Source organism: Sebastes fasciatus, chromosome 16 (genome assembly GCF_043250625.1).
Source record: "Sebastes fasciatus isolate fSebFas1 chromosome 16, fSebFas1.pri, whole genome shotgun sequence".
Lineage (NCBI taxonomy): Eukaryota > Metazoa > Chordata > Actinopteri > Perciformes > Sebastidae > Sebastes > Sebastes fasciatus.
Window position 1 is genome coordinate 6,194,814 of NC_133810.1, and position 143,846 is coordinate 6,338,659.

The following is a 143,846-nucleotide window of genomic DNA, read 5'->3' on the forward strand; positions in this document are numbered from 1 at the left end:
AGGTTTGGATGCACAAAGATACGTTTTCTGGGGAAATGTGACAAAATCTCTGCATAACAATCCGTTCATATTATCCTTTGTGATACATTGATGTGTCTTTTAAACTATAACCAAGACACCGGGTCAAACTTAATCTATTGGTCATAATATTTTATTTAGTTTTCTTAAATAACTACAACAAAACAAGGTGAATATATGAATCAAATGTGCAAATTATAAATGAGTCATGATTGAAAGTTAGGCAACTATGTTATGAAATATAAGCAAAGGTGCATATTACAATATAACAAAAAAAATTTACAGAAGTACAGCAGATATTAAAATGGCAACAATAGGAGTTAAGAGCAGTGTTTTTTTTTATTATTATTATTAAAATGAGCAGGTAGCCTAAAAATATCTGGGTCTTGGATTAATTTTCCTATGAACGATCACACGAGCAAAAAAAAAAAAAAAATGTTTAAAGTTCTTTATTTTATTTTTATTCTAAGTACTGATACTGAATCTCTGAATTTTTTTTTTATTGTTTTGTGTCGCAGAGCAATGATATGTTGTGTTATATATGAATGTAAAAGGCTGTATTTCATACTGTTAAAAAATTGCAGTCCTGCGACCCATCACAGTTATATCTGAGTAGCTTTTTTATTTATTTTATTTATAAATGTTTTATTATTATTTTATTTTATTTTATTTTATTTAGTTATTTTTTTCTTTTTATTTATTTGTTTATTTTTATTTTCCTATTCTATTTATGAAGATTTGCTCCTTCCTGTAGCGTTATGGAACGCTGCTGGACTTACCGGAGTCTCTGTTTTGTTGTCTATAATTTAATTTATCCATAATATAGAATATATTTTTAATTATTAGTAGAAGTATTTTATTTAGTTACTTTTTTCTTTTATTTAATTATTTTTCTTTTCCTATCCTATTTATCAATTTCTATTATTTCTCGGCTTATTTTTAAGGTGTATTATAGATATTTTCTCTGTTTTGTTGTCTATAATTCTATTAATCCATAATTTAAAATGTATTTTCTGTGGTTGTTTGTGTGTTTGTTTTTTGTGTTGTTGGGCAAAAAAAAATGTTTTCACTGTACAGATACTGTTTAATTAATTATTAATAATCAATAAAAAAAGACCTTTAAAAAAGAAAGAAAATATTTGTAATCAGCTTTTATTTTGTTAACATCGGAAGTACTGTATTCCTGCGACCCATTACAGTTATCTCTTATTTTCTTTTTATAAATGTTTTATTATTATTTTCTTCTATTTTATTTAGTTACTTTTTTTCTTTTTATTTGTTTATTTTTATTTTCCTATCCTATTTCTGAAGATTTTTAATCATCTTTTATTTTGTCAACACCGGAAGTATTGTAGTTTGTTTTCTATAATTTTATTTATCCATAATATAGAATATATTTTAATCATTATTATTATTATTTTATTTAATTACTTTTCATTTATTTATTTTTCTTTTCCTATCCTATTTATCAATTTCTGTTATTTCTCTGTTTTGTTGTCTATAATTTTATTTATCCATAATTTAAAATGTGTTTTCTGTTGTTGCTTTTTTTTGTGTTTTGAGTGTTGTTGGGCAAAAAAAAAAAAATTTTTTCACTGTACATATACTGTTAATGATTCATTATTAATAATCAATAAAAAAAAGAAAAAAAGATTTTGATCAGCTTTTATTTTGTTAAAACCGGAAGTATTGTAGTCCTGCGACCCATCACAGTTATTTCTGAGAAGCTTTTTTATTTATTTTATTTTATTTTTATACATTTTTCATTATTATTAGTTACTTTTTTTCTTTTCTTTATTTCTTTTTATTTTCCTATCCTATTTATGAAGATTTTAATAATCTTTTATTTTGTAAAAACCGGAAGTCGTGTAGTATTTCCGGCCGTTGGCTCTTGACTCGCTGGTTGTAGGAAAAGATGGCTGCTTCGGCGGCAACCCCGACTTCTTCCTCCGGTCTGAGTCCAAACTACGCCTCGATCTGCTCCTTCCTGGAGCGGTACGGAGCGCTGCTGGACCTGCCGGAGCTCACCTTCCCGCAGCTGGAGCGATACCTGCAGGACACATCCTCCGGTGAGTGAGATAAACAGAGAGACATAAAGACCCGGAGGAGGAGGAGGAGACTCTCTCTCTCTCTCGAGCAGCTAACGTTAGCTAGTTGTGTGTTATTGTGCTGTTTTATAACCTTCTTCTGCACTTAAATACAACTTAACTGCGACTCAGAGATGCTGCTCGAAGTGGAAAACATACCTGTGCACAATTAAATGATTATTATTATGAGAAACAGCAGATTTAGTCGAGGTTTTCTCTCACTTTTTTAGTGAATAGGGCTTAATTTTTCCGCGACTTCCGGCGGAAGCTTTCAAAATAAAGATAAATGAACTATTAAAAATAATATTTTTTTTATATATATATGCAATAAATATCAACACTTTCTCATAAAATAAAATTAAGTAATTAATTCTTGGGAAAATATACAGTCAAAATATGTTAAAGTTTGCAAGATAAAGATAAAATAAGATAAATTAACTATTAAAGAAAAATGATTTATATAATATATATATATATTATATATATTATATAATATATATAATATAATATATATATGCAATACATATCAACACTTTTAATTAAATAATTTAAATAATAAACTCTTGGAAAATATACAGTCAAAATATGTTTTACTTTCAAAATAAAGATCAAATAAAGATAAGATAAATTAACTATTAAAATAATAATAATAATATTCTTCATATATATATATATATATGCAATAAATATCAACACTTTCTCATTAAAAAAATTAAAAAATTAATTCTTGGGAAAATATACAGTCAAAATATGTTTTACTTTCAAAATAAAGATAAAATTAGATAAGAAATTAGCTATTAAAAAAATACATATTATTTATATATATATATATATATATATATATATATATATATATATATATATATATATATATATATATATATATATATGCAATAAATATCATCACTTTCTCATTAAAAAAATTTAAATAATTAATTCTTGGGAAAATATACACTCAAAATATGTTAAAGTTTGTATACCCCAGTGGTTCATCTTTGTGTTTATATAAAAGCAAATCTGCTTATTATAGATAACTTGACTATTTTTTTTAGTCGCTTTGCACAGGTTCCTGATTGAGTGTCTAATATTTTCTTGCTTCAAATGAACTCACACTTAAATAATATATAATAATATTTAATAATATAAACACCATACTCACTGTGCATGCAGTACATACTCTACATAATCATCCAGTATTTATTTATTTGCACTATTTGTATTGTTTACAACTAGCAGCTAACATTAGCTAGTTGTGTGTTGTGTGGTTTTATAACCTTCTTGTTCACTTAAATATAACTTAACTGAGTCCCAGAGATGCTACTCGAAGTGGAAAACATACCTATGTACAATTAAATGATTATTATTATGAGAAACAGCAGATTTAGTCGAGGTTTTCTCTCACTTTTTTAGTGAATAGCGCTAAATTTGTCCTCGACTTCCGGCGGAAACTTTCAAAATAAAGATAAAATAAGATTAGAAATTAACTATTAAAAAATATTTTTTACATATATATGCAATAAATATCAACACTTTCTCATAAAAAATTCAATGAAATTTAAATAATAAATTCTTGGGAAAATATACAGTCAAACTATGTTAAAATTTGTAATTATAAATATGTAATTATATAATAATATTTAATAATATAAACACCAGCCTGTCATTATATATCCTACTCACTGTTCATGCAGTACATACTCTACACAATCATCCAGTATTTATTTGTATTGTTTACGACTTCCAGAAGGCTGTTTATTTGTATTATTTTATACTTATTTTATTGTTGGTCATTATTGTTCCTAGCTGTTATTTCTATTCTGTGTAAGTACATTGAGAGGATTCCATGTATGTATACTTAGCAGAATAATTCTGATTCTATTAACATTATTTTTATTATTATTATTGTTTGTGTACTGTAGATGGACCTTCCAGAGACATTGTTTTCAGTGGCCGTAGGCAAGCCATTATGGGACGCAGTGTCAGATCAATAGTTGTATTAATAATGTAAATCCTCAAAAAGTGGCAAATAGGGGCTTTGTTTACCTCAACTGAAAACTAATAATAATATGTTTGCCCAGGCCAAAACCAATGTTTAAATCCAATACATCCACAGACTGCTGCCTTCTTCTTAACAGAAGTTATCTCAAGATGCTTTTCAAATAGAGCAGATTTAGACGGTACTCTATAATTTAGAGACCCAACAAGAGATCCCCTCAGGTGCAACAGTGGCAAGATAAAACTCCCCTTCAACGGGTAGAAACCTTGGAAACCTTCTTCTTCTTCCTATTCTTCTTTTTATTCTTTGTATTCTTCTTCTTCTTCTTCTTCTTCATATACTTCTTCTTCTTCTTCTTCATATACTTCTTCTTCTTCTTCTTCATATACTTCTTCTTCTTCTTTTTCTTCTTAAATATACTGGTGTATGTACAGGAATATATTCATGTTTTTGATCATTGCACATCACGGGCACCTCTACGACTCAATCAATATATGAATTAATCAGAAAACAAAACAACTACGTCACTTATTTTGGTAGAAGTGGTCAAATTGAATGCGAATACGACCAAAGACCAGTTAAGAGTCCTCATCAGGATACTAATGTGCATTTAAAAGTTGTTAGTTTAGCAAAATAAATTGAATATTTTGGGGCTGTGTGGCGTAAATAAGCATTTCATTAACAGCTACAGCTACTGATTCTGATATCCGTCACTGTTATTGACTGTGCGTCTCTAATGAACTACGTGTAACTGGTGCTAAGTTGTGTTTAAATGGGTTTTAGACTCTTTGTGAGTGACCACAATGTCTTTCTAATGTTTCCTCAGTTCCAAAGCTGCTGGTTGATATTCACGTCAAATTGCTGAGGAAGATCGGCAAGTCGGTTTCAGCGGACAGATGGGAGAAGTATCTAGTGAAGGTAAATTAATAACTTTGAGCTTTTATATGTATTTATGCATAATACATGTGTAATAAAGTATAATAGAACAGCTGGTTTTTTTTGTAAAATTTATATTTTTGACAGATGCTCTCGGAATGTGGTAAAAAAATTAAAACAAACTTTATTAAAATCAACAAACCTAAAGCCGCATTAATTGATGTTTTTGAATTTATTTATTTATGTATTGGCCCCTTGAGGATAATGGAATAAGCCATAAACAAACATCTGACATATTATCATCTCATAAAGAAAACATGTGGGCAAACAATCGTCTGGTTACCACCAGGGCTGTCAATCAATTAAAATATTTAATGACGATTAATCGCCTTATTGTCCGTGATTAATTGCGATTAATCGCACATTTTTTATCTCTTCAAAATGTACCTTAAAGGGAGATTTTTCAAGCATTTAATAATCTTATCAACATGGGAGTGGGCAAATATGCTGCTTTATGCAAATGTATGTATGTATATATTTATAACTGAAAATTAATTAACACAAAACAATGACAAATATTGTCCAGAATCCCTCACAGGTACTGCATTTAGCATACAAAAATATGCTCAAATCATAACATGGCAAACTGCAGCCCAACAGGCAACAACAGCTGTCAGTGTGTCAGTGTGCTGACTTGACTATGACTTGCCCCAAACTGAATGTGATTATCATAAAGTGCATGTCTGTATCGTAGCATTATTTAGCCTCCTTAGCGACACTCTAGTATGACATAGTTGGTACAAATAGATTCATTATGTTTCTAGTTTCATATGATGCCAGTATCTTCACTGTAGCTTTAAAACTGAGCCCGCTACAACCTAAAAATCGCAAGTTGCATTAATGTGGAATTAGTGGCGTTAAAACGTATTTGCGTTAACACGTTATCATCGTGTTAAATTTGACAGACAGTGTCCTGTCTGGATGTGATATGTTGTGTTTTAATGTACCCTTTTTGATAGCCGATTCTGCAGAAAGGTTGCAAGTCCACCACAGTAAATGTGCCAGTCTGTATGAGGGACAACACTGACTCATATGCGGATTTAAATGTCTCATTTCCTCTGCAGGTATGTCAAGAGTTCAACACAACGTGGGCATGGGAACTGGAACAGAAAGGATACCAGGAGCTGCCGGCGGAGTGCAAGACGGGGATACTTAAAGTAGGCACAATGTTTGTTGTTCTTGCTTTTTAGGAGGGTAGTCTGGTTTCCTCACACATAGACGTAGATCTTAGTGATGTATGTTATTGTATTTTGACACATTTTGTGCCTTTCTTCTTCTTGTCTCCAGTATTTGTGTGAGTGTCAGTTTGATGACAATGTTAAGTTCAAAACCGCCATCAATGAGGAGGACCCGGATAAGATGCGCCTGCAGCCGATCGGCCGGGACAAAGACGGTCAGATGTACTGGTATCAACTGGACCAGGACGACAACGTGCGTGTTTACGTGGAGGAGCAGGACGACTTGGACGGGTCGTCGTGGAAGTGCATCGTCAGGTAAGCAGACAAAAGTGATGCATAATGGAACAAATGCGCTGCAGGCACCGTGATATGAAATGACATTTAAATGCTAATGCTCTCTATGAAAGCAGGGTACTGTGTGTGTTATTTACTCTGAGAAAGAAATGATTATATATATCTATCCTCTCTTTTCCTCCTGTAGTAGTAGAAATGACTTGGCTGAGGTTCTGGCTCTGCTCAAGACACAAATTGACCCGGCGCTGTTAAAAAAAGACGAAGAAGCCAAACTTGCCGGTGAACAGGGTAAAACAGAAGACGGTAAAGTTTTGACTTCAAAATGACTTGTTTACTGATTGTTATTTATGTCAGCTTCTGTTTTTTTTTAATTATTATTTTTCAAAGAATATTGAAAGTTTACATTTTTAGTTGGTTCGAGGTCTAATTGGTTCGCTCCATCTCTCTCTCTCTCTCGACCACACTCTCGCTAACGTTATGGGCCGCCGGGCTTGCAAAACACTTGCTGATGGAAGCCCGTCTTGTCTCGTCAACCCAAAAAAGACACAAACTTTCTAGTAAACAAAGACAACGTGCGCCTGATCATTCCCCCCCCCCCTCCATATCTCTACTGAAATTGTATCTCCTTCATGTTGCCGTTCTTGACTCGGCAGTTAATTGAGCACGGCCTGTCAGACACTAATGGCTCCGTTAGTCACGTTGTCATATAGTGCTTGCTAATAATACAATACAAGCCGTCTGCACAGGTTGCATATGTCGACTACTACTAATTTGTCAGAACATGTCATAATGACAAATGTCTTTTCAGCTGATTGGCATAAAATCAAACGGGTGTAAGCATGTACACCAAACTGGACCGGCAAAACCAGAAACTCTAGCACTGTGTGCCAAACCATTCATTCCTGTCCTTTGTCTACTAAAATACAATTTGAGACACGACTGTCAGTTAAATGACACCAAACATTGAATTTGAATTAAAGATTCCTTTCTCTTTTATTTACACGCACTCATTTGATCTTTTGTTTTATATTTACATTACAGGTGAAGTTAAAAAGAGTGAGGACACATCAGATGAAGACATTAAAGACTCCAACAAGACTGTCGGTCCAGTCTCGCCAAAGACGGAGAACGATGAAAAAGTAACGCAGAAAGATGACTTAAAATCAGAAGCTTCTGAGGCCAAATCGTCACTGAACGGCATCATTGAAGGCAAAGCTGAAGCAGAGCTCAGTTCAGAAAAATCGGCCGTCGATCTCAGTTCAGAAAAATCGGCGGTTGATCTCAGTTCAGAAAAATCTGCCGTGGATCTCAGTGTCAGTACAAAAGCCCAGAGCATCAAAGAAGAGCCGATGGAGGTGTCGACCGCTAAAACAAGCACAGCAACAAGCGAACCTGCCGCTGAGACGCCATGTATATCAGTAAAGGCAGAAAAGGGAGAGGAGGCCAAGAAGAGCAGCGTGGAGGAGATTCAACAAGCTCTGAAGAACGACCAACAGGCCAAAATCCCTTTGAAAAAAAGAGGAATGAAGTTTACTGAAGACTTTGAGAAAAGCAGTGGCATCATAGTGCAAAACCCGTCTGTTCCTCAGGTCAAGGAGGCTCCTAAAGCTGACCCGACTCCTGAACAGACGAAGAAAGTAAATGATCATGTTAACGGCGAAGTTCAGCCTGCGTCAGAGAAAGACCTCCAGGGTCGTTCAAGCGGGTCACAAAAAGACGCCGGCGTCGACAAAGAGCAGACGACTGAACCAGCTGCAGGTAAATCTGTAGAAAAGAGAGACTCTCCAGCTGCAGACAAGGAGGACACGAAAGATAAAAAGGATGAAGCATCGAACCAAGCAGACTCTGGCAAGAAAAATCTAGATGTGCAGGTAGAAAAGGAAAGCACGGCATCAAAAGAAAAGAAAGGGGAACCGCCGCCTTTACCTAAAGACGTAAATAATGCAGCAGAGAGGCCGTCTAATCAAAAAACCATTGATACGAAAGAGTCTCGTACAGAAGACAAGACATTAAAGATAACTGATAAAACATTAACAACTGGTGAGTCAGAGAAAGTCGCATCCAAAGAATCAAAAGATTCAGAGGCAAAACCAGCCGGTGCAGAAGCATCAGAGTCGAGTAAGACTGAAGAAACAAAGACGTCAGAAAATGTAACAGTGAGTGATGCTAAAGAAACGGCGACATGTGAGGCTAATGTAGAGAAATCGGATAAATCGGCGCCGAAAGAAAAGCCGGGAGTCATCAAAACAACAGACAAAGATCCTGCAAAGAAATCTGAAAACGCGGCGTCACCGTCTGTCATTAAAAAGACAGAAATATTAAAAGATAAGACAGAGACCACACAAAGTTCTAATGTCATTAAAAAGGCAGACAAACCAGCAATCAGTGAGAAATCAGAAGGAACACCTGAAGAGAGTGTGGAGTCGTCTGTTATTAAAAAGCTCGACAAATCATTTAAACCCGTTGACAACGTCAAAGATGCAGAGATGAAACCAGAGAAAGCCTCTGAGACTAACGCTGAGAAGACAGAGAAGACAGAAGCTGTAAAGAAACCTGTCAACTGTGACGGTACGATACATGATGTTTCCAGGATAAGAGACTCCGCGCCCGCGTCTATGGAGGTGGAAGCAGTGGCCGTTAAACCCGATCTGACAAAGCCACAAGAGGATGACAAAACTGAGATTAACTCACGAAAGAAGACCGAGGAAGCATCTGAAGGGAAAGATAAAGCATCCAGCGCTGTGGAGGAGACGAACGTCTCTAAAGAAACTGATAAAAGACCAGACGCACAGCAGGAAAAGGTGTCTGAAGAACAACCTAAAAAAATGGAGGCAGAGCGTCCGTCATCAGAAAGTGAAAAGGATGCTGACAAGAAAAAGGACACAGAGCAGGAAAAGAAAAAAGACACAGACAATGAAAATAAGAAGGATACAGTCAAGGAAATGAAAAAGGACACGGACAAGGAAAAGAAAAAAGACACGGACAAGGACACAGACAAGGAAAAGCAAAAGGACACAGACAAGGAAAAGAAAAAGGACACGGACAAAGAAAAACAATTGGACACGGTCAAAGAAACGAAAAAGGACACAGACAAAGATAAGAAAAAGGACACAGACAAGGAAAAGAAAAAGGACATGGACAAAGAAAAGAAAAAGGACACAGACAGTGAAAAGAAAAGGGACACAGAGAGTGAAAAGAAAAGGGACACAGTCAAGGAAAAACAATTGGACACGGTCAAGGAAACAAAAAAGGACACAGACAAGGACACAGACAAGGAAAAGAAAAAGGACACAGACAAAGAAAAGCAAAAGGACACGGTCAAGGAAATGAAAAAGGACATAGACAGTGAAAAGAAAAAGGACACAGTCAAGGAAAAACAATTGGACACGGTCAAGGAAACGAAAAAGGACACAGACAAGGAAAAACAATTGGACACGGTCAAGGAAACGAAAAAGGACACAGACAAGGAAAAACAATTGGATACGGTCAAGGAAACGAAAAAGGACACAGACAAAGAAAAGAAAAAGGACACATACAAGGAAAAGCAAAAGGACATGGTCAAGGAAACAAAAAAGGACACAGACAATGAAAATCAAAAGGACACAGTCAAGGAAAAGGACACAGACAAAGAAAAGAAAAAGGACACAGACCAGGAAAAGAAAAAGGACACAGACAAGGAAAAGAAAAAGGACACAGACCAGGAAAAGAAAAAGGACACAGACAAGGAAAAGAAAAAGGACACGGACAAAGAAAAGAAAAAGGACACAGACATGGAAAAGAAAAAAGACACAGTCAAAGAAAAGCAAAAGGACACAGTCAAGGAAACGAAAAAGGACACAGACAGGAATACAAATAAGGACATGGATAAAGAAAAGAAAACAGACTCAGCAAAAAATCAAAAGGACGCAGGCAAGGAAACAATAAAGGACACAGAGAAGGAAAAGAAAAAGGTCACAGACGAAAAACAAAATGAGACAGTCAAGGAAAAAAATAAGGATACGGACAAAGAAAAGCAAAAGGACACAGTCAAGGAAACAAAAAAGGACATAGACAAGAAAACAATTAAGGACACGGACAAAGAAAAGAAAACGGACGCAGAAGAAAATCAAGAAGACACAGTCAAGGAAAAGAAAAAGGACACAGACAAAGAACAGCAAAAGGACACAGTCAAGGAAACGAAAAAGGACACAGACAAGAAAACAAATAAGGACACGGACAAAGAAAAGCAAAAGGAAACCGACGAGGGAAAACTTAAAAAAGACGGTGAGAAACACCTGTGTCAAGACAAAGACAATAAAGAGGATTCCACAACAGATAAACTCTCAAAGACAGACGAAACAAAAGAGGAGAAGCTTGGTAATAAAGAGAGTGAAGCCGCGACCAAAACGGTGGAATCTGGTCAACAAAATGTGAGCAAAGAAACCGACGGCAAATCCTCAACTGAAACGGAGAAAGACGGCCGCCCAAGCAAAGAACCGGATAGCGAAAAGCCCACTGACGAGGAAAGTAAAAGCAAAAGTGAAGAAGAGGACTCTGTGGCAAAAAAGAAGGTAGCGAACGGCGGGAAAACTCAGGCTTCCCGTCGGAGAGTCAGGCCCCTAGCCCACCGAAGGAAAGCCAAACTTCAGAGAGAGGAGAGACGAGCGGATTCAGAGTCCGATACGAACACGGGGAGATCTCTCCGGAGATCACCGAGGATCTCCAGACCGACGTCGAAGGCGGTAGAGATCCACGACAGGAAGCTGGAGAAATCACAGGCGTCTGAGAAGCGCGAGGACGACAAGGATGAGAAAGAAGAAAAAGACGAGGAGGACAAAGAGGAGGAGGAGGAGAAAGCTGTTCAGAGGAAACCAAGAGAGAAAAAGGCCGATCAGGAGGGTCAGCCCAAACCGAAGGTAAGATTGCTCACTCATATGCATCATTTACATCGTTTTCAAAGCATCTTTTGTGATCATCAAATAAAAGGACCATACATTTGAAAAAAAAAGTAGCAGCTTTACTTTATGTCATGTCCCAAAACATGCAGCCATATTTTAGCTTTTTGAGCTGAAACCACTGGGCTTCTGGAAGGTTAAAAAAAAGCGTATAAACATGACACTTGGTGAATTGGGAAATCAGTAATTTAAGTTGTAAGATTAGATTTCCTGATTTCCTTTACCTTTATCTGCTCTGTTGAAAGTCAACCTGTTGTGCTCGTTTAAGGGGAGAAAGAGACGGAGGCTTCGGTGGTCCAACACGCGAACGCGCCGCAGAAAGAAAGGCTCCGAAGACGAGGACGGCAACAGCGACGAGGAGTCCAGTGAGGAGGAGGAAGAGAGCGAGGACCCCAGCGACGAAGACTACAAGGTGGAGCGAAGCAGAAAGCGGCGAAATCGTAACCGAGAAAGACGAAGCTCGGACTCCTCGACGTCCACAGACGACGACCTACCTCCAAATGACGACCCCTGCAAACATTGTGGTCTTCCAAATCACCCTGAGCTGGTGGGTACTCGCAACAACTCATCATAGTACCAACCTATATATCTATATCTATATAACCACACAAATTAAGTTAAATCAATCAATTTGTATTTTTGCTTGAAAGTTATGTAAACGATTTATTGAGTTAACAAACCGTCAACATCTCGTCCCCAGATCTTGCTGTGTGATTCGTGTGACAGCGGGTACCACACAGCCTGTCTGAGGCCTCCGCTCATGATCATCCCCGACGGAGAATGGTTCTGCCCACCATGTCAACATGTACGTTACCAGTCAGAGCACCAAATATCAAAGATAATAAATGTGATAATATTAATGTTTCCCTGGTTAATCCCCTCTGCAGAAGCTACTCTGCGACAAACTAGAGGAGCAGCTCGTAAATCTCGACGCTTCTTTGAAAAAGAAAGAACGGGCCGAGAGAAGGTGAGACATTTCGTCCCTCAACTGTTGATTAAAGATGTGCACACACTGTAACGGCTGCCTTTGTAGGGATTGAGAGACACCTAAACAATCCCAGCATGGGAAATAGCATCACTGTTTTTGGTGATGTCACACTGGTTATTTTTATATCGTGATGCAGATTTAGATGAACTCTAATCCCAGCGTTTAATGTGAAACTCCAGCTCCTTCACAGTAAAAGCTTTGCAGTGCTGCCAACATTTGAACATGACTGAAAAGTTAAAGGACTTCAAGTACCTCGGGGTCTGGAACGTGAGATTGGCCGGAGAATCGGAGCAGCGGGAGTGGTATTGCATTCGCTTTACTGCACCGCTGAGCCGGAAAGCAAAGCTCTCGATCTACCGGTCAATCTTCGTTCCTACTCTCACCTATGGGCTGGGTCATGACTGAAAGAACTAGATCGCGGGTACAAGCGGCCGAAATGGGTTTCCTCAGGAGGGTGGCTGGCGTCTCCGTTAGAGATAGGGTGAGAAGCTCAGTCATCCGTGAGGGACTCGGAGTAGAGCCGCTACTCCTTTGCGTCGAAAGGAGCCAGCTGAGGTGGTTTGGGCATCTAGTAAGGATGCCCTCTGGGTGCCTCCCTAGGGAGGTGTTCAAGGCACGACCAGCTGGGAGGAGGCCACGGGGAAGACCCAGGACTAGGTGGAGAGATTCTATCTCCACACTGGCCTGGGAACGCCGTAGGAGCCCCCAGTCAGAGCTGGTTAATGTGGCCAGGGAAAGGGAAGTTTGGGGTCCCCTGCTGGAGCTGTTGCCCCCGCGACCCGACCCCGGATAAGCAGTTGAAGATGAGATGAGATGAAAAGTTAAAACACACATGCTAATTATTATAACAAATGGTGAATATATTGGTTTGGTATTAGTATGATTTAAATTACATTTGAGCACTTTCTTAATGTGTATTTTCTCCTCCAGGAAAGAGCGTCTCATTTACGTTGGAATCAGTCTTGAAAACATCATCACGCCTTCAGTAAGTACATCACGTGAGATTGTAAATTTTTTCCACAATAAATACATGTATTATATAAAAAATATAACTCACTCGTTACAGGGGGATGTGGAGGAAGAAAAGCCAGAGATCATCATCAAAGAGAAGAAAGAAGCAAAGCGAAAAAGCTGGGGTCGACGGTCAACGAGGAATAAGAAATCCATCAGCTACAGGTCTGTGCGTTAGGCTTTGTTAATGCTGATTTTTATTTTATTTTCACATATGATGTTTCTGGTTGTTGTAATACTAGAAAAACATTCAGAAAGGTTTATTTTATAATATAACACTAAGATATCCACATGTTCACAGTCTAAGAGGGAAGAAAACAAACGCTATGTCGCTCGCTGTGTGTGTGTTTGAGAGAGAGAGAAGGTGGAAGATAATAAAATTCAGCTGCTGTAGTTACTGATGGCAGAATTGCATATTGTCTCTCTTTGCAGGGAAAAAAACAGCTGATGTTCTGATGAAGTACGATGTTTTCTACCACACATAAAATTGAATTCTTGTTCATGTTGATTTTTCAGATTTGATGAATTTGACGAGGCGATCGAGGAGGCGATTGAGGAAGACATCAAAGAAGCAGAGGGCGGAGGTACGAGGACACAAGTTCCTTACTCTAATTTTAAAGCAGTAGAACAACAGTTTGTGCTTTCTTTATCAAGAGCTAGATGAAGAGATCAATACCAAAATTAGCATAACAGGATCTCCTGAAGCTCACTAATTCATACAAAAATGTAAAAAAGACAAGAAATAGTCCAGCACATAATACCCCATAAAACCACAACACGAGGTATGACGTGTTAATTAGTGAGCTTTGGAGGTGCTGGCAGGCAGAATTTCCCAAAATGTCAAACTATTCCTTTAAGATCTGAGAAAATGATGAGGGGTGTTTTCTCCAGGAGCTGGTCGGGGTAAAGACATGGCCAACATCACGGGGCTCAGAGGAAAGGATATGTCCGCCATCACTCAAGCAGATGAGGGCAAGGAAAACGGTACCCCTCAACCACAACTGCCGGCCGGTCTGCGCAGGAAAAAACGCCGGCGACTCAATGACCTGGACAGCGACAGCACCGTGGACGAGGAGGAGAGTGAGGAGGAGTTTCGCATCAGTGAAAGGTACCAAACTACGCTGACGTTTTGGCCCATTTCACTGATCTCATAGCTGTCAAATCAAACAGCTAAATTTGTTGATCTTTCGATGCAGCTCAGAAGAAGAGTTTGTCGTGTCGGAGAATAACTCAGACGCTGAATCGGATGCGGACTCCAACAACAGCGATAGCAGCGGTAAGCGGCGCATTGCTTCGCGGCGCAGATTGACAGCGAAACGACGACGAAGCTCCAGAAAACGGCGAAGACCGAGAGGGTACTCGGATGATGAAGAGGAGGAAACGGATGAGGAGGATGAAGATGAGCTAGGTATATATTATTATGTTAGTTAGTATCACATTCCTGTTTTAGACGAACACGCCTTTTTACTTTCTCTTCTCTGTTGCTAATATCTTTTTTTGATCAATGTGTGTCCAGTGACTGAAGGCTCCAGCGAGTACAGCGACAGCGATCTGGACATGAGTCGACGGCGGTCTCGGCGGAGTCAGAAGAAGCAGGTGAACTACCGGGAGACGTCCGAGTCCGAAGGCTCTCAGGCAGAAACCAACGTAGCCAGGATGAGACCCAGAGGCCGCCAGGACAGCTCCAGCAGCGAGGGTCAGTCAGAAACACTCACCAGATTATCACCTTTGTTTTGATACCACAATGCTGGTAGTCATAGTAACAATAATAACGCCTTTTTCTAATCTGTCATCTAATCATTTTACAAAATGACCCTGTATTTACACCAAGATGTTGCTTAAAAATTCACAAACCTGTTCAGCACCATGGACAGTGACATTAAGGTACTACTTGACATTGTCGCGGTAGTCTGTGTTACCGGTGTTACACGGTGGTCGGGCACACACCGACTACATTACGTACCCACCGTCATTTATTTTTCACAGAAATAAAAACGCATTTAGTTCATTTTCAGCGCCGTGTTATCAATACATAGAGAGAGTTGACAGACCGAGAGATGGCGGAGGATTTGGTGTCGAAGTGAAAAGCAAAAGCGCCTATTTGGCAATATTTCAGATTTAAACTGGTGGCTTATCTCCAACCCTGCTTTCCGATAGTTAAGCATGCACAATGATGCAAATGGAGCGTCATTTAGCCTCCTTCACAACAAGCCAGTATGTCACGGTTGATACCAATGGATTCTTGAGGTTTTCTCGTTTTCACTCTAGCTTTAAAGCCCACTACAACCTACAAATCGCAAGTTGCATTAATGAAATTAGTAGCGTTAAAATGAATTTACGTTAGTCCTGGTCCCTAGTTTTTACACATATTCGGCAAACAACACGAGATAAATGAACAATTAACACGGGGACACAGGATTACAACTGGGAAAATGTGTTTTTCATTTCACCGGGTCTTTAACAGAGTTGTCTGTTCTGCATTTTACCCCAGAAGACATTTCACAGAAATGAGAGGAAGTGTCCTGTAATGCTGGATGCAGTCTTAACTCTCTCTCTCTTCTCTAATGCATTTGTTTCAGCAACAGTCAGACAAACAAACCAAACTGATAGAGATGTTAGCTCATGTGTGTAAAACTGGACTATAGTTTCCTTTTGAAACTGAAATAATTACATTTTATGCCTTTTTTAGCAGAAGTACTGCTGTCATCAAATGTATTTATAGTGTTAATTGCCTGTTTTAGTCATAAAATAAAGCCTAGATAGAGATAAAAAAATACACATTAAAGTAGTATAAATCACATGAGTCTGAAAATAACGATCTGATGCAAAGTATTCTCATATATTCCCAGTTTCATCATAATAAATGCAGTGTGTTCTTGTGGAGGAGGTGAGTCACACAGTCACGGCTGCAGTGTGAAATTACTTGACAAATCCTATTATAGATAAAGGGAACGGAGGCATGCTGCAGGGAGATTTCTCTTTGTTTTGGTTTAGTACATTTATTTAGAATTATGCCCTGCTTTAATTAGCTGTTTAATCGCTTAAAAAACAAAATACACAAACAAGAGTCAATGTCAGCCTATTATGGATACGATGTATCGGCAGTTATGTTGACATCATTTCTAAGAATGATGTTATTCGCAAAAACGGTTGATCCTGGCAGATCTACAGGCACCTAAAGGCGTCTCTTGTGTTCTTCTCCCAGCGAGTTCCTCCAGAGGCTCCGAGGAGGAGTCGAGGGATCGGAGGGTGAAGAGGAAAGGCGACTCCTCGGATGAAGATTCCCGGCAGCGGCGCATGCGTCTTTCGCTAAAACGCAGGAGAGCTTCCGAAGACGACGACTCGGACGACGACTCGGACGAATCGTCGGAGGAGGATCGTCCCGTCCGTAAACGCGTGAACCGCATCGACTCGGACGATGATGATGAAGAGGAGGAGGAGAAGAAGGAGGAGAAGGAGGAGAAGGAGGAGAAGGAGGAGGAGAAACCGAAGGAGAAGAAAGCAGCAGACGAGGAGTCAAAGGGAACAAACCCAGTGGACTGCAATCCGGCGGAGCTTCCACCCACCAACGGACAGAGCCCGATAAAGAGTCTCGAGAGCCTCGTCAGCCGGCCCACCGCCACCGCCGCCGTCGCTCCAGGCCCACATCCGGAGCCCAAAAACACCAGCGCCACGCCAGCCGCTGCCATCGCACCAAACGGTCAGGTTGGCCAGGAGATGCCGGCGCAGGACGAAGACGAAGACGACCTGTTAGGAGTCACAGACCTGGTGGACTACGTCTGCAATAACGAAGATTTGTAAAAAAAAAAAAGAAAAGAAAAAAAATGGTGTACTGTTTCATTTTTTGTGGTATTGTATTTTTATATTGCTTAACTTTATTATTCCCTCCCCCACCAACACGTCCTCGTCGTCGTTTTTACTCGTGTCATCTGGAGCAATCTCTGCTACAGTAAGAACTGGATCCCTGACACCAGTCTGATGCTGTCCCTGTGGGATTGTACTGCAAATAAGGGCACCGAACTCTCAACTCTCATTTGTTTGGTAATCACATCATCCAGCTCCACTGCCAAACCACCTCCTCCCTCCAAAAACAAGTCATTTCTCCTCTCACATCATACCGTTTCTTTTGTTTCTGCAGATTTTATCTCCCGTACTCGTCTACATTGAAATAGTTTAATGTGTAGGAAATGGTTTAAGACTTCCTGTTTGAATGCTAAACGACTGGGGTTTATTTTTTTTTAAGAGTATAATAAGTCATTCCATAATTGATTTAAAGTTCTTGGCATCCGTTAAAAAAATATTCATGATTTTACGTTTGACATTTTGGGAAAAGTGCTTATTTATCTGCCTTCAGGCAGAGTTTTTTGGCTTTTTTTGCATCTATTAGATAGTACAGCCGAAGACATGCAGCAAAAGGTCGGATTCGAAAAATGGTCGCTGCTGAGGTCACAGCCTTTGTACATACAGAATATGTACGAAAACATTAATGTGCATTTAAAGTCATTTAAACTTTAGCAGCAATAGTGGTACTTCACGAATGTTTGAGGCTTATCGTGATAATGCTGTTTACCGTTATATTATCACAGCATGAAAGTTGATACTGGTAAATCCCAAGTCCGCCTACTAACACCTCTATAGCTAAATCTGTGCAGACGTTGATTCGCGGACGCATCATCCTCCATAAAACGGCAAATTGGCGTTTTTTTTTTTACACTTCCCGTTTTGTTCAGAATCTGTACTGTAGTGTAAAAACGTTAGTTTGCCGTTTTGTTTCTGTACTACAGATTTAAAAGAAATGTAATGCGTTAATTGGCGCATTTTGTTTACTTTTGGGCAAAGCAAGGCCTGCCGTTTACCCCTGTTTACAGTCTTTGTGCTAAGTAGGGTATCAAACGGTGTATGTAGGTTGTAGGGGGTGATAACTGTATTATATATAGAAAATGATATTGTGATAGCCCTAGTGCTAAGTTAACCGACTGCAAGCCTTATATTTAACACTCAGATGTGTGTTACTCTAACTCTCCTCCTGAAATCGAATAAGCATATTTCCCAAAACGTCAACCTATTCTGGCTTTTTTGTTTTGTTTTCAAACATAATTTATGAAAGCTTTAGATGAGACTATTTATTCTTGTCGAATAACCTTCTAGACTAATAACTAGTCGACCGACCTTCATTTGTCAGCCTTCTCCTTCGGACTTTCTGTTGAATCATAGAGTAGCTTTTGTATATTGTATACATATATAATTATTTTAACTATGTGCGCTGCCATCAGTATCAGTGGTGAACCCTCTGTTTCTTTGAGTACTACGTTGGGAAACAAAAATCAGATGTAAAACGTCCCTCTTCTTGAGCTTTAGTTTAGTTTCCTGTTATTACTTTTGTTACTTTTTTTTTTTAATGTATTTTTTTGTATATCTAAACTTTTATTTGTTGTTGTCTCTGTTGAGCGAAATGTAAAGTGTCTTATTTTCTTTGACCATTGTCCTTCATAGAAGGTTCAAAAACCTGCAGACCCGCGGCTTTTATTAACTAAAATAACACTAAGCTCCAAAACACCCCCTTTTCTTTTCGGTTTTATTCCCCTCCCCTGAATCTTCATGTGTTTTTATTCACATTCTCTATTTTCATAATCTTGACTTGACGTTCGGGTCAGCTGACTTTTAAGACCTCAAATCAAGATTGTGAAAAATAACCAACTTAGTGGAACAATTTTTGTTTTTGAAGCGATAGTCAGGATGCAGTTTTTGAATGAGGGAAATGGACAGAAAAAAACAAAACAAACCAATGACTTCACTGACCTCTGCTGGAACCAGTCTGTGTATATCTGTAGTTTTTTGCTGTAATATATTTAGAGGCATTTTTTTAATCATGGAAAAATATATTGGGCAATTCTTTGGGATTGCATGACTTTCTAATAGTTTTCTTTTGTAGGGAAGTAATATTGGCACAACAGTTTTTTTTGTTGTAACAAAACCAGAAAAACGTTGGCATGTTTTTAAAGGATCTCCTGACCTGTTGTTGCTGAAGGACTTGTTACGTAGACGCCGCAGCATCTCATCATTTTGCAGTGAAACTGCATCGGTAAGCATGCGCTGACCTACTAAAGGCATGTTATAGAAGCTTGGGGGGAGAGAAAGAGAAAGGATTATCGTAGAAAATAATCTAGGACATCTGATTTAAGAGAGGAAATGAAGCCTGTTTGTAAAATATTTTGTAAATTAGTCTCAGCATGGTCTTCACAGAGGAAAAACCACTCTATTTATCATACCGTTTTGATACCGGCGATTGCCAAAACATGACTTCCAAGACAAAAGCCTATATGTGCTGCTTGCAGTGCACACAACTTGGGCCTCTATACACACACACATATTTAGCTTTTAGAGTAGCTGGACAGAATATAGATAGAAAAACCCAATTCTACAAATGTAATAATAGAAAGTGTGTGTTCTGGTGGGTTGAGTCTGAGTAAAGGAATGTATGTGTGCTGTTTGTAACCCTGTTTTAAATTCTCCACAGAGATGAGAGTGTATTAATATGTTGTCTTACGGTTATGAAATAACCTGTAGCAAGACCTGCGTTAGAAGAGAGAGAGAGGAAGCGACAAAAATAAAGCTGCGATGGGATTAACGGAGGAAGTCGGTGCCAATGACTGAAGTGTTAAACAGAGTTTCCTATTTACCTCATGATGAATCTGGGAGGAAAGACACCCTGTCCACTGTGTATAGATGCTAGTAGACTGGTTGTTGGTGTTTTTGTCTGCTCCTTACATTTTTGTTAACTTTACTGTTATTTCATATGAATCTGATCTTGTACATTTGTCATAATAAAATGGGTTTCGAGCCTCACGACGCCCCGTCTTGCCTGACTTTTGACGTGGAAATAATCCTGGAAGGTGCTTGTTTGTTAAAGGGACTGTTTGGAGAGAAATGCAGAAATGCTTGTTAACAGCGACACCTGTGGCCGTTAAGTCAACGAAAGTCAGCGTCGAGCTTGTCGGGTTTGTGCTCGCTCTAAATAGACCACAATATCACTCTATATTTCAGCTGCTTGGCAGTAATGTTAGCTGACCAGACGAAGGTCTCCATGAATCAATGCTGATCCTAGTGTTGGCTTTTCCTGCTTCAGCCTCCGACCGCGGCCGGAGGGAACAGGGGAGACGCCGGAGTTTTGGTCGGAGCGGATAACGTTTCTCTCTGTGGAGCCCCGTCACTTCACAAGACACGGGAAACCTCTGTTGGTCTGGAGGAGCTGCAGCAGTTATTTCTGCACAAACGTCCACTGTACATTCACTAGATATTCTCAGAGCTAAACTAACTCTTCTGCAGTGTGGAGTGTGCGCGCATGCACGTGTAGAGTGGAGTGAAATGGCGAGAACGAGCGCGGTGTGTGAGTGAAGGCAATCAAGCAGAGGAGCAGAGACTCCGGCCTTGGAGACCAAAGCTACGGTCTCCCCCGCGTCCTCCGACCGCGGCCAACACTGTTTTGCAAGACGGGCTTCACTAGACTAACTTTGCGGTTTTGGTGCTTCCGTGTAGTTTGTGTTGGAGTCTGAGTCTGAACAGCGTAGCCAACCGCGAGCGCGCATGAGACACCGACCCACAATGATTTATACGTGTAAGAAATTACAAACAGTCCCTTTAAAGGAACAGTGAGCTCTGAGCGAGGTGAAACGGCGTTACCACGGTTTTGCAATTGGCGGCTTATCGCAGTCTTGAAAGGGAGGAGTGAGCGGAGCGGTACACAGTTGAGTTGCAATCTGCAACGACCCCACAAGATGCCGTCGAATCCTACACATTGTACCTTTAAAGTAAACTTTGCTGATAATACTTACATATGTTTACTTAAGTAAGGTTTTGAATGCAGGATTTGTCGAGTATTTTCACATTAATACTTTGTGAATACTTCTTCCACCACTGCTGCCAGTAGAGGTCGTCAGCGTACATCAGCAGCCCAGTGAAGCAGTAATACAGTGTGTTGTTCCCTTTGAAGTATTCCTGTTTATCAGCCACGTGGAGTCTGGCTCATGTTTGTCATTATGCTGTGAATGTGTTGAATGTTAACTATGCTGCAGCGTGAAGACAGGAGCTCTTTTCGTTTGGCATTTCGCTGGGTCAGACGTGAGCGTGAAGAAGAGAAGGAAGGGGGGAGGAGGTGAGGGCACAAAGGTCAAGTTGTGTAACTGATACGACGCAGGGCCAAAGTACCAGACCGACACTCTGGAGGTGAACTAGGTTTTATGGGCTTTTTTCTTTTTGGGGATTATCCAAACCTCTCCCACAAATGGACCACAAATGAGATTAACTTGGTCCACGTTTTGTGGATTTGTTGATAGAGTTCATTAGTTTAAGTGTTTCATGCAAAGTAAAAGTATGGGCTATTTAAAGTAATAATCAGAAACGTTTTCACCGTCAACAAAGACCAAAACTAACAATGAACTGATTTTACTAACTAATAGACCACCATTGTTGTCCAACAAGAGTAACGCTGTGTCCAAAATCCATACAAGAACTGTACTGAAGTGCAATGTTGAGGTACTTTTACTTCATTTTCTGCTACATTTTAGAGAGAAATATTGTACTTTTTACTCCCCTACATTTATTTGATAACTTTACTTACTGTTCAGATTAATGATACAAAATATAATTAACAAATAATAATATATCAAGACTTTATTGATCCCCAGGGGGAAATCGACAGGCTACACAGAAGTAAATAAAGTCGTATATATAGAAATAAATACAAAATTAGCCCCACATTTACGAGCAGCAATCACTACAGTGCTTTGACTAGAATACATGAATATATTAATAAATAAAGCTCAAATAAAGGCCAGAGTAAAAAGGTGAAATACGATAAATAATCAGTCAGATAAATCAATAAAGCTCAATTAAAAGCCAAACTAAAAAGGTAAGATTAGAGTTTGAACAATATTAAAGTGATGTACACATTAATGCATCAATAATCATAATCCAATATCATATACATTATTCTGAAAAATGTGTACTTTAAACAAAACTGATTTATTGAGCGTAAAACCAACTTTATAAACACAAGAAATGACAACCATAAAACATGTAGCTTTTTAAAATAGATGTTTTTAATCAATATTTCACACATATTACAAATGCATTTAAATATCACTATACAAAAGCTGTTATCTGAAAATATACTGTACATTTTGCCTACACCGAGACAGAAATGTTAGCAAAAGTATTAAGTTTATTCACATTCTTACTTCAAATAATCGCATAACACTCTAGAGGTATTAAAGTTGTAAATTGTTTCTTGATTCACAGAGAAATGGAAGTAGCTGCAGATTTGATGGAAAAAGAAAATCCAGTGGAATAAAAAGTGATGTACCCAAACCCAGATTAACAAAATTTCAACATTATCAAATGCAAATATTACGCTACTATACTTTTCAGTCTTTACCCATATTGGAGAGAAACAGAAAATGACAGTCAAACATGATTCATGCAGAAAAACGTAAAGATTGAGCAGAAGGTTAAAGCTTTGGTCATCTAAAGAAATCCAGTTTTCTTTTACCCATGTTTACATGTTAAGTGTCCCAGAACCATGTTGGTGTAATTACAAACATATGAAAGTGTAATGCTTTGACAATTACAAAATAAACCCACATTAAATCAAACTAAAACAGACAAAACCACCAAACTTTAGTGTTCCTTCACCCATAATTCACTTCAACTCAAAGCCCCTTTTTTATGATTTAAAAGATTTCAAAGTCCTGTAAAGTAGTTGAAAGGATGTTGAAATGTCAGTTAGTCTTCCACACATAAACCTGACTTTTATAGGTCAAGGTTTGGTTAGTGTATTAATGTGTTTATTCAGGAATGTGACTTGGACGTTTGGCATTGAGGAGACGTCTTCTGTCCCACCAGGTGCAGTTGTAAAAGTTAAATGCAGAGACAATAATAGGGCTCATAAACCTACCAAAGTGCACAGAGAAAATGATCAAATTAAGTGGCTGTAATGTCATACCACATCTGTATATTAACCACTATTAATCTTCTTTTTCTCTGCGTGCACGTTGGTTAATTTGTGTGCATTCAAAGTTTCAATATTTTCATTGTTCCAACTGTCTTTAGGTAGTTTTTCATAGTCTCATGATGGTTGCAGTCAGTCACGGTTAAAGAACAAGTTGGTTAAACGCATTTCTTTTATAGTGTTGTGCTTTTTGACACTCTTCATGTGAAAAACATTTGGCAAAAATGAAATGCAGTTATATATATTAGCTTACATATACTTAAATCGGTGATGAGAACTATAAAAATGTCATTTTTAAGTCAATTTGAAATTAAAATGATACCTTATACTGTGTCGGTGGGCACTAAAAATAGATTGTAATATCACTTCAAACACAGATAAAGTTGTTAGACGTCCCATTAAGCACCATTAAAAGTAAGCCGAATTAGCTATTAGCGGTTCCTGTTTGCATTGTACCCAGAAATGTACAGACAACTATCAATGGAGTACTGTGATATTGAGAGAAAACTTAAAAACGTGCTGATTCTCAGGCAACTTCTGGAATTATGTGGATCGGATCGTCTTCTTTTCTGTGACTTATAAGCAGATTCACGTGTTAAATTGTGTTATACGTGTGTTTGCCAGTCAAAAGCTTCTCCTGTCTGTTCAATCACAGCTTTGTTGTAACCTCCCAGAAGTCGAAGGCCTCATTGTGTTATAATGACATAATGTGTTGTACATTTTTTTGTCGTCTCAAGTGAAAACTTGGTATTATGCACCCACAATAAAAAAGACACAAACTTATGATGATGTGGCCGTCATTTCTCACGTCCCTGCTGCTACTGTGTCTTCCGTTTCTGGACAACAGGGACGTCCAGCCCAATGGTGCTCTTTCCAGAGAGGAAGGGGATGATCTTCTCAAACAGCAGGATGCAGCTTGCCACACCTGGGGTACACATGTGGAAGACACAGGACGTTACACTTTGGTGCAGCCAATCAGGCTCTTGCAAGGATATTTAAGGTACGAATCTTATATAAATATATAAATATGAAGCTACAGCATCCACCAACTCTAGTCTTTACCTAAGACTGGTCCAAGCCAGTAGACAAAGCAGTACTCCGGGTAGGTGTGTCCGCTGCAGGGGAACTGGACGGAGAAGGCTAGGACGGGGTTAAAGATAGCTCCTGAAATACTTCCACCTGCACAGGAAGGAGAGAAACAGCAGAGGGTCAAATATTAATAAATTAAAGAATTATAGTATATAGCCTTGTCTGTGTTTAGAGCTGGAATGATAAGTCAATTTAACTTTATTTTAAATTATTTAATTGGCAATTGTTGTATTTCATTCTTTATTTATTTTATTGTCTTTATGTTATAGACTTTTTTATTGTCTTTTAAATGTCATTTATTTTATTATTTATTGTATTTTATTGTCATTTATTGTTTTGTTTTTATGTTAAATTATTTTATTGTCATTTACTCTATTTTATTGTTTTAAATTATTGTATTGCTTTATTTTTATTGACTTATTTTATTGTCTTTTAAATTATCGTCATTTATTTTATTATTTATTGCATTTTATTGTTTTTTTAAATTTTATTTTATATTATTTTATTGCCATTTATTTTATTGTTTTTTGTATCTAAATTATTTTATTGTCTTTAACTCTATTTTATTGTTTTTATTTTTTATTATTTTATTGTCTTTTATTTTATATTATATGTTTTGTATTCCCATGGCCAGGTAAGGTAATCAAACCCACCTGTGTAAACCATTGCAGTTATGACAGCAGCGATGAAAGGAGCGCGAAGTTTTTCGTCCAGCTTGTGAACATGCATGCAGGCAGCTTGGACCGTGAAGGCGCATCCCAGCTCCACGGCGGCAGCCTCCAGCAGAGTCCCACCGAGCGGGTCGAAGCACCGGAACCCGAACCTCCGGTGCTTCACGTGGAGCTCAGAAAGACCCAGCGACCAAACCGACGCAGCGAAGAACTGCGCGGCGACGCCCGCTGCGAACTGGCAGGCGATGAGAACGACGGTGGCTTTGACGCTTCTGCCGCCGCGGCAAACTTTCTCCAAAGCGCCGCTCGGGTTACACGTCGCCTCCCGGAAAGTTAACAAGTGTATGACGATCATGGTGAAGGTGAGGGTGAGCCCGACCGACAGCTCCATCTGGGTGTTTTCACCCAGCAGTTTGAGCTCATGGGTGCAGCAGCAGAGCTGGAAGGTGCACGCCGCCTCCAGCAGGTAGATCCAGTTCGCTCCGGCGAAGAGACGCGCTGCCGTTTGGCGGATCGCCTCGCTGAGGAGCACCACAGCCGCCAACACCGCCAGAGAGACGTACAGGTCAGTCATTATCTCCGGTTGGTCACCACACCGACACCAAACTACGGTACAAACCGATCTCCGTGATGCGGGGTCAACTTTAAGCTGCTCTTTTCGACGTCAGAGAGTTGCTCCTCCACGCTGCCGCAGCTGCGTCAAAACCGCACGCTCTGAAACAGGAAGAAAGGCGGGAACGCCTTCAAAATAAAACCGCAAGAGTCAATAAATAGTAATTTAAGTAGTAGTTGATTAATAACTAATTGTCCAATAAAAATAGACATTAATACATTTTGTTCACAAATGTATTAATTAATCTATGAATAAATGGATTAAATTACAAAGTAATGAATTATTTGACACTTTAATGGACAATAAAAAGAATTACAAATTAATTAATTTATATATATATATGTATTTATATACATATACATATATGTATTTATATACATATATATGTATTTATATACATATATAAATACATATCTATGTATTAATATATGTATTTATATATATATATATATATATGTATATGTATGTATGTATATGTGTATATATATATATAAATATATATATATATACATACTATTTATGTTTGTTTTTTGCAGCAAATCCAAAGCTAAGCATTGATAATAAACAGCCTTTTTATTTTTTTTATTTTGGAAGGAATTGGTTGTAAAAGGTATTTAATATTAGTAGTTATGCCTGACTTTAAACCAGATTTCCCTCTGGATAATAATTACGTAATAAAAATCCATCTCCACCTGGACTCACCTGATGTTACAGTGTGTTTTCATCACTGTGGTAACAGGTGGCATCAGTGATACAGAGGTGTCCAGCATCAACAGGAACTTGTGTCAAGCAGCTCAGAATTAGCAATATACTCATTTCCGTCACGATTTTCAAAATAAAGTTTTGAATCTTACCTTTTGCCATGAAATGAGTCATAATCTTAGTTATCTTTAATAACAGTGTTTTATTATTTCATTTTCATGTTGTCTGTGCAATACCTCATTATAATTTGCCATATAAAGTGGAAAATAAAAGACTGTTGTTTATATTTTGAAGGCAAAGTATGTTGCTTCCGCTACCCATGTGGCTAGCTTGACTGAACCGTCTCATCCAAGCCGAGGCCACCCGCTCCGCATCGGGTAGCCGAGGAAGAACAGCGCACTGCGGCTACTTTTCTGCCGTTTACCGAGGGGTCAGAACCGACCTGGAGGATTACCCGAGGGTAGGATAACTGAGGCTACGTGTTGATATTATATCATATAAAAATACTTGTTGAATGACGGTCTGCTTCATGCTTAGCTGTAAACAGGTTTCTTTTATGTTGAGTGCATCACCAGACTTCATTATAAAAATGGGTGATTTTGTTTTTAATCGTGCTTTCTGGCCAATGTGCATAGCTGATTACATAATATTAACTGTTTTTATGAATGATAAGGATGCACGCTTTAATTCGGCTCACATAAAACACATGAATAAACATGCAAACCAGCTCTTCACATTGAGATTACAATTAGATGAAAGAGCTTGACGAGCATAGTGTGCAGAATTTGCCATCATAACGACAATATGTTCATCTTAAATTCTGTTCTGCTTATGCCGATAACCAAAGCAACTTTGAAATGTTAGATTATTGAATAGACTTTGGCAATTGACAGCTTTGTTTTTTTCTCAGACTGCAAACAGTGCTGTTATACATTAATAAAGTGTATTATTGCTGCTTTATCACAGACCTTTTAATGTAAACACAACAGGTTTGTTGGTGTAAATCAAGAGTTGCAACCATGGCATGCAGAGCACAAATACTAGTAATACATTTATGCTTTAAAACAAACTTGTCTACATACTTTATTTCAGTAGACCTATAATATTGTGTATGCATGCACTATATTTAAGTGAATTGCAATCAAAGTATAAGTTTAATCCTACCAAAGCAACTTTGAAATGTTAGATTATTGAATAGACTTTGACCATCGACAACTTCTCAGACTGCAAACAGTGCTGTTATACAGTAATAAAAGTATATTATTGCTGCTTTATCACAGATCTTTTAATGTAAGCACAACAGGTTTGTTGGTGTAAATCAGTGTTTAAAATCTTTCACAACAGTTGCAACAATTGGCAGGCAGAGCACAAATACTAGTAATCCATTTATGCTTTAAACAAACTTGTCTGCATACTTTATTTCAGTAGACCTCTAATATTGTGTCTGCACTATATTTAAGTGAATTGCAATCAAAGTATAAGTTTAATCCTCACTAAAAGGATGATAACAATCAGCTGAGCTGCCCTTTTTTTCTCCAGCAAAGATAACGACTCAAAAGAAAAACACTGGTGTTTCACAAGAGGTGCCATATGTGAAGAAACTTGAGGGTTAAGGACAAAACAAACCAATGAGGTCAGGGCCAATCTGAGACTTTACTTCTCTGGGAACTGCAACTCTGCAGTTAGGACGATATTTTCTATTGATTTCCTGCCCCAAAAGAACAAAAACAATTCATAACAATAGTCTACATAACTGCGTTTTGCTTTGTTTCAACAGATTTCCTCCTGAGACTTGGTACGTTTGAAAACATGCTCACCATACTCTGGTGTTTTCATTCTATTTTGCTGTTTGTGCAATACTGTTGTGGTATGATTTTTATCGAGCTATGCTTTGATTAATTTACTTATATTATTTCTTATTTATGTCTGGGATTTTATCTGATCATTCCTGTGTTTTATTTTATTAACTTATTTATTTTTTCAATATTATATTTATTGTTTTTTTTTGTTCATTTTGAAACAACAGAAAAAACATTCACAAAAGTCCCCAATAATAACATTCTCGGTACAAAGAAACTTAACAAACCTAATATTAATGTAAAATAAGCCAGTATAGATACAGGAAAAACATAGTATATACAAAAAAATAGATAAATAAGTATTCCTGTGTTTTATTTAATCTTTTTAAAGCAATTTTGTTTTTTTGTTTTTAAATGTGTTCTTTAAATAAACATGACTTGACTTTTAAAAAAGGTAATTTAAGATTGTAGGCCTAGTTTTTATTATGGTCCAAGTCTGCACAGAAGCTGTCATAATTCAAGTAAATGTACTTATTTTTAACTTTTATTCTGTATCAAAGTGTCATATATAGTATTCATATCATTTACTTAAGTAAAAGTACCAATACCACACTAAAATACTGCATTTAATAATGTTATTTAAGTAAAAATATAAACGGAAAATAATCAGGAAAATACTTAAAGTAAAAGTATTTAATGCAGAAAAATGTCTCCTCCGACTGTTAAACTATTAAATATTATATCATTAGATTATTATTACCCATGCACTAATGTAAAAGCAGGACTTTACGGTTGTATTGAGGTGGAGCTAATTTTTAATTATTAAGTAATAATTATTTTTCATTATGGATTAATCTGATTATTTTCTGTCAATCTGATTGATTGTAATCTGATTAATCAACTAATCGTTTAAGATGTACTTGTATTTACTTTGGAGTAGTTTGATTTATGACAAAACATATTTTATAAAGATCTTTATATGTTTTGTATGCAAAAATATTATTTTGTAAAGTAACTAAAGCTGTCAGATAAATGTATAATATTTCCCTCTGAGCTGTTGTGGAAGTACTTCAAATTTGTAACTAAGTACTTGAGTAACTGTACTTAGTTACATTACAGCACTGGGAGTACTGTGGTGGTATTTCATTAGACTGGTTGTGTTTCTGTGTTTTCAGGTGTGTGTGACATCAGGATGGAAGGTATGTCAGAGTGTGTGTGAGCTATGGCATCCACGTTATCCCAGCTGCAGTTCGGCCAGCTGCGTGGTCTTCGTGCCAAAGTGCTGAGGCGCTACGAGCACCGGCCTTTAGTGGCGTGTCTGTCGGGTCTGTACGGCTGCCGATGGAGACGCTACGATAGGAGCTGCATCCGGCCGGGAGACTGCTGCTGCAACAAGGTCAGACAACCAGAGGTGCACCGGCCACATCTGGTCAAGTTGGTTGGTTACACTTTAGTGCAGACTTAATGAATCCTACACTGGTTGGTTTAAGAGACTGTGATTTCTTTCCCACAGTTTGTGAAGTTCAGCACCTTTACATCAGGTTAACTATCAATTTCAAATCGCCAAGTAGAAACAGACAACAATTAAATACAACTTTAAAAGCTCATATTGCTTTTGAACTGATGCTGTGTTGAACGACACACACTAAGACCAGAGCTTTTTTACAACTAAAGAGATTTCCTGTTTGAATACCTCTCTCTCCATAGCGTCAAAGATCAGTCATACATCTCCATTGAAAAAGGCAATAAATGGGAAAGAAACATATGCTGTTTCAACTTGTGTTTCATGTTTTTTGTCCCTGCTGTCGACAGCTGGAAGGTGTCAGCTTTGCTCTGCTTGTGGTGGCTTTCTGCTTAACGCTGGTGTTTCTCTACTTCTGGGGTCAAGCAAAGAACGACTACAATGACTTTGACTGGTGGGTTGAGCAATGGTGTCATAAATGAACATAAAATACGTGTGGATTGCATGTGTTATCACTGTACACTTAACATTTGGTGCAGCCGGTGTGGAGGTATTAACCTGCTGTAGGTTTCTTATTAACCTTCTATTCATCCTACTCTCTGGGCCACCTGCACAGTTTTTCTATGCTTTATACTAACTGGCTCCAGATTTGTGGTTTTATGTTTTTTTCAATTAGGATTTTTATTGTTTCCTTCAAAGACATCAAAAAAGGCAGTTCAATGAATCAGAAGAATCAGAATCAGAAAGGTGTTTATTGCCAGGTGTAAGAGGTATACACTAGGAATTTTCTTTGGTTTTTGTTGGTGCAAGTCAGACAGTATAATAACAAAGAAATAGATAAAACGTTAGAATAAAATAAGAATAAAAATGTACAATTTACAAAATAAGCTATAATATGTGTTTTACAGATGAATATTTACAAATGTTTTTTTATAAATAAATAAAAAAGTAAAATAAATAATTAAGTAAAATAATGATAAATAAATAAATAAATGAATAAAATTAAATATATTAAATAAATAAATAAAATTAAAATAATACAAAATTAAAATAATTAAATAATGATAAATAAATGAATAAAATGAAATATATTAAATAAATAAATACAATTAAAATAATGATAAATAAATAAATAGAATACACAACATGCATGAAGAAGCACACAATTGAGACAATTAAAGTGTAAAAATAGAATTTGACACAGAGACCGTCTTCAAGATTCAAGAAGAACACATTTTCAATTAAGTTAGCACAAAGCAGTTAAAACACAGTAAACCTGAAGCTCGTGGGGCCATTTCCTGTTTGCCCTGTTGGTAATCCAACCTTAGATATAATATTATATGCCTTGTATTAGGTAGCGATAGCGGAGAGACGATAGGAAACGAGAGAGACAAAGATCCCCAGCTGGACTCAAACTGGGGGGCGTTGTGATTAATGGTCATGTCATTATTAAACAGTTGATCAATGAGATAATCTCCAAAGATGTCTATCTCTCTCTGCACATACTGGATTTCAGACTGTGTATCTACCTTCTATAGTTGCATCCTGGTTTAAATCAACAACTGTTTCTCTGTTATTTACTCGTGGGCTGAATGTGCAGGTTTAACTTTGGGAATCTGGGCTTCTGGTTTCCTTGGTCTGTGGTGCTGCTGGTCATCGCTGCAGGCTTCTTCACCTACGTCACTGTACTCATGGTGAGCCGAAAAGTCAACACTGAGGGTCTAACTTGTTTTTTTCGTAACTTGTTTGTCACTGTCGTCCGTGTTGTTTGATTTAGTATTTACTACACTGTTCTGGTGTGTACATTGCAGTTTCTATGGAGTGTAAAGCCTCACATTTAAAGACCGTTAAAGGGATAGTTTAGATGTTTTGAATTAGGGTTGTATGAGGTACTTATCCATACTCAGTGTATTACCTACAGTAGTCTGAGTTTGGAGAAGCAAAGTAATGTACTGCTGTGGACGGGGGCAGCAGCAAAACTTATTTTAGACACCTAAAAAAAATCAATATCAAGGAATGGAATTGGGAAATAGCTTAAGACTGGAAGTAGGGGGAAACAGCTGGTTACCAACACCTCCAATGTAAAAAGGGAGTTACATTCTCAAACCTCAATAAGTATTACACTAGACATGAGAGTGGAATCAATTTCCTGAACATAACTCCCCTGCAAGGACGCAAACAAATCCTCGAATGTCAAACTATTCCTCTAAACAAGATACAGATGTTTACTAAACACATTCCTGTATCTCTGTATGTACTGCGATGTAACGGTCGGTCTGTGTATACTGCTGATGTTATACTGCGACTGTACAGTTCATCACCCATCAGATTTAATGTATGTTTGTGTCTTATTCCTCTGTGCAGCTGCTGGCGGTGTGCTTGTTGTCAGAAGGCCAGAAGCTTTATTTACATTGGAGTCACAAGGTAACGTCTCTCCGTCTCTCGCACACTCAGTTTTAATATATACTCAGTGTATTTATTTAGAGGAACAGTTTTGTAGCATTTCAGGGGATCTATTAGCAGAAATGGATTATAATAGTCATCACTATGTTTTCTTTGGTGTATCTGAAAAATAAAGACAGTTGTGTTTTCGTTAGCTTAGAATGAGCTCTTCATATCTACATAGGGAGCGGGTCCTCTTCACGGAGTCTGCCGTGTTTCTACAGTACAATAGCCCCGAACGAACAAACCAAACACTGGCTCTAGAGAGAGCCTTTCACATTTTACGTTACCTAAAGGCCACCGTAGTTCTCCGACATGCTTGTGAAACTGCGGTATCGTGAGCCGCAGTGTTAAACCGTGATAACGCCAGCTGCCGTCTGACTTCCATTGCTCCTAAAGTAGTAGTAGTAGTAGTTGTTATCGTGTACGGCGTTACCATGGTTTTGCACTCGGCGGCTCACGTTTTTACTGCAGTCTTGGAGAGGGAGGAGTGAGCGGAGGGGTACTCGGTTGGTTGCAATCTGCAACCACACCACTAGATGCCGCCAAATCATACACACTGTACCTTTTTAAGTAACTTTAATTAACGCACATCATGACTGCAAACATTTGTGGAAGGATGACATGCTTGTTTTTGTCAGATTGGGATCCTGGTGAGTCTGACTTTCTCCATCGCAGCCACCGCCGTCTTATCTGACCTGTGGAGTAAAGAGTGGACGACTTTACTGCTTTCCTTCCAGGTGACCCTCTTCCTCCTCCTCCCCATCATCCCTCACCCTCCCCATCATCCCTCACCTTCGCTCTGTGTGTTTTCCTCTCCTGATACTAGGCCTTGTTTTTCATCCTGTCTACAGGTAACTGCGCCTTACTTACATGTGGGTGGAGTCTTAATGATGACGGCGCTGGCTTGGCCGATAGCTTTGCACGTCTTTCGCATGAACAGCAGAGGTGAGGCGCACAGTTTGTGTCATTTTGTCAAGAAAATGAAAAACATATTTACCAAAATGCTGAACTATTCCCTTAAGAATTAAAAAAATAATGAACCAGTTTCACTTGTTTTTTAATTGTTTTGAGAATAATCATCAAGCTAATAAAAGTATCTTGAAATAACACGGACCATCCCACAACATCAAGATAATGTCACTTGATTTGAACAAGAAAATCCACGTTGGAATCAGGAGTCTGTGTTTGTGTTTCAGTAAGGCGGGGCCTGATCATGGGGGTGTACCTGTCCATCCTGTCTGCCCTCTACCTGGTGCCCCTCGGTTTGTATTCTCCTTGTATCAAAGAGGACGGCACCCTGGGACCCGCACCGGCCCGCATCGGCCACAGAGGAGCTCCCATGGTGAGCAGGAACAGCTCCGGGGCTAACTCCCTTCACTTTAATCAGCAGGTTGTGAGCAAGACACGGGAGCTTAGCTTGGGTCTTGAGGAGTTGTAGCATTTATTCACCGACGAATAAACTGTACACACACTGCACTCTCGCTAACGTTACGGGGCGCCGGGCTTGCAATACACTTGCAGACAGAAACCCATCTCGTCTCGTCTCGTCATCCCAAAAAACTCATGAACCTTCTAGTAAACAAACACAACATATCAACGGCTCTACTGAATTGTGATCTCCTTCATGTTGCCGGCCTCGGCTCACTGCCTGTCAGACACTAGTGGCTCCGTTAGTCCGTTTACAAACAAACATAATATTATGTTAATCACGTTGTCATATTGCTTATTACTAATGCAATTCAAGCTGGATTTAGCGGCGTGACGCCGTCGGCACAGGTTGCTGATGTCGGCTACTTTTTAATTTGCCAGAATGTATCATAATGACAAATGCTGATTCAGCCGGTTTGCATAAAATCCCATGCAAAGCAGTGTGATACTAAATATTTTCAGGGATCCTGTTTGGACCTGGTGTTTTGAAACACATCACATCCTTCCTGTCCCAGTTCATTTCCTGTTGTAGTGTATGTGAATGACATAAGTTGACAGGAAGTAAACATGGACCCGAGCTGTTGCCTAGCAACGCAATTCCATTGAAACTGTCTATTGATTATCATGAATCATGTGTAACAGCTTGCTCCAGAAAACACAATGATGTCGTTTGAGAAGGCCGTGCAAGCAGGGAGTGGAGGTCTGGAGACGGATGTCACTATCAGGTCAGTCAGCAGCTAAAAATATATGTTAATTGTCATTAATCGATACTATACTGGTCGTCTACAGGTAGACAGTGAATCAAACTTTTTCATTGGATTGTATATAATAAAGTAGAATAAAGTGGTGTGCAAATGTGCAGTTTAAAACATATTTAAGATTGGTGCAAATTCTGTCACAATGACGATGTTGTCGTACTTGTATTTAGCAGTAATGTTTATGTTCACCATCTTAGTTTAGCGTGGGAAATTGGTCCAGTATTGAGGGAGAGCGCTGTAGACGGCAGGCGCTAAACTGGCTCTTTCTCCGGTACAAAAAGTCCATGTACTATGCAGTTGGAACGCACTACATACTCAATTTTACATCCTACTTATGTATGTATGAATAGTAGTTTAGTGTGCAGTATGGAACTGACCCTGAGACTTGGTTCATTATTACAAATATTAAATATCCGGTTAAGATTTCTGTCATTTTTACAACACTAATTAATGCTGTCGTCATGTCATGGTTGTAGCGTTGATGGGGTGCCCTTCCTGATGCATGACAACACCCTGCGACGGACCACCAACGTCCACCAGGTTTTCCCCAAGCGGGCCGACGACCTGGCTGCCATGTTCACGTGGGCCGAGCTGGAGAGCCTGAACGCCGGGGCCTGGTTCCTCTCTGTGAGTCACACACCGTAGAGAATATACGGCAGTATAGTAGTAGTTAATCGAATTAGGAAGCATTGGTTGTTATCAACAAATTGGCAGGTGTGTTTACAGATGACAGTTAATTCCTCATCACAACAACAACCTGGACTACAAAACCAGCTGGCAGCTGAAGAACATATTGGCCTGCATGTTATGTCACAGTATTAATTAGGTATTGATGGTTGTACCTTCCAGCACAATCCGTTCGGTACAGCTGGCTCTCTGGGAGCGGAGGACCGACTGCAGGCAGGAAAGCAGTCAGTCTGCAGCCTGCATGCTTTCCTCCAGCTGGCTGCTCAGAGAGACCAACTGGTGATCTTTGACCTCTACCGGCCACCAATAGGTCACCCGTACAGAGATACCTGGATCCAACGCACGCTGGATGTCATCCAGAACGAGTCCTCCATTCACTCCTCGCAGGTGAGTACGTCCTCCTTTATTCCAGTTTATGATGCTCCACCAAATGGATGTTAAAATCAAGCAAAATAATGACAAAGTAGAAACATTAGATCTCACAGATGAGTGGGCCAGCTGTCTGCAGGCTGTGTTACCATCACATTAAAGTCACAGAGCTCAACATCTGTTTCTCAAAGACTCGTCAAACCATCTGGATGACAAAATATTCGGTCCACTGCACAATTTAAAAAAGAAAAAGAAAATCAAATGATGATGCAAGAACAGTGTGATGAACTTGCAGAGAATGATCAGCTGAATCTGCAGCTCCTCTTGGCTTTACGAACCTTTATAGTGACTTTCAGCTCATTATTTAACTGTCGGGCCCGCAACTATAGGATAAGATAAAAATTATCCCTAGGGAAATTGCTGTGCAGCGTTTGCAATACAAAGTGGGAAGAGTGTAAATATAAAAGTCTAAGATGAAGAAGGTGCAAATCCAAAAATACATACAATGCCTTACTCTCTCTTACTTCTCTAGGTGCTGTGGTTGCCATCAGATCTGCGCGCTCTAGTCCATGAAATCGATCCCGAGCTCCAGCAGACATCAGGCAGTCGCCTCCCTCTAGAGGTGCTCCAGAGCAACCACATCGTCAAACTCAACCTGCACTACAGCTCCATGTCCACCAAGCTCACCAGGTAGGTGTGTGTGTGTGTATGAAAGATGACCCTGGGTATTTTGTAACAAACATTATAACACTTTTCTCCTCACTTGTGTGCAGTGAGTACGCTGCAGTGAACATCACCACCAACCTGTATGTGATCAGCCAGCCGTGGCTCTTCTCTCTGGCCTGGTGTACTGGAGTCCAGTCGGTCACCACCAATGCTCCCCAGCTCCTCAACACCATGAGCTCCCCTCTCTTCCTCATGGTAACTCTTCAAGTAGTAGTATTTCCATTTTGTGCAACTGTTTACTTCTACTCCCTTTCATCTCAGAGGACAAAACTGTACGTTTTCATCCCCTTCCTGTCCAGTGAAAACCAACGTATCTCCAGATGTGTTGATGTTGAATGTTTGTGATAAACTGAAGGATGAAGTGTTCCTTTATGTGTTGAGAAAATCCTCAACATTAATGCAGCAGTAATATTAATCCAGAAACATCAGATATAATAGTAGAACACTGACAGCTAAATAAACTGTCATATATACACAACAGCAGTGGTGGAAGAAGTATTAAGATCCTTTACTTATGTAAAAGTACTAATACCACACTTAGGGCTGCAACTCATGATTATTTTCATTGTATATTAATCTGTCGATTATTTTTTTTTAATTAATCGATTAGTTTGGTCTATCAAATGTCAGAAAATGGTGGAAAATGTGTCCTCAAATGTCTTGTTTTGTCCACAACTCAAAGATATTCAGTTTACTGTCATAGAGGAGTAAAGAAACCAGAAAATATTCACATTTAAAAAGCTGAAATCAGAGAATTTAGACTTTTTTTTCTTAAAAAAATTACTCAAACCGATTAATCGATTATCAAAATAGTTGCCGATTAATTTAATAGTTGACAACTAATTGATTAGTTGTTGCAGCTCTAACCACTCTGTGAAAAAAATACTATTATTAAAGTCCGTAAGTAAAAGTATATAAGTATAATCAGTACAATGCAGTTAAAGTACTTCAAGCAAAAGCACTCGTTGTGCAGTAAAATGCTCCCTGTCAGTGTTTTACTATTATATATCTGATGTTTTCTGGATTGATATTACTGCTGCATTAATGTTATCTTTATGAAGAGAATTTAAACTTAAGAGTAAAGAGACTCAAAATGATGTATTGTAAGATGTAAGTACAATAAGTAGGTCTTTTTAAAGGACACAAAAAGTACACTATGTACACACACATGTAAACAATGTCTACGTTTGAAACACTGACCTTCCTTTTTATTTCTGTCTGTCTCTCAGAGTCCAGACGAATACAACCTGATGTGGATTCTCACTGACCTGATGTCCCTCGCACTGATCGTCATCATCTTCATCTTTCACTGGTGAATATCACACGCTCAGTTAAAAACTGACAGCTAATAAGCAGCAGGGATGTAGGAAGTACTCAGATCCTTTACTTAAGTATAATCAGGAAAATGTACTTAAAAGTAGAAAAATGTCCCGTGTGACTGTTGCAATATTATATATTATATCAGTAGATTATTAGTACTCATTCATTCTCTATTAATCTGCTGATTTATTTTCAGCAGAAGTGTAAAGTAGCATGAAAAGACTAAAGTACAAGTACCTCAAATTTGTACTTAAGTACAGTACTTGTATACTGTAGATGTTCTTAGTTACATTCAGTCATGTTTTGTTTGCTGGCAGGTGGCGAGAGCGAGGACTGGCTTTCTGCTCGGGCAGCAAAATCACGCTGGACAACGGCACTTACAGCAAGTTCAGAACAGGTAAGCTACTGTAAAGAAATGTGATGAAAGGTGGAATCAAAGAGGTTCATCCTTGTGATATTTTGGCTTTTTTTTTAATTTAGTCTCTTTCTTTACTTATTTCATAACAACGCACTAGGTTTTTCAGCATCTATTCCGCTGTTCTTTTTAAAAAAAAATGTATTGGTGTATAACAAAACAGCGGTGACTTTGTAGGTGGTACAACAATAAGAACAGGAGAAATACCCAAGAAAAGACTAAAAAAAAAGATGATGTTCAGAGCTTTACTATGTATTTTTTCGACATACTATACTACGACTTCTTTTTTTGACATACTATACTATGACTTTTTTCGACATACTATACTATGACTTTTTTTTACGAGAATTTTTTTTTGTTTTTAATTATTTGACATACTATACTATGACTTTTTTTATGAAATTTCTTTTTTTTACGAAATTTTATATAGTATGTCAGAAATTTTTGAAAAAAATCATAGTATAGTATGTCAAATAATGTTGTACAAAAAATTTATTCCGTAAAAAAGTCATAGTATAGTATGTCGAAAAATGTTGTAAAAAAAAAAAAAATCTCATAAAAAAGTCATAGTATAGTATGTCGACAAATTTTATAAACAAAAGTCATAGTATAGTATGTCGAAAATTGTCATGAATAAAAGTCATAGTATAGAATGTCGACAAATTTTATAAACAAAAGTCATAGTATAGTATGTCGGAAATTTTCGTAAAAAAAAAAAAAGTCACACTGTAGTATGTCAAAATATGTCATGAAAAAAAAGAATTTCGTAAAAAAGTCATAGCATAGTGTGTCGGAAATTTTAATGAAAAAAAAAGTCATAGTATAGTACATTGAAAAATAAGTAAAAAATGACATATTAATAAATGTATGTGTTAAAATGTCATGAAAAAAAGTCCTAGTCTAGTATGTCGAAAAATGTAGAGGTAGAGGGAGAAAGAGAGAGGCAAAGAGAGGTAGAGAGAGATGTAGAGAAAGACATAAAGAAGTAAAGAAGTAGAGAGAGATGTAGCAAGAGAAAAAGAGGTAGAGAGAGGGGTAGCGAGAGATGTAGAGAGAGGTAGAGTCACAGTATAGTAAGTCATAAAAACTCAGAGTATGGTATGTCATTAAAAAGTCACAGTATAGTATGTTGAACATCTTTTACCTTTTTTTATTACATACTATATTCTGACATTTTTGATGACTTTTTCACACCACCCTAGCGGGCTTTGAGAAAGTGTGATGGGCATTTTATTTACCAAACAATCAAAAAAATAATCAGCAGGCTTATTGATAATTAAAACCTTAAATTATGTAAGATAGTAAGTCGATGTCTGCTGCTACATCTATTGAATGGAAATTTATTTTACACCACTATATACAGTACATTCCTTATTTCTTAGTACTATTTATTCCAAATTTGCTGTAGTCATGCTTTCAGCTGTCCATTACTGTCGTGATCCGACTAAAAACAAACATTTAGTTAATCCTCACCTTTCTGTGTCTGACCTCGTTACAGAGATGAGTGATATATGGTCCGTCTCCAGCATCAACTCCCAAGCAGAGAGGACGCCCAACCTGGCAACCGTGACTGAGCACTAGCCTCTGAGAGGAGCCAACCTGGCAACCATGAGGACCCCCATCCCCACCCAATACTGCCAACCTGTAAGATCTCAGCATAACACACTGTCAAGTGCACTTTGTTTTAATGAAATAAAGTGACGGTTACATTTCATCACCTCGTTAGTTGCTGTTTTATGACACAAATCAAGTCAGGTCGAATGTTTAAAGGTGCACTGTACGATATCCAGCGCATTAATATATCATCAACAACTATTAACCTCTATAAGATATAGAGGAGTAATGTCCCTTATTATAGATACTGTAAATAAATATTCAGTAGATTCTTACCATACCGTTAAACATCGATATCGGCCCACAATTTTGCAATCGGTGCATCCTTATAAACTTAACTTGAATAGGTATGTTGTGTCCCCCCAATAAAATCGCCACATATAGACAGTATAAACCGCATTGTAAGAGCCAATTAAAAGATTTTCAGACATTACTTGTGCTCCTAAAATCTAAAAATCACAGTTAAAGCAGTGCAACTCATATTTAAGAGTCACAAACCTCTCTGTACTCTTTTGCAAAATATCATTTATTCATGTCTACATCAGGATATATGGTCACATGGTCCAAAAACAGCGTTATGATTATAATGCTTAATAAAAATCAACTCTAATGGTTCGTACATTTAGAAAAAAAAGACACCATCTACAGTCTGTGTTTACTAAAATAGTCTAACTACTGTGGCACACAGATGGTCTGTTTCCTTGCACATACATGACTAAACAATGCAATAAAAAGATGGGTTATATTTAAATAAGTTTAGATCCGTAGATCTGAAGGGGTCATTAGTTAGATGATAGGTTAACCTTTGGTCTATAGTTTAAGATTCAAAAAGGGACTCTATATTTGATGCCGGTTTGGTAAACGTTAACAACTCTGAGCATAAATAAGGATGAAATGAAGCTACTTCACAAGACAAACACAAATTAACTAGTATACTTCTGTTTCTGTTTTCAGGTAATTTTTTCAAGTGAGATCAGATTTTCATTCACATTTTGTTTTTGTAAAATCAAGCAAGAAGCTAGATTACCGTTTTCTTATCTTGACACCGATGCCGGCATTTGAGAAAAAATTCTGTCTCAAAAAGTCTAAATAGTCAAACAGCACAGAGAAAATAAACTGAGAAACCTCACTAATAATAATAATAATAATAATAATATGACATGCACTACCGTTCAAAAGTTTGGAATCAGCTGTTATATTGATTTCTTTCCCCCAATAATTACTATTTTAACAGATTAAAACTGTATAATTCAGACACCAAATGTATTATTTACATTCATTTTGGCCGCAAAAGAATTAAATTATATATTGGGCACTTGACACTGAAACGCTCAACATTTTTGTTTCCTTTCGGCTGGAGCCACGGCAACAGACTACTAGACCCAATCAAGCTTTTGTGGCAGCAGATTACAAACTTTTGAACGGTGTGTTTACAACACAGCAGATAAGACGACCAGCAGTTTACAGAGATTATAATTCTTATAGAAAGCCATCCACATTGCAGCGTTACAGGTGGGAAAAGGTCATTTAAAGGCAGTAGGTGAGTTTTTAAGACAGGGCCGATACATAATAACATAAATGAAAATGTTGGCATTACAGCGTCACAGTTAACCACCAAATGAACTGCCTTAAAGGAACAGTGTGTAACATTTAGTGGGATCTATCGGCAGGAATGGGATATCATATTAATAAGTATATTTTCTTTAGTTTATAATCGTAGTAGCCCAGAACGGACAAACCAAACTGGCTCTAAAGAGAGACATTCATGTTTTCACATCAGCCATCGTCGTTTTCCTGCACGCTTGGCACACGGGAGAAGTTTCAGTTGGTTGCAATCTGCAACCTCACCACTAGATGCCGCCAAACCCTACACACTGCACCTTTAATAACCACTTTGTGGGACAATTCATACAGTTCTATATGATAATAAGTGCTTTTTGTTTACATGTATTCACACTGTGCGTGTGTGAGTGAATGTAGAAATGATTGACCGTAAAAATCGACGGTGTTTCCTGCCGCTCTGCTCTACTTGTTGCCCCGGGAGGTTCGCTGTTTGGTCATGGTCGTCAGCATCTGGCTGATGTAAGAGGTCAGGAGGTCGTCCATTTTGTAGCCCTGAGGGGTTGAAGGTCAAAGGTCAGAATCAGAAACGGGTTTATTGGCAAGTAGGTTTTCACATACAAGGAATTTGCCTTAGTAGTTTAGTTACTAAATTACTTTTTGTAGGTGTAGCTACAAACGGTGTATGAGAACAGCCTGTATATTTAAACTCTTAACATTTATTTTGACAGCTAAATGCCCTCAAACCCTTATTTTCCGGTTATTCTGACCGCTGTAGTGCATCGTGTTAAATTCAGTTTCTCACCAGTGAGGTCTCACACAGCAGCTTGCTGCCTCGGACCAGGTTTCCGATGGTGATGTGGAAGTACGTGTTGCCGCTGCTCCAGTTGGAGATCTTCGTGAAGGAGTGAGTGGTGAGGATTTCCTGCAGGAAATATAAGAAGTGAGATGAGTACACATTCCCTGTTGTTGGCAGATACAGTACAGCACTCTGTACACACTCATTCACCTAAGGAAATCAAAAGAACACAAGCTATCGTACAGTAGTAGAATGAGTAAAAGTAGCTTTTGGGTCACAGGAAACAATTCATTTAGATTATGTGTATTTTTAAATACTGTAACTTATGTAACTCAACATAAGGCACAACTTTGTTCCCAAAATGATAATTCTTGTGAACAAACTAATCTGATAAATGTGGACCAACCTTAGACTTGGGATCAATGAGACTGACTCCGTGTTTGTTGATCGCTATCAGGAGGGTTTCTGGGTAATTTGGATCCGTTGTTTGCTGCAGAAAAAAACAAAATAGAATAATTAAAAACAACTTTTCACACAGTGCTGAAAATAAATAAAAAAATATATCCATTTTATGTTACTTCATACTTTTACTCCAATACATTTATTTTAAAGCTTTAGTTACTTTGCAGATTCAGATTTTTAATAAAAAAAAAATTATCAACTAATGTGTTATTATAGATTAAGCTACCCGGAAGTATATAAAGTTCAATAATTATTACCCAATAACATATCTATATTATTCTGAAATGGGCCATTCTGCATAATGAGCACTTTTACTTTTGATACTTTACGTATATTTTGATGCTAATACTTTTGATACTTTTAAATAAAATCCTGAATGCAGGACTTTAACAATAGTTTAGAGTATTTCTACACTGAAATATTGCTTAAAGATCAAAGTACTTCTTCCACCACTAAAACAAAACAAAACAATATAACATGAAAGTATGCAACAGCTCCAAAACGTACATTTATATTCATCTTTTAAAACATCTTTACCTTCACTTCAAAAAAGGCCGAACCAAACGTGGTCCACTTGTAGATGATTTTGAGGAAGGACAGTTTGGCTTCTTCTCGAGTCTTTCCTGAGTGCTTGTTGAACAGCGACATGATGGACTGAGAGAGAGAGACACATTCATTCATTAGGTTCATCTCGGCAACACGATACACAGACGTCTTTGACACAACATCAACACTGTAATCTCTTCATATTCTGTTGATAATGTAAACTATTTTTTATGTTTTAAACTAAAATTCTGGCCAGATTTACACATTACACCTTTTAACTTAAACTACTTTTATTTTTCATATAGTATATGTGTAAATGTGTGCACCTGTGGAATGTAACTAACTACATTTACTCAAGTACAATGTTGAGGTACTTGTACTTTATGATTATTTCCATTTACTTACAGCTTTACTTTGCAGATTCAGATTAATACAAAAATATATAATAAACCAATAAATTATGATGTATAGATTAAATTACCCAGCAGTTTATAAAGTCATTAAAAATATATCCATCTTTACCAGCTGTAACATTAAAGTGATTAACACATTAATGCATCAATAATAATAATTCAATAATATATATTATTCTGAAATTGGCCATTCTGCATAATACGTACTTTTACTTTAGGTACTTTGAGTATAATTTGATGCTAATACTTTTGTACTTTTACTTAGTAAGTCAAATCTTGAATACAGGACTTTTAAATGTGAGTATGTCCACACTTTCACAAGTAAAAGTACTTCTTCCACCGCTGCTTGAATCGGACATGGAATAATCTATTTCCTCTGTGTGTGTGAGTGCTATCACTCTTGTATCTACCGTTTGTTGGACCTGATTTTACTCTCTTAATACGTCAGCTCACCCTCTTCCAGTCGTCGGGGGACAGATGTCTCATCTGGTCCTGAGGGACGAGCTCCTTCAGGATCTTGGGAATATTCAGGAAGTGGGATTTATCCTCCTCAAACTTCACCCTGTAGATCAGCGCTGCCAACTGGTACACCTCCTCTCTCGAACACTTGTGGTAGCCTCGCAGATACTTCGGCAGCTCCTGTAGAGAGAACACAGTCGCTGTTGAGATACGGTCTGTTGGCAGTAAATGGTTTTATCTAACGTTGTCCCTAAACTTACACAGACCTTTCTTAGATGTTCATATTATTTATATATCTATATTTCAGTGCAGTTTGACTCGTCATGCGTCAATATCACAAAGTAATGCAGCATTAGCATCAAGAAATAACATGAAGAAATACCTGGAAATAGCTGTGAAACTATTAACATTTGTTTATTTCTGAGAGCGCTTACTCACTTGGTAGTAGTGGAAGATGGAGTCAGCCATGGAGTCTTTTCCTGGCACGGTATTGGTCCACAGCTTCTTCATGAAGAACACCTGATACGTTAGTGAAGGCACTACACCTGCACACACAACACACGGAGGTGATGCAGATAAACAGTTATAGGAAGATAAAAATCAGAAGATACAAAGCGTACGAGCTTTAAATCAATCGTTTTGTTTTTTTTACCGTCTTTCACGTGTCTGGCTTTCTTGATCCAGTCAGTCAGGTGCCTCACGAAGTCGAAGAAGAAGTCGCCGTCGGGCACGCTGATGACCTGGAGAACCAGAAACATTTGTTTTAACCTCAGCACACGGTCCAAGATCCAGATGAAGCAACAATTTCCTGTAACGTCTCTACATGATCACTAAATAAAAACTCTTTTTAATCGCTGACAAAGATATTATATAGAGTTATAATAAATGTGCTTTCTACTGAAGAAAACTCCTGCAGTTACTAAATAGATATTTAGAATCTAAATAATCAGGCTACAGACTGTCTCTTCACCTTGTCAGTGATCTTCACAAACAGACTGAAGCCTTCGGAGGATTTGAGCACAAGACGTCCAGAGATGTTGTGACAGAAGTCTTTGGCCTTTGTGCTCGACTCCACTTCAAACACCTGAGGACACAAACAGGATGCTTATATAAGCAATATTATAGGCTTACTGCAAATATGGGTACTGATTTTTAAATTTATTTTTTTAATTATTATTATTATTGTTCAGTGAGTTTTATTTTCCATCTTATTTATTTTTATTGAAATACTATTAGCTTACTGTAAATATGGGTACTGATTTTTTTAAACTTTTGTATTATTGTTATTCAGTGGGTTTTATTTTCCATCTTATTTATTTTTTTTATTATTCAGTGGGTTTTATTTTATTTTATTTATTTATTTTTATTATTATTATTATGTAGGTTTTATTTTCCATCTTATGTTTTCTATGTCATTCTTTATATTTTTAAAATCTTTTCTTACTATTATCAAGTGTGTTTTATTTTACATCTTACTTTCCCTGTTTTTACGTTCATTCTATGTCCATTTTCATATTTCTTGTATGAAAGGAGCTATACCAATACATTTTATTATATATGAAACTAATATCAAATTATGTTATGTTCACAGTAGCAGGTTTACAGAAGGGCCATGTAGAGAATTATGTTAATAAAAATGATGAATTAGGATTGTTTTCATGATTTAGTAAATTAAAGGATTATACAGATTAATTCCAACAATTTGCCAACATTATAGGCTCATAACAATCATTCAAAACCCTTTGGATAATGTCCAATTTTTTTTTTTTTTTACATAAAAAGACTGACAATAATATAATAATAATTACAACATTTTTTAAACATACTATTCACCATAAGCTACTGGTCTTACCCGAACAATTAAGGTTTAGCTGCTAAACACATTAGTGTATTTAATTGAGCAAAAGTGCATTTTATTTATAGTGAATTCCACCAGAGGAAAAGGATATTATTTCTTCTTTTAAAAGTGACATAGTAATAATAACCAACACAAGCTCCATATATGGTATGATAATATCAATTTTGGATTTTAGTCGTCACTGACCTCGTCTGAGTCATCAGGGAAGTAAACCTTGTGGAAGATCTGAGTGGTCTTGTGCTGGATGGCCTCCACCTCCACCAGGTGAGGAGGGTACTTTCTGGATCCATTTCTACAACAAATAATAGACATGAGAGATGAACATTTGATGTAAACTGAACACAATAGATCGACGGTTTAAGAAGATCAGAAGAAAGTGTGTGTGTTACCGTAAGGCTTTCTGTAGCCGCTGCATGCAGTCTGGAGCCAGCTGGTGGTGTTTCTTGGCCTGGAGGAACTTCTGAACGTGAGGCAGCAGGACGTTACTGGGAGGAAACAAACCAGTGCAGAGCCACAGCAGCTCCCAGCCCTTCTCCTCACTAAACCTGCACACACAGACAGAACAACAAGGTAAGTCATGGTTGTGTAGAACGAGTTCTTATGACATCAAAAAGAGGTACTAAAACATAGTGCTGTAGTTAGTTAACCATTCCACCCCCTTTTTTTAGAGGAGTAGCTGTGGGAAACTGTGCAAGAAGCTGGACTGAAATTGCTTGAATTCCTTTGCATTTATGGGATGTTTTCTAATTAAAATAAATAAGATAAATGTAAGAAAAAACAAAACGTTGACCACCGTGTTGTTGAATATACTCCATCTCTGAAGTGTCTGTGTGTGAGTGTGTGTGCGTACGCTCCAGACACTTACTTGATGTGATTATCAGTCAGCTGTTTGAGAATCTGACAGAAGATCTCGTCTTTGAGCGGCTCGGCCTTCAGCGCTCCTTCAAAGATCAGATCGGTGAGCTCGTTGACAGAACGCACGCGTTTGGACGGGTAGTCGCCCATATACTTCATCACAGGTAGCGCCGAGGGTCAAGGACATCAACCATCAACACAACAACAGGAAGACGTCTCTGATTTTAGAACAGATAATCAATTGACAGGTACTGGAAATATGGTTGTCTGGGAATAATTTACTACAATAAATGAAACACACATTTTAAGGACATGGACATGACAAGAATTTAAGTTTTCTTAACTTTAAAATTTAGAGATTAAAGACAAATAAAAGACCCATATTTGATGCAAACATTTAACCCACACATCCTCCTCTAAAGGATATCTATGAAGGCCAGGCAGGCCTCCTGGGAGAGCTCGTCGTGGGCCAGGACTTTCTTCAGCAGAGGCTGTTTGAGAGGCTCCCTGGTGCAGCTCCACAGACGCTCCTTCCCCCGGCTCTTAGAGATCATCACCCTGCTCAGAGTGCTCTTAGGAGGCGGCCTGGAAACCATGCAGGAAGGGTTAGAAATGATGAAACTACACACTTTATATCGATAGTAACGGATCAGGAGACACACCTGAAGTAGTCGTAGGAGTACTCCTCCAGTGTGTAGGCCTTCGTTTTGTCCTCGATGTCAGAGACGTTGGTCTGGGACAAACTGATGGATTCTCGCCTCTGATCAGGAGTCATAGTCACGAGAGCCTGAGATGGAGAGGGGATGTAGGCAGGTTAACCATATTTTCAAACACCCCAAACCCGGACCGTTAAATGTACCGCACGTTCATGCACGACCACCTCCAGAGGAGGTCTCAGTACGGTTTGTTTCAGAGGGGTGTGAGTTCTTTTGTAGTGTTCACATATACGCAAAAAATGAATCGCTCTCTGAGTTCGTTTGAAGGGCTGGAAGGTGTCAGCTGGCAAGTTAACTAATTGGAAAAGTTATTTTTAAAATTTTGAGCTGACAATGTAGCCTGTGTGCAAACTTGTTTAACTGATTATAAAAGAAATGTTTCACAATAATGAATCAATGGAAATAGATTAAATAAAACTCTGCAGTTAACTCAATCAAGCTACATCCCACATGATAACAGCAAAAACCCTTTGCAACCCCACTCACCACTAAGTCATACTGCGGTCTGGTGATGGTCGGCAGGACGTAGACGCAGTCAGCAGGGAAGTCTCCTCTCTGTTTGGTCCTGTCGTTGATGCCGTGAGCCCAGCCAGAGTTCATCACTTGCTCTCCGTTGTGTTCGTCCAGGATGATCAGATCTCCCTTGGAGAAACTCAGGAAGGTGGAGTCTGCCCCGACTGCCAGATGAAGAATTTAAAGTAAATTTAAAAATATACACATGAAGTCCAGCAGCAGTTTTATCAATTATACACGATGCTCTTAAACACAATCAGCTTTCTTTTTGAACCATCGGTGAATCTCACCAGGGTTGGGACAGTCCAGCAGTCCCACCACATACTTGGACCTCTTCCTCAGACCCTCGAGGAAGGCGACCACCAGATCGCGGATGTCCTCTGCGTTGTTGGAGGTGAACGTGTACTCGTCTCCTTTGATGGTGGCCAAGGTAAAACTCTGGCCTTGGAGTTTACCCCCTCTGCAAGATGACATTTTACTTCAACTATTTTTCATGATGTATGAGAAAAAAAAATGTATAGTAGTTCTAAAAGGTGATTTGTGCAACTTCTTGTAGTACCACAAGTGAAAATATACATAATTTAGCCATAAATTAGACTGCAAATGACGTTATGGAGAATATCATTTTGACTATTTTTTTCCATCAGTGTTGCTTGGAGGACACGACCTTATCATACCTGCTACTGGACACAGCAGTGATCTCCGGGAACGAGAGCTCCAGAAGGACCTGCTCCTGTTCATCCACAAAGTAAACCCCCGTCCAGTTCACCGCCACGATCACGTCATTCTTGGGCAGACTGGGTCCTGCGTGGACAGATGTTGTCAGACGGTACAGATACCCACAGTAGTAAGACATATTTACAATAATGAATACCAACCTGAGAATTTGAAGGCCTCGTAGAAGCGCGAGAAGAGTAAAGGCCACTTTAAACGAGCAAAATCCACCACGTCCTCCTTCACCCTCTGTGAGTTCAGCCTCCTTTTAGTGTGTAATCCCTGCAGAGACCGTCGCTGTTAGTCACTGTCGCACTTCAAAAAGCCCGAAAGTGTCAAGTGTTGGTGACGGATACCTTTTTGTGGGCGTTGACGATGAGCTGAGTCCACTTATCTGCAGTCTTAGTGGAGGTGATCTCTCTGTCGGGGATGTAGGAGGGGATGAGGGTGAGCAGGCGGTCCAGGAGGATCTCAGAGCCGTAGTCCACGTAGTACTGCTGAGAGGCCAGCTCGGCCAGGTCCTCCTCCTTTTAGACAGACACAGGGCGAAAAGACGGTCATGAGAAGATGTACTGGTGATATGATCGCCAAAGATATTATGTGAAAGGTGATTCTCTCAGTTTGCTCAACACAATTATCAAACACCATGCAAAAGAAAGAAGATTGCTGCTCACCCTCTCACAGCGGTACTCTCCGAATTTCACCCCTCGGACGATCTGCTGGTAAATGAGGTTTGTGGCGACGTGGTCCTCCGCGGGGTTGTGCCAGGGGTTGAAGATCTCCTTCCTGAAGAACAGCCTCCAGGGAGCGTTCCTCTCCTGGGCGCCCTGCTCCTTGGCATACTGCTCACACTGGGAGACGGCGTCCATGACGTGGTCGCTGCCGCTGCCCAGTGATGACACCTGATCCAAAAGCAGAAACAGTGAAGTCAGCGTCTTTCAGATTTAAATATATAACCTCCATCGTATCAGACAGCACTGACTTTTAAAGAGAGGAATTACAGTGTATACACAAAATATATGCTAGTCTACTGTCTCAGTTTCACCTTGTCAAACAGGGCGATGTACAGCGAGAAGCCAAAGCGATCTCTCAGGTTGATCTTGTCCGCCAAAGCGTTGCAGAGCTCACTGGCGGTGGTGGCGGAGTCTGCCAGGAGTGTCTTGGTGGTGCCATCCATAAACGTTACTGGCAGCATGATGGGCTTCTTAGATTTGGTGGCCTGAGGGGCAAAAAAATAACAAAAGGTTCATTATTATGCCCCGCAAATGTCATAATTTTCAATGAAATTCTGGGCTTTCTATGGACATTTCAGGACCGGCAGATAGTGAGCATACAACTTCAGTACCTGTAACTCCAACCACGATGGCGGCTGGGTCCTCGTGCGGTTGACAAACGTCCTCCTCAACCTTTCCTCACAATATGGAGCGTAACCAGGGGGACCGTTGTTTAAAAATGTCCGTAAATACTGACAACAGAAGGAAAGAAAAACAAACAAATAGAGAGTATGAGAGAAAACCTTCATTAAATCACTGACGCTGAGTAAAATGAATGCTTGAAGCACAGAGATGAACAGATTTAATTAAATTAAATCAGAGATCTCAAGAACAGAGGAAAAGGTGGCACATGCCAAAGATATTTTAACGTATGTATTGTTGTATGTATAGTTGAGATTGCTGACTTTTTAACATCTTTCTGCCTCTTAAAGTATTGTATTTACCTTTCTACAGTTTTACACGTGGAAGACAATGATGTGCGATGGTGGCTTGTTGGATTTCCACTGTAACAGTATTAGCCTTTGTGCTAGTAGTGAAGAAAAGCCAATGCATCAGCTTGAACCAATGACAGTGAGACTTCTGGAGGAGCTACCTCAAATATCGCAATTTTTGGGTCTGGCTGTATTGTTTTATCAAAGATATATGAAAAGGTTTCAAAGTTACAAAAGTCCAAAACATGTGATAAAGGGTGGCTTTGTCTTGATGGCAACGGGAGCAAGTTGGGTCCGTTCCTGGGAACATCTTTGCGAGTTTGCTTTTTGAGAAGTGGAGTCTGTGAATTATCTTAAATTCTAATAATCCATGTCTTATACAGATGGATGGTGAATGGATCCATTCAATTGCAAACCGCCAAACTTTATCTGAAAAATCAGCTCCAAAGTCTTTACCCCATTGTTCCCTGAGATGGTTCAGTGAAGGCGATGCCACCCTTTGAATTTCACTGAACAATCTAGATATCTGACCACAATCTAAAGATTCCTCAATCCAAACATCTATTGGGCGAGATGGGAAGACTAGACACTAGGTATGTCATGTTCTCTAACAATGTGCTCAAAAGACATTAAGTTATCGTTTTGAAAAAGATCCCTTATACACCGTAGCCCCTTCCTGAACCGTAGCTGTAGGTTACCAGAGTTGTCGCCTGGAGATAAAACCCTGACTGATCGGGATGAATTATAGACAGACTATGACTTTTTTTCATGACATTTTTCAACATTTTATAAATGATTATTTTCTCACACACTATGAAAGTTTTTTAACGTTAATATGGTCATTCGTATAACTGGATGTATGTTTGATTCTGGAAGCATTATTTCCTGTCTATAGGCAGAAGTTCTTGTGATATTCTCCTGGCAGCTCGGATGATGATACTATGACTTTTTTTTCGGTCGATTTTTCGACATACTATGCTATGACTTTTTCATGAAATTTTTCGACATACAATATATATACTATATATACTATGACTTTTTTTCACGAAATTTTTCGACATAATATGACTTTTTTTTCGGTCGATTTTTCAACTTTCTTTCATGACCATTTTTCGTCATGAAAGATACTCTGACTTTTTGTCATGACATCTTTCGACATTACTTTTTTGGAATTTTTTTTTTACATTATGACTTTTGAAATAGCTCAGGTTGGTAGATATCTGGTTGGAATATTGGCGGTTGTGAGTTTGATCCTTATATGACACAATGAGTTTTGAGCTCTTACTTCAAATAAAGAAGTCAAATACAAAACGAAACAATACATCAACATATCTGGTGAGATAGCTCAGTGTGGTAGATAACTGGACGGAATACCTAGTTGGAATACTGGAGGTTGTAGGTTCCATCCTTATTTGGCACGATGAGTTTTGAGGTCTTACTTCAAATAAAGAAGTCAAATACAATAGCAAACACAGCATCAGTGTATCTGCTCAGATAGCTCAGTGTGGTAGATAACTGGTCGTAGTATCCGGTTGGAGTACTGGAGGTTGTGTGTTTGATCCTTATATGACACAATGGGTTTTGAGGTCTTACTTCAAATAAAGAAGTCAAATACAAAAAGAAACAATACATCAACATATCTGGTGAGATAGCTCAGTGTGGTAGATAACTGGACGGAATACCTAGTTGGAATACTGGAGGTTGTAGGTTCCATCCTTATTTGGCACGATGAGTTTTGAGGTCTTACTTCAAATAAAGAAGTCAAATACAATAGCAAACACAGCATCAGTGTATCTGCTCAGTGCGGTAGATAACTGGTCGTAGTATCCGGTTGGAGGTTGTGGGTTCGAACCTTATGTGACACAGTCTGTTTTCAGGTCTAACTTCTAATGACGAAGTCAAATATACGAAGAGAACAGTCCTCACTGTGTGTGGCGTTGGTGGCTGGGTTGCTGAGTTCCTGGATCGGGCTGCGGCAGAGCGGGGTTCAATCCCTACCCTCATCAGTGTCCGGTGCCCGACAGTGGAGTGAGACGAGCGTCTCCTCCCAGGGTTTACCAGAGATACAACTGGGGGGTTATGCATCAGTACCTGGTAGTGTATACTGTATGATATATAACCCTTTCTCTATTTTTCAAATATGTGTTCAATGTTTTGCAACTGAATTTGGAAATTTGGTTTTACTGTCTGTTGTTCAAGATGTCAAGCAAATTTTTAAAAAGTAAAGGGTTTATCTAGGGTTATAGATTATATAAGGGTTAGGGTTACATATATCATACAGACTTCATGGGTGAAGCATATAATGACATGACTTATTAATATTATTTAATATATATACTGATGCATAACCCCCCAGTTGTATCTCTGGTAAACCCTGGGAGGAGACACTCGTCTCACTCCACTGTCAGGCACCGGACACTGATGAGGGTAGGGATTGAACCCCGCTCTGCCGCAGCCCGATCCAGGAACTCAGCAACCCAGCCACCAACGCCACACGCAGTGAGGACTGTTCTCTTCGTATATTTGACTTCGTCATTAGAAGTTAGACCTGAAAACAGACTGTGTCACATAAGGATCGAACCCACAACCTCCAGTATTCCAACCGGATACTACGACCAGTTATCTACCGCACTGAGCTATCTGAGCAGATACACTGATGTGGTGTTTGCTATTGTATTTGACTTCTTTATTTGAAGTAAGACCTCAAAACTCATCGTGTCAAATAAGGATGGAACCTACAACCTCCAGTATTCCAAGTAGGTATTCCGTCCAGTTATCTACCACACTGAGCTATCTCACCAGATATGTTGATGTATTGTTTCTTTCTACCATTCAGTCTTCATTTCCTGAATGTTTTCATCAATAATTACAAACATATAAATTTCTTGGCAGAGAATAGACATTGAATCCCACAAAAGGCAACGTCGGGTCAAAACTAACTACTCAGGAAGTCACTGCAGTATTTGAAAGCTGCAGTTTCATTGGTTGGCAGTCCCATGTGAAGTGAGTTAGAGGTTTTCTTACTTTGACGAACTTCTCGGAGGGGGCGAAGCAGCCGACGCAGAGCGACAGCAGGATCCAACCTCGGGCGTGGCTGCTCTTGGACGGATTCTGAGTGAGCTGTTTGCAGATCTGACAGTAGATCTCATCCCTGAGTCAGAAAAACAGACGAGCAACAGCTGAACTAAACCAGATCCAAAGAACAGTGTAAAATGGAAATATAAATGTAAATGTAGTGCTGTAATGAATTAGTTGATTCAGAGCTAAATTGAGTATTATGCTGGTTAAAATCGCCACGAAAATCTGTATAAATAAGCGTGTTGGAGAGCTACAGCGGCCGACAGGAAAACGTGAATGTCCCTCTATGGAGCCATTTGGAGCAGAGCCAGTGTGTAGAGTGTGTGTACGTGGGAAGTGAGTAGTGAAGCACAAGAGAGAGAGCGGCGGCGATGGGAACGAGTAACGTTATCGACTCTACTTAATATTATATTCCATTTCTGCCAATAGATCCCCTTAAAATGCTATACACTGGTCCTTTCAAAGGAGTACTCCGCCGATTTAACATTGCCTTTTTATACTCACGATGGAAAGTATTTTTAGAAAGTATTAAAAAAGCATCCACGACTCCCTCACACTAGTCTGGATTTGGTGATGATCTTAAAATGAAGTTAAGATACTAAAAGTGCCGTTGCTTGCAGCAGGTCACCTGAGGGCGGGCCGTAAGATGCCGTTGCCGATGATGAAGTGAAGTTTCTCCAGGTTGGAGGTGGGTCGGTCCTCCAGCATGCTGTTCCCCTGGAGGCCGTAGTCCACCTCCGTCAACCGCCTGGTCACCTGCCGCCAAACAAAAACATTGAAGGCTGGATCAATAAAAAGCATGATTCAAATAATGGTAAATGGGAAATACAGAACCGGGAAAAACACATCCTCTAAACAGCAAATTCAATCTCACCTCCTCAGTGATCTTGGTTTTCCTCTTCAGGGTGAGCGACACCAGTTTATGTCTGACGCTGTTCCTCTTCTGGCTGTCGATGGAGCTGTTCTGTACACACAAACACGGAGTGATGATGACACTTTGTATGTTGACCTGACCATCAGTAACAGTTTGACCCCTTCAGCATCATCTCACCTCTCCTTCCACCTGCAGCTCCTGCAGCTCCCTCTTGTAGGTCCTCTTGCCGAGTGTTTCGTAGATCTTGGTCATGACGGGAATCTTTTCGCTGCCGTCATTAATGACCATCTGACATTTGGGCTCCTGTAAGTCTCCCATGAACCTCAACGTGGTGATCCACACCGCTAACGCAGCCTGGAGGACACAACAGGATGTTTAAATCAGCAGTGAGGTGAATGAATCTTCTCTCTGAATAACTAAGTGGATGGCCGAGAAGTGACGAGGGTTTTCTGTTCTCACCAGCTGGTCTCCTTCGTCCTCGTGAAAAAGCAGAGGTTGTTTCAGTGGTCGTCTGATGTAGGTGGGAGTGGAAACACCCTGGAAGTAGGTGGCGGAAAATTTGGAGAACTTGTACTCGGACAAATCCTCATCTTCCTCGTCGGGTAACGGCGGAGCTTCATTCATCATCTCCTCTTGAGCATCCTCGCCACGAGGGGTTTTCTCCAAGTCCTGAGTTGAAGGGAAACACACACAGATTAGAGCATCTTATTTTACATGGAATTATTCCGTCACACTGGACTTCTGTTGCACATTACTGGTGCACCACCTCATTCCCACTACAATCCTCTTGTTTGTGAGTGTGTGTGTGTATATATATATATATAAAATTACTATCTACTTATCGTACGATATATGGACATGACTTCGATCATTATTACGTTACTTACTTGCATTATTATGCTATTATATTATCATTATATCAGTGGCATAAAATGGTCTTGAAATGAAAAAAATATTGTTTATCTCAAATATTTCTGGGACGACATATTTGAGATACGACATCCAACAAAAGTAGTTATCCAGTACAAAAATTGGCAGTAGGAAGTACACTCAGTCAGACATTTTCATTGGACTACAAAAACCACAACCACATACCTCAAAACCAGCTGGAGCCTGTCCGTCCTGGTTGGGAAGCGGCCCGGTGCTCCCAAGGAAGCCAAACATGCGGTCGACCATGTCCGAGTGATCCACGGGCTGCTCCTTCTCCCTCTCCATCTGCTCCAGCAGCTCCTTCTTCCTCCTCCCCTCCTCCTTCTCCTCCCGCTCCCTCTCCTCCTGCTGCTGGGTCAGTTGGATGAGCCTCTCCTGGTGTTTCCTCTCCGCCTCCACCTTGGCCCGCCGAGCCGTCATCTGGTACCGCAGCTGCTCCTCCTCGGCCAGGCGCTGGCGCTCGGCTTCCAGGCGATGCTGCAGCTGTGAGGGGAGCAAACAGAGGCAGGTTGGGTGTTATCAGCATTTCTTTCTGTTAGACTACTTGTCTGTTTAAAACTAGAGCAGAGGAACTGAAGGGAAACGTTACAGGCGTAAACAGATAACTAGCTGAACGCATCCTATATACGCATAATATAACGTAGGTTATTTAAACTTATCTTCTTCCTTGTCGGGTCACTGGAGCTGCAGACCTGCTCAGGAGTATTATTTGATAGTTCTCCGAAAGCTATTTATGTCTTATCACAAACTGAGATTAAACAAACATTTACAAAACAAGTAATTTATTCAACATTGTCTTTCACAACAGGAAAAGAGAAAGAAATGTGCAACAATGGCAGATAGAAAACATAAAAAGCTCAAACATTTCCATATTACACAAACAGACAACACGCAACCAGGTTTAAACAAACTAATTTAAAAAATAATGTATAAAAGAAGGTTTTACGGTGACATTCGTAAAGGCCAGGATCACATGAGAGACTTTTCTTAACATGACTAGGAGGCACTGTGTTTAAAGGCCTCAGCATGCGTCAAACAAAGTGCTTTTCAGATCGTCTGACCAGCTCTTGTAACTTTCCAAAACACACAATCTGACATTAATGCTCGCTTTGCGCAGTGATTTGTGCAGAGATGTGAAAGTAGGCAGGGTCTGAACTTCAACTTCACACATCTACATGTATTTCTTTGACCTTTGGACAGAGTCAGGCTAACGGTTTTCCCCTGCTTCCAGTGTTGATACTAAGCTAAGCTAAACTAAGGTAAGTTTCAGATGTACCGTACGGACATGAGAGTGGTGTCGAACCTTCTCATGTAAAGGCCTTTACACACCTGGGGCATGACGAATAAATGACACGAAAATTGCGAATTACTCGCCTGCAAATATTTTGCATCAAAATTATTCATATCGGCGACAGTGATGCAAATTTCCGACAGTTGCAACACTTTTCTAATAAAAGATTTGAATAGATTTTCAGGCAGAGGACCAACTAACAGGATCCTATTGACACAGAGCAGCTATTCTACACAGGGAATCGCAGACTTTGAAATATTGCTCTCAGAGCTTTTTCACTTTGACTCGGCACTGATCTACTGTGTGCACGAATCCCTCCAGATTATCTCAAATGACTTTATAGACGTCACTATTTTTGTGGACATTATTTATCATATTCTGTATGTTCTCTTTGGCCCAGATGCCAAACAAACATGAGCCAGTCCTCTCCCTCTTATGTTAACCTGTCGTTTACCTGTGTCCATCTCAACAAATGCCCACACAGGCAGCCTGTGTTTTGGTTCACTTGGAAATGGTCCGAGACCACCTCTCGTAAGCGGTTGTTTTGGTCCGCACAAGAGTGCGATTATTGTGTTCACGGCTGCCCAAACGGACTAAATGTTGGCTTGCGAAAGCACCGTAATATTAAAGTAACAAAAATACAGTTTCTTTTAGCCCAATCAAATTTGTGACACATCACAATTTCTTCCCCCCGTGTTATTCCTCAACACCAGCGGCCCTCTCTTTTTGGCACGTCAGCAACATGATATATGTAGCAGTAGTAAACATAATCACTATTTACCTCTGCCCTGAGCCTCTGGCAGAGGCGTCTGGCTATCATGCCCCTGGTGTAGGCCTGAAGGGTCAACACGGCACGAAGACGCCGCCAAAATGTCTGCCGGATGAGGAAGCCGCGGCAACGGGCTTGGATGTGAGTAATACGGAGGCGGGTCGTCCGGTAGCTTTTGTAGTGCTTCCTCGACCTGTAGACGGCCTGGAGGCGCAGGAAGCCCGACTGCATCTGAAGGAGAAGAATGAGTTTTAACGGTGGAGAGGACGTTAGTGTGACTTCTAAAGCAAATATAAGAGCAAAAACATCTTAAAGAATATTTTAACCAATGAAAAACTACAAATCTACACACTGAAAGTGTAAAGGACTCACAATTTGGTATTTCTTCCTGCATTGATAACCTCTCCACACCTTCTGGATAAACATCACAGCGCTCCTCAGTCTGAGGAAGTGTTTCCTACGACAGAAGAGGAGACAGAGAGTAGATTTTAACCAGGACATAAAAGAACTGGATCCTGAATCCCTCCTTTAGAGCTGAACCGGAAATGGAGTATCGAGGTTCAACTATCAAGTCCTTCACCTCACTATGAGTCCACGCACAGCCTTCTGGATGAGGATGACCTTGTCAGTGATGCCCTTGTCCCTCTCGATCTCCAGCTGCATGTCGTGGTGGTCCTGACAAGAAACAAGCAGAGACAAATAAAGAAGAGGGACAACACAGCCTCATGGACCTACAGTCCCATTTGATTACTTACAAATTTGTTTGGTGATATACACCACTGAAGCACAATATGAACTGACGCGGTGAGGGTCTTAAAGGGATAGTTTGGGTGTTTCTCAGTGGGGTTGTATGAGGTACTTCTCCATAGTCAGTGTATCTACAGTATCTACTGCAGTATCTACTGCATCTACAGTAGATGGAGTTTGGAGAAACAGACAGGAGTACCAGCACGGGAGCAAAGGAATGTACAGTTCCCTGTCAGAAAGGGTTGTCTGATGGCAAGGTAAAGTGGTGAAAATATTCTAAATATAAAGTACACTTAAACTGATATCGATGTTTTTAGGTGTCTAACATCTGTGTTGCTGCTGCCCCCGTCCACAGCACTACATTGCTTTGCTCCCGTGCTGGTACTCCTGCCTGTTTCACCAAACTAGGTGCGTGTCGACTGTCATTTACTGTAGGTAGATACGGATTCAGAGTCAAGAACTTTTACACACACACACAAAAACAACCTTTAGGAAGATCTTCGTCTTTCCGATCCGCCAGTCATCGAGTGTCCCCAGCCGGGCCCAGACGATCTTCTGACTCGTCCCTCGTAGGTCTTCCTGATAGGATAGAGAACAATGTAAAAGTGACGTCTCCTGGACCAGTTAAGACTGTTTTAAAGACTTTGACGTAGGACAATCAGATACTACATGCCAGGCTAGCAGCCAGCAGCGAGACTGCTTCCAGTCTTTATGCTAAGCTAAGCTGACCACAACCTGACTGTAATGATCCCAATGCTTTCACCAACACAAATAAACTTCCAATTCAACCAATTTATATTGAGGTGTCAGAAATCTAAGTAGAAAAATGTGTCTGTGTAGTTTGGGTGACCCTTTAATAATGTTACTGGCAGCCCCTTTAAACAGGTTTAATCAGGACTGAAGAGGACGACAGAAACAGGATTGTAACAGATGGCGGTGGTTGTGTTGTTGACCTGTTTGTGAGCAGGTTTGACGCCAGGCATGAGGACCCGGTAACGGTCCACAAACTCGCCAAAGGTGTATCGGATGGGATAGCCGGCCCGCCGTATCCTGATGGTCTCCATCATGCCGGAGTATCGCAGCTGACGAACGCACAGCTCTCTGTCAAATAACTGGAAAAAAAACAGACAGAGAAACAAACAGATGTTTAAAGAACATCAAAACTTAAAAGGACATAGTGACATTTTACAAAAGCTGAAGTAAAAAGAAGCTTATTGTATCCAGAAAATGTAATTAGGTTAACCTGTACAGGTGTTTATACTATGTCACTCTTAAAGGAACAGTTTGTTTTGTACGTCTTGTATTTAGTGAAGGATATGCAGGAATTCCAACACATAAAAATTGGTCTCACCAAAGGTTTTTTGAACTCGTTGGGTTTTACACAGCGAACGAAGAACGGCTGACACACGCTGAGCGTCCTCATCAGCATCTCCAGGGAACGTTTGAACTGACTGCTCAGAGTCGGAGAGCGCTTCCTCGTCTCAGCACCCTGAAAACACAAACAGTAGAAATACATAAAACTACATTTCACCAACCCAGATGAACAAGTGTCTACAGCCAGATACAGGAAATTAACACAATGTCAGCATTATGTTTTATAAAATAACACAGCATAAGTAGGGATGCACCGATACCGATAACGGATCAGATATCGGGCCGATATTGACTCAAATAGCTGGATCTGATAGCGGTGACAATTGGGCCGATATATTCTATTAAATTCTATTTTTATATACTACATACATTATTTACTGGCATTTTAATTCCTGTTTAAGTTTTGAGCAATTTGTCGCTGCATTAAATGTATTATTTATTTTATTATTACTAATAATGTATTTATTTGTTACATTTTGTTTTATAAAGTTAGGAAAGCAATGTTTAAGTCAAGCCTGATGTTGCCTTACACATAACAGAATGACCCCAGTCTCTTCCACACAGTGAGGCATACAGCTTATTAATTAAACACTGGTATCGGATCTGTTCTCGGTATCGGTCGATACCTAAAGCCAAGGTATCACTATCGGGACTGGCTTTTCTTTTATTGTAAATTTATGACTTTAATCTCGGAAATTCTAAGTTTTTTCTCAGAATATTACCCCCCTCCCCCCGGCTCCGTAATTATTATACATTTTTCTTTTTTTTTACCTACAATGGCCTGAATACACGTCATTTTTTCATGCGCAGATGAACATTTTTGTGCATCTTACATATTAATGTAGGAGTAATTGCACTGTAAATTGAGCATCTTTCAATAAAACTAATATTTACAAAAAGAAAAGGTTGAATATTTAAAGTGACTAAGAGAAACAGAGTTCCTGAAAAACAGAATCAATCAGAAATCTCTATGAAGGGGTGCCTTAGTTTAAAAAAAGTTTTGCTGCTTTAGAGAAAATCAGGATTTCATTTTTATGTGCCATTTTGTTAATGGTTTGCAACATATGGATAAACACGAGACACATTTTAAACACAGAATGGAAACACGGGGTGCACACACACGTTATCACCACTGAACACAACAGACGAATGAAACAGGAAACAACAAAATCTCTGACAGCTGTCTTCACTGTAATTCCTCTCAGGGAAGCCAAACAGAAAACGTGATTAGACTTTCTGTTTCAAAAAGCCCCTCAGGTCTCTGGAAGTTTTTCAAATTGTCTTGTCAAAAAGCAATAATTGCTTTGACAGATGGATGAGGACTGAGAAGTGCGTGTGTCAGAGAGTTTGCTGGTTAATTTCTCATTAACTTAATTCAAATAAACACTTTGTTTCCCTCTGGCTTCTGCTACAACAACCTGCACACCTGTAGGATAAGAAGAAGAGCTTAAAGAAGGAGGAGGAGGGGAAGTCATGGGTTGTTGCATACCTTCGGAGGAGGGGTGCTGGGCTGCTGATAGCCACACAGAAACTGATGTGAGAGGAGAAGAGACAGCAGAATGAGAGCAGGAGGTGTGCCATTAGTTAAAAGTCAACACCGTGAGGAGAAAACGCTAAAGGGAGGCAAGACATTATCACTTAAAGACATCTTTAAAGTCATAACAAAAGTAAAAAAAAGGAGATGAAAAATATTAGTCCACCATTACAAGTATTAAAGGGATAGTTTGTGTGTTCTGAAGAATATTTTCACCAGTGTACCTTGCCGTGAGACAGCTACACAGTCTATGTTTCCAACGGGGAACTGAAGCCGTTATCGATGCTCTCGCCAAAGCAACCAGACGTCATTTTAAAAATAGTAATTTTACCTCTCAGAACACAGGAGTTGCTGGTCTACCGCTGCCTCGATCGGTTAGTATGTTTGAATTATTGGTTATTTGGTTAGTTTGGATTCATCAAAGTCACACACAGCAACTCCCGTGTTCTGCGAGGTAAAATTACAGTTTTTTTAATGGAGTCTGGTGGCTTTAAAGAGAGCATACATGGATATGACTTCAGTTCCCCGACGGAAAGGGCTGGCCCCCATGCTGGTACTCCTGTCTGTTTCTACAAACTCCCAACACTCCCAACACCCAAACTATCCCTTTAAAACAAGCAAAACATAGTGGGTGTTACAGTATTTTGTTGGTCTCACCATGGCCACGTCAGCCTGGAAGATCTGCTTGATGAACTTGTTCTTGGAAGAGTGGACGAGCTGGATGATGTCGGTGTGGAGGCTGTCTCGGTTTTTCTCCAGGAAGCCTGGAGGAAGGACGGAGAGAGAAAAACTGTAAAGTCACTTTGGGTCCAAAACAAGAAGAAAAAAATAAAAATAAAAAGATATATAGTTGAATTTTACATCTGGTCCAGTTTGTGTACACATTTGCTTTTCACAAACAAATAAATATCTATCTATATCTATAAAATATAATTATGACAAATCAAAAACACGCAGGTAACTTCTCTCTCTTCTGTCTGAGCAAATTGCAGCATAAAACCTCACAAACAAGAGAGGAGCGAGAGAAGAAGGAGCATAGAAAAAAGCATGAAAACGCGCGGCGGCAAAATGGATGAAACAGAACGCACCTCTGGTCTCGTAGTTCACCACTCCAGCAAAGTGTTGGATACCAAACTGGGTTGCGTAGCAGTTTTTAGGAGGGATGTAGTTGTAGTTGAGCTTGTGCTGTGAGTTGAGCTTGTACAGCATCGTAGCATCAGTTCCCTGACAAAAGACAAAGAACATCAACTATCAAGACTTCTCTTCAAATGATCTTGTAAAAGGCCCATCATAGAATCTATGAACTGGTGTAAATCTCTCTTGTATTGCACCTTAGGGAACTTGCTCTCTTCATCAATGAGGGAGATGATGTTCATGGGTTTGTTGGCGATCATGTCCAGAGCGTCCTGGTTGTCTGTGAACTCGATGTGCTGCCAGCTGATGTCCTCCAGGTTGTACTCCTCCTGCTCCAGTTTGAAGACGTGGCGAACAAAGAACTGCTGCAGGTTCTCATTGGCAAAGTTGATGCACAGCTGTTCGAAACTACAGCGAGGACAAATCAGACGGGAGTACGCCGGGAGTAAGAGGTGTGAAAGTACAGTATAAACACTGTTTGAAGAAACAAAAGATTTTTCTATGGACTTGACAAACTTTCTAATCAAACGACCGAGTATAAATCACCTGTTGACGATGAAGTTCTCAAAACCGAAGATGTCCAGCAACCCGATCGACCTGCGCATGATGTTACTCTCGCAGGATGGCTGTCGGAATATGGCGGCATTGATTTTATCCACAATCCAGACAAACAGACGTCCGTAGATTCCCTGAAAGTTAAACCACAGGAGGTCAGCAAAAACTAATATTTCAGCTGCTGCTTAACTCTTCTTTAAAGCTATTTTCTCAATCAGCTTCGTACTGTGAGTGATGGGGTCCTACATGGAAGGGTTTTGGTTGTTTCAGATCAGATATTTCTGTATTTAAAAGATGGGTACCTTGACGAAGGCGTCCCTGACATCCAGGCCTTGTTCCACACTGAGAGGAGTGACGACACTTTCACCACGTGTGATCAGGGTTCTTGTGGTCAAACACACCATCACGTCCTTCGGCTCCACCTACAGAGGTGCACAACAAGCAACGTTAGACAATGAGCGACTCCAATTTTTTAAATTTTAATAGAGTTTAGTTTACTTACAATGGATTCATATTCCCTAGCTTCTTACCTTTCAAAGGAGACCAGATATATGCATATACTGTCTTATGGTTGCGGAGCTAGTCCTGATTCATTTTGGGTAGTTATTCTAGGCGTTTTTTTACTAGAGGTGTAGAGATATTGCTGGATTTTAAGTGGGTGATTACTGTTTCTGATAACAATTTGGTTTTCCATTCACCAGACCAATGTGGAGGATTGTAGTACACACACATACACACCTCCATGAGTGCAGCAGCAGTAATGAGGTCCGGAGATCTCACCACCACACAGGCGTCCAGGTTGTCGTACGTACGAGCTGAGGAAAACCAAAACGATCACTGTTTCCCTCCACAGACACAATATTAGAAACAACTCTTAATATTAAACGATCCAGTACATCATCGCCATCACTACTCTGACACTGTCAACAAGAACGGGAAGTGTAAGTATGCCGTTCGTCGTACCTTCGAAGCCCAGGTTGCCCATGTGCAGGATGGCCGCCAGCAGCTTGGAAATCTCCCAGTTCTCCGTCTCAGTGAACATGAGGACCTTCATGGCCGACACGATGCTGGAGTAATCTCTCAGGTCGTCTCGACCGTCACACGCTGTACATTTACCCTGGAAGGTAGGTAGGAAGACACAGAGAGCTTTATTGTTATTCTTATTAGACAAACAAGTGGAGAGGCTCCAGGGTTTGTAAGTTGTCTCTGTTTGGAAAGCTGCTGTATAACCAAAATATACACTTTATAATAAAGCATAAATCTCACCCAATGTAGAGCTGAAACAATTACTCGCTTAATCATATATTGATTAATTAATTGACAGAAAATCAATCTGCAATGCTTTTTTTAATGATTAGTTGATTGTCTATGATTTGTTATTGTTGTTATTTTTGAGCAAACTTGGCAAAAGGTGCAAAATGACAAGAGACAAAAAACAACCCCAAAGAGACACAAAACTACACAGTGACACAAAATGACCACAAAGGCAACTGCAAAGAGACACAAAATAACTCCAAAGACACAAAATAACTCCAAAGAGACACAAAACGACCACAAAGAGACACAAAACAACTACAAAGAGACACTAACTGACTACAGAGAGATACAAACTGACTACAGAGACACAAAACGACTACAAAGAGACACAAAACGACTACAAAGAGACACAAAATGACTACAGAGAGACACAAAACGACTACAAAGAGACACAAAATGACTACAGAGACACAAAACGACTACAAAGAGACACTAACTGACTACAAAGAGACACAAAATGACTACAGAGAGACACAAAACGACTACAAAGAGACACAAAATGACTACAGAGACACAAAACGACTACAAAGAGACACAAAATGACTACAAAAAAGATGCTAAACAACTACAAAGTCTGTCTGTCTTGATCCTATGTAGGAGAGGTGGTGGAGCCTTTTTGCATGTCTGTGCTCCATTGATCTCACAATAAGTCCATGAGAAAGACATGTTGTAACCTCAACATGCTAATATTGGCTTGGATAAAGGTCAGTTTTATGTGTATTTGTCAAAATATCATACAACATTGGAGGTGGATGTTAACAGATCTAGATCTCAGCTTTAATAAAAGCTCAATAATATCAGTCAGTACACAGACGGTCTCTCACACAGCCATAGACTCACCATGGTGAGGTAGGAGTAGTCTGCGGCGAGGCCCAGACCCAGCTTGGCCTTCATCTCCGGCGCCATCCCCTTCAGCATGCAGTAAAACACATGGTAGTTCCTCTCATCTGGAGCCTGGAGGAGCAGAGGTGGGGGAGACAGTCAGAATCGTTAGGACTGTTACTACAATACTGACACTGAGGATGTGTTTAATCTAAAACTACGATTCTCACCTGTCGACACACACGGGACTTCTCCAGCAGGTACTGCTCTATCTTGGCTCCTTCAATGGCCCCTCGCTTGTTGAAGTGGATATCTATATACTTCCCAAAGCGACTGGAGTTGTCGTTACGAATGGTCTTGGCATTGCCAAAGGCTGAATGGATTGATTAAATCATACAATGAGTGAGGTGTAGACAGAACTGGGTCTGACAGTGTACTACTGTACTGATGTAGCTGGACTGTTTGAAGTAAAACTACAGATGACTGCGGGAGCAAAAATGGATTACATTTGACATCTGAGACTCAAAGTTCACTTTAAAATAATTACATCTACAAATCTATGATGCTAGATGGGCCATGTATATATTTGCGTGTAAAAACACTGCTGACCTTCGAGGATGGGCGTGGCCTCCAGGACTTGCTGCTCTATCCAGGAGTGTTGACCGCTGATGGCTGCGAGGAACTGCAGGATCAGCTTTGTGCTCTCCGTCTTCCCAGCTCCAGACTCACCGCTGTCACACACAGACAGGGACGTTACACACTCGTACATCACACAGACACAAAATCCCACTGTGTGTCCCGCTGTACATTATCACTTACTTAAATGTCCTTTTATAATCTGTTTATTTGCACTTTGTCTCGATGCTTTTAATGTTTTATGTAAAGCGCTTTGAATTGCCTTGTTGCTGAAATGTGCTATAAAAATAAACTTGCCTTGCCTTATTATTTACAGATAATATTATCCTGAAAAGACGATAAAGTTGAACATCAATGACAGAAAAAGGACAAAAAAATATATAAAATTCTCTATAAAGGAACCTAAAAAAAAAAATATATATATATATATATATATTTTTTTAATACTTTATTTTTCCCCCTTTTTTCTAGGTTGTTTTTGTGCAATTTACAGGTCATAATTACAATAGTTTATAAACCAATTTTTAAGTAGTTGAGCTCAGAAACAAATACAATAAGTACACTAGAAAAAACATCGACATTTAAAATTGAAATAAAATTAAAAAAAATAAATAGAATAAAATAAAAATAAATAAATAAACAAATTAATAATAATAATAATACAAAGAGAAAAAAAAGCAATAATAATAAACATATTTTAATGTGTTGGTGCAGCAATTTTTACATCAGTGGCTGTCAATAGTTTGCGTGCGGTTGTTTATGTTATTTAACTTGTTTATGAATGTCGTATATGCTTCACTTTCACTACGTTCAGTTCACACACCTGATGATGCAGCACTGGTCCTTGTTGTTCCGCTGCATGTTGAAGTAACAGTTGTCTGCGATGGCGAATATGTGCGGCGGCATTTCGCCGATCTTCCTGTTGGTGTAGAGGCGGATCTGGTCTGGAGTGTAGATGGGGAGCACCTGGTAGGGGTTGACTGCTATCAGGATTGAGCCCGTATACGTCTGCAAGGAACCCAAAAAACAGAAGAAGAATTTACCATCATGTATTTTAGAGACAGAATATCTCCTACTTTTACGCAACTTTACAAAACAATTACAGCTTTTGTTTCTCTGATTTGATTGGCAGAGAGAAATGACAAAACGTGAGCTTCAGGTCCTGACCGACGAGGTGCAGAAACATTCATCAAAACTTCAGGCGGGGTATTTACGCGTGACCGAGACAAACCATATTTGAGATTTAATTTCCCAGTCTGTCAGCATTGTTGGTGGTTTTAAACGCACAATGTCAGACTGTAAAATAATAATAATAATACTTTTTTTTTTATTTCTAAGGCACTTTTCAAGGTGAATAAATTAAACATACAATATTAAATAAATAAATAAATGGAGAGGGCAGAGAAGAGCACCGGCAGCTAATTACAAGATAAGGTCTCCAATTTGTTTTTCTTTTTGCACTTCCGAAGAAATCCCTGTTTCTATCCCCTTTTTAAGTAAACCTGTAGGACTCAGTCAAAGAGTGATGTGGGGACATTCTCTTTATTGCTTTATTTATAGCAACAAGTGAACTTCAGGTTACTGAAGGTAAACAGCTTAACCTGAATAAGAACTTCACTGGGCTGTGGCCAATTTCCACGTTACTCCCTCCAGGTAAAGTGAGGACAAAGAAGTTCTCTATATCTCTAAACATTTGTGTCCTCTTTAACAGCTGCAGTGGGTGTTAAAGATAAAGAGGTACTAACATAGATGACGTGTTCATTGTAGCGGATGAGAAGGTTGCGGAGGATGCCGGCTTCGTTGAGGTCGCCCAGACGGATCATGTCCTGCACGCCATGGATGGAGGTCGGGTGCATGGGCTTGATGTTGGTGGCGTTCTGAGGGGAAATCCAGTGTTCCTGCAAGAGAGAGCGGAGAGGGAATAGATGAGAGCAGTGGTTCACAACCTTTTTCTTTAAAGGTGCAGTGTGTATGATTGTGAACAAACAACCATCACATATCCATTCTGCTGTGTTGACTCACCCTCCCTTCATCATCCAGAACCTGGATCTGTCCAGAGTCGCAGAGTTTGACCACGGCTCCCACCGGGACGTCAAACTCTCGTCCCGTTTTAAGGTCCAGCCACACATAGTCCCCCTGGATTATTATAAAAATAACACAGCTCCGGTTACATACTGATTGACACAGAGTTTACATTAAAAATACAAGGGATGGTCTCTTGGTGCAAAGCAATAAATACAGTAGGAGAAAAATAAAAACAAATACAAAAGTCAAGAATCATAAATATAAAATAGATTTTCTTGTAAGCTGTTTTGGTGTTTAGCAATATGTGAATTGTCACTTTTTATAATGTTTTTGTATCAAGGGTAAATATACTTTTTTACTTTTTATTAAGGCTGTCAATCAATTAAAACAGTTAATCGCGATTAATCGCATTATTGTCCATGATTAATCGCAAATTAATCACACATTTTTTATCTGTTCAAAATGTACCTTAAAGGGAGATTTGTCAAGTATTTAACACTCTTATCAACATGGGAGTGGAATAATATGCTGTTTTATGCAAATGTATGTATATATTTATTATTGGGAATCAATTAACAACACAAAACAATGACAAATGTTGTCCGGAAACCCTCAAGGTACTGCATTTAGCATTAAAAATATATGCTCAAATCACGACATGGCAAACTGCAGCCCAACAGGCAAAAACAGTTGTCAGTGTATCTTGAGGTCAGAGGTCAAGGGACCCCTTTGAAAATGGCCATGCCAGCTTTTCCTCGCCAAAATTTAGCATAAGTTTGGAGCGTTATTTAACCTTCTGCTTTGTTCCTGTCATTATTTCATTATGTATGTTGAATGACTCAATATCAAAGTTGCACCACACACTATTCGTTCGACTGCCAACTCTCTGAATGGGAAGATTAAGTCTGAAAAAAGGCTTAAATGTGACCTCCCAGTATGGACGTGATATAACCCCCCGCCTGACCTCAGAGCTCCATATTGTTTAGGAAAGTCTAAATTTAGAGGGATTATTTCATCTATTAATCCAATTTGTTAATACTGTAGCAATTACTTCCAGATAACTCATAGATTATGTCCCTTTGAGAACCTATATACACATGCATGTGTATGTACATAATTCCCCTAAACTACTGAAAACGTTGTTTTAGCAACCAGAGGAGTCGCCCCCTGCTGGCTACTAGAAATAATGCAACTTTAAGACACTTCAGCATTGGCTTCACTTCTCAGAACCGCGGGTTGCCGTCTGGTGTCACACCATGACTTCAGTTCAATCCAATATATTGATTAAATGTGACATTTTCAATTCAACTACAGTCTGACTCTACTGTAGAGATGAAATTACTTTCTTGGCCAGATGAGGACAAACCTTTTGTTTAGATGCTAAGTAAAAGGACGGTGCTGACAAACACTGCAGCACACAGCTATCCGAGACCTTAAAGATGCTATTTTTGCTTCCATTTAACAACATCCAGATGTTTCACATCGAATGAGAATCGTAGCTGAGGATCTGAGCTGAGACTGAACCAGAGCAGCGTGCCTGAGTCATGAGTCGGGATGTAAAAAGGCACCAGGAACTAGTTATTGAAGAGAAAGTATTGATGGCCTGATATGTGGTAGATGTGACTGACTGACAGAAGAGACGTGCTGCTATATTTAGTGTGCTAGGACTCGGGAGTGCTACTGAAACAACAAGTGCATAAACAAAAGCATTTTTGATTCCATTTGTTATACTTGTTTTTTTATTTTTAACCCCTCAAACCCACAGGCTAGTTAACTCCTAGTGTGGACTGCAAAAGTTTCCAAAGATAACGACATATATGTTGCACAAAATGACAGAAAAAAATGTATTCATCCATGTATCGCGATTCGTTTTTTTACTATTTTGAAATAGATTTTTTTAGTGCCAGAATCGATATATTTGCTTAATTTGAGTCTATACAGAGGTAGAAAGAAGTCACCGCTTTTATTGTTGTAGTCTGAGTAACGTGACGTCATATCCGTTCCATATCCTTCAACCAAAACAAACAGCAAGCGACCGCCGCAAGCCGAAACAAAAAAGTAGAAGACTTGAAACATTACTTAAAAAAGTGAAAATAAGAGAAGTTTAGGATGAGAATACAAAAATGTTCTTGCATGAGGTCAATTATTTCCAGAAAATAAAACAGGTTGCTGTTGAATTTGCTGTGAGCCCCACAAACCAGTTTATATTGTTTCAGATTAGCGGTAGAAATTTCAGAGACAGAAATCTCCAAATCTGGGCCACCAGTCCAAAAATATTCACTACTACTAAGTAACTAATAAGTGAGAATATATTAACTTTCTTTAGTCAGGTGAACTGGCCCTTTAACACACTGCATTTAAGCTTAACACCCTAATTAATCCATTCTATTCCCATTTGCTGTATCTGATTTTGCTGCTGCAACAATCTCATTTATTTATCATGCTCCATCTAATCTTTTACTGATATTATAATTACCTTCTGCTTATCTGGGTTTTAAGAACGGCTTTTCATGAACAGTGTCACCTACAAGGGTGATGTAGTGAATTTGGCAGCCCAGAAAGGAGAAACCTTCAAACAGTCAACACTCAGACACTTGAAACTGGCCATAAAACCTCCAAAACCCGCTCCATATGTAGTTCCTATGAAGCTTCTGTCAGTCTTTGGATTTCTGCACATGTAGTCAGAGCGATAATAAAGAGTTTGGAGGGTGATATCATCCTCCCAAAACCAAAAACACAACACTCAAAGTGTTAGGAAAGTTTGTTTATCTGCTCCAAATGTTAGCATGCCCAGCTAACTACTTACAGAAGTAACCTAGCGTTATTATTTCCAAAGAAAAGGAGCATGTTAGTAGCTAACTAGAATATTACGCAGGGTTACAAGTTGTGTCGCAAAGCCAAGATGCTGCTCTATCAGAGTTTAGTGTCCTGATTTGATTAACTACACTTCAGCAGCTCCAACCAAACTTGCATAAGATGGCGTTATGTTTGCCAAACTCATTAATATTTGATTATTCCTCATCCTTAAATCCTTTTCTCTTGTAAAAGTGAAGCATACTGTTTGATAAAACAAGAATTAAAGCACAGATCTAACCTTCGTGCTGCTCTTACAGGTATGTTTTTCTATAGTTAGCAGCCAAATCAACCAATGGTTGTGTTGGAACAAATTACATTTTATTTTTATTATACTGTTCTTTAGGACTATCAAGCCAGTAGTAGGCAGTTTTCAGTTTGCTAAATCTGATATAATCTGATAGCAACAATTGTCAATTTTTTCGTGTGAGATGAAAGCAGCTACTGAGCAGACATATATATCCAACATGACGTACCTGCTGCAGAATGACCATGGTTCAGCCTCGGGTTGATACCAGGACATCAGAAGTCACCATGTGTGGGCTCTGCAAAGGAGACAAATCAGAGGCATCATCAGACTGAAAGAACAAATTACTTCTACAGAATTAACCTCTTAAGCCCTTTAGGGTGCAGGAAGGTGTGGTTTGCCTAGAGACAGACATACCCAAAATAAATCAAGAATACCTCCACAACTACCAGGTCTATATGCATGATCCTGGTCTCTATGGATAGGTAAGACCTCAGAGAAGGTCTGCTCTGATTTAATAATTCATTAAAATTGATATATTGTCTGTTCCTGCATTTAAAATAGACACAAACATGGACCGCAGCTGACACTAAATCAGTAAACTGAAGTTATTTTTCAGTTTTTAAGTACACACTATGTTTACAACTACAAAACATGACCGTGTGAGGATTAAAAATTCTTCTCCTACTTTGCTTAGCTGGAAACAAAAAGGCCACACTGTGCATACGGTACTGCGCCTGCGTCATTGTGAACGAGGGCAACAAAGGAAAGACGGCTCAGTGGGGGAGAAAATGATTCAGCAGTCATAACTGTAACAAACTATGGCTCGTACTTAAGCGATGGGATTAGCCCCAGGAATCCAAGTAAGCCTTCAACAGCCCCCTCCAGACCCTTTAACCCGCCTAACCCCTCTTTCCTTAACTGGTCTCCCATGTCCTGCTGAAGCACATGGCTGATTATCTCTGCTCTAACACAGCTATGTCTAATATTCTAATATTACTCCATGGTATGAACTTAACACGTTTTTTTTGGCGGGTTTGTTCAGAGCCGGCCTTAAGTGATATAAGCAGTTGTTTAGGGCCTCTCTGGGGCTCTCAAATACTGATAAAACAGTCAGCTCAGAGACGGGTGAAATGGACAACTTAGGTGGGCTATGTCAGATATTTACTGTCCCAGGATTCTGCTGTAAAAAACAAAATCTAATTTTGCAGTTGTATTCGACGTGATAAAATGTGGTGGCATTTTGCCCAACAGAAGTACTCTATTGGTATCGGTATCACTTTGAGGTACTGGTAATGGTACTGGCAGTGTCTGAAATTATCTCCCGCTAAAAATTGTTGCCAAATTGTTGGCAGTTGCGGGTGAAATCGTCAGGCCATCCGCCACTTCGGCAGACAGGGAAAACGCTAGAGATGGGAGTAGAGCTAAATAATGGAGCTACTAACGTTAATGGAGGTGCCATTGAGTTATTATTATGAGGCGTTCAAACTCTGCTCTGGAAAAATGACCGTTGGGAGAAGGTAAATTACAACGTTATCATGATGTGTTCAAATGTAATCTCGTAAAATGTCGTTTTTGGCGAGAAACTTGATTAAATCCAGATGTTTGAAGGAGAAGTTTTCACAGTGATATAAAATAGATATTAGAGAGAGAATTATGACCTGCGTAACTTCCTAACACTAGCTCTAAGCAGCTTGCCAAGATTTTTTTAATCAAAGCAAATATTTAAATAATCATAATCATTTGAATTGTGTGTGTTTTATGCAAATAACCACTATAGATGACAATAACAAAGCACAGTACAGTACAGTGTACAGTACCCTCCTTCCCTTGTAAAATAGGGTTCCCCGGAAGCCACGGTGTAGTTCGAACACTGTAATTTACCATGTATATAATGTTTTCTGTGTAAAATATATTGAACATTGAATGACATCAGATCTAAAAGGATTTCCTTTCATTTAACGCAGAGATTTAAAAAATTGGAAGATCAAATCTTTGAGTGGCAGACAAAAAAAATACTATATAAAAAGTTAATTTCAGACCCTGGGTACTGGTATGGCAATTTTTTAAACGATACCCAGCCCTGAAGGGAACTGAGGTGACCTTTTCCCTAATTCCTTTTAGGAAATACAAACAAGTTGACTACTTAAATAGCTTGTATGGCTAAAAACAAACCTAGACTGTATGAGTGATGAAGATGCTGCTGGGGGAGGGGATAATAGGTTTTAATGATCCATTAGTGGTCCAATAAGTAGATTAACATTTAGTTGGATGTGTCACACTAACAAAACAAAGTTATTTAAGACACATTGTTTATGTGAAATTCATCTAGTACGGGTGCAGTAAACGTTGTGGAGCGCAGCAGTGCAGATAAACATCATGCAGTTCATTTAAGTTCATCCACATGCAGCGAGTCACAATGTGCTCAGCTAACGGCGAGACATAAGCTGAGCTGTGGTTCCTTTATCCAGAACCACAGGGAGCCAACTGGCAACTGTCCCAAACACAGACCTATAGATCTGTGCTTTACAGACTGGCTGTATCTCCCCGTATCCACAACAACCCCAAATGGACTGTATGTAAGGGATGCAAACTGTTGGCACCATGGGTGGATTATGAGATAATGGGCCCCTGGGCACAGGCCCCACCACCTCCCATACATAGGAGCAGGACAGAGTGTGTCTCTTTGTAGTCATTACGCATCGTTTCGTGTCTCTTTGTTGTCATTTTGTGTCTTTTTTGTTCGTTTTGTGTCTCTTTAAAGTCATTTTGTGTCTCTTTGTAGTTATTTGTGTCTCTTTGTAGTTGTTTTGTGTCTCTTTGTAGTCATTTTCTGTCTCTTTCAAGTGTTTTGTGTCTCTTTGTGGTTGTTTTGTGTTGCTTTGTAGTCGTTTGTGTCTCTCTGTTGTCATTTTATGTCTCTTTGTATTCATTTGTGTCTCTTAGTGGTTGTTTTGTGTCACTCTAGTAATTTTGTGTCTCTATGTAGTCATTTGTGTCTCTTTGTGGTCAGTTTGTGTCTCTTTGTAGTTGTTTTGTGTCTCTTTGTAGTCGTTTGTGTCTCTCTGTTGTCATTTTATGTCTCTTTGTAGTCATTTGTGTCTCTTAGTGGTTGTTTTGTGTCACTAGTAATTTTGTGTCTCTATGTAGTCATTTGTGTCTCTTTGTGGTCAGTTTGTGTCTCTTTGTGGTCAGTTTGTGTCTCTTTGTAGTCTTCTGTGTCTCTTTGTAGTCATTTTGTGTCTTCGTCATTTTGTGTCTCTGTAGTCTTTTTTGTCTTCTTCATCATTTGGTGTCTCTTTTTGGTCGTTTTGTGTCTCTTTGTAGTAGCTTTTTGTCTCTTTGTGGTCATCTTTCATATCTTTGTGGTTGGTACGTGTCTCTTCGAAAGACATTTTGAGGGTGAAGGCCGGGGGAGGGGGGGGACCCCAGACCCTTTGGCTGTGCCCAGTAGGCCTGTTCAGTAATCCATCCATGACGCACACACATGAACCTAAACTTCACAAACTTGCTGTCACAAGTCTCACGTCTAAAAAGCTGTGACGTGATAAATCACAATTTAAAATTCAAGTCACTGCTCCTGCTAACAACTCATTTCTCTGTTATTGCATTGGAATTGACAGATTGTGTAACTGAGAGATTGCTTTTAAATCCCTTGCAGTTGAGGCTATATAGCAATTTCTTAACCTTAAAGTCTGAGCCTCGTGTAGGGTCACATGAAGATAAATACATTTCTTTACAACAGCTATATCATCATTTCTGTGGAATCGATTTGGAGCTTTCAACATGTTCTTGAATACAAAATACAGAAGTCTGCCTTATTTAAAGTCACATCAACTCTTTGCTGTGGTTTGTAGAGCTCTGACACCCAACCTGCGATGGTCAGGTTTGAGCCATTTCGTTGTGTAAAGCTTTGGTTTCGGGTTTGGCTATTTTCAAGTAGAATATATCAAGAAATGTTTGTCTTTCTCTCGCATGTCATGTGTTGTCACTGAGTGTGGCCAATGTGCTGCACCAGCCTGTAATGGAGGGAAATTATTGTCATTTCATTATTGTATTTTCTCCTAGATTACGTTTGTTTTTCGCAAATGCGTAAGGAGAAGGCCGGGTGGATGGTTGGGTCAAACAAACACAAGACTTCCACCTGTGTGAAACCAATAGTTCACTACGTCCGTAACTTAAATGACATAACAAACATACTTAATTTAAACCAAACAATGATGTTTTACCAAATATAACCAAGTAGTTCTGTTGCGTTTTGTTTTGTTTTGTTTCAATTCACAATGTTAACCGCGTGTTTAAAACTGCGACCGTAATCCGAGAGAAAATACGTTTCCCTCGAAGTGTAACAGAGAAAGCAGTTTAGTTGTGTGGGAATCGTAAATCTGTAGGAGACAGGGTTACAGATTTAGCAGAACCAGTCAGGATCAGGTCTGGGTCTCAGTTTTAGGCTTGTGCAGAACTGTCGAGGTTATAGGAGACTTCTGGGACCTAACGAGACCTGACTCACCAAAGTCATGAATGTCTGTACAAAATTAATTGCAATCAATTCAATAGTTGTTGTTACTCTGGACCAAAGTGGTGCACTGACAAGGTTATGGGCCAGAACAGGTTGAGAAAGCCTGATGTAATGTTAGTAAAGTGGGACTTTCCAGGTCTTATGTGCTACACTGATGGTACTAGTTCCAAAACAAGCTAATATTTGATGATTTTATTGTTCATTGTTTGCCATATTGTCATTTGCAAAGACCCTAACTAGAGGTAACGTACTATAGATACAACTGCAATTAAGATGCTAAGATAGCTTTTAGTTTAGCATGAATGGAAAGTAGTAGTTTTAAAGATAGAGAGATACAGAGATGCTTTTTAAACCTCAGAGTTCAAAACCTCATGAGACCTCAAGATAACCTGCTCAGAGATTTCCATGGAATAGCCAACAGCAATCTTACTAAAGCCTCGGCTGCTAATCTGTGTGTAGTGTGTCTGTGTGTGTGTGTGTGTGTGTGTGTGTGTGGCCTATAAAGCTAACAAGCATGCGTACTGTATGTGTGCATGGGTTGTGACTCACATGGCAGGGATTCAGAGGCACAGAGAGACGTGAAGCTTTCATCGTTGAGCGTTTACTGTTTCCATGTCTTCCATGAGATCTGCTGGTTCAGTCTCTGCAAGAAATAACACACAAGTATACTGACTTTACAATATCAACACTGTTAATGCAGAATTGCGGAACCTAATTTTGCAATTTTGAGGTACTAGTACTGTACTTTTATCCTTTTATTTCACTGCTTCTCAGAGGCTTTCAACTCCATAACAGACAGATATAGTTACTTGTTAGATAAGGATTCATTTCCACGTAAATCTTTATAAACAACATTAAATAATAAGTGAAACTGTTTTGGGAAATACGTTTTCTAATCCATGCATTCATAGCTGGTTCCTGATGTTGCTGTTTTGAGTCTTGTTTAATGTCCATTTATCTTCCAGTTCTGCTTCTCGTAGTTTCAAGATAGCATGCATCACTTTGTCCGATTTTTGAGAAATGTAGTTGTACTGAACTGGTGCTTTGTTTCAAGCTAATTCATGTTTCTGAGCTCAGCCGCAGCACCAGTGAGGCCCGATCCAAACTAGGAATTGTGTCATAATACGAGCGTCATCATACGCTCAGCATTGCTTATGTAAAATCACTGATTGGATTATGCAACTTTTAAGACATTTCAAGCACACATATGGATCAGTTTTATTGTCTCTACTCATTCTTGGTTAGGAAACAGCAGTTTGACTCCCTCCAAAAAATCATTAGTTGAGGTCCGTCAACCAACTTTTTCTGGAGCTTTTATGAGCGGCTCATTTTCACAAAGATGTGGTCCAACGCTCCGTAAAAAGCTAGTGATTAAGCCTTGAGTTTACGGCTAAAATATTAGAAATTAAACAGAACAGAAAAATAATAGTGGTGGCAAAAATAGTAAAAAATAATTCTGTTTTCAGCTTCTCAAATGAGAGGATGTGCTGTTTTTCCTTCTCATAATTCACTGTAAACTGAATATCTTTAAGTTTGCATTTTTCACTGCCTCCTTATCAGCCTGATTCCTGCCTTTAAGATGTACTTCATATGCTTATCGCTACACACTTTTATAGTTCCTACTAACAATTTAAAGCAACAATTATGTTACTCATTCTTTCCTGTAAGTAATTCTGTGTTTAATTAATTGTCTCACAGAGACACGTAACGGCCTTTTAATCTGACAAGAAGTAATCTCTACTGGCATCTAAATTGGAGGTAAATAAACCATTCAAACTTAATGCAACACACACTCTCACACATGCACATACTACAGCCAACTGTATTCAATAGAAGGGTACATAATGGTTCCTTTAAGTGCTGGCACAGGCCGTAGAGCAGTAAGAGGCTTTGGCCTAAAGCACCAGAGCAGCAACACTGTGGCCTGGCTGCAGGCTAAGCCTTCAGCCTCCATGTTCACCTGCCCCTCTTACCTCTAAACACACTTCCCCTCGTCCTCCTCCTGGTCTTGTCAGTCCCGTGTTTTCTGGGAAGCCGTGAAGAAGCTCAGGATGGTTGATCAAGATGGTACAGAACTGGAGAAGAAGCTGATTGCTGAAGTCTTTCTATCTGTTTTTTGTTCTGTCAGTCACTCTTCTTTATTTAAAGATCTTTCCCACGGCCTTCACCCGTTGTCGTTCTCTCGTGTTCTCGGCCTCCTGGTTCAAGCGTTTTGCGGTCCAGTTACAGTTTGATGTCTGGGTCAGTGCCGGGGCTCCTGCTGCGTCTCATTCATGGCTGCTGATCCTGATTAGCTGGGAGGTGGAGCCTGTTGGTGGCAGATACAGAGACCAGCTGGGAGGTGGAGAGAGGGAGCTGACCCAGGACACGACTTCCAAGTTGTTACCACATGCTGAGCAAATTTAAAAAGGTCAGGTCACAGAAATTAGTGGCAAAAATGTATTTTCTCACTTACCTCTATAGGGGTCAGTTGCCATGCAGATAGTTTTAGTTTGATGTGCCCAGATTCAGAGATACCGTTCAATATATACCATTCACTTATTGATGTTTTTCTTCTGTCCTCGAATAATAACTATTTTAACAGAGATAAATACAGTATAGTTCAGACACCAAATGTATTATTTACATTTGAAATAGATTTGGCACCAAAAGAAAAATAATTAAATGATTCAAACTTCAATCTAGTCGATGTCTCCACCGCTGGGAGCCAACACCGACACCATGCTGGAGGGCAGGTAGGCACGAGAGAACTGCAGTAAAATGAGAGGTTTTCTAAATGTGGAAACACTACCGCATTTGTCCACAGGACCGCCAAAATCGACACAAAATAAAAGTTCCCGGTCGTTTCTTTAAATAAAATAAAACTAGAATTATGGTCTTGTGGTTGTACGGCCTCCCGCAACCAGTCAAGTTGCAGTTCACATCCATGTCTGTCCAAAATGTCATAACGTCATCATTTTATCCTGTTAGACATTTGTGTGAAATTGTCATACTTAGCATATGAACTCTTGAGTTATGGCCAAAAACGTGTTTTGTGAGGTCACAGTGACCTTTGACCACCAAAACCTAATCAGCTCATCCTTGAGTAGAAGTGGACGTTAGGCTTGCCGCGGTAGTCGGTGTTATCGGTGTTACACGGGGGTCTTGCACACACGAATTACGTTACGTACCCACTGTTGTTTTGCTTTTTTTATAGAGATAAAACCCATTTAGTTAATTTTTGCGCATCAGCGCCGTGTTATCAATAGATAGTCGGACGACGGACACTACAATCTGAAAGTGAAAGTGACAGCTCAGAGTAGCAGGAGTCAGATTTCACACACGGGATGAGAGAGAGAGTTGACGAGACGATGGCGGAGGATTTGGTGTGAAAGCGAAAAGCAAAACCGCCTATTTGGCAATATTTCAGATTTAAACCCAATGCTATAAAGGAACCATAACGTTAATGAGGTAATAGCCGTGAGGAGGACGGAGCGGTCACAGCGGCGCCAGGTGGAAACCTGCGGCCTCACATTGAAAGCTCTACTGGAGAGGCAAGACACACCGCCACCCGACGTTAAAGATCAAAGTAAGCGCCCTACACATATTGAGCATCATCAATTCTTGTAAAATGTCCGGTGTAATCGGTAACACCGGTGTCACCGTCACATCCCCACCGTACAGACGGCCATGGCTGTTGCCGGCGTGGAGGCCTAATAAAAATGATGACAAACCCAGAAAAGGTTTTTCTGTTTTATTTCAAAGTCATGCCACAAGTTGACATTAAATACAAAAGAAAAAATAATAATTTCAGATCGTAGCTATAAAATAACCACAGTGTAACCGAGAACCAAATTCAACGAACACGCATTGAAAAAGAAAAAAGGGGAAAGCTCACGCCGAAAAAGAACACACAGACAAGCACACGGTACAGAACATACAGCACAGCTCTCTGAAACCTAGCTATCAGTAAACATACCAGTCTGGAACGCAAGGTGGATATATAAAAATTAACAAGGTTATAAAATACTGATAAAAGATACTTGTTATAAAGATCGTAGCATCTTCTAGAAGTGTCACCATGCAGTAGGTATTCCAGTCTCCAGTTAATAAACATCAGCAGAAAAATACAAGAAGAATCACAAGCTCATTCCTTGAGTGGACAAGACTCGACCTCAGATAAAAATGTCAATGACAAGAATGCGGAAGGTATCCGGTGACCTGGTACAGCAAGAGTCAAATTCAATGCGGTACCTGGTGTACTCTCTCTGGAACCACTGTCTTGTAACATTAGACACATGCAGCAGTATCCAAGTTGACGAGGCTATAAGGTCAGCAGGCAAGAAAAACCTCAACTGCCATCATGTCATTGTTGATAAACGGGAAAAAAGCCTCTTAAATTACCACAAAAAAAAAAAAGAATCTCAAATATTTTCATTTTGTATACCACCTTATTCCAATCCCTTTGATATCTTGTAACGCAACGCTACAGGTGTCTTCCCTTTTCTTAGAGACCAGTGTTCGGAGCGCGTGCCCGTCCAGAACGAGCCGACTGCTCGGCCCCCAGAAGTGCTACTTGCAGCGAACCGCGGTATGACTGCTTTTACCAACCAAGTGTGAAGTTGATTGGATGAACGGTTCTTGATACATACACAGACAGACAGAGAATCCTTCCTTTATAGTTAGATGATGCTGCTACGGCTCGTACTATTGGCAAAATGGAACCAAATCAGACATAATATCTTCACATATCCACCAAATGTGGTCGCAATACCACAAAGCGTTCAGGAGATATGACATCTGTTGTAATGTAAACCATGCCCAGAGCATTTGAGCTAACTTCAGTCAGCGATATCAAACCTGTACAGAACATATAATCCAAAAAGAGCAACTCTTTACGGCTTGGTCCAGAGATATTCTGCACCAAATTTGGTGACGATTGCTCAAAATGTGTAGGAGGAGAAGCAAAAAATCTGATTTGGACAAAATTCGGAATGGTGGAAAGTCAATCGAGATGCAAATGGTTGTGGCTTATATAGATAGATTTATCTGGACCCACAAAATCCAGGAAAAATTTTGATATGAGATAAGTTACAGACCAAGGCGTAAATTCAATTGTTATAGTGCCACCATCTAGTCAAATTGCACCACATTTGACACTGCACTGCCTTGGTTCCTGAGCAATACACCCACCAAGTGTGAGGTAAACTGGATGAACGGTTCTCGAGATATGCGAAGGACATATAGAAAGAAAGAGATTCCTCGCTTTATGGTTGGATATTTTAGGAAGTAAATCATGTGTGAACAGAGCCTGTCACAACTTAAACTAGAAGGGCACTCGGACCTCCGCCAAGGCCAAATCTTGTAACGTTAACTGCCTTCAACCTGAGCCTGCTTGAACGTGATTGGTCAATACTACTCGGAAACAGAAACCAGAACGCTTCCAATACCAAGATATTGTTCCGTTGCCTCCAGATTCTACATGTGAATGCAAAATCTGTCTATAAAAATGATCCTAACCCTAACCATTCAAGGTCAATGCCTAACCTTAACCATCTTGGGGGTTACCTTTCTAGACAGAACCAGTTATTACTGTTTCCCGCTGTTTCCAGTCTTCAGGCTAAGCTAAGCTAACCTTCTGCTGGATTTAGCTTGAGTGGGATCGATTTTCTAATCTAATTCTCGGCAAGAAAGCGAAGTAGCCTATTTCCCAAAATGCCAGACTTTTCCTTTAAGATGCTTTCCATTTGCACGGCAGCTGGATTGTCGTGATCACGCCAGAATCACGCACATATCCCACGAAAACCCATCTTGTCAGGTTTCAAGTAATGCATTTGTGTCCAGCAAGTCAGATCACGGACCAATCAGTGTCCCGTGAGGAGCTACTGGCAGCTACGGGTGTGGTTTAGGCGTGTGTGACGACTGTTCATTCTAAACAACAACGGCGGCTCCTGAAGAGGTTAGCGTAGATGCAGCAACAGCATCAATTAGATCAGAACTGGAGAGAATTTCATCATTGAAAGAAGAGCAACGAACAACACTGGAGGCTTTTCTCGACGGAAAAGATGTTTTCGCTCTTCTCCTGACTGGCTTCAGCAATAGTTTGATTGACAGATGGTTCATCCAATCACCTGCCAAGTATCATTTATTTCTCCCAAACCTCTAAGAGAAGGAAAGACACCTTTAGCAAACTCTAGCAGATGCCTGCGCGGTGAAAGGACACATGCAAGGTATCATGGAGCTTTGAATAAGGTGAATAATTCCCTTGATTCCTCTACGTATTCTTGATCACTAGAGGTCGCAAGCAAGAACATCTTCCTCTTTCAATAAATGTCTAGAATATTCTGTATGACATCCATCAAAACATGGATCCCATAATAATAACTGATAAGTCAAGTTGCTGCTACTTTTATATACATACTGTATACTGCAGGTTACTGAATACAAAATATTAGAAAAACTGGATACTGTTTTATTTCATGCAAGTGTGCAACATAAGCCTTCTACTTCACACAGTATGTTTATCAAAGTAGCAACAGCGGATTATGTTTTACAACACTCTGAGAAAAACAAAAATATATATATTTATATATTCTGTGATGTTGTTAATGGTGCGAGCAGATTTGAAGCGGTTTTGCTACATGCACTGGCATTTTTTTTGGATTCGTTACAAAAGTCACCGACGCTGTGAGCAGTTCATTCGAATGGTTTCGTGTTCTGAAAACCTGCTTTGGCATGGCCGTGCGGAAAATATGTACAGAAAACCGGTAAGCTTTATAGCAACTTTCAAAAAACCAGTCAAGGTCCGTACACTCCAACCAAGCCTGGTTAGTCTAGTAGCTGGAGTGTATATATATGTATATCTGTGTGTGTGTGGTGGTTAACAGTGAAAGCCATAACACTTTTGGCAAAGTATCACAATGTGCAACAATTACAATGAGTAAGAATAGCAACGCAATGACAGAGACAAAAACAAAAGAGGACACGTAGTGGAGAACAAAACAAATAAAAGGTATAAAAAATGTATAACTTCGCTTGTCTCACATTTGTCCCAACAGTCACATAGCAAACATCTTTACAAAAGCGTCCCTTTTCAATAGACTGTTAGTCTTTTTGGCACTGCTGTGGCACATGAGTTTGATAAGATTTCACATTGAGCTTGACACACTGTTATTCTGGCTCCTTCCTCTCACTATTACTGTAGGATTGAGAGCGACGCGGCGACTCCGAAGCCCCAAAATACTCCCATCTATCAAAGCTTGTCAGGTTGTGTGGTAGATGTTACATTTCTGTGCCACATCCGTACAAATAAAACAAAAAATATAGTGAGCCATGAAATAACACAACTGGTCGCTGCTGAAAAACCTGTAAATGTTTAAAATACTGGACTCAGTTGAAGAGAAACTCTGGAATATAAAAGTCCAATCAGCAAAGCAGACTGTAGATCGTGTTGTAAAATACACAACAAAAGTTGTGAGTAATTTTGCCAAACCAGGGTTCAAATGTTTTGTCTCTTAGTGTTGACACCAGTGTCACCTAGCCCAAATTTGTATTACTTTTAAAACGCAGAGCTAAGCGTTCATTTATCTGAAAAATAATCTCAAGAAGGTCGTTTAACAAAATTTGCCAGAATCCTCAGAAAACTCTTCTAACTATCTGGATGCAAAAATTGAAGAATAACTTTTTGTAAGACACCACACGAACCGTGTAAGGATACGTTGTTCCATTGCCTAGCAATGGTGTTCTCACGACTTAACCACTTGATCACCGTATGGCAAACCGTTTTAACATTTAATAGCTGGGCAGGATATTCATTAGAGATATCGGCAACGTCATTTTGCCTCTTCAAAACTCTGATTCATGATATCTCTAATTCTATTTTGACGAGGCAAAACTCTAATTTCAGATATCCGTAATTACATTTTGACTAGTACGATTAAAGCTACTTTAACCATTCATGTGTATGGGGTTTGTCATTACAGATATCTACAATTCAGTTGCAGATATCAACAATGTGAATTACGGATATCCGCAACTGAATTATGACTAGTCGTAATTCCAGTTTCAGATATCTACAATTTAATTCTGACAAGTCGTAATTCCAGTTCAACATATCTTTACTTTAAATGACGTTTTAGATATCTGGAATAAGAATTACAACTAGTCAAAATGCAATTGTAGATATCTCTAATGTTAATTCCAGATAGTCAAGCTTCGCTATTAAATGTTAAAACGGCTTCCCATATCACCAAGCATATTGTGTACACGACTTCCCGCGTCATAACCACGAGTTTCATTTGAAGGCGGCATAAAAACCAGCAGCTATCCAGGCTCACATTGTCTGACCGTAACACTGCTTGGCACTACAGTTTCTGTCTGTCTGTCTGCAAGTTAACGTGACATTTATCCAAATCCACTCATGTTCTGCCCCAAACAATACAAAAAAAAGAGCACAGAGAAGATAAATAGCACCTAAATAGAAGTTAACAACTGCTGCTAATGTTCACAGATGCTAGAGGCATTATGAATGCATCACTGTATTACAAGACATAACTGTTTCAAACCTGTTGATATGATATCAGACTGACTGTGAGGTGCATTAGTGTAAGACATGCTGACTGCTCAAAACTAGCAAGACTTTTGAGATAGAAAGAATAAATATATAGAGTAACAGTTGAACAGTACAATACAAGGCCATGAACATATTGGAAAATAACCCATGCAAGACACATTTATAAAGATGCTGTACACAAAGGTGTGTGTGATCAATTAAATGCCATGTGTGACAGTTCAAGTAATGGAAAAAGGCGCTGAAAAAAAACTAAAAAATGGACTTGATAGTTTGACTGAAAGATTAGTCCACTAACCGTTTGTCTTACATTCAAAGGAAATGTCTTGATAATGACTGTAACATACATTTGTAACTCTTATTATGGAAAAAAAAGACGTACGAAAAAGTCAATAAAACTTGGAATGAAAAGTCTCTGCAATGATATTGCACAAAAAAAGTTGATTTTCTGTCTGGGCTTCTGTCACAAAAAGCCCAGGTGCAAAAAATAAAAGGTCAAACTGGATGGCCACATGATCAAGAAAATGCCGTAGTTCATCACAGTTAGATTACATTGGACCAGCATTGGTTCAATATGCAATCTGAAATCCTTCTGAAATCACAGTTCATCTCATGTTGTTTTCCTGCTGTGGAGGCAAAGCCAGGACAAAAGGCGATGGCACAGGTTGTTTGGCAGGACGCCTTCTCTGCTCGCCCTCCTCTTTCTTTCATCCTTAAAGGGTCTTTCTTTTTTTTTTTTTACTCCACCACCCTTTAAACTGAAATAAAGTGCAAGGTGTGTGCTCCGCTAAAGGGCTCTTTTCCTTTCGGGCTCACACCTTTCCTCAGAAATCTTCCAGGTATACAACGTGGATTAACATAATACATTCATTCACGCACTCCCAGATACTCGCGCTGCAACACACACACACACACACACACACACACACACACACACACACACACACACACACACACGCACACACTCACGCCTGTTCTGTGCCAACAGCAGAAAGCACAGCTGCTGTCTCTCGGGGTCACGTGGCGTGAGTCTTGGGCCCGGGCCAAAAAGACTCAAGTCAGAGGAAGCGTCAGGCAGTGGTGTTGCCGTTAAGAGATGATGTGGCACAGGGGGTGGTGGTTTGTAGCTAGGCTTGGGCCAGGCCAGGCCAGGCCAGGCCAGGCCAGACCAGGGCGGTCCGAAAGGGACTAAGAGAGCGGAGGCTCATCTTTGGTCCCATAAAGCACTTGATTATGTCAGGGTGAATCTTTGCACTCCGCTGGACTGGGAAGGTGTACACACGGGGGGAAGGGTAGCACTATCAAAAGCACCGGCTGCTAAGCTACGACCGGAGACATGTGCAGCACAGCCAAAGAGTTCAGTTTTTTTTTAAGCCATGCAGTTTTAGATCGTCCATAGCAACCGGCAGCAAGCGTCTCGGGGAGTTTCTAAGTGATGGAAGACGGGAGGCAAGATTTCACACATGAGCGCGCTCACAGAACAACACAGAAAAGCTCTCAGTAAAGAGGGAGAGAATAGCTGCTGTTGGCTTCCCTTTTGTAAAAGTTCACAATAAAAAGTGACAAGACAGTGCTGCATGCTCTCCAAAGCACCGGCAAACTGGTGAAGACTTGAGGTGTCTGGGTAGGGCCGACTGGGTGGGACGATTATCCAGATATAAAAGAGTATACGTCATGTCGATATTATAGGAGACTATGAGAAAGAAGCTGGAACAGAAAAGGAGGCTGTGCTAACACTCAGCTGATGGAGTATTTAACGTTATCCCCCCGCCTCCTCGAGGTGGAGAGACAGACTCAACCGTAAGGCAATGCATAGCCCTTGGAAACATTGGCACATGCATGGAGAGTGCAGACATGTCTGCTTGTGTATTGTGTGTGTATGTATGAGTGTGTTTGAATATAACAATATGCAGAAAGAAAATAAGAAGTTTGTAGAAAGAGAGGCGGAACTTATTTTGGAAAAAAATATGAACGGTAGTCAACGGCGAGAGACTTGCGTCATGATTCACACATATGACGTTTGTCAATTTAAAAGATAATTTTGCAAGTCAAGAAAGTCTCAGATTGTTGTAAAACTGTTGAAGTATCAGACTGTGAAAATACATAATTAGAAAGACAACACCACCAAAAGTGGCGTAAGTGACGTCTCTCTCTCTGAAGGTACGATGTCTGTGTGTTTCCTACTGGGATGAACTCACACCAGCAACGGGTCTGATCGTTCTTTCTCTTCCCGGCTGATAAAAAGACCAGGAGTCGCTGGATAAAACACATCAGGCCAGATAACGTTTCATCTGTGTGTGGTCATAGCTAGGTAGTTGGTGACGTATATTATGGTGTAGTTCACTGAGCGGTTTCACACAAAACTAAATGATACTACGACAAACTGAGACTTTCTTGACTTTCAAAATTATCTTTTAAACTGACAAGCATCATATTTGTGATTCATGCCACAATTCAAACGGGATGAAAAAAATATTTATCTCTCTCCGTTGACTACTGTTCATATTTTTCCTGAAATAAGGTCCCATGGTGGTCCACCGGAAGGGGCGGGACTTAGGCTCTCTATTTTGGAAAAAAATATGAACGATAGTCATCGGCAAGAGACAAATAATTGTGGCATGAATCACACATATAAAGTTTGTCAATTTAAAAGATAATTTTGAAAGTCAAGAAGGTTGCAGTTTTGTCGTAATATCATTGAGTTTTATGTGAAACAGCTCAGTGAACTACATCTCTCGTCTCGCACAATATACGTCACCAACACTAGCTAGCTAACTATCTTAGCAATGGTTCAAACACAGATGTAACGTTATCTGACCTGATGTGTGTTATCCAGCGTCTCCTGGTCTTTATATCAGCCAGGAAGAGAAAGAACGAGTCAGACTCGTTGCTGGTGTGAGTTCTTCCCAGTAGGAAACACACAGACATCGTAGCTTCAGAGAGAGAGACGTCACTACGTGACTTTTGGGTGTGTCGTCTTTCTAATTACGTATTTTCACAGTCTGATACTTTAACAGTTTTACAACAAACTGAGACTTTCTTGACTAAAACTGACAAACATCATATGTGTGATTCATGATGCAATTCAAACAGGATCAAAAAGATATTTGTCTCTCTCCGTTGACTACCGTTCTTATTTTTTCTGAAATAAGGTCCCATGGCGGTCCACCAGAAGAGGAGAGACTTCACCTCTCTATTAGGATCAGACCGGTGAACTGATTTCAGCTGATATTCTTAAAAAATGTGTTAAACTGTAGCTCAGTTGTTGGAAATTCTGGCATCAAACCTGCAATGAAACCTACTTTTTGAACACATTTCTGATGCAAACATTAAATAAAGGGACAATGTTGGCAGGAATGTGTTCAAAGATATTAAATACAAACCCCAAAGATTGTCTATGGACACTTTTCATCCAGAAATATAGTTATAGGCCTTCAAAAACCCCTTGTAACAAAGCTAAAGGCTGACGCAAAAGAAAAGAGGGAAACAATAAGAGACACAAAGAGAGCGCAAACGGCAGAAAGACAGACACAGTGAGCTCCCGCCGTGGTTGGAGGATCAACGGCGGACATGAACGGCGGGCACGCGATTGAACGCCACCTCGATCGTCGTGATCATATAAACGATCGCGTCAGATGTTGGTGAGCGTGGTCGAGGTGATGAGGCGCACAGTGAGCGTGCCCGGGAGGTCGTTGTCCTGGCGGCTGCCCTTGTCGCGGAGGTGAAGCGTGTGCTGCTCCTGCCGCTCGTTGGGGTCGCTGAACAGGATCACCTGACCCAGGAAGGTGTCCACGATCATGTTCTTGTTGTAGATCTGTTGGCCGCTCGTGGGAGGAAGGCAGAGATCCGAAAGCGAAGGAGGAAAGAGAAGCAAGGAAAGAGAGAGGACAGAAAAGACAATAAGCAGTCACGAAAGAGAATATACACAAATTAAAAGTTGATAGAAGGTAGAAGAAGCACGGAGAGATTTAGTTTTCTCTTCCACTATGTTCATTTACAGCGGTAACATAACATACATAACGCCACTGCTGAACAGTAGATTTACACATTTTGTCGGGATGTGCTTGATAAAAGTAGATGTTTTGGTCCGGGTGGGAAAGGACAGAGCCACACATACAGTAGGTTAAGTGTTTTGGTGAAGAGATGAAGAAGTATGTTATTACACGGAGAGGAGTCCTTTCAGTCTGCAGTCACAGCAGACACGCATCTTCATCAGTTTGACACAGAGAGGTTAACAGATATTACATTTTGGTAAATCCCTTCAGAGTTCGGCCGATTACAGCCCAGCTTGTCTACAGAGCAGCAGATGAACACTTCTGCCTCCGCTCACCGAGATACTATGATGCAATTTCACAGGTCTGATTGAGGAAATGCAACATCACATTACCAACATTAATTCCCTAATAAGTACACTGGTTCTCACATATCCCCTGATATTGAGCCTGTAATTGATTGGTAATGGATGTTCAGCTAATTTCCTCAGCAGTTACACTCTCGTGTGGTAAAGTCAAACACACACACACAGAGACGATGAAGGAAGGTGAGAAATAAAGTGTTAGGGTTCAAGAGCTGAGAAAAAATTCAAAGTGTGCAGCTGTATCTGATGTCATTTAATGACATCGGATCTAAAATTACTCCTTCATTTAGCGCAGAGATCTCAAAAGCGAAAGGCAGTGAAAAAGGTTAATTTCAGACCCTGCACGTTATGCATTCTATGTATTCTATTTCATCTTATATTTTATTTTTTATAATGTGTTTTTTTATGCTTTTAATGTTTTATGTAAAGCCCTTTGAATTGCCTTGTTGCTGAAATGTGCTACATAAATAAACTTGCCTTGTGGAAATTGTGAATCATTGATATTAAAGTGCATCATTCACAGAGGACCTGAGCTGCTTCAGTTTGGTTGCAGCCCTCATGTACGTGACCTCCAGTGTTCAGCCCCACAGTGGGATGATGTCTGCAGAGAGTGACAGCTCACCTCGATGTGGATGCCCTCCTTGGGTTTCTTGCGGTAAAACAGGCCTTTGATGTCGAAGTTTGGGCACCGCGTGTCCTTGTGAACCGGTGAACGAACCCTCTCTCCTTCACAGGTGATGATCACGTACGGATCCACAGCTGAAGATGAAAGAAAAAGTCTTTCAATCAGTACATAGTGCTGATAACAGACACTAATCAGATTATACTGTATGCATTGATGATTAGGTGAAGAGTTTATTTCCAAAACATTGTACACTGTATGATTATTTTCATTATCAATTCATCTCCAGGTCGTGATTTCAAAAACGTTCTTGCACAGTCTTGAACTTGAACTAACTTTATCAACACAACATTTCAGTCCTCCAACCTTCATCCGTAGGACTGAAAAGTTGAGTTAATAAAGTATAAATTAAGTTGATTCTTTATTATAAATCACCAAATATACCAATTATAAATCTACCTTCAAGTCTTTTCCTGTCAGGGTTTATTTCACAACAATAATCGGTTCGCTGTATATTATTCCGCTTATCACACGGCTACTTACTTAATAAACCAATCATTTGACACAAAAATGCTCCACAACTACCAGGTCTATATGCATGATCCTGGTCTCTATGGATAGGTAAGACCTCAGAGAATTCATCCCCAGTGTAAGGAACATTGTGACTGTTACTATGCCTGAGTAAATTGTGATGAACCAAAGGAAAAATGTACAATTTTTATCCTCGCCTAAAATGTTTTCTAGATTAGACAGTGGATAACACCATTATAGAAATGATGCCATGCACAGAGATGCTATTGAATTCATTCAGTAACTCCTCGACTACAACTGTGCCAAAGCAGATATAAATAACACAAAGCACATAGATTCTACAAAGGTTTTAGTCAGGATAGGACCAGGCAGACCATGGGTTTTCTACCTTTTGAAAAGGAATTTGGCTCTAAAATACTACTGATATCCACTACAGGAGGCTATGTGCACACAATGGAGCCTTTGGCCATGACATTTAGCCTGTGCATCATCATATTCTACCATTTTTCACAGTATAAAATCAATAAAAAAACACAAAATTGTGTAATTTTGACTCCAAATGGAGTAGTTTTATTATAACAATGAAATATGATCAAGTAGATAGTAACAAATAAGATCAATAACAATGTAAATAAGATAACAAAAAGAATCCAAAGTCAAGTATGTACCTTCAATATTCAATATTATAAAGTAAAAATACTATTTCTCATGCGTTGATCTTGTAACTAAAATATTGAAATCATTTCCAAACAAACATTGTTTAGACAAAATGCACTTGGAGTGTTGTTTTAGTAGCATTAAGGCCTCATCTCTTAGAAACAAGGTTAAATTAAGGAGTTTTACTAGTAGTGGAGTATTTTTTCATGATTGTATTTGCATAAGTAAAGGATCTGAGTACTTTTCCCAGCACAGGAAACTAAAGCCACTATGTGGAGGATGTAAGGGTTTTGGACTTTGGTGCCCTCCGGTGGACACTGTGGGAGCCACCAGGAGGATCTGACCCGGGATAAAGGATGAAAAAGGTTGAGAGCGCTGCATAAACTTAACTCATTTCTACCAGGATTGTATCATTTTTAGGTTATTTAATTTTGAAAGATAATCACATTAAAAAACTACACATAGTGGCTTTAAAAGTGAGTAAAAGGTACAGGTTTGTGCACACAATATAAGAGCTATAAAGGGGGTAGGGACTGTACACTGCAGACTAGAGCTAAATAAGCAGCTACAGTTTCAGCAGATGGTGCTGTGGTACCTCGTGATTTGCTCAGAAGTCTTTCCTTACTGGGATTGAGGTAGTGCAGCTCTGTGGGTGTTCACAGGAGTTTACAATGCAGGAACATGATCATCAACTTGCCAATACAATGCATACTTGCCAACCCTCCCGATTTTCCCGGAAGACTCCCGTTTTTCATCGCCCTCTCCCGGTTTCCTCCCGGGGTCACAATTCTCCCGTATTTCTTCCAATTTATGGACATTTCTTTTTACTTTTCATTATCTTAGCTTGTTCCTGGAACTGAACAGTGTGTATAGTCCCATTCTGGTGACTTTAAAATGAAAATCGAAATCAGCGAAATCATTTTTATGTTAAACTTTTGATTTAACCTTTAATTTCAAGGAAAGAAAACTGAATAATTTGCCCATTTGGTTTAGAAATCCTTTCTATTTTTGAAGTCTCAAGGTTGGCAAGTATGATACAACGTGATGGGAGTCAGTGGTCCTACCTCCATTGGACTCCTGTCCCTGCAGACCCTCAGCATTCAGTACATGGACCTGAGTGACCAGCTGAGGGTAGCCACACATCCCCGTCCAACATGTCTGAGGAGGATCATCAAGAGTCAGCTCTCTGGGAAACAAAGAGTGGACGTGATTGTTATAAAACCGTTGAAGCCAACTGAATCTGTTTTACATTCCAACCTCTTTCTTGTACAAGAGAAACAAATTAGTGTCCAGTAACACAAAGTTAACAACATAATTCTTTGAGCTGAAATGAGAGCAAAACTTTGTGAAACACTCCTCTGGGAGATGAAGTCAAAGAGCAGCAGCAGTAGCAGCTGTGCATGCAGCCAGCATTTAAAGGATAGGATCACAACTTTTCAAGTCTGCCTTAGAGGAATACTTAACCCACACTAATTGCATATCAATTACTCATCCCGTGTTGCCTTAAATTGTTTTTTCTAACATGCCTCCACGGTGAACGAAGAATCAAAAAACGGAGAAAAGTCTTGATGAATTGAAGTAAATGGGGGCCTCGTTTAACATCTGTTTACAAACTCTCACACAACTGGTGCAGTATAATCCAGGTTTCATTGATCCAGGCGTACGCTCACTTCTTCCCAAACTCATGCATCTTCACTAGAACCTGACTATGTAAAACACTTTGTGTGAGAGTTTGTAAACAGATGTTAAACGTGGCCGCCATTTACTTCAATTCATCAAGACTTTACTCAGTTTTTTTCATTCTCCGTTCGCCGTGGAGGCGTGAGAGAAAAACAACGTCTTCTTCAAGAATTCACGGTAACACGGGGTGAGTCATTGTGGGTGAAGAATTCCTATAAAACAAGAGCCCAGTGCCGATATGAACACTGAAATAGTTTTTGCTTGTTGTAATTCCTCCTCCTGTTCACACTGGACAGCAGGAGACCCTTTTCTAAATCCACACACCTTGTTCTGTATATTCCAAAGTTCCCTCTTTGTGTTACCATCCCTTCTGTTAGGGCACTTTCACAAGCCATAGTCCGTTTGGCTAGTCCGAATCAGAGTGAAATTGATACTCTAGGTTTGTTTTTCTATTCAATCTGGTTCAGTTTCACAGCGCACAAATTAAAGCGGGCCACGTAAAAAAACGTAATCTGCTGAGGGGCGTGTAAGAAGGAGTGAATTAATCTTTTTCATGTCGAGAGCTGCCACTTCTATGCAGGGAATTGCGGACTTTGAAACATTGCTGTTGAAGTGTTTTCACTTTGACTCGGCACAAATCCCTTCTCCAGTTTATCTCAAATTACTTTATAAACGTGAACTATTTTTGTGGACTTTTTTTTGTGCATATTCTGTATGTTCTCTTCGGCCCAGATATCGAGCACCCATCAGACCTCTGCAGAAGTCCAGGTCAGTCCTATCCCACTCATGTTAACCTGTCATTAACCTGTGTCCATCTCAACAAATGCCTGCACAGGGAGCTTTCGTTTTGGTTTGCTTGGAAACGGTTCGAGACCACATCTCGCAAGCGGTCTCAGACCGCTTGTTTTGGTCCGCACCAGAGTACAATTATTGTGTTCACAACCGCCAAAATGAACCGCACCAGAGCTCGATTAAAGTGGACTAAATGTTGGTTGTGAAAGCACCCTAAAGCACTATGTGTAACAGAGTTTGTACTGTATTTGGTTCCACTTACCACAGAGTTCACAGCAGCCTCTCTACAATGTATTGACAAAAATAAATCCTTTCTATGAACATGTAAGCATTTTTAATTGTTGAGATGCAACCTAAAAGTCTATCTGTTGGACTTGGAATGCATTTTATAGCGCTAAATCCCATCCAGACAATCAATAATATGTAAATAACAACAAGCCTCCAGTACTTCTTCTTCTTCTTCTTCGAGACCTACAGTGTATCGTGACATGTACTCGTGGTTGAGAATCACTCGAAGGTTCAAAGTAGACTCAGGGCATTGAAAAAGTTACACTATGTGTTCAGTGGTAAGATATCAGATTTACTTGCAGTCTGAAGGCACATCAGTGAAGACACGGAGCAGGAAGTCGCCCTGCTGCCCGGGGTCAAAGGTTGTGGGAATGATGACGTAGCGGCCCTCCTGCAACTCCTTCCTGAGGAAGACGCAGCGCGAGTTGATGTAGATGGAGCCCGCTACTTTCTGCTGGGCTGAGTGCATACGGTACTTACGATTTAGCTCCACCTGCAGGATGAGAAGACATTATAGAAGACGTCTGTCCACCTGAGGTGATCATTAGTTTATTAATCAGGCTTCTTGTGCATGTGTGTGTCTCTACCCGGTGAATATCAAAGCCTATGGCGAGGTTTTCCCCTTTGCCCTCTTTGGGTGTGGCTCTCTTTTCTTTCTGCTGTAAGCAGATCAGCACCTCGTCCTCCACCTTCTTCACATCAAACACATACTGGGAAGAGAGAGAGAGATGGAGACATCATATCATACTCTGGTCACACATCTCTCTATAATATGCACACTCTCTTCCTCCACCAACCTGAGGGTTCTGCAGGAAGGTGGCCTTGTGATTGATGCAGCCTCCGGACCGGTTGCGAAGGGGGTCCTGGCGGTGGACCCAGGAGCCCCTCATCACCTCCTCCTCCCAGGTCTTGTGGATGCTCAGGTAGGAGGTGTTGATGAGGCGGCACAGGATCAGGTCAGTGAAGTACTGGCAGAAGTCGTCGAACGTCATCCTGCAGGAGGGCAGGAAAAGGAGAGGAGAGAAGAGACCGGAGAGAGTGGATACCAACTAGAGGGAAAAGCTTGAAAGAAGAAGAACCTTCAACAGGTACAAAAATAGAGGAAATGAAATCAGGAACAAAGAAAAGGGTCACATGTTAAAGGGAGACTAGGATTTTTGGTGCTGACATGGAATGAGATTAAATGTTGACAATAATAGAATCGGTATCAATACAATTTTATCAATTCCCGTCCCTATGGAGCCCAAAACAACGCAGTAGCATCAGTTCAGGTGAGGAGTTCCCATTAATCAATTAGACGGTGAACATGAAATCATTCATTTAACCATGCCAGCACCACCTTAATAAATGGGTCTATGATAAGGGAACAGCAAAATAAAAATGTTAGTACATTTATGGTTCTCACCAGAACTCGCCGTCGTCCTGCACGGTGACACCGAGCTTCTCTCTCTCGCTCTTGCTCACCTTGTTCCACTCCTCCGAACTGCAGACAGACATGACAGCAAACACACATGTGAGGCAGAAGAACGGCATCAATCTGACAAGAAAACTACAAGACGACAATTGTTAACGCTTCATATTAAGGTCCTTGTAATAAGCGTTAGTTATTAGGTAATAAGGCCCTTATAAGATGCTTATTAAGACTATACAAGTGTTAATAATAGCATCATAAATATGTTTATTGTTTGATTATAAGCACCCACATTTTGGTCAAAGTATGTTTTAGCATCAAAATACTATTTTCCCTTCAAGCTCTTCTAAAGACATTTTCCCACGTGACCTGACGTAGGTCTCTGCACGATGACGCTGCTACATGTACAGTATATTTACATCCTTATAGTCAGTGTATTAACGTTACATACAGTAACTTAGATGGCGGTCGGCGTGCTCCCAGTTTGGAGAAGCAGACAGGAGTACCGGCAGGAAGCTCAGCAATGTACTGATGTGGACGCCACGTTAGTTCAGATCAGAAAGTCACACAATAACACAAACAAACTAACCGATCGATGCAGCGGTAGACCAGCAACTCTGAGAGGTAAAATTAGTGTTTTTTTAAGTGGAGTCTGGTGGCTTTGAAGACAGCGATATAACGACTTCAGTTCCCCGTTAGAAAGGGCTGTCTTACGTCACTGCTCTTTTAGCAAATAAAACAAAAACGTAAAAGAACGCAGATGGACCCGCCCTTTAATAAGGATCTCATAAAGACTTATAACAGCATTATTACCTCTTAACTAACGCTTACTACAAGGCCCTTAATATAAAGCGTTGCCAGATATTAATATGTATGAATAGTGTGAGCCATTTAGCTGTGAATCTTTTAATAATCATAATTACTGTGAGCTCGGTAACTGTATCAAGTTCAGATATATAAATGATGCATGTGTCTACCCCTCATGGGCACGATTACGTTAAAGAGTCAGTTGAATGTGTGTGTTTGTCAGTGTGAATCATACGTAAACATCAAGGTCCATTCTGTATTCACGGCTCAGGGGGAAACACAGGCTTTTTACTGGATGCATTAGCTCTGTGTTTATGTCTCTCTATTTATGATTCACTGACGGACGTCCACGTCTCAACAGTCTGTCAGACTCCATTTACAGTAACAGCTTTTTTTTTTTTTTTTATCAAACCATGAATAAATTATTCACAGCGAGAGCGAGCGAGTGATTGAGAAAGAAGAGAGATGACTCGCGTCTCTTTAATAACATCTTTCTCTCTTTTCGGGCCTTATTAATAATTCAGACTCCATTATGATCCGGCTTTACCACCTCCCTGTTTGTTTCACAGAGTCTGGAAGCCAACAATTCACAGACAGAGCGATGTCGAGGGAGCAACTTCTCTAGCTCAGCATTACCTATTGCCCTATAGGAAGTCTTTTCTAGGGAGAAATAACAGCTCTGTCCACCTGATTGAATGGCCACCTGTGGAAACAACTCTTTTAGATTCACCTTTCACGTTAGAACTGAAGGTTTAGTCAGCTAAATTTCTGTTTTGTGAGGGTCCCGGGAAAAATGCTCTCTGAGCTGCACTGTTTGATATTATTCTCTACAAACAAGCAACGCTCCAACCGGGCTGAAGTCAGTCATTCGTCTTTGCTCTGTGGCCCATTAGCTTGATTGCATCTCCATTTGTCATTGTCTACATGACATTTTCCCATTGTGCTGCTTTCTTGTCTACGTTGCGGGCATTTTATATGAGTTTTTGTCTTTGTTCAGTCGTTTTGTTGTTTGCTCACTCATCAAACTCAATCTCACAGAGACCAGTGAGACCGAGGGGACCAATGCGCTTTCGACATTTTAAAAATCTAATTTGTGAAATTGTTTGAATTGGTACAGGTCACAACAAGGTCACGTATGAAAGGACAAAGACATTGTTTGTGTTGCTCTGGAAACGTCTGACTCACCTAGATTACAGTGAGAAATTGGACTGGGGGGAAAATGCCCGTTTCGAGCACGTGGCCAAGAGTAGGGATGTCACAGTGAGGACATTTCCCCACCGGTTAATAAACACCGGTGTTACCGATTACACCGGACATGTTACAAGAAAAGATGACAGTCAATATATGTAGCACGCTTACTTTGATCGTTCCCTTATAGCATTGGGTTTAAATCTGAATTTGCGCTTTTGCTTTTTGCTTCGACACCAAATCCTCCTCCATCTGTCAACTCTCTCTTGTCCCGTGTGTGTGAAATCTGACTCCTGCTACTCTGTGCTGTACGGAGCAGACACTTTCAATTTGTAGCATCTGTCATCCGACTATGTATTGATAACACGGCGCTGATATGCGAAAATGAACTAAATGGGTTTTATTCCTGGTTATTTCGGTTTTATCCAAAGTTTATTGAGTGTGTCCAAAGCCATACACCCACCAAACACCCGCCAAGCGTGAAGTAGATCGGATGCACGGTTCTCAAGATGTGCGAAGGACACACAGACAGAGATTCCTTGCTTTATTAGATAGAGGAAGAAGGCTCAATGAGACAAGATAAGATATGATGAGCTGCAGCAGTTCATCCGTGCCTGTAGGTGGCAGTGTTGTGATTTACCTGTCGCTCCAGGGGCCGCTCCACTCCTTCTCTCCCCAGGGGTTCCTCATGCGGATCATCTGCAGCTTCTCCGACTTGAAGAAGGCCAACAGTCCGTGACCTAGCCGCACTTTCCGTACGTCTGTCACGGCGTAGGCGTGGCCTTTGACCAGGCCGCAGTCGAGCCGTGCCTCCATATCCTCTACCGTGGTCGCCTGGGAAACAGGAAAACAGGGAGATTTAGTGGTTGGAAACATGGAAGCTTTTTTGGATCTCTATGAATATGTAACAGAAGAAGGCTGGCACAGTTTCCTGGGAAATTACAAACAGGTAGGTGTTTGGTAAAAGGCACACAGGGACGATGTCGCAGTGGAAACTGCACAAAAAGCTTTTGTGTTTGTCTGGGAACCGAAAACAGAGATTTTTGTTCCTTTATTACCAACAGTAGAGACATGACAGGACACCAGAGGGAGAGAGAGAGAGATGCAACAAAGATCCCCGGGTGAACTCTAACCAAGGACATTACGGTTCATTCGCAGCATCTTAACTCCTATAAGCCATGCAGGTGCACCATTATTGCTTATATTGTACAGATGTTGCATGAGACTTTAACACTTTTATCACGTAGGTCTTAATTTAATAGTTTTAGCCAGTAATTCTATCAATTATGATAAAATTATATTCACTAAAAGAATTGATGAGATCTGGGGACACAGCACAAGAAACTCAAGCAGTCAGATGATCTAACATGTTGCAACAAACCAACACTTTAGCCAGATTATCTGCACCACTTTGTTTGGATGTAAAACCACTTATTGCAGGAAAACTGTTTGTGTGCACAACTACTGCAAGTGTGGGTGTGTTGGATGTTTACAAGGGACAGATTGGATAATCATTTTACCATTTCTTGGAACTATCTTTCAAAGCATTAATTGTTTTTTTGGACACATTTTGCTGCAGTCTGAAATAAAATTATTGACTGTCCATGGATGTTAGAATTAAGTGTGCATTGATACTTGAATATACATTAGACTTTATATTATATTATTATATAATATTCTACTATTCAATTATTATACAATTCATATTTGGCCTATATATATTTATATAATATTATATATATATTTTATATTAATAGCACTGACTTGGAATGAAATTGGTTCAATGTAAAAATACAAATAAAAAATAGCTTTGATGTAGTTAAACTATTTTTGGGGTATTTTTATTTAATGTAGAGTAACTGGTAGCTTAGCTCACTAAACTTTCCAATACCTTGCCCAACACTGCCTCTTAATCAACTCATATATCAATTAATTGAATGGAATCTCCGCAATCATTTACTACTATCCGTTACTTTTACATGCAAACCTGCGCAGTTGACAAGAAGCATTGCCTCTTCATGAACTCTTAATTGAATTAAATGATGTACAATCCCGAGAACACATTGGAAGGGAGGTGAAGATGACAAGCACTAGCACGTTCCCGACTCTCTAGCGTGTTCGCAGCATATTTGAGGGAGTTTTTTTGTTGTTGTTGTTGTGGGAAAACACACACTGGAAGATTTACAATAACAATTTGAGCAATGCGCCATAAGAGGAGAAGAGGGAAGAGAGTCATCAGACAGCGTTATCAGAAAATTGGTCTTCGATCCAATAATTATGTGTTCTGTGCACTTTTTTCTTTTTTTGTGAGACATTATAGTGCAAATTTTGTACTCTATTATCCTCGCAACAACAGAGAGCCTGATTAATATGACAAACAGAGAGTTGCACAGACAGACAGGACAAATGGATGTAATACTTAATGGAGGTCTGAAACACTGGTTTGTCTGGTGAGAATAAAAGACCAGCTAATGGGTGTCACGGTGGTCCGACGGTCTTTGTGTGCAGCCCTGGAAGGTCAGAGGCTGGAGTCTGGTTACCGTAAAACTACAGTTAATAGCCCGGGCTTTTATTTGCTTCAATCACTGAACTCAACCAGGAAAGGTGTCTTTATGAGACAGGTCTTTAATTCCTTTTGCTCTCAGCAAAGATGGGAAATACTAGCAAATTGTTTATTTAAACCAGTATGAATATTACTTGCATAAAAATGAGGCTATTGAATAACATATCAGTTATGATTTGCCTAAGTTTCATGCTAATTTGAGCTGTAAAAGTGCTTCGACTGTGAGTCAAGTAACATCGTCTATGGGAAAAATACTTGGGAGCCAGGGGTGGTTGAAATAGATACTCCTACTTTGTATCTCCTAATTATCTTTGTGTCCCCTTTAGATCAGGTCTCTCTTGTTGGAGTAGGTTTTCCACAGGTTAGTTTGGGGTCAAGTCCAAAATGAAGACTTCTACTAAACACTAAGATCACAGAGTCATCATGCCTTTCTCTCATGTTAATTCCCTCCTGTGTTTTCCCTTCGTCTGTCCAAGAAAGATGCAAATGAAATGAGAGTAACCGTAGTACAGCACTTAAGATTCCTTGACCCATGGATCAGCAACCCACAGTAAATACAGGGTCTTCTAGAGGTTCACGCATCCCCAGAATAACAATTTATGATTGAGAAAAACAAGTGAAAGTGGTACTACTGGTTATATCCTCTGAGGTCTCATTACTCTTGAATAATAGACCCTCCAGTGTAAAAACTCATGCATATAAAAGAGCCATATCATTTCAAAATTGAACTGCGCCTGATTCTGAATCACAATAAGGGATTGTGAATTAGTTGTTGCTGGAGCAGGACGTCAGGGAATAAGACTGGCATGAGACAAGAGGACCAAAAGGCCAAATAGTGAGATTCATTAGACGGCACGCACTTGTTTTCTTAACAAGCAGACAGGAGTTCATAATAACACTTTGCCTCGAGTCCTAAAGCATTATTCATTAATGTGACTGTTTGTAAGTTTTTACACGTATAAACGTGTTTTAAATGTTTTTTGCTGCCAATTTGTTAACAGGTTGTAACCTAAAAAATTTGACGTTCCGCGACTTCAGCCTGTAGACTGCTTATAATGTGAAGAACGTTATGTTAACAAGCAATTTCTGTACACTTCCATATATAAAACTGTTTTCTAGACACTAAAATGAATATATTTTGTTCACTGAAATACAGTCCTTCATGCTGACAGCTCCCAGCTATCTTGGTTGATTAAAAACAATCAATATGAGTCATTTCAGAGATGAGATGCTTTGCTTTAGTTTCTAGAAAATGTCAGCCTCACCACACACTGAGTGGCTTCCTCTTGTACCCTTTCCCACTTAGATCCACCATTATCCTGGCATTAGTACATGGCCCTCACTGTGAGCAGTACCCAGGCTTTGTGCACATACTTTGGGAAAGGAAAAAGCATGCACAATATCATCAAAAAGGACAAATCAGAAGCACTATTCATTTGTGTGTACCTCACGTAATCTCAAACAAATTACTGCACCGCTTTCAAGAGCCTTTGAAAAGTTGCAGAAAGAATTTATGCAGAGATTTGGCACTAAAGGAGGCTGCTATCTCTGCCGCGAGACACAGGCAGCGAGTGTCTTCACAATGTCAACACGCAGACACACAGTTTCTCATCCCAGGATTTTAAAATCATTGCAGAAAATGCTCTAATTATTAAAGAGCTCTGGGGCACAAAAGGTCAGCTCTGGTGAATTAGACAGTTTTCAGAGAACAGGTACTGAAATGATGCTAAATAAAAATGCCAAGTCAGAGCATCCTTAAAGCTTGAAAAGGTAAAAAAGATGGATTGGCACAAAATTTGGAACGGACGTTCATGTTCTCATCAGGATGAATATTCATTCAGCGCCGTCATCAGGTCAAAGTTTCAATTTGTCCAATGCTTTGGTTTACCTCCAAACTCGCCTTTTATTACTTGATCAAAATGAATTTGTTTGTATAAAAACATCATGTCACAACACATGTGATTTTGTAACAAAGCAGATTTAAGAAGCAGTCACACACAGCTGTTAGCTCACCCTGATGGAGCAGCTGATGAGACCGTCTCTGTTGTGGACTTTGAGAACTCTTTCAAACAGCTGGTTTCGGGCCACTTCGTCCGTCGCCATCTGACCCTCCAGCAGGTCCACGGGCTCCGAAACACCACCCGTGAAATCCACCAGAGCATCGGCCGTGTTTCCCCCATCCAACGCCTCGTAGACGCCGTAAACCCTGACAGGAAGAGGAGGAGAGGCGGGTTATGTTTATTAGAGCTGCAACGATGTTGATTAATCAATTGTGGAAAAAACACTTTAAATCTGGTGTTTACCAGAGATGTGTGCTTAAGTTTCTTTGAAATAAGTCATTCAGCAAGAAATGAGGATAAAAAACAACTTATTGACTAAGACCTAGGCAAACTAAATGCCTAAATGTTTGATTAAGAGGAGGCAGCCCTCTTCTTTTCTAAAACTAGATCTGTATATGTGTTGGCAGTGACACTAACTTGGCGTAGGCCTTCTCCACCAGGGCGCTCCAGAACTCGTTGCTGTCGTTGGAGTGGCAGTAGACCAGCTGGTTGTCCACCGTCGGTAGCCGGTCGTCAATCACCACGTCCACCCACTCACCGAAGCGCCAGAAGCGGAAGTGGAAAATCCCGGCATACGACTCTGGCTTCTCTGTGTCCCACTCCTGCTCCTTCCAGTCGGGAATGACCTGGAGGAAGAGGACGGAGGAAGAAGAGCAGAGGGCGGGTAAGCCAAACAAAGCGGTGGTCCATGGAGCATAAATAATGTCAAGGTGGAGTGGGCTGCCAGACTGAGACAGCGTACCCTCATGTCTGCTGATGCATTTAGGATTAGGGGACAAATTTATCACCTTGGCTCTCTCAGTCATAAATCCTGCTGTAATAGGACACGGGTGAGAGGTAATAACTGGAGTGTGTGTGGGTGTTTCAGCTGCCTGCGTTTGCTGTGGTCCAGTGAAACCTCTTTAACCCAGCATCCATTTTGTGAATTCTAGTTATTATTTTGACAAGAGATGAACAACAAACAACGTTAGGATGGTCCTCGACCAAAGAAATTCTAAGTCGACTAACACTCACATGGTTTTGTCGACTGATCTATTCGTTGATTTAATCAACAGATCTGTAAAACTGAGTTTCTCTACAAAGAATCACACAAAAGCACCACTTTAAATCTGGTGTTTACCAGAGAGGTGCTCATACGTTTCTTAGAAATAAGTCATTCAGCATGAAAAAAAAGGCTAATCGATTAAAGAAATCTGCGTCGACTAAGACCAAAACCACCGATTAGTTGACTAAGAGGAAGCAGCCCTAAACAACATATTCACATAAAATCTGCATAAAAAATATGCTCAAATCATAACATGGCAAACCCAGCTGTCAGTGTGTCAGTGTGCTGACTTGACTATGACTTGCCCCAAACTGCATGTGATTATCATAAAATGGACATGTTTGTAAAGGGGAGACTCGTGGGTACCCATAGAACCCATTTTCATTCACATATCTGGAGGTCAGAGGTCAAGGGACCTCTTTGAAAATGGCCATGACAGTTTTTCCTTGCCAAAATTTAGGGCAGGTTTGGAGTGTTATTTAGCCTCCTTCATGAAAAGCCAGTATGACATGGTTGGAATCAATGGATTCCTTAGGTTTTATAGTTACATATGATACCAGTATCTACACTATAGCTTTAAAACTGAGCCTGCTACAACCTAAAAAATCGCAAGTTGCGTTAATGCGTTAAAGAAATTAGTGGCGTTAAAACGAATTTGCGTTATTATTGCGTTAACTTTGACGGGTATCGTAGCCAACAGGTAGTGCCAGTTTTGTTTTGTTTTTTAAAAACAGCTGCCTGCTGCTGCTGGAAACACACAAAGTATTTTTCTGCATTATGTCGTGTTGTGATTGCTCTTTAACATTTATGAAATGCTGCTTCCCTATGATCCCACTGTGACCCAGTGTAGTAACAGAACCCCCAACCTAGAGGCAACCTGTGAAACCTCCACAAGTAGGAATACGGCATGCAATAAAAACTGCAAATGATGCAGTGAGCGACACCACTTGTGAATTAAGTGACAGTGTTCCAGCGGGTGTCCTTGGAGATGTCAAGGTGCGCGAACCGAACAGCAGTTCCTGTCAAACCTCTCTACAGGAGGTGACACTCTGCTGATGGAGAGAATCTGGCCTCTCCGGAGGAGCGGCAACAGCTCCTTTAAAAAAAGAAGAGGAGGGGGGAAGAAAAAAAAGAAAACAAAGCACTGCACCACAGAAACCTCAGAGTCATTTTGTAATCCTTCGGGAGGCAATCTCTCCTGCACTCCACCCCGCTATTGCTCGCTCTCTGACTCTGCACTGAGAGCGAAGGCTCCATCTATCTCAGCTTTCATCTGGGCCAAGTGTCGCTATGCAGCAACTGAACTCTGGTAGGTAAGTGACCTGACGACTGACCAGGAAACAAGCAGGAGGCACCTTGGCTTCCCCTGCTGTCGGTCAATACACACACCGAGGGGAACAAAGAGGCTTTCCCCTCACCAACATAAAAGGGGGCTACCTTATAAAACAGCTTTGAAGTTCACATTTTCATTGCTGCTCATGCAAGTCTCCAGGAGAACACTTCATGTCTGGTATTAGAGTATCTGTAGCCGAGACAAACAAATGTGTGACAAACAGCACTAAGTTCCCTGAGGGGAAACCCTGTGCTGGGGTTGCAAATGTCATTAGATCTTGTTGCCTAGCATCTCTGCTAATCTGTACTTTTGTGTAAGACCCGCCCTCTCCTATCGACGCCAAGCAGACATGAACACACTGCAGAGAGTACTGCACGAAGAGAGAGAAGACGCTTAGTTTCGACATAGCTGCCGATCTAATCCAGCCCTGCAGTTGGTATCGACCTCTCAGCCCGCTGCGGTGTGCCGTCCAAGCATGTCTACAGAGTTGGAGCTGCCCTTCCGGCCGGACACCCAGCTGACGGAGGTGATGCGCCTGCGGGTTCAGTCTCTGCAGCAGCGAGGCCAGAAGAGGCAGGACGGTGAGCGCCTGCTGCTGCCCAACGAGGCCGTGTACAGACTGGACTTCTCCAAACAGTCCCTCAGGTTCTCACAGTGGACGGTGCGGCTGCCCCAGACGGGTCGCCTCACCGTCACGGCCACCTCGCAGCTCTGGACGCCCGACCTCACCCACCTGATGACGCGTCAGCTGCTGGAGCCTGTGGGGACTTTCTGGAGAGAGCCGGGCGACGCCAGCGACGCGCCCGTCCAGTGGTACGAGGCCGACGCGCACGAGTTTGGCGAGAGGATCGCAGAAATGGCTAAGGTGAGGAAGGTGATGTACTTCCTGTTAGCGTTTGCAGATGGCTGCAGCCCTGAGACTGTCGACTGCTCCATCGTCTTCACAGCGGATTGTTAAAACTAAAAACTCTTCTTCTGTGCTTGTAGTTGAGGTAGTTACTTTTAAGTGCATTTTTTTTTGTACGGATGGCTCCCTCTGTGATCGAGAAAGCCTTCAATACCACATCATCTGACAACCTGTAATGACTTCTCCTTCTGCAACATTCACAAAAACTTCTGTTACTGAACCTGTTGGTCATAAAAGGGTGCTTCTCTGTATCTTTGTATCTTTGTATCCTATGATGTTAAATACAAATAAACCCAATGAATCAAACATGTGTATCTGCGTTTTCTTAACCAACGTCTGAACACGGATCGTTCTCTGGACTTGTGTGTTGAGCATAAATGTTATTCCCCCTCTCCTCCTCGATGACAAACAGCCAGCCCTGACGGGTTTGGTAGAAACGAGTCCCATGTGAGATAATGGATAGAGACAAGTGTGCATGTGCTTGAGTATATTCCCCAGTGGACGGAGGGGGGAGGAACAGGTTCCTGCTGCCTCATCCGTCTCCGTCTTGCATGGTGACCCTGACAAACAAGAGCGAGGGGAGGCATGTGGATTTCATCTCCCTGCTTTACGCTCCAACGGGGGGATGAAACAGTAACTGTGACTGTGTGAACGAGAAGCCGCGTGTCAGATGAGGTGTGAGAGAAAAGAAAACAACTGAGATGTCAGGAGGTGTTAGACTCGTTTCTCGTCGGTAGAAAGCATGTAACTAACTTGCCACCTGAACCGTCAAACCAAAGGCGAACGCTTGCACATTCTCAGGAGTCTCGATTACATCGATCTCGCCTCTGCAGCCCTGAATTCATAAATATAAATTATTATTCAGTGTCCTCGTTGGTGTGTGTCCTTTTGCTCACTCATACCTGTCGCTATTTGACAGGAGAGTTAAACAAATGGACAAGCTTTGGGGGGAAATTAGCCCATCTTATTATTAAGTGATAGCAAACAAATATACTTAATATTAAAACATATACTGCATTGAGTGATTAAAAGGATCTAAGAAATGCAAAATCAGACGTTACAACAGCTCCAGAGCTACATGAAAGGTAATTAACATGTACAAAAGCAACACAAAATAACAATGTTTTGAAGTACCAGCACTCAGGTCTCACAGGGGAACAGTACCGGCTCCTGTGAGAGTTACACTATTACTTGTTTTGCTTTCATAGGAAGTAAAGCTGGTGGCCAACAACACAGGAGACTGTGAACAGATGAATAATCGCTGCACAAAGGTTGCTTTAACAAACAGAATTACACTATTGTTCAGATCTGACAAACTGAGGTCTAACTTCATCAGCTGTGGTCCAAATTTCAAATTAAAATCAATTAGATAAGGCAAATAATAAACATGTTTTTCCCATTTGGATTCCTCCATAGTCTTTTTAATTTAGAATAATCATTCATTTTCTTTAACAAGGCTGAAATTAGGGATGTCACAAGAACAACCAATAAGTTGATGCCATAATTCTGAAAACGTGACGGTACTCATTTTTCTATAGTACTGCAGGTACCGTAGGTACACGGTCAGGGCTCGAGACTAACGTCGTCCTGGGGACGATAGAAAATGTGTTTGTGTCAAAAGCCAGACTTCCACCCAAAGTTCCCGGGACTTTACTTCCTTTTGAGGAATTAAAAAGGTTCCTTCAGCCCATTGTTGTCGGCGTTTCTACCGCGGTCTAAAGACCCACGTTAGCTGACGTATGAAAAAGCAACGGCTGTTTTACAAGTTGTTTTTGCACGTGACTACTACTGTACGGCCGGCCCGGCCTCAGCGGCTTTGTCACATCTCCGAAAACGACATTTTCCAAACAAGTTATTTGGATAAACTGACCACATATTGGGAATCTAAACGATTACTCTTTCGCCTTTCGGAGTTTTTCTTATCCGAATCGAGGGTCAAAGGACAGAAGGTATCATATGCTGTACAGATTGTTAAGTCCCTTGAGGCAAATCTGTGATATTGGGATATATATAAATAAAATTGGCTTGACTTGACGGTCTCAAGCGTCATTACTCTGGGCAAGAAAGCAAATGACAAGGAGAGCATCCTCCTTCCAAAAAAAACAAAAAGAAAATCCTCCACCAAAAACTGCAGATGTAGAAAAAAGAAGAGGGAATTAAGCAGTAAACATGCGGCTCATTGGTATGGAGTCGGACGCTGTGTTTGCACAATGAAACAGAGCTAGACAAACAGAGAGTAAACAGAGAGGAAGATACTGTGTAAGCATGCCTATATGTACTCACTCTCTCTCTGAGCAGACTGTCACAATGCAGCGTCTCGCTACAACAGGCCGAGGCATCTTGTTTCAAATCCCATTAAACCTCGGTAATCACTTTGTTTCCTCCGTCAAGATGGATGCCAAAGATCATTTCAGAATAATCCTCCTGACACGCGAAACTCCAGAGCTCACTGCTCTTCAAATAATATAGTTTCTTTTTTTTTTTTTGACAGAAGCTTGCAATAGTGGTGCCAATCTTCATGCAAAACTTTACATATTTATTCAAATCGATGTGTAAAAGGTTTCAAACTGCATTTACATCGCAAGTCACAGAATCTCTGAAACAGAAGCCAGATAAATGAAGTTATTTAGGGTGAATTCAAGGATCTCTAATGAACCTTTCTCTATAGTTTGCAGAGATAATGAGTGCTCCCAATTAATAGAGAAGGAAGAACATGTAAGGAGATGCAACAGTGCTTCATTGAGAGCTTTCCTCATTTGGTTACAACAAACCAAACCAGCGGTGAGTTTGAAAACGATGTTTAATTGGGCTGTTGTAACTACTGGAGGTGTTGGTGAGCGCATTTTGACTGGCTGTAGCTTCACAGTAAATGTAAAGACATGAGAGTGATATCGATCTTCTAAGTTCAAACTTGAAAGCAGCCCCTGAACACATAACAAGATAAACAACAGAATAAAGCTACCCTTTTGTGAACAATGTCAAGTGACGAGGTAAGAACACAGTATAATTATTTTAGCAACATTGCCAACGTATTCAGCTTGGTAGGGAGCTATTTCTGCGATCTGCCGAGTGACCTGTATCCAGCTCTATTATTTTTTTGCCGCTATATTTGTCAACGGATGGCGTTGTTCTATCGGACAGATGAAAAAATTTGAATTAAAAATGTTAAAATGGGTCCACTAATATACTTGATTGGCCGATAATATAAAGTCTATGTGTGGGAAACACTGCTTATGTTTCTTATTGCTTTTACGTTTACATTTAATAACATACATTTCACAAAACAACTATTTTTATTGGGTTATGTACAGTAAGTACTGGAACATTCTTCTCGTTGCAGGTAGTTGTATAGCAGCTGAAAAGACTTTTTTAGTTTAGTTATTTATCTTTTTCATGTGAAAGAAGGTTGTATTTGTATGATTGACTTTGTGCTCATTCAAAGGCAGAATAATGAAATCCTAAATGACTTTAAAACAGCTCAGTTAGTTTTCATAATGAAGATGTCTTTGTTTCCCTGGCACAAAAGGGGAATAAATAACAGCAAAAACATCGGCTGTCAGCCAAAGTTTCACAATCACTGCATCTCTATATAGAACCTTTAAAAGATAAAACCAACACGTAACAATGCCAGCCGGTATGTAACAAAGTGCATGCTTGAAAGGGTTTTTATCTATCCAGGTATTTGTCTGTCAATCTCTCTGTCGATTCATTCATCCTCTATTCATTCATCCGTCTACATTGTCCTCTCTCCTCTGAGTCTGCCCCTTGCCAGCATTGAAAACGTCGTAGCCACTCCCCTGCTGGTTAGAGATACTAATAAAAAACACATTCACTACCGACAGAAGCCAGAACATCCATCTAGCCTTCCAGCCGGTCCGGGGAGACTCCACCAATCAGGCTTCTACTGACTGATGGAGTCTGCTGAGACCAAGGAGGCGTGTTGCTGTAATGAGTCCTCTGGTGTTTACTTCTTATCATAATGCTTCCTAATGGACACTTAAACTCTAAATATGGATTAATTACAATTGAGTACATAGAAAGTTCCTTTTCAAAATGCATTATATGCACTTTTGTGCAGGAAACAATCTATTTTCTAATATCTCTCTATCAGAAATAGTCCTGATTGTAAAAGTGTCGACTCTTTTTCAAACACTTTCTTTTAAAAAGTTTGATTTTTTTCAAAGAGCTCAATCAACAGATAATTGGTTGTAGGGTGGCGTTGAGCCGTTGAGCATCCGCGGCCAACCCTCGCTCAAAGTCTGATCTGGATCGATGTATCAATTTAATGATCAACGATCCAATATATTGATAAACATCGATACATATCATCATCTTTAAGATACGCCCTTATTTTGAAATTGTCCAAAGAATCGGTATGATATCATATCATGATGAAACTTGTGATTTACACCCCTTACTGGTAGGCATGCCTTTCTCACTTTGGAGAGAGCCATGCAAGCGGTTTCCCATTGCCAGTCTTAATGTTAAGCTAGGCTTAATTAACATACTGACGTGAGATTGATATCGTTGTACTCGCCTCACTCTCGGAAAGAAAGCAAATAAGAGTATTTCCCAAAATGTTCAAGTATTTCTAGCACTTTGTGTTGTGAACTTTTACTGAATCAGATGATGTGAGGCAACCCAAAGACACACCCGTATGAGATTCACTAAACATTTTATTCTGGTGCTCAAAAGTAAAGACCAGACAAAGAAAGAAGAAGAAATAGACAACACACATATACACATAAAAAAACCAACACACTTACTTTTTGCCACAGAGACTCTCTGGAGGCCAGACTGGAGCACGCCGCTACAAACCAGCAGTTCCCCAGCTGTCCCTGATGTAAATCGTGTGCGCTGATGCCATCCACAAACAGGTGAGGGTCCTCACACAGCTCCTACACTCCAAGAGACACATACAGAATAGTTTAGTGTGTGGCAACACTGACAATTTATGCATTTTTAAAGTCAAGCTGATGCATTAAAGCCCCCCTCCAGTGTATTTCGCCATTTTTATGATATTTCATATTTGAGTCATTTCCAGACTAAGTTGATTAGCAGCACTGTTTGCCAATTTTTGTTTTTAATTTTGTGCTCAAATAAAAAAAAAAAAAAGAAGGTTGTTGCTAAAATGGGAATATGACGTATGACTATAGTAGAAGCTGCAGGTCAAAGGTCATCCTCCAAGCTGTTTGTTTCCTCCACCTTAGTTGAATGTGTTTATTTTCACAATGGTATTTATGTGTGTGGTGAACGGGTGCAATCAGTGCAGTGAATTACACCAAATCCCACCAGCAGAATTAATACAACAAACTGACTGTCTCTCTCACTCACTCTCTTCTTTACCGTCTTCTCCTGGAGATAAGGAGGAAAGATAACGGAAAGTAGCCGATGCTGCTTTGGGGAGCACAACTTTCAGCCCAAAAGGAAACAAGAGAAAAGTCCCGTTAGAGAAATAAACAAATCTCAGTGCAGCCCGGTGCGGTGTCAGTGCTGGAGCTGAGACGAGAGCGGCCGGTGCTGGTCAACGGTGCACCTCCAATACGTCCTAAAACTGCATTTCAAATGGAAGACCTTGGCAACATGTCTATCTGTCCTCAGGTGCGCTGTGGCCGGCGTGCGGCGGTGCGGCTCCTCGTTGCAGCAGCAGCCAGATGGCCGCCTCGCCAGGAGGAGACGGTGAAGAAGAGAGCGAGTGAGAGAGAGTCGGCAAGTTGCGCTAATTCTTAACTCATTTGTGGTCTGATAAACAGTAAATTCATTTAAACTGGGTTGAAAAACGATGCAATCTGGTTGCCATAGTAAAGAATTATGTCTGACTATTAACCACAACCCCATTATCTGTTTGAGAAAGAACGTTAACTAAAAAACAGGAAGTAAAACTAGCTGGAGGGGGGCTTTAAGCTTTCTATGATACCCAAGAATAGAATTGAAGATGCTCATACTAATATTGTGAGCCAAGATAATCATTTTAGGGGGAAAAAGTATAATAATAAATATAAAATATAAATGTATTCTTTGCGGGCGTCAAAGCTTCTTTGTGTACCGTCCACAGTGCAAGACATAGAGGAGCTTAAATGGGTTATTGAGGCAATTTCGTGAATCAGAAAAAGACCATCTGTCCTGATGCACCCACGTATCATATTCATGATCTTCTGCCCGAGTGTGGGAGGGCTGCATGCATTTACAAAATCACATTTCCTGTGGCTGCAACGTTGAGGTCCATTTTCTGCCACAATGTGTACAGACGGACCTCTATGACGGCGAACAACATGGTGCTCAATGAGCTGCTCTCTCTGTACCGCACTCACACACCTATCCACATCCATACAAACACACATACACACACACACACACACAATCAGACGTCCTGTGGTTCCTGTGATAATGTGTGGGACGAATACTACAGGCTGTGGGCCGACACGAGCCATTTACAGAGAGACACGCGTCCTCTACTCTTTTGTCTGCACACACAATAGATACACTTCAGCATAAATGTCACAAGCGAGAGAAGGTTTGCTGAAAAGTGAGGATTATGTGCACTGCCTTAAAATGAACTAAATATCTCAAAATATAGAGTATAAAACGATATAAAGTACGTTAAGGTTGTAAAATATTTTTTTATATATACAGTATTAAAACATGATGTACAGTACATCTTTGGTGGTTGTTTTGTTTTGTACTTATTTGGTCAAAATTGTAATTAAAGTGGCAGTAGTCAGTATATTTTTGGCATCATTGGGCTAAAATTCCATAATAACCTTTCAGCATATTATAATTCAAGTGTTCTGAGAGATAACTAGACTTCTGCACCTCCTCATGGCTCTGTTTTCAGGCTTTAGAACATCTAGCCCGTGACGGGAGACTTTGACCAATCACAGGTCATTTCATTGAGAGAGCGTTCCTATTGGCTGTGCTCCGGTCATGTGACCGGAACTTGGCGTTCCTTCACCAGATTTCACAATGGCAGCGGCGTCACAAACTTTATCATTTTACAGCTAAACCGTGCACTACAAGATGATTCTGAAAACATTTGAGGAGAGAAATAGGCATTAACGTAACATAATATTGATTCATATTTATTCAGCGCGGCCTAATTTGACCGTTTGGTCGGAGTTTCGCGAGTGATTGACAGCCGGCTCTCATAGATCAGTTCTTACTGCTTGTTTTCCTCCGGTCTGTGAAATCTTGCAGATGCCGTTAGGAGCACCAGAGGACACAGAGGAACATGATTTTTTTCAGGTTACCTGTTTCATGTACTACTGTCACGATATAGCGACCGTTTTATAAAAAATCATATTTGCTCCAATCTCACCTACTTCAGCTTTAACAGAGATGAGAAATTTAAGTTTTATACATTTTTCTGCAGTGATAGCGCAGAAGTAAAGTTTAAAGTTAAGTGAGTTTACAGGGCTCATTACTGTGAGTTTCTTAAATGTGAATATTTTCTGGTTTCTTTACTCCTCTATGACAATAAACTGAATACCTTTGAGTCGTGGACAGAATTTCTTGGGCTTTGGGTAAAACTGATTGCTATTTTTTACCATTTTCTGACATTTTACACAACAACTAATCGATTAATCAAGAAAATAATCAACAGATTAATCAACAATTAGGTAAAGGCGGGACTCGTGGGTACCAGTAGAGCCCATTTTCATTCATATATTTTGAGGTCAGAGGTCAAGGGACCCCTTTGAAAATGGCCATGCCAGTTTTTCCTCGCTCAAATTTGGAGCGTTATTTAGATTCCTTCCCGACATGCTACCATGACATGTTTGTTACCAATGGATTCCTAGTTTCATATCTTTGTCTTCACTCTAGCCCTGAAACTACTAGAGCCTCTGAAAGACAGTAAAGTCAGTCGAGATCGGTTAAATAAAAAACAAACTGCCTCATATCCATCATTTCGGTGACAGCCCCATATCTGAGTTTTAATATAAAAGGTTAACACCAGCCCAGTATAAAATATAGAACGATTTAATTTTTTACTACAGCCTGCAGATCTGTGCTGGCAGTGGTCTGGGTGTGAACAGTCTGTCTGTTTCCTGCTCTCTGCTTTATGGGAGCGGCGGGTCGATGGGCACCTCGGCCATTACTCAACAGGCAGCGGAAAGCACAGCACCACTTAACAGCTCTTTATCTTTACACACTTGCAGCACTCAACTAGGGTTAGAAAAGTAAAAGAGGGGACAAAGAGGGAGAGAGAGATGGACGCACATGAGTGTTTACTCATGTAATTTACACACAGCAGACATCCGCATTGGGACTACGTGAACAACCGCCGTTTTATTAAAAACTGATATGGATTAGAGAAGTTATGTTTCATCTCCACCTAGAGAAAATCTGATATACCAGAAAATTCAATGCCACTTGGCGAAACATTTATATGTTAGGGCTGCTTGATTATGGCAACAATCATATTCACGATTATTTTGGTCAATATTAAGATTATTCAACAAGATTGACTTTGGAAACATCATGCATTTAGAAAGAACATTTTTTGGCCTACATTTTAAAGTTAAATGCATCAATCTGGTGCACTTTGAGAGCAAAATTAAGAGGCTAGATGGATGAAGAACTGTGATTTAGTAAACAATTTAATCATAAACATATTTGTTGTATAAATATTAGGGCTGTCAATCAGTTTAAATATTTAATCGTGATTAAAGCGGCAGTAGGCACAATGTTTTTGTCAAGTGTTCTGAGAGATAACTAGACTTCTGCACCTCCTCATGGCTCTGTAATCAGGCTTTAAAAAATCTAGCATGTGACAGGAGACTTTAGCCAATCGAAGGTCATTTCAGAGAGAGAGCGTTCCTATTGGCTGTGCTCCGGCTGGTGGGCGGTGCTTGGTATTTCCTCAACTGATCTCAACATGGCTGAAGAAGTTAGTGGCGTTAAAACAATTGCCCAATTGGATTAATTGCCCAAATTTATATCCTTTGTTGACAACTGTACGGGGGGTGAATTTTTATACAACTCATCCATTGAAATTATATTAATCCTGCTTTAACCATTAACATCAGTAATGGTACCAGCCTTGGAAAGTCATGTGTGTGTATAAACGCTGATCACAGCATGCACACACTATGGCGTATGTTCAAGTGTGGGAAACAAAAGCACACACACTCGAGAACACAGCGAGAGGACACAAACCAAGGTCAGTAATTTGCTGACTCTGCAAAGCTGATTGCTGCAAAAGCAAACTTTTAATCAGAAGCAGAGGCCACTGCAGTGCTCCCTGGAGGCCTCCGGTCTCTCACCTTGCAGAGACCAACCCGAAGCACTTCCTGTCCTGAAACCGGCGTCTCTACGTGTATGTGAAGCAATGTTTGGATCTCTGTCCGACCAGTGCTAGAGTTAAGATCTCTAATCACATTTTTCCCCCCGTCCGCAACGGCATTGATCGTTGGAGTCTGAGCAGCGGCGAGGGCTCCCTGTGGTGGCCTGTCGTCCAGGGACCGGCTCAGGTGGAAGAGTAATAGAGTATCGATCCCCGCCCGGCCCTGCAGACACTGAAGTAATGTGAATATTGTGGCTGAGCACAGCCTAATCATTTACCCTGCTACTGAGAACCTTTCAACCGGCTTCGTAGCCCTCTTCAGCACCATCCATCAGCCTGTGAGAGGAACCATCAGCCACGCATGCAAACACACAACCGGGCACAAGCACAAAAAGACAGAATACAAACAGTGGAATCCAGCAGCACGAATTCAAAAGATCCTTCTAGGGTCTAAACACACACACACAGTTTTTCCTCATCAAAATGCATTGTGTGCATCCTTGAGGCCTAAGAAATACAACATAAAACATTTGCAAAGCCGATTTCTTTTGAACATTTTTAAGCTTGTATTGTTTACATCCAAGTTCTTCTGTGTCAATCAGGGGAAAAGTGAGATACATAGTCAGCAGGAATGTATAGGTTATATTGATAATACCAGAAATATGATATTGATAAATATGGTGATGGTAAATGTTCTTAAGATTCTGGTTTGACAAGCTTTTAATTGTTTATGACAACATTGTTTTCACCAAAGTTTCCCTAAATTTAAAATCCAAATACCTAATTGTGTCGAACTCAAGGGAGAATTTCTATTTAAGGTGACACGAGGAAAGGGATTGCCATGGGACTATTGGTGCCTTCAAATGAAACTCGTGAGCTTGTGTTTACAACACGGGAAGTCGTGTACACAATATGCTTGGCGTGAGAACACTGTTGCTAGGCAACGGCAATATTAACGTTACTGTTGGTGTCTAGAAGCCACAGAGGCTAATTTAGCAAGCTAGAAAGTTGGTAACATAATGCAGGATATGCAAAGACATAACGACGAGATGAGACCGTTGGGAATATCAACATTTTCCTCAGACACATTATAGAATTACGAAGACTTACAATATATGACTAAAATGACAATATATTAACTTATTATGCACCGAAAAATGAACTTCCTTGGTCTCCGCCATTTCCGACAACGTCTACAAACACATCACAACTCGTGAACTCGGAGCTTTCAGAAACTTTCCACTTACGAGGTCGTAAATACGACAAGAGGGGGGCGTTCATATGGACTCTTCTGGTAAACACGGTAAACACAACCCCGTTTGAAGGCAGCATGAAAACAGAGTCAACGGCCAACTGTGACTGAATTTAACTGATTTAACGGAAACCCCAAAGTTTATAATGACAAAAACGTCTGCCCAACATAAGCTGAAACATTCAGATGCATTAAAAGGGATAGCGTCCATGGTATAAATGGAATAGAAAATGTTCCTTTGTCTCACAGCCGTCGTATCGCCCCACCCTAGCCTGGTCGAGACATGAATAAACAGAAATCAGTGGCGGAGACGCAGCGAGAGGAGGAGGAGGAGAAGGGCAGCAGGAGGAAGACAGACAGGCTGAGAGACAATGTGCTCTTTAAGCTCGCATGCTCTGCCACCGAGACTTCACTGCAGCCATAAATATCACAGAGATGCATCTGAGCCTATTAAGCCTGTGAACCTTCACCCTGCCACTGAAAACACAACCTCTCTGATCGGCACATTCACATTGGGAGACAACTTGACCGTTACTGGTGGTGGATGAATATGAAAAAACAGAGGGGAAAATGTCTGGGTTTCATTAAATCAACTACAAGAACACTTCAAGAACACTGAGGTAGAACAACTTTTTAAATTAACGTGTGGTGTATTTTCAGGAGTTGCACAGGACAGCGGGGCCCCTAAATGTAAACACACATGTTTCTATTCTCAGGAGTAACACAATGACAGCGGGGCCCCTAAATGTAAACATGGGTAAACAGCATAACGGGGACGGAGGGTCGGACAAAAGTCAAGGGGTTGTAAGATAAACATGTAGGACACACATTGTTCTTATGCTCAGCTCGCATGTTACATGACAGATGTTGCATACCATCTGTGCCCGATATAAGGAGGCGCGAGAGCCCCAAAGGGCGGGACTTTCAGATTCGACTTGAGACCTCCGGGCGCTCTAGACGCCCGTATGACATGTGTGGCTTGTTTGTAATAAACTTTATTATACCAGCAAGAACAGTGTCCTCGGAGCATCCTTCATCATCACTTCAACAGCACTGTCGCAGAAAAGATACGACAAACGTCACATAAATTAACGAAATAAAGAGGCCCAGTCTACACATTGATTAGTAATTACAAATTGAGCTGGAATCTCAGGTTTATTAGCAGCCATCCTGAGAGCTCCGCCTCGAAACACAATGGGAGCTCAGCGGCAGCGGGTTTCAGAACCGTTACACCCCTATCCAGTGCTTAACAACACCTAGGGTGCTGCTGTGCTGAAACTAAACAAGAATGACGTATTAAACCACGCTCTGTGCAGCGCACCAATAGAAAATGGACATTTTCAAAGGGGTCCCTTGACCTCTGACCTCAAGATATGTGAATGAAAACTCTGAGATGAACGGAGTGAAAACTCTATCTTATTACATAAAACAGATGTTGACAAACTGCAGTATTTGCAGTTGAAAAAAAGGTAATAAATTGCAATATTTATTATCACAATAATCAGCATTTTGCAAAATGTTTAAAAACGCAATAAAAAAAAATGTAAAACTGTAAAAGACTTGCGTGGCTGGTGAAGTTTTGGAGAGTTTTTGTGAACATCTTGTCATCTGTTACTCTCACATCAAGTCTAAATGGTGAGCCAGTTTTAAATCATTTAGCAGCTGCTTAATAAATTGGTATAAAAGGGTCCAATGGTTCTCCATTAATAAATCATCAAGTGTTCCAGATATGTTCCACATGAGTTAGTATACAGTGTATCTGCATGAATTCAGTCCAAAGTGAACATACTATAGGTTTCAAAATGCCTTGAGTTTTAACTTTAGATGTTAAAACAAAGTGATTTGTTCTCTATTTTAGGTTTAATCATGCGAGATGAGAAGAGGGTGAACAGAAAACATCCCTGCCGTGTTTTTCGCTGGAGGAGACCGAAGACTCGGAAGTTGTATGAGATAAAAATGTAAAGTCTCTCAGCGAGCTGAGATCCATGGAGACCAGTTTGGGTTTTTTAAGCGACCACTCGCTGCTACATATCAGAGCGCTGCTGACAGGCTTTTAAAGAGGACAACATTTTTCAGAGTCTTTTGAAGCCGACACTGAAATTGATGTCTACATTTGGATATTAATAGTAATGTACACCACAACACTTATGCAGAGTTAAAGCATAATATTTGTCGCTATTCCATCCACATTGAAATATACAGCTCTGAATATTAATAATCCCGTTAACCACTACATCATTTAAGTCCTTCAGGACGGTCTGTTCGCACCAGTTCATCTTTCTTCATCCACAAACCAACATTACCAGTGTTGACAACTACGACCTGGTGAACAACATGTTCAAACGCAGCCCAGGGTGAAGGTTCATCAAATTTGCAACATGCAAGCTACAATTTGCAACTTGACATCATTTGCTCCCTTTCACACGTTTATCAAATCAAACATAATTTCTTGCAACCCGTGCATGAGCGTGTGAGAGGCCTGTAGGACTCGCAAATGTATCTGCAATAAGCGCAACACAATCATTTGTGAAACATGTTGCTGCTACTGTTTACAGTCTTCTAATGTGAAACAGGCCCCAGTATACCTAAAGATTGCCTACATATCGTACAATTATGCAGCATGAACGTTCAGTGCCAATTAGTGTTGCTCGGTATACAGATACTTGAAAGGTATCGCGGTAAACCTGCTGTTAAAAACGGTACAATACCCTGTTTTATTAGTTCTGATCATTAATCACAAATTAATCGCATATTTATTGTTGCGCGTTAAAGAAATTAGTGCAATAAAATGTATATGCGTTAAAGCGCTATTATTGCGTTACTTTGACAGCACTAATTTAAAATATTCAGTTCTAATCTGGTGCTGAATTTAAAGACAACTAGGCTTACATAGGAAATGTATAACTAATATGCACAATTCATTATTTGTTTATTTATCACTAGTCACATCGTAGATTTTCCTCATATCATGCAGTCCTAATAAGAATGTGATTCTGGCGACTACAGCAAGTTTGATTTAGAGGTTTTTGTAATTCACTTAAGATGAGTAGAATTCAGTTTGTGTGCTTTAATAAAAAGCTTTAAAAATGAGCCTGTTTAGGGTTCCTAACCTCCTGACATAAACCACAGTCAGTGAAGACACAAATCGTGTCCTGACGCAAATGAAAAGGAAGCTCCTCCTGCTTTTTTTTCCTCCTCTTGACTTCTTCCAGTTTTCAGTCTGCATGAGTGACATCAGCACAGACCAAAACATATAATCTGTGTGACCCAGTTTCCATGGCAATGCACGCTGGCTGTTGCTGCAGCGGCACACAGGCAGAAGGAGGTTACTCCATCCAGAGCCACAGCCTGCTGTGTGAGGGGGATAACAGTGGCAGGGGAGTCAGCTCACTAAATCCTGAGGCCCTGATATCATCTGACTGCCACGGAAACATACATACAGCACCGGCTTACACAACAAGACTCAAGAGTGGAGCAGCGTCTGATGACTGCTGGCATACTGGTATTTAGTAAATTATTTAATCATAGGTAGTTGTAATTTTTTATTTGCCTGACAAACAAGATTAGTGCGTTGCATGTAGCGGTGCTGTGGTTGTAGTGCCTAACAAGCTGCTCAGCTGCAACGATAACCCGATGCACATACAGGTTAAAGCTTTCATTTACCGCCAGCTGCAGTGTATGAGCAACACAGACAAGTTGTCCTCAGTTCACCCGTCCGGGACAGTTTGCAGCCACTATATTGAGTGCATTGCTGTGAACACATGCAGCTGAAGCTATTGGGTAACTACCAAAAAACATCAGAAGAAGAACACCTTGTGCACCTCAGCAGTTAAAGGTCCCATATTGTAAAAAGTGAGATTTTCATGTCTTTTATATTATAAAGCAGATTTAAGTGCGATATAAATACTGTTAAACTATATACTCAATGCTCAATATACGGAGAAATACACACAGCTCGTGTTCAGAAATTGTGCATTTGAAACAAGCCGTTAGGATTTCTGTCCATTTGTGATGTCACAAATCTACAATATTTAGACCATTTCACAGTTTTAAACCTAAACATACTAAATGTGTCCCAGTTTATTTCCTGTTGCAGTGTATGTACATAACATCAGCTGACAGGAAGTCAGTTTCCTAGCAACGCAATTCTGTTGAAATTCCGTTGAAATTCACTAAAACGGAGCGTTTCAGACAGAGGGCAAATAGGTAGAATAGGTATATTCAGACGGACAGTATGAGGAAAATAAAGTGTTTTTTTTAACATTACAGCATGTAAACATGTTCTAGTAGAAACACAAAATACAAGTATGAACCTGAAAATGAGCACAATATGGGACCTTTAAGTTCCAGTGACAGTTAAGCTAAAGCTGGGCAAACACTATACGATTTTATAGATGTTGTTGTGTACTTCCTACTTTTACTGGACGAGTAGATCGTTTGCGATATAAAGCCAAAGCTCACGATTTATGTGCTCACACTGTATGTGTAAAATAGAAAAAAAACACAGCCTGTTGGCCACTGAGGTCCGTCCTGGCTGTTGACAGTTGTCAATAAGGATTGGTTTGAAAGCTCTGAGGCAGGTAAAGCAGAGGTCTGTATGGGTCACGATGCTAACAAGACAGAAACGTGCTGCCTTCATCATCTGTGCCATCCTGTCTGCTGAAACTGCTGTATATCTAGCTATATCTATTGTACATTGTTATCTTGATAGCTACACTCTGATTACTGTAAAAAGAGGAGAAAAAAGGCACTGACGCTGCGGAATCAGTTCGTGAATGTGCTTCATCTGTGACACACATATATATATATATACTGTATATATATGACATATTGGAGCTTTTGGGGTCTGATGATCGTCAGAAAGATCTATCAAACCATAAATATCTATCAGATTTTAATCCGCTGAAACTCTTTCACTGCACAAGCCAACTTACCCGAGGTCTCTTCCAGACCACACGTCCGATCCTGTTGCCCTGGTAAAAGAGCGAGTCGTCGAAGGCGGGGAAACGGGGGTCCTCAAAGAGCAGGCCACTCTGCAAGCACTGCCTCTTCAGGGTGGAGTACTGCTGCCCCTCGAAGGCTTTCACTGAAGTGAACATACTGCAGCCCTGAAGGACACAACCAGGGCGACAGGGAGGGACAACAGTCAAGACCAAACTCGTATATCACATATCACATATCACACGCACAGATACGCATCACATCATCACAATTTCACTCACACATTTTCATGTCATCACAGGAAACTGTGTTTCTCTACAACAAGTGATGTCCCCTGGCGTCTTTGAAACCAATTTCCCTCCCTACACCTCCGTTCTTCCACTCACTTACACTCACAGCTGACTGACAGCAGAATCCAGCCGACTTTAATACCGTAACAGTGAAAGCCCTCAGTGGAAATACTAGTCGATGTGCGCTGCTGCCTTGAGCACAGCCTGGATTCACTGGGTCAAAATGATTAATCTGTCAATTCACGGATACCCTCCGGGGCCTAATTATCACTGATATGCATTAAAGGAGCCATGTACACATTGATCAGCTCAGTACTGGAAGGGCATACAGAGGGACTGGTGGGGCAAACTAAGACGGAGCTATTGAAGGGATAATCAATAAGGAGATATTGGATAATCACAAACTTTGCTACCTTTAATTAGGGCTGGGACGATACACCTATCTCCCGATTCAACATTATCACGATACTTGGGTGCCGATTCGATATGTATTGCGATTTTTGTTCATTTTTTGAACACTAGACCATGGGAAAAAGTTGAATCATTCACTTCTGAGGACTTTTACTTTGAAAAATATCTAAATTAATACAGTAAAAATGTTTGATTTTCAGCATGTATGTAGTCAGAGATGTCCTGAAGTCAAATATATCAGTTATTGTCATGAATTATTTATTAAATCTGCAACCCAAAAATCAAAGAACAAAGAAATTCCCCCACAAATAAGTGGTATTTTCTTTTTAATTTATAAGGAACATGTAATGTTTTATACTTATGGTGAATATAATCCAATCAATCTTATTTCCATATATGTATTTTGTATATACAGTTACCTTTGTCAACACCTTATTTTGAAAACCGGACATAGTTACATGTGTATACTTCGCCAAGTCCGTCACTAGCTCTTACCGTAAAAACCAAGCAGTTTTTTGCATGCAGTATAAATGTGTTATTTTCACCTATTCTAAAATGGTTTATTTGAATATTTCTGCATACTGGGGTCCCTAAACAGTCTTAGAATTGCATAAATTGGGTATCACTGTAAAGCTGAGACTTTTGTGGATCCAATGAGTCCAACTGCATTCATGTGTAATGATGTAAGTCCCCATAGGAGACGTTTCACATACTGAGTATGACAGTTTTCCTAAAATTAGATTTGAAAAAAATTTAAATATATCGCCTTGCTTACAGTATCGCAATATATCACAATATATTGAATCGTTACCCCTATATCGTGATATGTATCGCCAGATTCCTACCAATACACAGCCCTACTAGAAATGCACTCATCAAGATGACTTATTACTTTGGATTTTCTGGCTGTTGGACTAAAGACATTATTTTGAGCTCTGATAACTCATGACAGGGAATTTCACAGACCTCCATGGCTAATTAATCATTTAGAAAAAAACAATTGATCATAAATAAAATGCTCATTAGCTGCACCCCTTAGAGAGAGGTAACTCTGCTTTCCCACTGTGAGCACCATAATCAACAAGTCCTGGACAGTCGATACGTTTTTCAGATGAGGAAAAATTATTCATGGCTGAACTTCTCGTGGTCATCAATTTGCATACTTCCTCATCTACCCGTGTCATTTCATTTCATAATCAATACCTCGAGCCAGCTAGAAGTATTGACTACGGACAAGACATTTATTACAGGCATTCAAAGCCTCTCAGCTCATTGAACGATGTTTCAAGCGAGGTTGCACTCGTTACTGGCTGACTAAATACGCACTTTATGTTTCCTGGCGTGGATAATATTATGTTATTATACTGTGGAATGATGGAAAATGAGTTGTGAAACTGTGACCTCTTGGGATAAAGCAGTGTGTACTTGCTTCCTCTCATCGCAGGTGTCAGAAATCTAAAAGTTTCAACTTCAACTTTATTATCACAGGGTTTCTGCAGCGCTCACCACATTAAATACCACGTAGAATGCAATGTAATACCCGTTGCATGCATGGTCATACATTCGTTATCGCCCCTGTACCATAACTTGTAGGTGTAAGTTTATAGGTGTATACGTCTCCAGCAATCAAGCAATCCCGCAATAGGATACAAAAACACTTAACACAAAACAACATTACTGTGGAGTAAATATCTGTAAACATTTCAAGCACACACGGGTAGTGATTCAGTATCAGCTGTAGCTTTACTCATCAACAACTTGATGCCACAATAACCTGTTTAAAGAGCTCAGGGTTCCTCTTAAGACCTTATTTTAACCTAACAGCTCTGACATTAACATGAGCCGACTTTAACACCGGTTGGGTGTGTATCTGGGTTAAAATTCTCGGGACTTAATGGTTCTATTAAATATAAATTGTTCTGGATGAGATTTCCCTAATGGAGATGAGGATGTGGACTCTGGAGGCCACCTTTGTAAATGTTAAAGTCAGGGTTGACAATGTTCTCCAGTATACACTATTTGTTATATTGGTTGAAATGGTCTTTACACCCCGACAGCGATCCATTACTGATGAGCTCTGAAAAAGGACCGGAAAAGAGCCGTCATCTGTAGCTTTTATAATCCTGTAAAAACGTCTACCAATCACGTCCTCGCGGTCCGCTTGGAAAGAACCAATCAGATGCCTCCCCGCCTCCCTGCTTGTATTCTACCCTTGGCGTGCACCAGCCTGAACTCAAAGCGCGTCGTCGCCGCTCGTTTACTGGAGATTGGAAGAGAAAACTCAGCCCTGCAGTAGCACTGCCGCGGTTACTTGTCATGAGGTAGCGGTGTTGAGTTGAGGTCCTCTCTCTGCTCTGTGTCTGTGTCTGTGAAGTAGTTACGATGCGGGGGTGCTCATGTATGTGTGTGTGTGTGGGGGGCGTTGCCTTGGAAGGAGCCCCGAGGGGAGGGAGACGGAGCTCCTACTTTCAAATGATGCTAGCTTTCCAACATCGTCAACCCTATCTTTAACGAGCGGTAGAGGTCATGGGCCTGACAAATCCACATCTACATGCAGATCAATACAGGCCGGCTGTCCTCTCAAGGTTAATTAGCTCATTGCTCATGTCAATAGATAAATGACAAGAAAATTGATGTACAGAAATGCCAAAGATATTTTGAATCATCGAGTTTAATCATTATCTGATTTCTTTAAACTCTCGAATATCACTATCAGCTTCAAAAATCCTTTCTCCTTCCTTTTAACCATGAACAAAATCTTTTCTTAATCTTAACCAAGTCGTTTTAGTTACTTAAATGAAATGAATGATTAAAGGAAAACAATGCATCTAGTTCTAAATGTAAAGTTAACATAATGTAGATGCAGAAGACACCACAGTATAATCCAGCACTGCTTGAGGCACTTGAGTCTTGGTAGGACTCAGCTTCAAAGTGACGCTGTGTGATGCTCCAGCAGGGGAGGCAGGGGGAGATGATGTTCAGATGATGTAGGAGGGATCGTTCCTCTACAACTCTCGCTAAGCTCTCTAAGATGAGATGTTCCTCTGATGCTGTTTGTCAGCCATCTTAAGAAGAATGGCACACAGATGAATCAGCGCAGAGGTATCCCATTTACACACTGGTATTAACACATGCTATCTTTATCTAGATAAGGAAAAATGCATGCTGATCCCGCTGCCCCAGAATGCATTGAATGCATGCAATCAGATCTCAGCCAGGTGTAAAGGATATCTGTACAGTGTGTGACCTCTCTCTTAAAAGGAGACGATTTAGCATCACACTTCTACAACACTGTTGTCTGAACGCGGCTCAGCGGGCATCTAGGGCAGACAGTAAAATTTGGGCACAACAATATGAAAGTCAATCGACCGCTTGGGTCATTTTTTAAAGCAAAAATGTAAAATATTTATCCGTCTTCTGTGATAATAAACCAAATATATTTGGGTTTTCAACTGTTGGTCAGACATATTAAGCAATACGAATATGTCAACTGGGCTTTGGGAACTTGTGCTATTTTTCACTATTTTCTGACATTTTATAGACAAAAAAATTATGGATCCATCAAGAAAGTAAATAAATCAATAATGACAATACTCATTAGTTGTAGATTACAGCAATCTAATTTAAACTCTTTACAGAGAAAGAGCTCTGATCTAATGAATTGGCAATTAGTTACAGAGCCAAATGAAGTAATACAGCATACAACAATATAAAACAGAAGAAAAAACAACATGTTCATTTAGAGCATGTTACCTATAATATTACTGTACAATCTAAAATTCATCCTCCATGCCAACCGGCCCACTGCAGTACAGCGAAGTAGTAAAACCAAATCCAGATGAAGTCTCTTGATGCCACATTACTATCAAATGAAGTAGTTTTTAAATTGGGCCGAGGTGACCTGTTCACCTCGCAGCGGTGCTAAATGACATCTAATATCTGGGGAAAATGGAGTGAGCAGAAAATGGAGGAACGCCAAATCAAAAGGACAACAGGAGGAACTTGAAATCTGATGATTGTACCTTTCAAATAGCATTAACCTGAAGGCATTGAGAAGTAACTTTTCCTGACATTCAGGGAGATTCAATTCTTTCTGTAGACTCGTGTTGAATCCAAACAGGCTGTGAAAGCAGCGTCTATGGAGCAGCATTATAAAACTCTCACCTGCACTAAACACAGCTAAATGTCCACCTGGTCTATGTCGTAACCATTAACTAAAGCTGAGTGTGCAGTCTTTGGTCTTAATTAAAGAAAATAACTTCAATACAGAGGCATTAACAAGCTTGCCGGCTCTTGACTGAGTGATAAGTAAATTCCTGGGGGAACGAGAAGGTCGCAGTTGGAAGCTAAATCTGACAGATGGCCTGGTGTCTTGGCTCGTGACTGCAATGGGGAAAGCCATGCTGTCATCTGGCCTCGGTGGACAGCCAACAGGATTACCTGCAGAGAGCGAAGCCTGAGAAGCTGCTGCACTGGATGCCTTCACTACTGTGGCAAAGCACAACAACAAGCACTGCTCTAATTAAAGCTGAATAAACACAGTATATATACTGTATTGTGCACACATTTTCCACAATCTTAACCGGCACTGCCATGAGCACAACATCTGACATATCATGACAACAGTCATCCAACAGACATAGCAAACATTTGTAGTCGTGTTTCTGTCCGACCGACGAAACAGTGTTCCCACTCTTTTCCAGAGATCATTCCAGGACTTTTCCAAGACATTTTTAGTGATGATCTAGCTGGTATGACAGACATGGGTCGCACCATACACTAATATGTTCCTCTCTGTTGAAGTGTGATTTAAAAGACATGTAGTCTCTGGCTATAACTTATCTTACATACTTATAATTCAACGTATGCTCATACAACGGTTCTTATGACATCTTACGAAAAGTTATTCCTAATTTTTTTTACGTTTTAATATGAATCTGTCCAGCAACACGTGTCAATTTCTGCTCGTTAACATGCATACAGTCTTTTCAAAATAAACTTCTGTCTTCACAGGAAACAACTTGGTTAGGTTCAGGCAACAAAACTACTTAGTTATGTTTAGGAAAAGATCGAAGTGGCGTAACTTAAGTACGGAAGTTACGTGACAACTAAGTCAACGTTGACTTCTGGTTTCACACGGGACATGAACAGCGGCCTCCTGTGAAAGTCCGGTGTTTTTTCACTCACCCATCCACCCCGACTTCCTCCTTAAGCATCGTCTGTAACTCTTTATACTTCCTGGTTCACGATTATGTGAATTAAATATGAATTGATTTCGTGGGGTACATACGAATTACAGTGCATTACTTTTTCATAGGTATAGCTATGAACATTGTATGAGAACAGCCTGTATAATTACTTATGCATCAACTTTAGCAACTGAACCAAATATGCTACCTAATTTAATATTAAAATATCTGTCTCTTCTACTGCTAAATACTCCACTTCTTTCACCAGCTAGTCGCTAACTCTGCTAAAAATGACCCAGTTATCTGTTTAAATAGTATTTGTTTCTGTGCCCTCTGAAGGTATTTTTCCATATCGACTGAATAACTGGCAGACGTTGCTCCGTTTCATATCGACACTCCTGTTCACTGTTGTTCCCGTCATGCTTAATTCAATTAGAATCAATTATTTTAAAATTGTGTACACGTCTTACAAATTGCGCACCATCTTGGGATGCCATGCGTCTCTACCCTAAATGAAAATTATCCATGCTTGACGTTTCTGCTTTATGTGATGGACAGAAGTCTTGAAATATTTCACACTTTGCCTGTTGTGATTAAAGATCAACTTTTGCATACCAGGCGTATATGAACAGTCTTATCTGACCCTAGTCAATGTGTTAAACGCTCATTGTTAACACCATTTAATGCACACATTTCTAGACTGCGTCAACATTTCTGAGTGGTGATAGCTTCTGCGTAAACCTCAGAAAGAGGGCCAAGATGTCACATGACATTCAACACTTAATATCCGATTGATGATATACTGTAAGCATCACAAAAAGTGATAACATAAGTGGACACAGATGCTTTAATGTGGAAAAAATACAGTTGGACTGCACGCAGATGTTTGGGAAGACACGATCTGTGATGATATAAGACCTCAGCTCTCCTACATATGGGGGAGCTAAACAGATGGAAAAGGAATAAGGTGGAGATACATTAAAAACTGCCCACGCTACAGGGAGAATGGGACTGCAGCAAACCACAGGAGACTGGAAGGAACCTATTAGTCATAAAGTGGCTAAAAGTGGCCAGTTTGTTTACGACATTTCCGAGATAATGGGCAATAAAGACAGAAGAGGGACGCGACGGCTGGGAAAGTGTGGATGTTGGCAAGAAGATGGCATTCCCATCATTCATCAGACAAAGATATCGCCAAGTTTAATAAACTGAAAAAGAGTGAGAGCAGTACATAAATGATGGCCGTTTAAAGCCACCTACAGTGTATTTTGGCTTTTCTATGATATTTCATATTTATTTGAGTCATTTCCAAACTAAGCTGATTAGCAACACTGTTTGCCACGGACAAATAACTTCATTTTGTGCTGAAAGTTAAAATAAGAAGGTTGTTGGTAAAATGGGAATATGACGTATGACGATAGTAGAAGCTGCAAACTTGTTGCCTCAGCTAACTGAGGGTTTTCTTTTTCTTTTTTTGTTTCCTCCACCTTAGTTTAGTGTGTTTATTTTCAAAAATGTTGTGCATTTGTGTGTGTCCTTTAAAGAAAACATAATAAACATGAGAAATAATATGTTGCAGAGGAGGAAAACTTCTGCTGAGGATGAAATGTTAAAGTATTCATGACCGACAGACGATGCAGTCCCCGCCCCGAAACAACGGAGTCATGATTCAGTAATGAAAGCTCCTGCAGTGTAGAGAGAGAGAGGTGAAAAGCTGGAGGGGAAAGCCGTTCAATCAATGATCAATACTCTGAGGAGCGCCTAGAAGGAAACAAAGTGCCCCTTCCAACAGATGGGAGCACCGTAGACATAATAATACAGTGTGTAATGCAGTGTTTCCAGCAGCGTGTACTGTATTAATCATCAGCTACACTTCAGCTCCAACGTGTTGATCCAGGATAACAAATAATTCATAACTCTTTCCTCATTTATAACTGTGTGCAAAGCTTGTGTGTTTCACTGATTGTTTACTGAGCAGTATTAGAAGCCTGTCATCTTGTGATAGTGTTAGAGGCCAAAGCATTCCCAATAAACCACTCCCACTCCCACTCCCCACTCCCCAGTCCGGTCTATGATCTTTGCTGCAATTGAACAACACACACGGACTGAATATGAGCATCAGTCCAGACTGTAAGTCCTGGCTTCATTCTGCTAAGATAGCCTTACTGAGCAGAGTAACTGCTGGTCAGCAGATGTCAACATTCATCTCAGTCTACTGCTGTAGCATGGTGCTGTACAGCATACTGGCAGATGTACCACAGAGATCATACTGGTACAATGGCAAAATTTTGCAAAACACGACTGTCAAACTGACGTATGGTTAACAAGCACACTTCTCTCTCTATGACAAATGCTTACGGTGGTGATGTGACACTATTAGGGCTGCCAAATTACAGCAACAGTGGGTAGAAATGGAGCAAATATGATTAAAAAAAATTAGCTAGCCCACCCGTCATCTCCGTTCTCTTTATACATCCATGGTCAGCTCCATCGGGGCCGTTTGAATGCATTTAAAGGTCCCATATTGTAAAAAGTGAGATTTTACATTATAAAGCAGGTTTCAGTGCTATATAAATACTCTTAAACTATCAAACACTCAATATACGGAGAATACACACAGCCCGTATTCAGAAATTGCGCGTTTGAAACAAGCCGTTAGGATTTCTGTCCATTTGTGATGTCACAAATATACAATATTTAGACCATTACACGGTTTTAAAAGTAAACATTATAAATGTGTCCCAGTTTATTTCCTGTTGCAGTGTATGTGAATAACATCAGGTGACAGGAAGTAAACATGGACCCAAACTGTTGCCTAGCAACGAAATTCCCTTGCAATTCCATTGAAATGCACTAAAACGGAGCGTTTCAGACAGATGGTAAATACAGGTATATTCAGGCAGACAATATGAGGAAAATAAAGTGTTTTTTGAACACTACAGCATGTAAACATGTTCTAGTAGAAACACAAAATACAAGTATGAACCTGAAAATGAGCACGATATGGGACCTTTAAAATAAATGTCAGTATATGGTTGCTCTACAGTTGTAGCTTCGGCCGATTTGACCACCGAGATGAGAGTGGCGGCCGGCTTGACCGCACGTTACCGCAATACGATAACGTTTCCTGTCCAAGACAGAGTTAGCATGCAGCTTTAGCCATGAGCTCAGCTTTTCCTGCAATGTGTGGAACCCAAAGTGTTTCCATACTTTACTGTATGTGTAGTGTTTACGAATGTAAGTTTAAGGCACTTCTGCATTGGCTTCACTTTTCAGAGCTGAAAGGTTGCCGCCTGGTAGAGAAGGGAAAGACAGGGAAAAGCAGTGCTGGGGCTTTCCAGGACCATGGACAGCATTTATCTGAGAAGCACACAGAGCAAGCTGAACAGTACCGTGGACAGCTCCTGTGTTACAACACTGAATGGGACCAGAGTGTTTCGCCCTGGGCAGACAACCTTCCTTTTGACCAATCAATGGGCCAGAAAAAAAAAAGTCAAATCTACTTATATCCAGGAAGGCAGTATCACCAGAGGATAATGGTGTACCGGCCTACACTTAAACAATTTTCTCCACACTCTGCCTGGCATCACAGAGAGGCCTGTTACTTTAACGGTGTTATTCTGGGTATGAGGTGGCCATGTTGTTGCTAGTGGCTCTAGGCTACTGGGTTTCTCTGGAGTGACCATTTCAATACTGATCTACAGTGAGCAGCACGCACAAGTTAACTCACACGAAGAAATGCAAAACATGGATAAACAAATCCAGTGGTTACATCTGCACACAGAGCAGCTAAACAGCATGTTGGCTCGCAGGATTATAAAATTAAAGAATGGTGCAAATATTAGAGACATGAATATAGCGATGTCATTAAAGATGAGGAACAAAAGACACCACAGCTACTAGGGCTGGGGCGATTCACCTATCTCCCGATTCGATACTATCACGATACTTGGGTGCTGATTCAATATGTATTGCGATTTTTAAGTATTGTGATCTATTTCAAAATCGTAAAAAGACACATAGGTGAATCAGTGTTCTGGTCAGAGATCGGGGGGGAGTGTGTTCGGGTATTGGTGGTGGTGGTGGTGGTGGTAGGGAGTGACTGATTGAGTCTGCTACTGCTGACAGACTGATTACACTGAGAGAAGTGAACAGTGAGCAGTAATGCACCAGTATACCAGGGAGAGAGCCAGAGTGGGAGAAAGAGAGAGAGAGAGAGAGAGAAAAAGGGAGGGAGGGGTGCGCCAGACCATCCCTCATCCACCCCCTCCTGCATCAGGGAGGAGGGCTATCCTAGCTTCCCATCCTCCCAGCATCGTGATCTCCTCTCTGCAGTATCTTCTCCCGCTGCCAGCTACTGTAGGCTTGGCCATGACATACGACACTTGCACTGAAAGTCACTTTTCTCTGCTTACTCAGCTTGATTCCCCCCCCCCCCCCCCCCCATTACAGTACCACATGATCTCCCGTACGTTTAAATGCCATTATGGCCCAGTTACCTATGAGCTCACTCAGATTTGTTTATGTGAGGGAGAACAGCTCTAAGCAAAAAAACACAAAGTTATAAACTACTGTATTCGCTCTAGGAATACTATAAAAACATGAGGTTGCTATGCACTCATTATTGGAGTCGCATCCTGATAATGCATTGATTTTTCTGGTGGTTCAATCACGTGGGGTATTGTTTTTTTTTTCTCTCTCTCTCTCTCTCTCTCTCTCTCCGTCTCCCTCTAATGAACAATAATGCCAAATAGGCACATATTAGGGTGAAACCATTAGGTTTCGACAATGCTTTATCTTTAAGGATCATACGTGAAGTGCACTAAGGTCGATGATATACAGATAAGTATTAATTTTAGATATATATGGGGGATTTACTGCTGTTATTTTAGTATTAAATCAGACTTTAATAGGGCTGTCCTCAACCACAGAAATTCTTAGTCGACTAACTCATTAATTGATTTAATCGACAGATCTGTAAAACTGAGTTTCTCTTGTGTTTACCAGAGATGTGCTCATAAGTTTCTTGGAAATATGTCATTCAGCATGAAAAAAGCATAAAATGATGAAAGGAAAACGGCCGATTAATTGACTAAACTGTATATCATTCCACATTGTATTAAGACGACAGTAGTAAAGACTGATATCACTTATTAAATCAGCCACTGCTGAGTGTTCCCTGACAAGTTATAGTGATATTAGACCCTGTTGAAATCCCTTATAAAGACCTACTGGGAGTCTCAATACTCCACTTTTAGGACCATTATACCTGGCACGCAGCCTAAACTGGAGCTTACACACACACACACATGGGCATGGACTATTAATGTGCATTCAGTCCCCTCTCAGTGCTCTGCAGAACAATACACTTCTTAAAAAATTACTAATTTATTACTCCTCACGCAGAGGCTCCAGGACAGCATCAGACAGAGGCAACAAAATAAGACCCTGTTTGATTTCAGCTAACAGCAAAACTTACAAAGCCTCCCTCTCTCCGTCTCTCTCTCTAATGAACAATAATGCCAAATAGACACATATTAGGGTGAAACCATTAGGTTTCGACAATGCTTTATCTTTAGGGATCGTACGTGAAGTGCACTAAGGTTGAGGATACACAGATCAGCATTAATTTGAGATATATATGGGGGATTTACTGCTGTTATTTTAGTATTAAATTGGACTGTAATAGGGCTGTCCTCGACCAAAGATCTGTCGATAGATCTGTAAAACTGAGTTTCTCCACGAAGAATCCCACAAAAGCACCACTTTAGATCTTGTGTTTACCAGAGATGTGCTCACAAGTTTCTTGAAAAGATGTCATTCAGCATGAAAAAGCATAAAATGATGAAAAGAAATCTTAAGTCGACTAAGACCAAAACCACTTTAGATATTACTGTTTAGTCAGTGTAATGTTATGTTTATGTTGAGCTTGAAGATGAATGCTCCTGAATGCTCCACTGGAGTTATTATTACCAGAGATGGCTCTCCCATATAGATTCATGGCAACTGCTGCTTTATCTTTGCTGTGCATTGTAATTATTAAAAGATTTGATATATAGTGAATTTGAAATGAATGTGCATTCAGTCCCCTCTCAGTGCTCTGCAGAACAATAATAAATTACTAATTTATTACTCCTCATGCATGCAGAGGCAAAAAATAAGTCCCTGTTTGATTTCAGCAAACAGCAAAACTTACAAAGCCTCTATTGATGACTGATATTACTGTTTATGTTACCAAAAGCTTGCAGATATCACTTCTCCTGCATGCTCCACTGGGGTTATTATTACCAGATATGGCTCTCCCATATAGATTTATGTGCATCTTTATTATGCATTATCTTTGCTTTGCATTGTAATTATGAAATCATCATTATGATTTATAGTGAATTTGCAATTTATACAACCATGCATATGAAGCTATAAAGCAGCATACAAACAGAAAAAAAACCAGCAGCTCCAATATATGCCGCTATTTTTGCGCAAAGTAAAAAAAACAAAAAACATTTCACACCAGTACAATACGGTGGTTTTGATAAATATTCCCTCTCACATATCACCATCTCCATCACCCTCAACCACACTGCAAGAGAGGCCATATGAGGCCATCACGGTAAGTAAAAGGATCTCCTGAGATTTAACGAGCAGCTTCGTGCAGCTCTCCGCCTCTCCATCTCCATCTCCAGCAGCAGCATCCCTCCTGAGCACCTGGTGCTCTGGAAGAAGAAGAAGCAGTAAGAACCGGTTCCATGGTTACCTGATCTGAGGCCTCTCTTCTCCCGTGGCAACGTGGTTCTCTCTCTCGGGTCCTCCTCCGGGGGGTCCAGCCGGTCCGGCTCTCTCTCCTCTCCTGGGGGGCTGCTGGGATTCCTCACCACCTCTCTCTCTCTCTCTGGTCCGCTGGAGGAGCTCCTCTCTCTCTCCTCTCCTCCTCTCCTCACTCCTCCTCACCGAGGAGCGTCAAGCCGCCGTGGTGAGGAGGAGATGGCACGGAAACAGGGAGCCCCCGTTCTCCCGATTTCAAAATAAACAGCTTGTTGAAATTTTTTTTTTTTTAAATTAAATATATATATATATATATATAGATAGTAGTATTTTACATGTTATTTTCTTCTTTTCTCGTAAAGTTATGACTTTATTCTCGTTATATTCTCGTAAAGTTATGTCTTTATTCTTGTTATATTCTCGTAAAGTTATGACTTTATTCTCGTTATATTCTCGTAAAGTTATGACTTTATTCTCGTTATATTAAGATTTTTTTCTCGTAAAATTACGACTTTATTCTCGTAATATTATGACTTTTTTCGTAAAATTACGACTTTATTCTCGTAAAATTACGACTTTATTCTTGTAATATTCCAACTTTTCTCGTAAAATTACGACTTTATTCTCGTAAAATTATGACTTTATTCTTGTAATATTCTCGTAAAGTTATGACTTTATTCTAGTAATATTATGACTTTTTTCTAGTAAAATTACGACTTTATTCTTGTAATATTCCAACTTTTCTCGTAAAATTACGACTTTATTCTCGTAAAATTATGACTTTATTCTTGTAATATTAAGACTTTTTTCTCGTAAATTTACAACTTTATTCTCGTAATATTACGACTTTTTTCTCGTAAAATTATGACCTTATTCTCGTTATATTAAGAGGTTTTTTTTCGTAAATTTATTACTTTATTCTCGAAATCTCAGATTTTTTTTTTCCTCAATTACTCCATCGTACTACTTATTATTTTTTTGCCACAATATTTAAATTAGCTTTAATCGACTTCGTTATTTTTTTTTAAATAACAATGGATTCAATGACGTGTCATACGAAAATAGCAAGAACCCACAGATAGCTAGATAGCTGACTATTTCCGGTCTCTGTAAAGTTAAAAAAAATTATATATCTATATATAGATATAGATATAGATATATAAATAGATAGTAGTATTTTACATGTTATTTTCTTTTTATATATATATATATGTTATATATATAATATATATATAATATAAACTGGAAAAAAAAAGTTTGGAAACTTGTGTTTGATAGAATATTTCTCTGTTGTTACAATTCTAATTGGCATTGTATTTTACATCGTTGGAAAGCCTGTTTATTTACCTTCGCAATGATGTCCAACTTGTAAGGATCATGCATTTGTGGGATGAGCAGCACAGCTGATTACGTGGGTAGCGCCCAAGAAAAATTTGCCAAAATGCTCCATCAATGGTAAACAGTGTATTCTCATAAGGCTACCAGGAAGAACATTCAAGCAGCTTGGCTTTGTTTGATGGCTTGTGACCATCCATCTTCCTCTTGATCACATTCCAGAGGTTTTCAATGGGATTCAGGTCTGGAGATTGGGCTGGCCATGACAGGGTCCTTCATCCACACCTTCACTGACCTGGCTGTGTGGCATGGAGCATTGTCCTGCTGGAAAAAACACTCCTCAGAGTTGGGGAACATTGTCATATAATCATTTAAAATAATTAATGTGTATTTCTGATGTATAACTAGAAGAACTTGACACACACAGTGCTGAGCAGCATTTCAAATTAATCTTCAGGTTCCCAGCTTTCAGATGATGTACACCACTTCTACTGTTGACCTGCTATCTCCCCCTAAAGAAAAATGTTGATCAGTGTTTCCCAAAGACCAATATACCAAGAGACTTCCTCAAATGTCTTGTTTTGTCCACAACCCCAAGATATTCAGTTTGCTGTCATAGAGGAGTAAAGAAACTAGAAAATATTCACATTTAAGAAGCTGGATTTTGGACATCCTTTTGGAGCTCAAGTTTACAAACTCTTGGAACATGTCTTATTTTGAAGGTGTAACAGGAAGTGTAGCATTTCCTATGCCAGTATATGACTGTGGTCCTCAGGAGGGATGCAGGCAGAGGGGATGCTGCAGACTGAGCATGCGTGCAGCTAACAGGCCTGCTGTAATTCCCTTTGTCACAAATAACAAGAGGATGCAATATGCTGTAATTAAGAAGAAAATTATCCAGCTAATTACAGCCGTCCAGCTTCAACACTGCCTATATATAACACCTGAGAAGATATAGAACAGAGTTTAATTTATATTTCTGTTGGAGAAATAAACAAAAGGCAGGAAGCTTTATGATATAAGAAACACTGGTTAAATACGGCATAAAGATATTAATATAATTAGATGTTACATTGCCTTATTAACCTTTAACATGTACTATTAGGTACATATTTATTCAAAATGCACCTAGCAAAATGTAAAATAATATACCCTGTCAGCAAAAATGTAAACTTATTTAACATTTTGACAAAGTTCATGCTGTGTAATTTGTCAGTTAAGTGTATTATCATTTGTACTGAGAATACAGCTGTAGCACTGGGGTCACCAGGAATATCTGACTTTTCCAAGCAGCCAAAACCTATATTGCAGTTTTTTTTTAATTATTTATTCTGAAAATATGTGCAGGATTAACAAAATATTATTGTAATAATAATAATTAAAATCATTATTATAATCATTATTATATATATAATTATAATACTTATTATTATTGTTATTATTTTATTATATATATATAAATAATAATAATGAAACTTATTCTAAAAATATGTGCAGGATTAACAGAATATTATCGTAATAATAATAATAATTATTATTATTATTACAGAGTACAACAGTCAATTTATAGTGATGAAAACATACAAATAATATTTACATATACATGTGTGAAATTCTAATAAAATGTGGCATTTGATTTGTTTCAGGCTTCCCATTAACAATGAATACAATATTGAATAATTCTACAATCAAACTGCATCACATCTGAGAGGTGGACGACACTAAATGGTGTTATGGCAGGTCAATTCATCAGCAAATGGGAATCTGTGTAATGATATTGATAGACTAAAAGGGTATCCTTAAAAATGTCCAGACAGAAAATCTATATCTAACTTTCTTATATTACGTCAACACTACACTTAGCCACTAATAAATAATGAGCTGCATTAAAAGAACAAGGAGAGAGACGGTGAGATAAATCAGATGTAGTTGAACTCTTTGAGGTGATGCATTCATGCTCACTCATTACTTTTCCAAAGCAAAGGTTTGGTTCAGTGTTGCTCTGGTGCCATCTTCTGGTCAGCCTTCATTACAAGCTCCTCTTGTCTCCATGATGATTTCTTCCAGCTGCCTTTTCAAATGTTTAGTTTAAAAGTGGTTACTTATTCCAAACAGCTATCCTACTGGTTATTTTACATGACTTCATATTTTTAAGGGGAGGAAAAAAATCATTTTGTGAAAAAATGAATGATGATATATCTTCATATCCATCTACAAGAAGATCTAGGGGTAGGTGCTGTTAGGTAGTGAGCATATATGCACATCATACAGAGGAGTATGTTGCACTACAGAAGTCAAGATGGTCAGATAATTCACATAATTCTGCATTAAGGGAGTCCGTTAGTCTCTGAAGGGAAACAGCTGATGTGGTTACTGTTCACCTCTGAACCACCTGCTGGTAGAAATAAGAGCAGTGCTCATTCAGTTAATGGGATAAGAAACACACTTACTGTATGCAAGAGAGGAGAACAGCAGAGTTGACACTAAATGTAAAATCTGGTTGAAATAAATAAATAAATAAAAATAAATAAAAATAAAATAAAATAAAATAAATAAAAATAAATTAAAATAAAATAAAATAAAATAAAATAAAATAAAATAAAATAAAATAAAAAATAAAATAAAATAAAATAAAAAATAAAATAAAATAAAATAAAATAAAATAAAAAATAAAATAAAAAATAAAATAAAAAATAAAATAAAATAAAATAAAATAAAATAAAATAAAATAAAATAAAATAAAATAAAATAAAATGTTTAACTGTGACAAACTCCAAGCTGTCATTTTTTCTGCGACAGTCGTCCCCTCAGTCTGGTGGTCCACTGTGGTTAGTTTTTGTTTCCCAATAGCAGTCATCTCTGGACCTGTATTTGTCAAACTGATGCAAAAGTAAAGTTTTGGACTAATTACAATATAATGCAATACATCCAAAACCAAAACCCAGCTGCCTGTCTACTCACCCACTCCCGCACCAGAGAATAAGAATGTGACACAAACAGACAAGGGCGTAGGACACATATGAAGCGAGGGCCCAGGGCCCTCTCCAAGGAAATTTTGAGCGTCAAACACATTGTTTCCTGCATTCTGATGAATTTTTATGCACCAAGTTTTGCTTTTTGTAAATCAAGTTATGGTGGAAATGTCTTGGGCTAAGTGGATCCACAAGAGTCTCAGCTTTACAGTGATATCCAATTCATGTAATCCAAGACTTTATAGGTACCTCAGTATGCAGAAATATTCAATTTAGAATACTAGAAAATAACATTTATACAGCATGCAAAAAACTGCATGTGATTATCATAAAGTGGGCATGTCTGTAAAGAGATGATATTTAAGTGAGCTTGTATACCTGTATGTATATGATGATTCTAATAAAGTGTAAAACCTGCACCGTCATGCTCCTACCTGCAACCTCAGATCCACCGACGCCAACCTCCACACCCCTCTCACCCGGTCCTAGCCTTGGACCCTTTCTCCCTTTCTCTCAGGAACTCTCTCCTCCAACACCTCAGACATTCAAAGATTATGGGGAATGGTTTACCTGAGCTGGGATGAATGAAGAGCCTGCGTGTATTTTTTTTATAATAAGGTGCTGTTTATTTAATCATTTCATTATTCACATCTCATGGTTCACTCTCCTAAAGCTTTGAATTGTCGTATTTACCGTGTGTAATACTGACCTCAGCCTCTTCTCCCAGGCTTCCTGCAGAAAAGAGGGCTGTCGCAAACATGATCAGAGCTCCGAGTTCGACTCCTCCTCTGTCCCTGGGTACGTTCGCTAGGGGGGGAAAACGGATTCTGGATTATAGCAATATGCTATTTTTCTACCCAGGGACAGAGGCTTGACGGGGTTTGGCTCTACGTCGTTGTCTGGTTCAGTCCTGCAGACTGTGAAGTGCTTATCTGGCTCTTTATACACACTGAATGTCCGGATTAAGTGTTTGATCACTTTAACTGTGACCGCAGAGCGTCAACAAACCAGCTGGCTCGCCATTTGAGTGAAGAGCGTTTTGTTCAGATGGTCTGTGGTGTGTGTTTGACGTGGAATAAAACCGGATATTTTGAGTTCCTCCGCTTTTCCTGTCAGCATGCCTTTTAGACTTGCACAAGCATCGAGTGTTGTAGTAGCCGCCCAGATGACACAAAAACAGACCATTAACGATTAACAGCCTCATCCGGACAGCAAACTAAAAACAGTTATAACCACTTGGCGCAGACTCCCACTGCAACTTTTTTATCTTTGTACAACTTGAAGGCAGGAAGTTTCTTTTTTTTTTTTTTTTAAATAGTCTTAAATTCACGCCTCCCTGCACAAGAATGGATTTTATTTTTAAATAGAGGACGGGGAGCCTGGAAGTATCCTAGTGTCCATCAGGCCTGATCCACTGAAACCAAAGTCAACGTCCCGATATGGGCTGTGCTATGCCATGTAGATGAAGGTGTTTAAATCGGTCTCATCCCGCTTTATGTACTTGTGATCTATCAGCCACTCGATCTGCTCCTTGATCATCTTCTTCTGTGGTAAAAACATGTTCTTTAGGATCTCCACCAGCTCCGTCTGCAGTTGGGCGTTGTTGATGCGCTTCCTCATCTTCATGATCTGGATTATGGCCTCCTGGAGACGGAGATGGGAAATACACACAAAGAACGATGTGAAAAATACGAAAAATGCAAAACAAATAAACTGTTGAAACTCCATGATGGGAAATGGAAGGTGAGAGCGTTTATTCCCAGCAGGTGGTGTTACATAAGAGAGGAGAGAGCAGCAGAATCTTCACATCCGTACCTGTGTTCTTAGTATCCTGAGCTGGACGATGCCCTCGTTCTCCTCCTCCCTCATTCGCTCTGTGGTGAGCTGCAGCCGACCAATCAGATTAATCTTCCCCCTTTTCTGAACCTTGGAGTTTTTTCTGTAAAGTTGAATTAAAAAAACATAAACAAAAGGGTCAATGTACAATACGGGTCTACAATTTTTAAATTAAAAAGGTACAGAAAACTTGATTTACAGTATGTGCAAAGCAAAAAATCGATTTCAAAATCGTAAAACAAAAAAAAAAAAAACGCGATAATGTGGTGAATCGTTTTTTTTTCCTAGTTGCAAGTACGGCATTTGTTTTGATTTGTTAAACCTGTACAAATTAACGTGAGAGGACGTTATCTCATGTTGCAAATCACAGCTGGCATGTTACAAATTTGGTGAAAGGGGTCCCAGAATCCAAAAGTACAATGTTCAACCTAACCATATAACTTTAACTTACATGAGAGAAAACTCCTGGTTGACGTAAAATAGTGTTCCTTCTGCAAAGTCTTTGGGTGAAGACACCACGGGGTCGTACGACAACACCTGCCGCTTGAGTTTGGGAAACGCCACGAGAGACTGGGGAGAGGGAGAAAGGCATGATGATTCAGAGGGAAAAATCTGATTAATAAAAACAGATTGAAAACAAACTACCTCAAATATTAAACTCTATGCTTACAGCACTAAGTCTGTGGTTCAGAAACACATTTGTGGCTTAAATACCAGTTTTATCTTCATTATTTTCCATTTTATTTACCCAGAGAGTGCGTCGCAGCTCGGCGTCCGGCAGCTCCGTGGCTAGCTTGAGGTTTTCAAAGCTGATCCTCTCCCTGGGCCTCTGGTTCCAGGCAAACAGCACCGCCAGCTGGAAGGTGGTCACCTCCAGGTCGTACTGGCCCACCTCGTTCTTAAAGGTTATCTGGAGGAATGACATTTTGTTTACTCCCATTCACAGCTTCTTTCACAGAGGAGCAAAAGCAAAACATCACTAATCGTTTAATCGTTGCAGCTCTAACTCACAATGCCGTTGGACATGAGGTGATGCCAGTGCAGCTTCCTGCCGCTGTGATTCTTCTTGTAGAAGTCTTCTACCTCTGGTATCAAATCTTCCAGCTCGGTAGGTAGAGAGACGAACACCTTCTCGCTGCTCCTCGACCACGCGCCAGCATTCAGGATCTTTATGTTGACCGAGTCAGCTGCAAGGGGAGCATACAAAGACTTATCTTAGGTACTGAATGACAGCTGCTTACAGTCAGGTAAATTGTTGGCAGTGGCGGGTAAAATTGTCAGGCCATCCGCCACTTTGGCAGACAGGGAAAACGCAAGCGATGGGAATAGAGAACTGGTTACCATGGTTTCGTAGTTGTCCGATTCCTTGGCATCTCATGCCTCCGTGTCTGCCGATTCCTGACGGGGAACTGAAGCTGTTATCTATGCTCTCTTCAAAGCCACCAGACACCATTCACAAAAACAGTAGTTTCGGTCTACCACTGCCTCAATCGATTAGTTTGTTTTTGTTATTGTGTGACTTTGGTGTTTTAAAGGGTTTGTTCAGATTCACCAAAGTCCCAAAATAACACAAACAATCTAACCTAACGGCTTCAGTTCCCCGTCAGAAAGGGCTGTAAAGCGGTGAAAATATTCTAAAAATAGCGTACACTTAAACTGATATTGACTTTGTTAAGCCATCTACTGTAGGTAATACACTGACTATGGATAAGTACCTCATACAAGCCCACTTCAAAACACCCGAACTATCCCTTTAAGTAGTTCTACATCTTACCTGGTAACGCCAGCTTGTTATGTTTATGCATTTCTTTGAAAGACTGGTTGAGGTCCTCTGACACCTTGATGTCTTGAAACATCCTGGCCAGCTTGTTGACATAGTCAGCTGGCATTCCTACTTCCTGTTAGGAAACATGACATCACAGATAGACAGGTTTTTACAGGTGAAAGAATTACCATCTTAAGTTTATGTTTCTGATGCAAAATAAAAACAACTTCTTCCTCTGAGATCTCACCCTGAGCCACTCCACCATGTTCTCCTCTATCTCGCTGTCTGCTGAGATGTCCAGGATGAGTCGACGGGTCAGGTGGGCTTTGTGGTAGCGCATGAACACGTCTTTGTTCTGGACATACTTCAGCACCAGCAGCTGCAAGGAAAAAGCACACAGATGGTGACTGAAGCTCAGATTAAAAGTTAAAGGGCAGGCCCATCTGCGTTTTTTTTTTTTTTTCAAATGGAAAATACATAAGAAACACCACTGGGAAGCTACAGAATGATATAGAAACCTTAAAATAATATTAATAATAACAATGGACCCGTCCTTTAAGTTAGCCCTTTGTGCCACCGTGCAGGCAGGGCTCATAACAACAACATAGAGGTTCCATGAAACGTACCACTTCCTTGAGCTTGGCCTCGATCTCCTCAGAGGTGAGCTTCTTGCTCAGTGGGGTCTTCCTCAAGAGCATGTCGCAGTAGTTGGCCAGCAGCTCTGGACACTTGGACTCTGGCTGAGTTTTCAGACCGACCCTGTAAACACAGGAGAGGAAAACCAGTGCAGTCAGACATCATCGCCTTCAGCAGATACTGAATGAATTACATACAGGGAGCGTCTCTCACCCTTTCTGCTTCAAAGGAAGTTCTAATTTAAATATAGTGGCGTCATTCACGACAGCTTTATATGCCTGCAAAAGACAAAACAGGACTGGGATCAGTTAAAAACATGTTCCGACAGGTGTATTCTTGTGAATGGACAAGTTGGTAAAAGTTGAGCTGACTTTGTCTCGAGCTGTGAGGAAGCGTGGGTCGTCCTGAAACGCCTCTTTCACCAGTCGGCTGAAGCGGTTAAACAAGGTGAGCAGCTGCTCCACATATTTCTCTGAGTCCTGCGACAAAGAATAGGAGGTGAAACCAGTCAATGTGATGAAAGTTCATTCTGGAATCACTATATGTGTATGTGAGACTCACAGAGGTGATGGTCTCTGCTGTGGCCACCATATCAGCCAGGCCAGCGCTCATGATGTGATCCTCCAGGTCCTTCAGCATGGGCTCGATGCCGCTGGGCACTTTGTCCATGAGAGAGAACATGAGATGCAACTCTGTGATGAGGGAAAAGAAGAAGAGGTGAAGGAGTGTAAGCAGCATTTGATCTGACGTACTGAGTGCTAAGCTTTTATTTGGCAGCTGCATTATAAAACTAGCATAAGATGAGCTGCTTTAAAATCCATTACTGTGGACGCCCTTTGTCCATTTGAGCACACACCTGAACATACACAAACACACAAACACAATGATGAGTGGTTTATGCAGCCCAGAAAGCGAGCAGAAGCCTCAATTATAAAATTTGAATCATGAAAATGTCTGGAACAAAAATGTTGCATAAGCTTGTTTTACGCACCTGTCACCTGCAAATTTAGACTGTGTTTTATTTGATTATTGTTATTATAGACAATATTTCAGAAAAAAAAAAAAGTTATATTTCTCCTTATTTTGGTATCTGTACTGAAATGTATCGCCACTAGTATCAAAACCTTTTTAGAGTCTACCCCCTTAAAATGTGACTGATAATATACGAAATGGAAAAACTATAATCTTCATTATTTTTCTTAAAAACTCAATGTTACAAATGCTGGAAGAGGAGTGGAGAGAAGATGGCAAAACATGCACATATATTCTGGAAATCTCCCAGCTAGGAGGTCAATTTTGGAGTAAAATATTTGCATTACTTGATAAAGTATTTGGTTTCCAGCGCTATAAACATTGAGTTGCAAAATAAAATGTGTACTGTGCATATATAATTATAATAAAACAATACTCAAAGCGACTTAAACGCTACTCTGCAGTAGCAGCAAAAATAAATAAATTCTGGTCTGGTTGCCCTAAACACAATGACTACTATAACTTTAGCATGTATTTGTTTACATTTTGGCAAATTGGCACCAATAAAAGTATGCCGCACTCTCTATTAGCAGTTCCTGTTTGCAAAGTACTCATGGATGTACAGACAACTATCACTGGATTACTTTGATACTGAATAAACATAAAAACGTGATGATTCTAAGGCAGGTTCTGCAACAACACATGGACGTTCTACAGATGCTGGACAGGGAGGTTTGGTCAGGGCTATCTCCTGTTGCAAACCTGAGCTGGCTGTGCCTTTGGTGGGAGCGGTCCGGCCGTACTCACTCTCTGTCTCATTTCGTTTGATCATGCCTGGACACTCGGCTAGGATGGTCTCCTTGAATGACGTAACCAGTGCGTTGACGCAACACTCCATTAACTGGGAAGACAAACAGAAGAGGAAAAAACAATTCAGCAGAAATACGTGGGAGATGCGTTAATAATGACATAAAACATTTTGGGAATGTGCTTAATTGTTTTGTTTCTGAGATCTCATGTCTAATTTGTTTGTTTAAAAACAACAACTTGTGGTTTTAGGGGGAGTTTTGTGCCGTAACTTTTACTTGACGAACAACAGTTAATCTATTCACCCAGCACAAATAGGTGGATAAATATCAATATGTTTACTGTATGTGGAGTCCTTCTGAAAATGAACATTACAATTTGAACTAAAAAAAATTATAAGCTTGAAAAATAAGTGATTAAAAAAAAAAAAAAAATACTTAACTGTAAAATTACAACCAGCAAAATAAGACATTAATGTGTAACACTCACTGCTTGTACAGAGTTACAGTCACGTCTCGTCTCCAGGTATCGCAGCGCACGTTTCTCCTCTTCCCTCAGCTTCGAATCAGCCTGGTGCAAATACACATTTATACACATTAATTACTTTTCTAGTCTTCCGACCACTCAAAGCGCTTTACACTACATGTCAGCATTCACCCATTCACACACACTTTCACACACTGATGGCAGAGGCTGCCATGCAAGGTGCCAACTTTGCCAATCAGGATCTAATCTAAATACTCATTCACACACTGATGGCACAGCCTTTGGGAGCAATTTGGGGTTAAGTGTCTTGCTCAAGGACGCATCTACATGTGACCCGGAGCAGCCAGGGAACGAACCACGACCTTCTGATTAGTGGACGACCTGCTCTACCGTCTGAGCCACAGGCGCCAAGATCCAGAGTTGCGTAATATATTTTCAAATTAGTTACAATAATGTCATTACATGGCGTTAGAAATCACTGTGTGCTGTGTTGCTAGAGATACAATGAATGAAATGTGTTCAAATGATGAATTAATTGATGATTGATGATTAAATGAGATACATATCCTTATTTAAGCAATGTTAATTTTTAAGTTCTGGAAACACCTGCGCTGTTTACTACTGAAATGCTGGTAGGTTTTTATTTTCACACCTCTGGTGCTTGGACCAGCTGACTTATGTATTTATGAAACCAATACTATGAGAACAAAAAGTCCAGAATCCCTCCTCAAAGAAGGACACATTCTATAAGAGGATTACTTCAAAGGTTTTATGGAAAAGCCCCCAGAAAAAAATCTCCAGGGAAGAAAAAGTTGTTGAAGTAACAGGATTTGATCTACACTACCTTACATAAAGCTTAAGCAAACTGTAACTGAACATTTCTGTCCCATGCTGTGCTTTAACAGAGACAATGCTTCAGTTTAGTTTGAGTAAGAGAAATCTAACGTGAAGAAGACAAGCACAGCAGCGGATCACGCTGGCTGTTTTCTCTTCTCTCTCGATTTCATCCAACTGGCTTATTGTCAAAACAGGGGAACAGGAGCCTCAACAGAAGTCTCAAGTTTCTGCTTCGTGTTGTAAAATGCAACAGTAGGACAGCAGGTATTTATCTTTGTTATGAAGAGAACTGAAGGTTGTTTTTCTCTCAGTGTGAGCAGAGAGCAAGCTGGGAGCGGAGTGATTACAAAATGGTGCAGAATTGCTGCTATTTCAGCATTTCAAACCTTTCATGTCTTCAACTGACTAGCAAATCTATTTTCACAAGAAGAA

The 143,846-nt window shown here is 40.0% G+C and overlaps 7 protein-coding genes across 14 annotated transcripts in view; 3 read left to right on the plus strand and 4 right to left on the minus strand.

The window, feature by feature from the left end:
• Nucleotides 1-1,902: 1,902 nt before the first annotated feature.
• On the plus strand, nt 1,903-20,288 carry rsf1b.1 (remodeling and spacing factor 1b, tandem duplicate 1). Of its 3 annotated transcripts, XM_074611336.1 has the most exons (17): nt 1,903-2,087; nt 4,928-5,019; nt 6,102-6,194; nt 6,325-6,530; nt 6,697-6,812; nt 7,551-10,066; nt 10,241-11,404; nt 11,712-11,990; nt 12,144-12,248; nt 12,331-12,410; nt 13,362-13,416; nt 13,498-13,607; nt 13,959-14,026; nt 14,334-14,550; nt 14,639-14,850; nt 14,959-15,138; nt 16,648-20,288. In XM_074611336.1, exons 1-17 carry the CDS (start codon nt 1,934-1,936, stop codon nt 17,241-17,243), a joined length of 6,243 nt encoding a protein of 2,080 aa, XP_074467437.1. In that variant the 5' UTR covers nt 1,903-1,933; the 3' UTR covers nt 17,244-20,288. The 3 variants fall into 3 exon arrangements, with proteins under 3 accessions (XP_074467437.1, XP_074467435.1, XP_074467436.1); XM_074611334.1 differs by having other exon boundaries at nt 7,551-11,404; XM_074611335.1 differs by having other exon boundaries at nt 6,697-6,797; nt 7,551-11,404.
• A 2,234-nt stretch (nt 20,289-22,522) lies between these two features.
• LOC141753031 (aquaporin-11-like) lies at nt 22,523-25,934 on the minus strand. Its single transcript, XM_074611338.1, has 3 exons — nt 25,191-25,934; nt 24,511-24,627; nt 22,523-24,373 (listed from the first exon to the last, which is right to left on the minus strand). The coding sequence occupies exons 1-3, from the start codon at nt 25,780-25,782 to the stop codon at nt 24,267-24,269; spliced, it is 816 nt and encodes a 271-aa protein (XP_074467439.1). The 5' UTR covers nt 25,783-25,934; the 3' UTR covers nt 22,523-24,266.
• An 884-nt stretch (nt 25,935-26,818) lies between these two features.
• gdpd4b (glycerophosphodiester phosphodiesterase domain containing 4b) lies at nt 26,819-39,667 on the plus strand. 2 transcript variants are annotated; one of them, XM_074611299.1, is made up of 18 exons: nt 26,819-26,983; nt 28,063-28,156; nt 28,301-28,318; nt 29,498-29,718; nt 30,135-30,238; nt 31,385-31,478; nt 32,149-32,208; nt 32,868-32,966; nt 33,081-33,174; nt 33,426-33,571; nt 34,300-34,382; nt 34,892-35,042; nt 35,265-35,489; nt 36,004-36,161; nt 36,245-36,392; nt 37,427-37,509; nt 37,835-37,914; nt 39,431-39,667. In XM_074611299.1, the coding sequence occupies exons 4-18, from the start codon at nt 29,545-29,547 to the stop codon at nt 39,511-39,513; spliced, it is 1,782 nt and encodes a 593-aa protein (XP_074467400.1). In that variant the 5' UTR covers nt 26,819-26,983; nt 28,063-28,156; nt 28,301-28,318; nt 29,498-29,544; the 3' UTR covers nt 39,514-39,667. The 2 variants fall into 2 exon arrangements, with proteins under 2 accessions (XP_074467400.1, XP_074467399.1); XM_074611298.1 differs by lacking the exon at nt 28,063-28,156.
• A 1,715-nt stretch (nt 39,668-41,382) lies between these two features.
• myo7ab (myosin VIIAb) lies at nt 41,383-77,144 on the minus strand. Of its 2 annotated transcripts, XM_074610596.1 has the most exons (50): nt 76,825-77,144; nt 75,401-75,494; nt 70,562-70,630; nt 67,230-67,343; nt 66,953-67,105; nt 66,031-66,215; nt 65,181-65,302; nt 64,802-64,944; nt 64,590-64,703; nt 63,396-63,549; nt 63,171-63,247; nt 62,735-62,854; nt 62,424-62,566; nt 62,075-62,285; nt 61,832-61,967; nt 61,401-61,507; nt 60,699-60,740; nt 59,187-59,324; nt 58,789-58,947; nt 58,322-58,414; nt 57,669-57,763; nt 57,461-57,545; nt 57,101-57,319; nt 55,194-55,511; nt 54,558-54,767; nt 54,276-54,452; nt 54,099-54,188; nt 53,853-53,980; nt 53,171-53,297; nt 49,787-49,906; nt 49,487-49,660; nt 49,116-49,343; nt 48,798-48,968; nt 48,606-48,723; nt 48,405-48,531; nt 48,018-48,187; nt 47,701-47,891; nt 47,161-47,285; nt 46,926-47,083; nt 46,509-46,662; nt 46,033-46,188; nt 45,830-45,935; nt 44,756-44,869; nt 44,438-44,525; nt 44,224-44,330; nt 43,780-43,965; nt 42,905-43,021; nt 42,312-42,395; nt 41,912-42,031; nt 41,383-41,661 (listed from the first exon to the last, which is right to left on the minus strand). In XM_074610596.1, exons 3-50 carry the CDS (start codon nt 70,577-70,579, stop codon nt 41,572-41,574), a joined length of 6,582 nt encoding a protein of 2,193 aa, XP_074466697.1. In that variant the 5' UTR covers nt 70,580-70,630; nt 75,401-75,494; nt 76,825-77,144; the 3' UTR covers nt 41,383-41,571. The 2 variants fall into 2 exon arrangements, with proteins under 2 accessions (XP_074466697.1, XP_074466698.1); XM_074610597.1 differs by lacking the exon at nt 60,699-60,740.
• Nucleotides 77,145-86,339: 9,195 nt separating this feature from the next.
• capn5b (calpain 5b) lies at nt 86,340-132,048 on the minus strand. The gene is made up of 13 exons (XM_074610598.1): nt 131,761-132,048; nt 119,110-119,283; nt 108,407-108,538; nt 100,773-100,981; nt 100,309-100,501; nt 96,373-96,566; nt 93,732-93,809; nt 93,124-93,319; nt 92,914-93,036; nt 92,623-92,819; nt 90,631-90,752; nt 88,379-88,515; nt 86,340-87,213 (listed from the first exon to the last, which is right to left on the minus strand). The coding sequence occupies exons 2-13, from the start codon at nt 119,272-119,274 to the stop codon at nt 87,031-87,033; spliced, it is 1,929 nt and encodes a 642-aa protein (XP_074466699.1). The 5' UTR covers nt 119,275-119,283; nt 131,761-132,048; the 3' UTR covers nt 86,340-87,030.
• On the plus strand, nt 101,687-103,824 carry LOC141752568 (olfactory marker protein-like). Its single transcript, XM_074610599.1, has one exon. It carries the CDS (start codon nt 103,209-103,211, stop codon nt 103,689-103,691), a length of 483 nt encoding a protein of 160 aa, XP_074466700.1. The 5' UTR covers nt 101,687-103,208; the 3' UTR covers nt 103,692-103,824.
• A 4,629-nt stretch (nt 132,049-136,677) lies between the features above and the next one.
• The window catches only part of cul5b (cullin 5b), a 12,356-nt gene continuing 5,187 nt past the window's right edge, over nt 136,678-143,846 (minus strand). The window contains exons 7-20 of one of the 4 annotated variants that reach the window (XM_074610548.1): nt 142,581-142,661; nt 142,092-142,185; nt 140,874-141,004; nt 140,684-140,791; nt 140,526-140,590; nt 140,303-140,435; nt 139,924-140,055; nt 139,686-139,809; nt 139,253-139,309; nt 138,923-139,098; nt 138,660-138,821; nt 138,363-138,481; nt 137,891-138,014; nt 136,678-137,719 (exon numbers count right to left, since the gene is read on the minus strand). In XM_074610548.1, the coding sequence (XP_074466649.1) occupies nt 137,525-137,719; nt 137,891-138,014; nt 138,363-138,481; nt 138,660-138,821; nt 138,923-139,098; nt 139,253-139,309; nt 139,686-139,809; nt 139,924-140,055; nt 140,303-140,435; nt 140,526-140,590; nt 140,684-140,791; nt 140,874-141,004; nt 142,092-142,185; nt 142,581-142,661 (1,701 nt within the window). In that variant the 3' untranslated portion in view covers nt 136,678-137,524. Of the gene's footprint in view, nt 137,720-137,890; nt 138,015-138,362; nt 138,482-138,659; nt 138,822-138,922; nt 139,099-139,252; nt 139,310-139,685; nt 139,810-139,923; nt 140,056-140,302; nt 140,436-140,525; nt 140,591-140,683; nt 140,792-140,873; nt 141,005-142,046; nt 142,186-142,580; nt 142,662-143,846 lie in introns of all 4 variants that reach the window. The other 3 variants (XM_074610547.1, XM_074610551.1, XM_074610549.1) reach the window with 3 other exon arrangements.

What these genes read in the sequence shown, in the direction of transcription:
- rsf1b.1 (XM_074611334.1), top strand. Translation starts at nt 1,934, where the DNA reads ATGGCTGCTTCGGCGGCAACCCCGACTTCTTCCTCCGGTCTGAGTCCA. An exon ending in TCTGCCCACCATGTCAACAT is followed by an intron (nt 12,249 to 12,330) that starts GTACGTTACCAG and finishes TCCCCTCTGCAG; the next exon opens with AAGCTACTCTGCGACAAACT. An exon ending in CAAAGAAGCAGAGGGCGGAG is followed by an intron (nt 14,027 to 14,333) that starts GTACGAGGACAC and finishes TGTTTTCTCCAG; the next exon opens with GAGCTGGTCGGGGTAAAGAC.
- LOC141753031 (XM_074611338.1), bottom strand. Translation starts at nt 25,782, where the DNA reads ATGACTGACCTGTACGTCTCTCTGGCGGTGTTGGCGGCTGTGGTGCTC. An exon ending in AACTGCAATGGTTTACACAG is followed by an intron (nt 24,628 to 25,190) that starts GTGGGTTTGATT and finishes CTTCCTGTGCAG; the next exon opens with GTGGAAGTATTTCAGGAGCT. An exon ending in CTGGCTTGGACCAGTCTTAG is followed by an intron (nt 24,374 to 24,510) that starts GTAAAGACTAGA and finishes TGTGTACCCCAG; the next exon opens with GTGTGGCAAGCTGCATCCTG.
- gdpd4b (XM_074611299.1), top strand. Translation starts at nt 29,545, where the DNA reads ATGGCATCCACGTTATCCCAGCTGCAGTTCGGCCAGCTGCGTGGTCTT. An exon ending in GACTACAATGACTTTGACTG is followed by an intron (nt 30,239 to 31,384) that starts GTGGGTTGAGCA and finishes CTGAATGTGCAG; the next exon opens with GTTTAACTTTGGGAATCTGG. An exon ending in CTTTCGCATGAACAGCAGAG is followed by an intron (nt 33,175 to 33,425) that starts GTGAGGCGCACA and finishes TTTGTGTTTCAG; the next exon opens with TAAGGCGGGGCCTGATCATG.
- myo7ab (XM_074610596.1), bottom strand. An exon ending in ACAATGAACACGTCATCTAT is followed by an intron (nt 66,216 to 66,952) that starts GTTAGTACCTCT and finishes GGTTCCTTGCAG; the next exon opens with ACGTATACGGGCTCAATCCT. An exon ending in TCCCTGATGACTCAGACGAG is followed by an intron (nt 44,870 to 45,829) that starts GTCAGTGACGAC and finishes TTGTGTCCTCAG; the next exon opens with GTGTTTGAAGTGGAGTCGAG.
- LOC141752568 (XM_074610599.1), top strand. Translation starts at nt 103,209, where the DNA reads ATGTCTACAGAGTTGGAGCTGCCCTTCCGGCCGGACACCCAGCTGACG.
- capn5b (XM_074610598.1), bottom strand. Translation starts at nt 119,274, where the DNA reads ATGTTCACTTCAGTGAAAGCCTTCGAGGGGCAGCAGTACTCCACCCTG. An exon ending in GTGGAGAAGGCCTACGCCAA is followed by an intron (nt 100,502 to 100,772) that starts GTTAGTGTCACT and finishes TCTTCCTGTCAG; the next exon opens with GGTTTACGGCGTCTACGAGG. An exon ending in CAGGACGACGGCGAGTTCTG is followed by an intron (nt 93,320 to 93,731) that starts GTGAGAACCATA and finishes GCCCTCCTGCAG; the next exon opens with GATGACGTTCGACGACTTCT.